Genomic DNA, 144179 nt, shown 5'->3' with positions numbered 1-144179 from the left:
AGACTTGCGCCACTATGGGGATGAGTTGATGTTGGGAAAACATAGAGGTTAGAGGATCAGGCATGGCTAGATTGTGAAGGCAGGTTCATCTCAAGGGGAGCTACAAAACACTGCAATTATAATGTGCATGTGCATCACCTGGATATCTGGTGAAGATGCAGATTCTGATTGAGTGGTTCTGGGTGAGGCCAAGAGGCTGTATTTTTCTAAACTCTCAGGTTTAAGTCTAATAGGTCCAAGGTCTAATTGCTGCAGAATTTGGTCAGGGGTCAGAAATCCTCTTAAATTAATAATGGAAAGGGAGGCAAAAAAATTGGAGATGACCAGAGAATGAAAACCTCAGTATTACAAAAGAAACAAAAAGATAATGGTTTGTTTTCTTAAATTAGCAGCTTGTGTTCCTGGAGTAAATTTCATCGTGTGGTATGTAGCAAAAGCCATATAGGCCAGCGTTTGAGTCCTTTTTCTTCCATTTCCACTCTAAGTCTCTTGTTTTTCTTATTTGCTGATTGTGGCTAATAATTATATCATTGTTTGCCTGCTTTTTGGGATAATTATATAGATTTATATGAAGTGTGTAGCACAATGCCTGGAGCCCATTAGGTATCCTACCAAATAACACTGTTATTGTTTTAATTGGGATTCTTGTTATTTATTAATCCTATGAATCACGTGAAAAGAATTTCTAAATATCTCCAGACAACGTGAGTATCTGTAGTCTCCAAGATACCTTCGTTTTCTGTAGAAAGGAGATTCGCCTCTGCCGATCCACTTAGGGAAAGCATTAGGTGATGATTTCAAACAGGATTTCCTAGTGACTAGAAGAATTTAATTACTTCCACGTGTAGCTCTGATGAGGTGAAAAAAACATTTATGCATCTAAACTGCTTGCTAATGGTCAAGGGTGTCATGCACAATTCCCACCAGCAAATATATGGCATAAAACTTATAAGTGTTGAAGCCTGACGTTAGTCATGAAGGTTCCTCTGCTCACCAGGGAAGTCAAATGTGCTTACACTGGCATTTTAATAAGTTATTCAGTTTCATTTTTTTTCTTTCTTTGAAAACTGTATTCTTCCTCATCCTCCTACCCAAGCCCCTGCCCATCTTCCTCCCTCACGCAGTCCGCACTCCTATCTACACAGGCACACACTCAATGACTTGTACAGTGAACACCTGGAATCACAACCATTATCACTGCAATAACTTTATTTCACAAATGAGAAAGTGAAGGAATTTAGGTTTAAAATGCTCACCCAACTCACACAAAGGATTCTTCGTGTCCTTGAGTTTCCAAGATAAGAAATATGAGGAATGCTATAAAGAAAGGAAATAACACCATCTTTTAGAATTTTTCTTGGAAAAATTGGGTTTTCTGATGGATATTGTTAGCCACGTGATCAAGCAGAGGTTTTTCTGGTGTATGTTGTTGCTCATACACCAACAAGGTAGGCAGTAAGAGCACTGGTTGAGTGTATGAATTAAGGTTTCCTGGTTTCACATCCAGCTATTATTGTTTTACTTGTTGCTGTTATTACTAGGTGACAATATAACCCAGGACAAGTTACTTGATCACTGGGCCTCAGTTCTCTCTTCTTTAAAATGGGATTGATAATAATGCCCACACTTCACAGGGCTGCATATCCCTTTAAATTGGTTGGTAGACAGGGAGTGCTTGGAGTCAGACCTGCCACATCACGGTGTTTCTTTCCGAATCTAGACATTTCTTTGGTTTGAGGAACTTGAACATACTTTTTCATTGCGGTCTGGCTATTCTAACAGTTCCAGTGACTCTTGTTCATTTTGTTTCAATATATGTTTGTAATAACAAAGATGACTACATGATAGATGTCCATGGAACATTCTTCCAATGACCAGAAAATCAAAATGCAACAGTAAGGTAAATAATAGGCCAACTTTTTATTGGGAAATATTTGGCAGATGCTAGACTTTTTAAAGGCAAGTATTATATTCAAGGAAAATGGTTTGAAGTGAAAATGTTTTTAGATACTGTCAACAAAACCAACTTGTACAATCCCACTTGCTTGTTTCATTATATTCCTATTGTTAGACCCACGTCAAAAGCTAGATCGGATCTAGATTTTCTTTTAAAAAGTGTTTCCCAAGTCTGCTTTCTATTATCCCCAGCAAAATCTGTTTCAATATTCGAAACTCATGAAAACAGCGAAAAGAAAAATGTCAGCAGAATCCCCGCTAGCTAAAAGTGCTCAAGGAGTTGGTGGCAAATCCTTGCTGATAAAATTGCACAGGCACCATTCTTCTCTGTTTTGCATTTTTAACCACCCGAGATGTGTCCTGCAGTTTGCTTTGGAGCCAGTCCTGTACTGGGTAAATTCCCACGAAGGGAGATTTCCAAAGCTGAGTTCATTTGCAGCTACTGCTCCTACTCATGATCCCAACCATGTTGTAGTAGGTGGAAAAGGCAAGAAATTGGGTGGATTACTATGAAAGCTGGCCATCAAAAGGCTGCGTGATTATTCACAAATACTTTCTTCCTCATAAGTTTCTACCATCTGGCATTCAGCACAGTAGAGTGAAAACACTTTTACCATGTTTCTAGAGCAAAAATTGAATAATTAGAAAAGAAAAACTCCCTCTGCCATCCCAAGACCAGCAGAAAATCTTCTAAATGACTAATATTCATCCAAAGCGTCCTCTGCTTTGCTTTGATCAGAGCAGTTTCTGATACTAGTTCTTAAACAGGATTCTTAATGTTGTTCAATAATGTCTGAAGAGCTTGTAAAAAGATAAGTGAAAATGCTTGTAAGCATTTAGTTTCTTCTCAAACGCAAAAGAACCCAGGGCTGGGGATTGATCTTGCAAAGTCCTCCCTTTTAATTCAAGTAAGACCTAGCACATGGAAATCTAGCAGACTGGGAGAAAACATAAAGGCAAGAAATTCTGTGGCTTCTCTAAAAGACAAGCATCGAATGCTTCTTAGGGAAGGAGATCATTTTCACACTTTCCTTAATCACTAAATTTTTCTGCCTTGATGGTAAGGCAAGAACAGGATGCCGTGAGCCCCACTACATAAATGTCTGAGTCTTCTACTTTCCAGGCTGAAATTTCCCATCCTCTTTATTCATGGCTGCTTGAAAAGAGGCACCTTATTTATTCGCTCATTGGCTCTGGGCTAAACAAATATGGTCCCTACCTCATGATGCTTTAATCTATCAGGGAAACAGATCATCACAAAATACATAAAAATGTTACTTAGTCATAATTGTGATAAAAATTGCAAAAAGGAAGTATAGCATAATACAAAAATTTTAATCGTATGATTTAACTTAGCAGATATAAGGAGGAGTATTGAAGAAAACAGTTACTCCTGCCTTCCTTCTCCTGCACTGTTACCTACAAAACTTTTGTACCACACCCATCTCTTATAGATACCCTATAGGTGTGCCATAGAAATACTTCTTATAAATATGTATTATCAGTGTCTCGATTATAAAAAAGAAGTTTATTCAACAAATATTCATTTGACAAATATTTTTTAATATTTACTATTTGCCAGGAACTCTTCTAGGTACTCAGAATAAAACAATAACCAAAACAGACAAAATTTTTAAAAACCCACAAACAAACCCTGACTTCCATGGAGCATACATTCAGGTAGGGAAGAAAGAAAATGAACAAGATAAAGAAATAACACGTAAAGTATGTTAGAAGGCAGCACAAGCCAAGGAAAAATATAAAGCAAAAAAGACGACCGGGAAGCTAGGGCCTGCGCTGGGAGAGATAGGTGCTGCAACTTTGGGTGAGATGGCCAAAGGCAGCCTCACTGAGTATGTGACATTTAAATAAAACACCCCAAGTTGAGAGAAGGAGCTTCGTTTATATCTGGGATTGGGGCACAATATGAAGCTAGAGATTTGGCCAAGGCCAGATTAGAGAGGAGCTGCCGGATCATGTTCAGACTTTTAACTCTATTGGGAAGGATATAATCAGACTTACATTTTTTAAAAAAATAGTTGGGGTCTCACTCTGTCACCCAAGCTAGAGTGCACTAGTGCATCATGCTTCACTGCAGCTCAAACTCCTGGGCTCCAGCCATCTTCTCACCTCAGCTTCCTAGGTATTTGGGACTACTAATGCATACCATTACACCCAGCCTGCTTCCCAGGCTGGTCTCGAACTCCTGATCTCAAGTGATCCTCCCTTCTCGACTTCTCAGCAGACTTATATTTTAAAACAACTGCTTCCTAGTTATTGTGCAGTAAATGAATGTGGTGGTAACAGAAGAATATTGAGAGAGATCAATAGAGAAAGCTGTAGAAATATTATAGACAAGATAAGGTAGTACAGTAGACTAGATATTTGCATGCTCCCAAAATTTATGTGTTAAAATGTGGTGGCATTAAGAAGTGGAGCCTTTGGAAGGTGAATAGGCCATGAGGTGGAGTCCTCTTGAATGGCTTTAGTGACCTTATAAAAGAGAGCCGGCAAGCTCTCTAGCTCTCCTTCTGCCATGTAGGGATACAGTGAGAAGTTGGTAGTCTGCAGTCAAGAAGAAAGTTCTCACAAAACCTAGCCATAACACATCCTGAGCTCACACTTCCAGCCTCCAGAATCATAAAAAATAAATTTCTGTTGTTTATACACCATCCAGTCTATGGTACTTTGTTACAGCAGCTGAAACGGACTATGATAGGTAGTAACCTGGGCTAGGGTTGTGGTTGTAGATACGAGTAGACAAGAATGAGTTTGAGATGTTTTAGAGAGAGAATTCACAGGACGTGGCAGCTGTGTGGATATAGGAGATGATGGGCAGAGCTTGTGCTTGGGCCAATCAACTGCCAAGATGGCTCTGCTTGGCCTTCATCTCTTTCCTTCTGGTATGGTGCTTACAGCGGGCCCATGTATTATTATACTTTAGCTAAAAGTTATTGCAAGTGGTTTTCAGCCAGGTACATACTCCACAGGGAGATGTCAGCAAGTCTAACTGGGCTGTAATGAAAAGGTTTATAAGCATGACTTTAGAAAGGTTAAGTGCGAAGAGAGTCTCTGTGAGGGCTAGAGCCCGCACTGGTCATGAGATGCTCACAGCATGCAAGGCAGTAATGATCTAGAATCTCTGGCTCGGGTGGACAAGGCAAGAGGCACAAATGTGCATGTGGAGGAGACTGCCAATAGTTTATTGGAATGAGGACTCATCCTTCCCACTGCTATGACTGGAGCTGTTCATGTAAAGGTCTCTTCCCAAGGTTTAAGTACGTGCTAGAAAGCCTCACAAAAAGAAAAAGGGAAGGTTTAATTTGAGCCACTTGGTTTGGATAAAAAACTCTTTACTGTTAGGAGTCCAAAGAACTGTTATAGCCCACATGTCCTGGGATGGAATAATGTCAAAAAAGCCATTTCTGTTGGGAGAGTGGCAGTTTTAGTAAAGCTTAAAGCTTTTGGTATTAAACTCAGCTGATACGGCTCATTCAATCCCGAGGGGGAAGTCATAGAAGATCCTGGGCACCCCACATGGGGCCTGTGGGTCCACTGGTGCCCACCGACAGAATCTAGTAAGGAAGTAGATGGTCTTGTTCAACTGGGCGAGGTTGGTTAGGACTGACCACTGCCCTGATGTGGTGCTGAGGGCCTTTGCTGGCAGGTTTGATCATGCAGCTGAAATTGAAGACAGAGATTAGTCATTACATGATATGTGCCACTTAACATTAACTCCACTAAAATCAAGAGAATAGGATGAATAAATTGGGATATATTCACAAGATGGACTTCAAGACTACCATTAAGAATAAGTCTAAAGAGAAAAAACCTGGGGAGAGAAATCTGCGATATTGACCCATTCAAATAAAAACTATTTCTCTCCTCTCTCTCTCTCTCTCTCTCACACACACACACACACACACACACACACACACACACACTTAGAGTAGAGACAGATACAGAGATGGGCAGAGAGAGAGAGAGACAGACAGAGAGAAATGACTGAAAGATATATATATTAAAGTAGTCATTCCTGTTTTGAAAGATTCAGGTGAATTTTCTTCCTTTTAATTATCTATATTTTCTGAAACTGTATTGCCTTATGACAAGAAATGAGTACAATCGGGCTATTATAGATGATAACTACAAAAGTAAAATAGAAATTTGCACACATGCTTCAATCTATTTAATATTCAGACCCCATCATTAACTCCCTTAACTCATTCTTTTTGTTCAAAAAACATTGCCATGACCCGTTCATCACTGTTTTCTCTTCATGTGGTCCACCACTGAAAAACTTCAACATCTCTCCCTCAGAAAAGGAATCTATAGCTCCCTCAGGGTCAGTCTTCCTAGTGCTTTGCCCAGAAGTTATTATCTTTCATCTGAAACGATGGAGAGAAGTTTGCTGAGATCATAAAACCCTAAAAATGAGAGAAGAATACCTCAGGCTGGTGAATCTCTGAAGCGTGAGAATGAACACAGGCAGATATGTTCCAGCTTCATCTGAGTGAGTCCTGCCACAGAGGATATTTCTCTTCCCTCTGTAGGAATCAGCTGTCTGGGGAAACTGGGGTCCCTACACTAAACAGGGACAGGGAAGGCAGGGCAGGTTCAACATTTGGAAGGATGGACTGGCAAGATCCCACTTACACTCCTCTAACCCTGAAATGTATTTGCATCCAGAATATAACTCACAAGACCATAAAATCAGAGAAGGGATCATAAAAATGATCTAGTCAAACCTCTTCATTTTAAAGATGACACAATATAAACTCTACGAAATTACTTCCCCAGGGTCTCATTATTGTCAGTGGCAGCAACAGCAGAGTCACAAAGTTTTATATATTATCTATTTTAAGATGGATTGGACTATATGTAAGTGGAGTGTAAGTAGTTCCTATAGCCAACAATCTTATAAAGGCAGCAGTCAAGGGAATGAAAGCTCCCAAAGTTCATAAACAAGTGGAGGATGGCTTAAACACGATTTAAAAAGAGAAAAAAGATTAAGATGAGTCAGAGACTAACCCTCTGGCTACTCATGATAGGAAACTCTTTGCTTCCCTTGGAAAGAAGATTGGTGGCCACATCAGATACTCAATATTCATCGTAATTATCTGAAGTTATATGTGTGTGTCAGGTACTAGTTTACATGCATAATCCATTGTTTAACATGGTTTCCTTTTTTTCTGATCACCTAATTCATAATTATATGGCATAGGTGAGAATATTATTGATTCCTGGAACCTACGCGGAACCTATGTGTTAGAATCTTTAGGGGTTGTTCTTGAGTGTCTGGAATTTATACCAGCTCCGTAGGTGGTTCTTTTGAGAAAAGAACTTGAGAACCACTGATATAGTCCACATATTGTACTTTGATTCTTCTTATTTTACTCATTTGTATTAAAAAATATTGAATCAATTTCCCTGAAATTAAAAGAAGATGACTCAGGAATTATTTGAACACTTGTATACCAACTCTTCACTTCATCACCATATTTATTCCTGGCAAGGAGCTATCACTGAATTGAATCTTCTACGTCTATGCTATACCTCTGTTTTCCAGCCAAGGCCATTGCTAGAGGCCTTGTTGTCATATCTGTTATATGACTTAGATTTCTCTATCAACTTCAAAATTTTTTTTCTTTTCCCACAGCTAGGAAAGTTCCAAGGCCTCTGCCACGTCTTCACCTCCATTCCCTTCTTTTCGTCTCGCTGTCCCTCAAATAATTCAGATCCTTAATCTTCCCACCTAATAGTCTTGTCACCGGAGCACCTGTCTCCATCTTTTTTCCAATTATGACATTTACCAGGTTAGTCTTCCAACAGGTCTGCTCCAATCATGTTTGTCTCTTTATCATAAGTTTCAATAGCTCAGCCCTATACAAGCAGCCAACTGAATCAACACTAAAACCATTGACCTGGGTTTCAGAGCCCTCTTTCATGTGACCCTAACCTAGATTTCCAGCCTTTTTAAACTTTCCTACCTGTATCCTGCCTTGGCTTGACCTGCCTATATGCCTTTGCTTATACTATCGGAATAACAAGAACTTCTGTCTTTATTTCTACTGTTTGAAATCTTAGCCATCACTTTTGATCCCTCTTTCAAAACACACCTCCTCTCTAAGGTCTTAATTAGTTCCTCTGATTTAACATTCTGCAACCTTCTGTAAAGCCTCTGCTTTGTGTGCCTCTCTTAACAGACTTTCACGTTTACTCTTAAAAGTTATTTGTAGAATTGTCTCATCACCTGTAACAACTGAATCAGCATGTTTGCTGATTTCCTGAATAAATCATTTTTAAAAGTTGTGTTTCAAGAAACTTCTCAAATATGGGATGAATTTTTCTTCCTCCAATAACATGAAGAAGTTCAATTGACAGTACATAACACACACTCAAACATCAGGGCACACTTCATAAAATGGCTTGGTTTTTAAAAGGTATTTATCACACTTTTTACAAAGCCTTGAGATACCTGTAATCTTGAAAGTCAAGTAATAGCATTCTGCAGAACTCTACTGAGGAGCTGACTTTCATTCTCTCTAAGACCTATTTTGGACACATATCCAGATGGGTTGCTAACTCATTCTACTTTAAGCCCTAATAATCAACATCCAGAAGAGCAGAAAGCCCTGTTGGATCCAACCTAGTAGACTTGGAGGTCTCAGGGATTCTCCATGATGTGCAGCTGGGCCATCTTCTGAGAATCTGGCTGACTTTTACCCAGTGTTACATCAGTGGAGCCTGTTTATTTTGTTGGGTTTCTCCCTTCTTTTTCTTTTTTACACTTTTTTTTTTCCACATGACATTGACAAATCTCATTTATTTTCCCTCTAGAAGCTTCCTTCTAGATGGTGATCTTTACAAAGGCAGAGATTACCTGCTATTGAGGTTTAGATTCGCTTCATTTCAGAGCAGAGTGTTGGGGTCTATTTGTTTTTTTAATAAATATTTTGCAAACAAAATCTCTGAAATTGAATGTTGATATGAATATTAACTGAAATAATTTATGTAAAGGGTTGTGCCCAATAAAAGGTAAACAATAAAAAAATCTAAAAATGAGACAGCATTGGGCCTTATGTAACCTCCTATTCCTTCTCTTTCCGGTGGATTAAATTAAATCAAAAGCCATCCATGTGATTCCTTTAGTTTCATATCCTAGGGATGGTGATGACTTTAGAGTCATATATTCACTGGCAGTCTCTCAGCTTGTGGGGCAGCATGGCAGTTCTGTAGGTGAGCATATTAATAGGACACAACTGTGAACAACAAATTATTACTACTTAGAGTTTATACTGTGCTGAAAACACAGGATCTGGGTAGACAGAGATGAATGTCATTAGATAATTTGTTAGGAAGAAGTTGCCTAAGAAAGATGAAGAGTTTATATTTCACTATTGTTAGACATGCCATTGGATAAAGTTTTTAAGAAACATGTATTCATTTCCAAGATGTAAATCTTGAAAGTACTCATGTCAAGTATGCTGGCTCTTCTGTGTGCAGTTTTGATTTTAAATATAAGAAAATAAGATTTTCCCTCAAAAACTCTTCTTTCTACATAAGCTTAGAAAATTAGACAGCTGCTGCCAGAGGATTTTGAACATCCATCCCCAAGGATTTTCATGGGAAGGTATTCAAAATTCAAATTTGAATGCTTATATATTAATCAAAACATCTAGGCAGTATGTGCATTTCTTCGATGACCTCACAATAGAATGTTAACAACAAAATTCTTTCTTTTAAATCAAGTGACATAAAAGGACATTAAATCTCATAAGTGCAATTACCTCCAGAGATAGCCACACTATATTCTAGAAAAAAAAAAATATAGATAGCAAACAAACATATGTAAAAGAAGAATCCCAAATTTCCTGGTGTTGTATTTGGCCTCATAACATAATTGTCAACTGAATTAGCTCTGAATTATTCATCTGGCTCAGTCTCCCTTTGTGGCAATGATAGCATCTTTATCTGACCTAAAACTAACAGCGTGACATGTTGGACAAGTGTATGAACTCTGAATCTAACATCTCCATTCAATTCCTAGCCTTGACCTTCACTACTGGTAGGAGCCCAGCAAGTTACTTAATGTATCTTTCCTTCCTTTCCCTTGTCTATAAAGTAAGAATGATGATGATGATATCTACCTCAAAAGATGCTATATAATAAATGTGAAGACAGAATAATTATTAATGATAAATAATCCATTGAGACATTTGTAGAAAAGTCTCTTAAAGGAGGCAAACTGGAGGAACTAATTATTAAAGTAGAAATAGTTAATGAAGGAGGTTATCTAAGGAGACAGGATTGCAAGTTCCAAAGCAGAAACACTTGGGTAAACAGCTGGAAAACAGGGTATAAGTTGGAGAGTATTGACAGAGAGGAGATTGTTCCAGCAAGATCTTAAAGGCCCTTGTCAATCATATTAAGGACGTTTCATAGTTTTCTGAAGACAGTGGAGTCACTGAGTGCTCTGAATAGAATGAGGACACACCATCATGATAGCTGGTGGCATTCATTATTCCTGAACCTCAAGTGAAGCCCTAACTCTCCCGCTAACATGCTCTAGAGTCCACTTACTCTTCCACTTGCTAGACCACTATTTTGTATTTTCTCTCCCTCTCAAACTTTCCAACCCTCCTCCTCTATCCTCACCCTTTACTGATAACCTTGTTTTCTATTCCAATGGGAAAAAAGAGGCAATGGCGAGGGAAATTCCACGAGCTCACCTCTGCACCTGCCCACCTACTCTTTTTGTGACTTTGTTCTCCATTTCCCTGTTTTCCCCGGGTGAACTGTCCATTCTCCTGGATTATACCTACTCTCCATGAGTGCACTAGATGCTTCTCTCTCTCACTCAGACACTTTTCTCCAGCCTTACTCTCCTGTTTCTCCTCCATCAGCAATCTTTCCCTCTCCACCAGACTATTCTAGAGCATACAAAAGGCTGTCATTCACCTACATCTTCAAGAAAACGCTGTCTTGACCTCACTTCATGCTCCATCTGATGCCCTATATCTCTCCTTCCTTTCACAGATAAACTCTGAAGAGCTGTCCCTTGCTGTCTCCAATTTCTCTCCTTCTATTCTTTTGTAAACCTGGTCCAATCAGGCTGTCACCCTAACCACTCCTCTGAAACGTCTCTTATCGGGGTGGCCAAAGACTTCCACTTTCTTAAGTCCAATCAGTAGTCCTCTATCAGCAGCATTTGACACAGTTGATGATTCTCGTCTTCTTGAAACTCCATCTTTGCTTGGCTTCCAGAACATAGTATTTGCCTGGTTTTCCTCCTCTCCCTGGCTAATTCCTCCCAGGCTCATTTGTCAGTTTCTCCTTATCTTCCTGACACCTTCTTGTTGGAGTGCCCAGGGACAATCCTGTGCTTCTCTTCTCTCTGTATATCCACACTACTGGCAATCTCACCCATGTACCAATTACTCCAAAAGGTATGTCTTCAGCTGAGACTTCTCTCCTGAATCCCAGAATTATCTAAGCCACTGCCTAGTTGACATCATCTTAGGTTATTTAACCACATTTCAAATTCAACATGCCCCAAAGTGAACTCCTGATACTCTTTCAAACCTATTTTTTCCCTTGACTTAGCCATCTCAATAAAGACAACTCCATTCTCCACTTACCTAGCCCAAAATGTTTAGCCAGAGTTGATTCCCCTATACTTTTATACCCTACACCAAAAACATCAACATGCCTCTTTCATTCTTTTAAAAATGTACCAGAACCTGACCTCTTGATATTCTATCATTCCTCACACTTGTTTTACTTTCGTTTGCTTAATTTTTCTGCTAAGCACGCATATCTTTTTTATTTATTTATTTTTTTTTTTGAGACAGCGTCTCTCTGTCGCCCAGGCTGGAGAAGTGCAGAGGCGAGATCTCGGGTCACTGCAACCACTGCCTCCAGGATTCAAGCAATTCTTCTGCCTCAGCCTCCCAAGTAGCTGGGACTACAGGTGCCTGCCACCATGCCCAGCTAATCTTTGTATTTTTAGAAGAGATGGGGTTTCACCGTGTTTGGCAGGCTGGCCTTGACCTCCTGATCTCAAATGATCCACCCACCTCAGCCTCCCAAAGTTCTGGGATTACGAGCGTGAGCCACCACGCTCAGCCAGCACTCGTACTTTCTTATAGAAAATATAACATTATTATTTTGTTTGCTGACTTACCCCCATCCTGGAGTCCCAATTTTGTTTACCATCTCCTCATAACAGAGGGTGTTGTTTGCTTCCTTTATTACCTTTTGTTACTCCAGTGGCCTGTGTCTACCAAGGGCCACTTTGTATAACGTACATTCATTAGATGCTTGCTAAATGACCATGCAGTAATTGCGTACATTCCATTATTATTTTGTCATGCCCTGCCCAGTGATACCAAGAATTGCATTGACCTTTATTTGTGGCTTCAATATGCAAGCCAGTGAATTTAGGAAAAAGTCAGTTTCTCCTATGTTCTTTTTCTGGCTTATAGCTGGTAATTTGGTTTCCATTATTTTATGAGTCAGGTTTAGATGACTTTGCTCTAAATTCATTTCTTTCCATTTGCCCACACTGAAGAATATCTAACCCTTTTCTTACCACCCACATAGCTTTTTCGTGTGGCCCTTGTTGGCTTGGCACAATGCATGATCTTAATGTCATTTTCAGAACCAGAAATTCCATTTTGTGTTCCATCATCAAGATCTTGTACTAAAAGATAATAATTTCAGGAAAAGGAAAAACTCACCCACTTACACTATAATACTTGAAAAATTTTGTATGCTTTCTTAACATTTCCTTTCTCCAGATAAGAGAGTTCTCTCTATATAATAAAACTTGTCTCTTTATACTTCTAAAGTTTCAAATGTCCAAGTCCTTTATCTATCTTAGTCTCAGGCTTTGGTGTTCTGTATGTTTTGTTTCTATTACAAATAAGACTTCCATACTACCAATTACATTACTCATTGGCCCAGGAATTGGAGAGAAACCTATAGACTCACCAGCAGCCTATGAGGAGAGTCATTGAGTCAGCAGAGCGGCTTTGGAACCACTATACCCCTGTTGGAGCTATTGAGCAAAATGGCCATCATGGTGAGAACTGGCTACACTTCAAAGTACCTAAAAGACAAAAAAAGACCAAAGAACTCGTGAGGCAATATAACTGGCCCTCTCATTTACTTATTGTATCCAAGCTAATGTTTGGTCGGTTTGCTTTTCACATTATTCTATTAGATTTTCTGCAACCATACTATCTGGGAGTATTAATATGTCTTCTTCTTTCTAGTGTGTATAATTTTATTTGTTTTTTGTCAAGTAAAAGTGGGATGAGTGAGCATCTTTTTTTCCCTTGACTTTAATGGTAGCATCTTAAATATTTCATTACTAATTTTTACATTGAGTATGGGTTTGAGACATATAGTCTTTATTACATTATAGATGTATTCATATAGATCTGTTTGATAATTTTTACAAGATTGATGTTAAATTTAGCTGAATGCCTTTTTAGTATCAATTAATATAATCATAGGATTTTTTCTCTTGACTGAGAAATATAATATATTAATCAATTTTGAATAAGTTCCCTTGCCATCTTGTATAAATCTTATTTGGATTTTGGGGGTATTTTTTATTTTTATGTTTTTAGACAGAGTCTTGCTCTGTCACCTAGGCTGGAGTGCAGTGACACCATCTCAGCTCACTGAAACCTCTGCCTCCCGGGTTCAAGCTATTCTCCTGCCTCAGCCTCCTGAGTAGCTGGGACTACAGGAGTGTACCACCACACCTGGCTAATTTTTTGTATTTTTAGGAGAGACAGGGTTTTACTTTGTTAGCCAGGATGGTCTTGATCTCCTGACCTTGTGATCCACCTGCCTTGGCCTCCCAAAGTGCTGGGATTACAGGCATGAGTCATCACATCCCACCAGCTTTTGGAGGTATTTTTAAAATGAATTTCTGGATTTGGATTTTAATAATAAACTTAATATTTGTGTTTATGTGTGAAATTACCTTCAGCTTTGGGTGTGTGATGTCTGTATGTGTGTGCTGTGTGTTTGTGTGTGTGTGTCACTTTTTTCAGGTGTTTGTATCATCTCTGGTAGGATAATAAATGAGTTCTGAATTTTTCCTCAAATTTTGTTCTTCCACACAATTACAATTACTTGTTCCTTAAACATTTAAAAGAAATTCCCTATGGCTCCATCTAATGTGGATAAATAGAGTACTATTTTGAGTATACAGAGAGATTATTTAGGAAAATTTGAAACTTGTATTTATGTAATTGGTCTCTTAGGCTTTCCACCTCTTCTTGCATGGCATTTGTTGTTATATATTGTGATCTTCAACTTCATTTATTATCAATGAATAAAAAATTACAACAAAGCTACAGCTACAAAATTAGCAAATATATCATATGATCATTATAAATGAGGGTCTTTGTAGCTGAAGGCTTGTGAAATGGGCACCTGTGTGCAATGCTATGGTGGTGTTAATTTTTACAATGCTTTAAAAAAATTTTTTTGTAATTTTATCAACTCTAAAACAATATGTTTTCTAACCAAATAATCTTATTTCTTGGAATATATGCTAAGATGATTATTCACAAACAGAAAATAAAGGTCAACGTGTGATTCTTTATGTCACAGTGCAATTACATTATGATTACATAAGTGAAATGTCTATTACAGAAATGATGAGATAAATTATAAGTTACCCATTTATTGTAATGTTATGCTGGTTCTTTAATAGTTATGAAAAGTTTTCAGTAACATGAATGAAAACTAAGATAGAAAATTACATATGTCATATGACTGGAACTTTTTAAAAATATGCATAGTATAAAAGATATTTGGAATTTTTAAAAATTTTTTTATTTTTGAGACAAAGTCTTGCTCTGTCACCCAGGGTGGAGTGCAGTGGTGCGATCTGGGCTCACTGTAACCTCCACCTCCCAGATTCAAACAATTCTCCTGCCTTAGCCTCCTGAGTAGATGGGATTACAGGTATGCACCACCACGCCCATCTAATTTTTGTATTTTTAGTAAAGATGGGGTTTTACCGTGTTGGTCAGGTGGTCTCAAACTCCTGACCTCATGATCTGCCCGCCTTGGCCTCCCAAAGTGCTGGGATTACAAGTGTGAGCCACCGTGCCTGGCTGACACTTGGAAATTTTTAAATAAAATGTTAATAGTGTTACTTTCAGTTAGAAACAGTCAATTTTTCAAAAGTTTTAATATTTTTTCAAGTTTTTAAGCAATAGATAAAATAAATACATGTACTTTTAATTTATGAAGTTTTCCTAACTCTTCCAGATAAGAGCATGTTTTGTATTTGAAAACAGTGATCATAACTCTCTGGAAAAAATAGGGTGAAGTTCCTTGCTCTCTTTTTCCTGTATCCCTCAGCCCACTGGGCACTCTTCTGCTGCTGCTGTCGAGGCCGGATGCTTGCCCCATCGGCCTTGTAGAAAGTGTACAATTGCACTGCTGCCTTCCAGTCAGGAGTCTACTCCAACAATTCTTTATGATTGGTCAAATTAACTTTAATCTGCAACTCACTTTATTCATTGCCCATGCACTGTGCTGGATGTGCACTGCTCCCACCTCAGCCATTGTTATTTAGATCCCTGTTTTGTCCTTTCCCTGTGCCTCAGATGGCTCAACAGGAAAATGACGATGTTGACCTCCAGAGTCCTTTCAGACTTTCTTTAATTCCTCTTGCTACCTGTTTTAGTTTGTTTTTTGTTGCTCTAGTAGAATACCAAAGACTGGATAATTTATAAAGAAAAAAACATGTATTTGACTCACAGCTTAAAGGCTGGGAAGTCCAAAAACAAGAGGCCATCATCCGGCAAAAGGTCATCCCGTGGCAGAAGGTGGAGGAAGCAAGTGCATGAGACAGAAAGGCACCAGGGGCCAGACTTACTTTATAACAGCGTACTCTCATGATAACTAACTCATTCCTGCAAACAACATTAATTCATTCATGAGGGCTGTGTCTTCATGACCCAGTCACCTCTTATTAGGCCCCAACTCTCAACACCGTAGCGTTGGGAATTATGTTTCCAACATGTAAACCTCGGCGGACACATTCAGAACCATAGCACTCTCATTCTATAGTTTTCCCTGAAGCCATTACATTGCTTCTGAAAACCATTACTTCTGTTTTCCTCCAGCAGTGCCCAGGCCCACGTCGCTTGCTAGTTTTCTTTCTAGGTTAAAAACCTGGTGTACCCAAGGAACTGGGGTGCATTTATTTTCCTGCACTGAGGCACCCATATTTTCCGTTCCCTTGTGTAGCAGGACAGGCTCTGAATCCATCCCACTTTCCACTCTGTGTGATCTCTGCTCCCTTCAAGGAGACCATTATTCTACTGGTACAAGCTTTACTCTTGGTGGCTTCATAAAACAAAAATGGAATTCGTCATATTAATATTTCACACGCGCGTAAGGGGGAACTTCATAAAAATTAAAGCTGTGGAAAATGAAAAGTATGATTTGCCATGCAGGATTGGGGGCTACAGATGCGGGAGAGGGAATTTTTGCATCAGATGGAAGATGGAATTGGCACATCGTGAGGTTGTTTTCTCAAATGAGTTTCCTCCTCTGAGCCGAGGAGTCATCAGAGGGGATCAGGTAAGGTGACGGATGAGAAAAATGCTTTAACAAGGTGTGGTCAGGCTTTGTTGCTACCAAGTGAGGGGTGGGAAGCAATGCCTGAAGGGCAACCTGCAGGGACGGGGAGGGAGAGCGGGAACTCCGCCACCTCTCCAGTGCCATCAGAAGGAAAGGAAGAGCAGAGCGGTGAGGATCTGAGGGGAAAGGATTTGCGAAGGGAGCTCAGTGGTTAAAGGCAGGGATGCTGACCAAGCTTTTTAAGGTTACAAAGAAGAGAGACAGCCGAGCTTTTCTAATTAGCAAGGCATTATTGTGAGGAGTGGGTAGAAATGAGGAAGATGAGAATCCAATCACACAGGGATGTTCAATGTCGAAGCCAGGAACATTCTGGACAAAATAGGGTAGTTGGTCACCCACCCGAGTCGGCCAGAAGCATAGGAGTAGCAGCTGCTGCCGAAACAAGGAGACATGATTTGGGAACCTGAAGAGTTTTCTGGATATACTGACTGAGGTTATCTGGTCACCCTCTTCCCGGCCAGTTTCATTGACAAAATATCAGTACATGCATGTAAACTTACACACATACATATATGCAAATCCACATACATACATGTAAACATTTATGTATTTATATATTCCATTGAGAAGCAGTAAGGTACAATGATAAGAGTTTGGACGCTAGAGCCAGACTACTTGGGGTTTATAGCTTAGCCTTCCCACTTTCTGTCTGTGTTAGCTTGAGCAAATTAATTAACCTCTGTGTTCCTCCATTTTCTCATCAAAGTGCTAGAATCCCTTAGAGTCATTGTGAGCTTTGAAGTGAGTTATTATATGTAAAACACACTTAGACAATAGAGCCTGGCACATAATACACACTTAATCAATTTCAACTATTAGAAATACTGATTCCTTCTTCATGCTTTTCCATTATATTGGGCCAGCAGACCTCTGTGCCTCCAATTCTCCCTATGCCTCTCAGCCTTTCTCTGCCCTTGTTCTCAACAGTCAGCTCTTCAGATCAAATTCCTATTGAGTTAATCATCACCATCTTTGCTGGGCAGAGCTTTGGCACCAAACCACCTCAACAAGGCAGCTGCTTAGTTCATAGATTGGGCATCCTTTTTGCCTAATCAGCACTGTTGATAATAATTGCTGAAACTTATAAAGCATGCTAGCAAGAGTAGCAGGGTCAGGAGTTACCAGATGGGTGACCTCAAGTTTTCTACAATGAACCTGTAGGGCATTACCTTTGGAATTAAGGAAAAGGTTATTTTAAAAATAGACTATTTTAAAAATAGTGTGGGTAGACCATGACCTTGCCTATTATGAAAGCCCCTGGCCCCAGAGACTGCACAAATCATGTCTTCCGGCCAATGTCCTGGTGCAGAAGTGACAGCCCGTTGACTGAGGACGGCCTCCTTGGGTACCTAACTGCTAAAAACTGAGCTAGGGCCCCTGGAGCTTGCTGTCTCCCCTGGTGACTGTTGGTAGCTCCCACCCACTCTTCTACCGTGGTCTCCAGTATCTCGCATTATAACCATTTATGGGCTTTTCACCTTCAAGAGGGAATTAGCTTCTCAAATACAAAAGCCAATTCATCTTCCTATCCATGGTGCACAGAACAGCACCTGGCATGACAGAGGCACATGATACCTGTGTGCTCAGCAAATGGCCACACGGGAAGGCCAGGAGGCATTTTTCAATGTGGGGTTTCTGAAACCTCCCGTTCACTCATTCACTCATTGTTATTCATTCAAAAGTTATTACTTTGTGCCCATTCCTGATCATACAAAGGGGTCTTACACTTTGTTTTCGAGAATTTTATTGTCCATATGCCTGGAAATATAATTCAAAAAGAAAAAAAACAAAACACAACTAATTACCCTCTTTATCCCTGAGATATATCCATACCCCTGAGATATATCTAACTATAGATTTGATAGTAAATCTGCAAAGTTGAGACCTCAAAGTAAAAGCATCAAAATGAGTCTGTTTATACCTTCAGGAACTGAGACTTAGAAAAATTACCCACTGTAATTCAGAGGTGGCTATGGAAAGGAGCTGTAATGGTGGGGGATGGGCAGGGACAGAGATGCTGAAACTCAAGAGGAGTTTTGGCTTGGTAATATAGACCCATGGGCCACTCAAAACCCACTGGGAGTTAAACTGGTACAAAAATCTTATTGGCAAAGGCCAACTTTTAGCTCTGCCATTTAATTAGAGCAGAATTCCCCTAGTAAGTAAGGGAAATTGATACTTTTTCACCTAACTGCTTGTCCACTGAAATTAATGTGCTAAGAAGAGCAAGAAACTATTAAGAAAAATGTGGCATTGCCCTTGTCAAGCTTTTGACCCAAATATTTACACTGCATTTTGTGTTTTTTTACTTTCATTATTCTGAAAGGGATTTTGTAGTTTTTCTGACATATGCCAAAGCAGGTTTTTACATTTTGCAAGTATGCAAATAGCAAATGGAATAAGAAATTCATGCAGATGCTTTCCCAGATTTTCAAATGCAGAACATCGTGTTATGCTGGTTCCAGAAGTTATAATTGCACTTAAAAGTCCTGCCTTGGTGTGGCATTCGGGGACTTTAGGGACTGCACACTAATTCATGTCTGACTTTGTAATCAGCCCTATTCATAAGAACTGGCTTATAGAAAACACATTTCTTCTTCTGAAGGAGAAGCAGTGATTAATGACAACTTCAAGAGTGCCTTGTGAGCCCTGTAAATAGATGGCGCTCTAGCAATACGCTGGAATTCCGTCCCCCCACCCCCTGCCCCGTCCCAAATTCCCACTCTTGCTTCCTGAGAACCCCTTCCCGCTATTACTGTGCAGAAGACAATATCTCCTCTGGGTCAGTATCTATTGTCCCTGACTCCCTCTCTCCTTCTGTCCCTGGAATCTCTTAGTAATCTATCCCAAGTGGCAAACTTTCAGGAATGCCCCCCTTAGGAGTCTTACAAAATGTGTAAAGTTGTATCATTCCTTTCTTCTTAGAAATAAAGAAAAGCTCTTTATAGAACTGGAAACATTTTCTTTTAAACAAAAGCAATCAAGTACTCCCCAGGGCTGGGCCTGAGAGATTCATTCCTCATCCGCCTGAGACCAAAATGGTGAAAGACATGAGTGTCTCCCCTTCAAAGAGTTCTGAGAGCCTTGCTCTCGAAAGACACTCCCTCCAGTATGTCTGCACACAACTAGACAGTAGCTCCAGCTCCCCTGTCATTCTGGTTAATCCAGGACATCTGGTCACCCCATGTGGGGACCTGGATTCTGTGTGCCCTCCAGGGTAGGCAAGAGGCCCTATCCTATGCGTGGAAGATCTGGCTGCCATGGAAATAAAGTCAATTAGAAAAGACAATAGTGATAAGGCTCGCTCACCTATGGTGCTTGCTTCAGAAAGTAATTACAGGCAATGGAATTAGCTTCAGTATTTGTAAAATAACTTTCAAGACAGGCATGAATGGAACCTAAACTTTTAGGTGTTTCTTTCTTGCATTACTACTATTTTTTAATCTAGCAGTTCTTGACAGCCTGTTGCACTGATATACAATTCCTGCAGCAATATTTTGGAGAGGCAAAACATGTTCCCTTGAAGTCCTGGAGAAAGGTAGGCTCCAGAAATCATCACCATTGGATTTGGTCCCAAGGGCAATGGGACAAACCCAGATAGGATACTTGGATTCTCCTTCTTCTTCACATTAACTTGCTCTGCACTTTTAAGTAAGTTGGCTAACTTCTCATTTTCCTTAACCTTAAAATATAATCATAGAATATTTAGAAATTAGAAGGGACCTTGTTGGGGAAGGGAAGTAACCTAGTTGAGCTTCAGTTACTTCATTTTACAGATGAAAAAACTAATATCTGTCTTACCTCAATCCCACATTGGCTGAAAAAAATCAACTGAAATTTCAGCATACTTAAAAAGTTTGAGGTTGTACAAACTCTTGTACAAATGAAGGAAATAATAATTACTATTATTCACAATTTAAAGTAGAAAATATTTCAGATACATATCACTAAGTAATATTTTTATTATCATTAGTAATTCCCACATTTAGCTAGATGTGAATACTTTCATTGCCCCTGAATTTCCAAAAGTTAGATAAAGGGATGATTTTCTTTTCTCTCTGTTCAGTAAAATTGTTACATGTTCTCTCAAACAAACAAAATTTTCTAATAAGTGCTCTAAACTTGTACAGAAGGTTACTTCCAAAGCTTTCAAATCACTCAAATCATAGACTTCCTGTTATGCAGTTAAGTGAAAAACAATCACATCTATCATCATTTTATATTTATTCGTATTTTGGCTTTGCCACGCACCTGGGCGACAGAGTGAGACCTTGCCCTCCTGAAGCAAAACCTTCACTTCTCAATATAGTTATTTGCTTTGGGCCATAATTTAGCCTGGATTCCCTCAAAAGTTGAGACAAAAGCTTGTATGAGAATAATTTCATTGAGAATGCAATCCCAAGGAGTAGAAACAAGGGACTGGGGAGTGTAACGGGGAGCAGGAAAAGCCAATTCAGGGTTGCAAGATCAAGTTGACCACGTCCAGTGGTTGGTGCTGTCTCAGACAACCTTCTAAGAAGTCTTATCAATGTGCGCCCAAGGACAAAAGGGGAAAATGTCTAACTATTGGATCCCTGAATTTCACAGAGCTGTGCAGGTATGAGTACAAGGTGAGATCTTGCAGGTACCCTTCACCAGAGGGTCAGCAAAAATCTGGGCAGAAGGAAGAAGGACTTGGCCCAGGGGAGGTGAAACATCATCAGACTGCCCCGAAGAGAGCTGTTTGAAACTTGCACAAAATAGGTCACTGCAGCAGTGACTAGATTAAGAAGTGAGGCTGGAGGCCCAGTGGAAAGGACTGATGAGACCAAGAGCTCAAGACTAGCCTGGGCAATATAGCAAGACTCTATCTCTATTTTTGTTTAAAAATTAGCTAGATGTGGCAGCATGAACTGGTAGTTCTAGTTACTTAGGAGGTTAAGGCGAGAGTGTCACTTCAGTCCAGGACTTCTAGGCTGCAGTGAGCTATGACGGTACCATTGCCTTCTAGCCTGGGTGACAGAGTGAAACCTTGCCTTAAAAAAAGAAAAAAAGTAGGGCCAGGTCAGCTTCGGTGGCTCGCATCTGTAATCCCAACACTTTGGGAGGTCAAGGCAGAAGGATCCCTTGAAGCCAGTAGTTCAAGGCCAGCCTGGTCAACAAAGCGAGACCCTGTCTCTACACACACACACACACACACACACACACACAGAGAGAGAGAGAGAGAGAGAGAAAGAGAGAGAGAGAGAAGGTGATGAAGTAAGGCCAAGAAGATTTAAGGCAGTGAGCACTTGTGGTATCTGACACAGGTTAAAATCCAGCCAATTTACACATGGTAATTTTTCACTGAGAACTGGGCTCTGGAAATCTCTGATTCATGTGTTGACAGAACTTCCCTTATAACTCAAGCAACATGAAGTATAACACTGGGTACCTCTTGCACAACCTGAGACATAAGGAAAAATCTGTATTTATCCAGGCCTGGCCAACAGAGTGTTTTAGGGTAATTTTACATGGAGGCCTTTCAATGAACTTTTGCATAAAGTAGGTAAATTTCACTTAGGCATATCTCTGTGTCTCTTTGCGCAACAGAAGAAACTGGCCACATGGATATTTGTCAGTGCAACACTGACAAATCAAGCCATTTTTACACAGCTCCATGTAATTAAAATTTGAAGCATCTCCAAGTTTTGGGGCTGAGCTAATTAGGCAGGCGTAGGGTAGAGGTGAGTAAATAATGAGAACGATTTACTTGAGGAAGTTCCTAGGCAGTAATTCTCAATGTGTAGACCTTGACCAGAAACCTTTCATCACCTGAGAACTTATTAAAAATGCAGATTCTCAGTTCCCGCTGAGATCTACTGAATCAAAAACTCTAGGGGTTCAGTAGCCCTATTTGCATTTTAACAGGTCTTCCAGGTAATGCTGATGCTTGTTAATGTTTGAGAACCATAGTACTATGTAAATCTCTTCTAGAACAGTGGTCTGACTCAGGGGGGAAAGCAATCAATAGGGTGGGAAATGAGTTGGTCAGATATGTACCAGATTGGTGCATATTTTTTCAGCACTTACTAACAGCCAGTTACCATTGAGGGTTCCAAAGATACAAAGGTGAACAAATCACACAGCCTCTGATCTCAGGGAGCTTTCTAGTGAAAGAGACAAACAAATAGACCAAGCATCATAATAAGCTAGCAAGAGGAACATCTAAATTCTTCTTGGACTCCAATCCAAACTCAGGGAGGGCGCAGAAAAGAAGTGATTTCTAAATTAAGCTGTGAAAAACCAAAGTTGTGTTGGAGTGAGACAAGAGGACACTTCCAATAGACAAAACAGATCTTTCAGAGTCCTAGGGGAAAACGAGCCATCTTAGTCAAGGGCTGCAGGAAGTTAAAATATCTGAAATGCAAGATACTGGAAGGAGACAGGGAGAGAAAAGGTTGGAAACATACCAAGAAATAGATCATAAAATGTTTAATATGCAAAGACCATTCTGACGGACTTCTCTTGACCCTGGATGCAAATGGGCACGCCCAAGATCTCAGTCTAGCTTGGTTGTTTTTAAATGCCAGCCAATGGATGGTGACCCCAAACCTGCCTCTTTCTCAGATTTCCATACTGCCATCACTGCTTGAATGTCTAAAAGACGTGTCAAACCTAACTCGACAAGAGTTGATATTTCCCCCCTCAATCTTATATCATTCAATCTTTTCTTAACTCAGCAAATGGCAATCATATCTACCTAAAGAGTTCTGTCTTTTTTCATCACCTACATTCAAGCCATAAGCATATCCAGTCAACTCAGCAAGATTTCTTGGTTCTTCCTTTAAAAAGTGTGTGGAAACACTTTCCACTTCTTTCTAGTCTTCTGTGTACTTCCTTCTTGATGGCAAAACAGCTCCTTGGCAGCTTGAAGCCCATACTGTGGCCAATTCTCTCAGCATCTCTTGAACTCCTGACCTCAGGTGATCTGCCTGCCTCAGCCTCCCAAAGTGCTGAGACTACAGGCGTAAGCCACTACGCCCAGCCTCTCTCAGCATCTCTTAGTCTTTCCCAAAGAAGCACCGTATTAGGTTTGATTTGCTTTGACTGTGTTTATCTTTACCCATGAACCAATGACTATGGCCAGTGAGATAAACACTGTTTGTGTTCAATGCTGGGTCATAAGCTCAACTTTGCAGCCAGGGATGGAGATAGTCTCATTCAAACCACATAGTAGTTAGGGGTGGAAGGGACAGTGGAGAGAGCAGTGAGGAAGGAGGGTGGTGGGGGTAGATAGTCCCCTAAGGAAATTCGAGGTGTCATCGAAAGGAGGATAATGGATACTGGGCAAGCAGACAAGAGATTTTCACTAGAGTGGCAAACCAGGAAACCACCGAATAATGAAAAGTAAAGGAGTTTCTTTTTGAAATGTACTTGAATATCATTCTTTTCTGTAAGTACTGACCTTTCATTACCAAGAGACTAAATCAAAATCATTTTACATGTCCTGGGCACTCATTCACCAGCATTATAATAAGTGCTTGGCTGTCTGTGACACTGGGCTTGATAATACAATACCAGTGGCTGTGATTTCTATCTTCTAGCAAAATCCAAATCTCATGAAAACTTTAAGAATCTTAACACTGGTTAAGTTCATAGACTAAAGTGAAGGATTTATTTTCTATTCAATATATAAATACAGGTATACTGTATATGGTATAAAATGACTGTACAAGACATATATAATGATAATTTTCTTTAAAAGTTAAAATCAACATACAAAGACCCCCGTATCTACCAAAAATGCAAAAATTAGCTGGGTGTGATGGTGCGTGCCTGTCAACCCAGCTACTCAGGAGGCTGAGGCGGGAGGATCACTTGAGCCCAGGAGGTGGGGTTTGCAGTGAGCCAAGTTCACACCACTTCACTCCAGTCTCGGTGACAGAGCGAGACCCTGTCTTAAATAAATAAATAAATAAATAAATAAATAAATAAATAAATGGAATGAACTGCCTTCAGCAGTTTGAGGTGGGTGTGTTGATGGAATAAGGGCAAACTCAAAGACTTAAAATTATAATCCATATAGAAGTTGGACCTTAACAGTATAGAAATTCAGGTGCAACGTTTTTTCTCTTTAAATATTTTGAAAGCCATTAGGAAAAGATAATTATAGTCTTGGGTTTGAGTAGAAATGTCAACAGGCAATGAATGTGCTCCTCTCTGAACAACTAACATGAATATCCACAGCTGCTTCCTATGTGCAAGGGCCTGGCACACTTTTTTCCTTATAAGCAGAAAAAAAATGAAAGAAGAAAAAAAGAAGAGAAAGCTCTCTCCCCAAAAACCTTCCTCCTTTCTCCATTACCTCCAACCTCGTCCTCCAAAAAAAGGCCTGTTTTGATTTTGAGATCTTTTTTCCTCTGCTTGTTGGTGTCACGAGATTGATCTCTGTTATTCTGACCTGGCACCTTCCCCTCATTTTAGGGTGCCAGCTGCAATTGATAGGCAAACAAATTCCACCTGTATGGTGAGAATAATCTGGGGGTGGGGTGGGGAGTGGGAAATCTTATTTTAAGAAATATTCCTTGCTCTAACAAACAAACAAACAAACAAAAACGCTGGTTGCTGTGTTTCCAAACTGAAAAACTTTTTTGGGGAAAACTGAAAGGATACAGTTGCCAACTAAGGAGAGAGTTAAATGAAGACGATGGATATTCACTTCCCTGCTGATCTTTATCTGCCAGAAATGTACAGGAACTATAACTGTTTCCTTTGCTTCAATAATGGAAAAATGGTTATATTTATTGTAAAAGAAGCTAAACCATCACAATAAAAAACAGCACCTAAATGACTAAAGGCATATACAAGTCCAAAAACAAACAAATTGGTATCTCTCAACCACAACTACTTTAATACCGAAGCCCTTTGACAGCTTTATTGGATTTTCCTACAAAGATCCCAATAGTTAATGCTTGCAATTAGCTTTTGAAATTAACTTGGAGCGCTTTCCACTTAGAAATTGGCTTAGTAAGTTAGTATCATGTTTTTCTTTTTGTTGTCACAAATCTGTTTGTCCTTGCCCTTGTTGAGATTTCTGCTTTATTTTTCTTTTTCTTTCTCCAGATTTCAAATACACTACTTTATCATATCTCGAGGTCCCAGAATCCAAAACGCTGTAAAAAATTCTGTGGACAGTGAAGTTCAATAGTGTAACAAGGACATCAATGTGAGGATGTTGTCTAGGGTGCAAAAGAATTCCGACAGATAAATGCTTAAGCCTCTCTTTTGCCTTGTTTTGCTACTTTTCCAAGGCAAGATGCCTAGGCTCTTCTTTCACAAAAAGTGCAAGGAAAGCGGACTTGACCTTTGCAGAGTGTCTTAAATTTTAGGCTCTGTTTGTCAGCTGCTAGAGACCTCACCAAAGCAGTGAACTGAAAAACAAAGGCAGTCAAACTGCAAATGCTCCCTGAGAAGGAAGCATTTATTCGATCACAATAGTTCTTTGTCTTTCCTGAATTTGGATTGAGTATCTGGTTTAGTGTCCAGATATACTAACCATGGGCACCTGACTTTCTCAAGGACAAAATGGGGGAAAAAACGCAAAGGTGTTTTAGAGTCCAACCGGGGTCCGATGGAATTGCTACAGTGACTTTTGCCGGAAAAATCTGGGGTTAGCTAGGACTAGTAATTCTTCATCCAGAAAGTTTCCACTCATAAAATGACTTGGTCTCCCCTTTCAATCCGACACAAATAATTATTTAACTTAAATATATACAACAATGAACGTTCCAAAAACACTTCTGAAAAGATGCATTGTGTTGTGCATGGGCCTTGAAAAAATGTTTGTATTCAAGATTTATAGTGAAAGAAATAGGGGTTGTGCTCGTTTTCTTTGTCATTTACAACCCCTTGAAACTGCAGAATTGAAACAATTAGCTGCCTGCTGTTTAACATTAAATGAGCATCACCATCATCTTTTGGCCATGCCACGACTGTTTCCTTGAGCAGTATATCCCTGAGTGAGGCCCAACTACTGTACAGAAGGACTGAAATCTGAAAATGCCTTAGAATAACATTTCAGGGCTTCACTGCTGCTTGATCTGTTTCTTTTTAGCCTGTCCTAGAAACAGTGAGGCACTGCCACATTTTTAAGGTGGGGGTGGGGGGGTGGGGATAACATCTAAATTCCTCATGTATCTCAGAAATCTAAATTAAAACATTGAGGAAGCAGTTACTAGGTTGTTCTGACAAAGATAACAAGGCTGTGAGGATTGGATTTAGAAATGAACATTGCAGGGCTCTCTCGGTTGTAGCCAATCTGGAATGTCACACTCAGACATACAAGTAGTTAGGACGAACTTAAATAGCCAGACCCCATAAAAGAAAAAAAAAAAGTAGCACTGCACATTATTATGGGCTGTAAGGCTTGGTACCATTATTATAGAATGCTGTACCATTTTGTTTCAATTAAGGAACACAAATAAATCACAATAAAAAATCGTTCAATAGGTTTGGAATCACTCTATATAGTCATAACAAAGCTACTACACTGTTTAAATTGCCCGCTGAGAACCATCATTTGGTAATGACTAACAGAGAAAGGGGACTAAGGGCCTCTTTCCCAATGTTCTGAAAACCACTTGGAGTCCCATTCTCTCCTGATCCCCCCCAGCAGTTATGTGGATGGTGTGAGGAGGCACAGACGGATCCCAGGGTCACAGACAGGCTTGCAGCAGATACTTGGGAGCCCAAGGCCTTGGAACCCTTCCACATGGCTTCACTGAAGACTGTGGTCAAGAAAAGTGGGTCTCCATGCTTGTGTCTTTGTGTCCCTGGTCCACCTCCCTATCTCACAGCAACGTTCGTATTTCACAGCCTGGGCAGAATGAACGCCTCTCGGGAGCCTTCGTTCCAGTTAGGGCATAGCAGGTTGGTCAGCACAGAGGCCTTGAGTACCAGGAGAGTGCTTGGCTGTAGCAAGAATAGTCAGGGTCCCCACTGGCAGCCATCCAACTCTGGGCAGAGCCGATCAGACATCTCCTGAAATTTCCATTACATCAATATCATAGTTGTTAGAACAAAGCATGGAACACTCATCTGTTTTACAGAATTTATTTGCACTACTCATTCTGCCTTTATGAAGCAGGATGCATGGAACGGGTGAACATATTCCCAGGAAACAGTTCCCTGATAACTTAGGAGCCTCCAAGTCTGCCGAGTGTTGCTCTAGTTTTCTGTAACAAAGAAGTGAGTGTTGGTGCTTCAAATAAAAGCTATTTTTTGCCCTCCTATAATTGAGGTTGGGTGAATTTCCTATATATTTTTTTCCTTTTTTTTTTTTAAGAAGGTGTTTTACTGCTCATTTTCTTTTCTCTATTGTGACTGTAGATATTTTTTGTGGGATTCCCCTTGTTCACTTTTCTCTCTACCTTCCCATGCTGAGGATTAAAAAATCCCACAGATTTGTTTTACTACTGTGAGCATAAAAAGCAGCAAGTTTGCATTTTGAACAGAGCAGAGATTAAGGCATTGGCAGCCTTGAAATAGCTCTTTCTCAACTTCCATTCCCATGAGGTTATCCACATAAAGTTGCTGTTAGTACAGGGTCAGTGTGATGAAATGTATTTGTTGAATCTCTTTGGTGCCAAAGCTTTTGCCAACAATCTGATCTACCTGATAGTGGTACTATTTCAGAAAGGTCCAGTCAGTGGAGCAAATACAGTGCCTGTGGATTTTCAAGCATAGCATTGATAGCTGAGACCACAGCAAACAAATACTCTACATTTTCTCTTTTTCCCTTAGAAATAGGCATGCAGGAATAAAGAAATAATCAGAGTTTATAAAGTAGGAATTTTTATTTTAATAGTAAGTCTTAGTTGGATCTAATTTCCAAATAGAACACCACTAGGGGTGCAATAGTATGACACGATCCTGTCGCCCTCTCTCAGATCCACAACCAGGGATCCCCATGAGGGCTCTGTAACGAGAGTATAGTATGCAAATGTGTGTAAAAAGGAAGTATTATATTAAAAGTTGCAAAAACAAGCCATCGAGAAATATGTATCATGTTAGAGAGCAGAAAAACAATAACAAAAATTATGAAGTGACCAAAATACAAAGTTTAGGAGAGTAATCATAATTTACCTAAAAAAATATGCTGTGTCAGGACAGGGGAAAGGGACATTTTTCTTACCTTTCCGTTCCCCAACTTGAAATTTTCTGATTCACAGATTCAAGTATACATCCAAAATATACCAGAATAAAATCAGCATTTATTCATGTTGCTGGGCCCACAGCACTTGCAACCTCGTCAGATCTCATGCCAACCTTGTTAGGTTGAAACATCCTGTTGCAGAAGGCTTTGGATTGAGATGATAGGTATGTGAGATAGGTTGAAAAGCAGAGGATGGCTCAAGATTGGGGATGAGAGAACAGTCAACTATTCCTTTAGAGGATGGGTGTGTGTATGGGTTGACGGGGTGACAGGAGGAGGGGATAGGAATAGGGACAGGTGACAGTGGAGCAGGCTTACTATATGCCTACCTCTCCTTGCCCAGCTAGAAACTTTGAATTCAACAATAAAATCTTCAAAGAATTCGCAGATGCCAATAAAAATGATGCCCCTCTATAGGTTTTCCTCCTGCCTCCAGCACAAAAGCAGTCTTAAAATAATTCACAGAAGCCTCTGGGCTCTGGAATGGGGAAAAGTATCAGCCTTCATAACGATACCTGCATATGAATGTGATTTTTGGTGTCAACAGCTTCCAGAGCTCAGAATTCCAGCCAGCTTCACGAATGCTGGGGGAGTTCCTTGGTGCCCTGGTCTGTCAGCTCATCCCCCACCCAACTGAAAGTAGGGGAAAGATCAGGGGTAAAGGGAAATGAATATTAAGGAGGGTAATAGAGAGAAATAGGTATGGAAAATAGAAAAAACCATACAGATCATATGGGAAGTATGGACTCTGCTACTAGGAAGTTCTGAAGAGGGAAATAATCCAAACAATACCAACAATATCCGTGGAGCATGTTTACTTGCCTAGCACCGTGGAGAGTTTCATATGGAGTATTAACTCCATTTTTAAGACTGGAAAGTGAGGCTCAGAGAGAAAGTTGCTTAAATTCACACACGTGTACATTGAAAATCTGGAACTTGAACTAGGTCTACACACTGTCACCACCTGCAATGTTACCTCCCACAGTGAGAGGGACGCAGGATTGCTGGCACTAGTTCACGTGGTCTGCTGGCTGGTGCCAAAGAGTAAAGGAACTCTCATGTATTGAACCGCAATGTTTTCCTGGACACTTTACAGGTAATCTCATTTTATTTTCATCACAGCTTTAGGAATTAGGATTACCATCCTTAATCTAGAGATGTGTTATTTAGGACTTTAAAAGCTTCATTAAAATAGCCTGGCATGGTAGTATGTGCCTGTGGTCCCAGCTACTCAGGAGGCTAAGGTGGGAGGACCACTTGAGCTGGGTGGAGGGGAGGTTGCAGTGAGCTGAGATCAAACCACGGCACTCCAGGCTGGGTGACAGTGAGACCCCGTCTCAAAAAAACAAACAAACATACAAACAAAAAAACTTCATTAATTGATTTATTCATCTGTTGAACAATCAATTGCTGAACTTAACTATTTTACACAGCCAGGTGGTAGACATAGAATAAAGAGCAAAAAAAAAAAAAAAAAAAAAAAATTAACGTCTTATCCCCTCAACAGGCTTGCTTTCTAGTAGGGAAAAGAAAAAGTTAATCATATAGCCGCACTGATGACTGTTTTTTAATTACAAATGTAGAAGACTCTCTGAAGGAAAAAACTCTTCCAGATTTCTGGAAGAGTCAGCAACATACGGACATCATGACCCATACTGAACAGGGTGAGGGCAGGGTGGCCTTCAGGGGTGGCTAAAGATATGATCTTGAACTAGAATCTGAAAGATGAGAATGACCTGGCTAGTTGAAGGGGTGTGCATGTGTGTTGTGGTGGGATTTTAATCAGAGGATTTTCATCAGAAGGAACAGCAGTGCAAAAGTTCCTGGCTCCAGTATAGCTGGAATTCCAACGTGGCGGGAAAGTAGAGCTCAAAAGGCTTCAGGGAGGAAGCTGGAAGCAAGGCCTTACAACGCATCGTGGTTTGGGTTTCTGTGCTAGAGTTCATGTTTCACTTCTCACCCAGATTCAAAAGGCTGGGCCTTCATATCTATTTCTGAGCATGGACTCATAAGGCTGCCCCATCTGACCCAGCCCTACGTAGGCACCTCTTGCTTTTCTGAGAATCCAGTCCAGGGAAAACACCCACTGTATCCTTTGACTGCAAAAATACAAACATCAAATCCTGATGTGGCCATCTGGCAGGTGTGTGAATTGGAGTAAGTCCTTCAGCATTTTCAAGCTTTGGCTGCATCCATGGTATGCACAAGTTATGATGTAGGGATAAAGGAGATGATGCCTATGGAGGGCTCAGCCCAGTGCCTTGCACTTAGTGAGGTGCTCAGGAAACGCCTGCCCTTACTGTGCCTGTAAATGGGCAGTTGCCATTTCCTGACCCAGGAGATGGGCTGGCACTTCATAAAAGCCATCCTCTTCCTCTCCTCAGTTAGGGAGATATATACTTGTTATATCTAAAATGTAATCATTCAGAAATATACTTGTTATTGAAGAATCCCAAATCCCCTGGATGAAGACATCAATGAACTTACTGGAATTTAAAAATTTAGTAATAATGAACTAATTGGTTTACAAACAATTGAACTGGGGGCTACATGCCTAGCCCTGTGCCATATGGTCTTCTGTGTAATACAAAAGAAACCCAAGCTCTGCGTGTACCTCAGGGTGTTCCCAGTGTCAATGGGGATAAATAACACATTTGGAACTTATAGAACACAGAAGAAATATTCAAGAAAATTCCGAACAGCTTATTTTAAATGGCTAAAATGTGTAGATAAACTACCCTGTATATTTTCTCAAAAAGAAAGTCTACTATGGAGATTTCTTGGAAAAGATTAGGCCTCCAAAAATGGGTAAAGTCTAACATAGTGAAAAAACTATATGCGTGCCTTACGGTCCAGTAAAGCTAGTTTGACCGAACTCTGCCAGTTCCTAGTTATTTGGCCTTAGGTAAAATATTTAAACAATCTGAGATTTCTTACTGGTAGAATTGGAAAATGTACCCATTTCATAAATGAGAGAATTTAAGTAGAATATCTGGCACATTTAATAAGTGGATGTTATCATTTTATTTTATATGAGTCGTTAGTTTAACATCTAGGTTAAGCACAGGGCACGGATGAGTTAGAGCAACCAACCTATGTCTAAATCCCAGCTCCACTGTCAGCCACTACCTGGACATCAGGCAAGTTACTTAGCCTACCTGAGCTCCATTTTCTTCTTCTCCAGCTCTGGGAGACTCATATCCACTAACCATGGCTGTTAGGAGATAGCATCTGTTACTGTAGAGCAAATGTCCAATCATGGTAGCTGTTTGAGGTTTTCTATCATTGTTACTGTTGTTACCATTATTGTAATTTGTCAATATTGGATGGGTAGAAAGAAAGCAAAGAGACAGGGAAGAAGAAAAGTACAAGCAAAAGCCAAAAATCTAGAATGAAATTAATGAAGAGGCAACTTTAATGTAGGAGACAGTCTCAGTCTGAAAATGATGATAAAGTTGAAGAAACAGGAAGAAATCAAAGTAAAAATGGAATTCAGGGAACCATCCTAGGTTCCAGTGTTTCCATATAACCTTCAAGCTTTCCCAGAGATTGTTAGGAAACAGCAGTCCACCACCTTAAATAGTAACACATCACATGTCTCATAACTCCTCGGTTTTTAGGGTCTTCTGCCATCATCACAGTCTAGTTCTTCATTCTGGTTCAGTGCAGAAGAGAAGTCAGTAAGCCGTCCTCGGGGAATACAGTTTTTGTCTATTTTAAAATATATTTATTAACTGGGCACAGTGGCTTACACCTGTAATCCCAGCATTTCGGGAGGGCGAGGCGGGTGGATCACCGAGGTCAGGAGTTTGAGACCAGCCTGGCCAATATGGTGAAATCCTGTCTCTATTAAAAACACAGAAATTAGTCGTGGGTGGCGGTGCATGCCTGTAATCCCAGCTACTCAAGTAGTTGAGGCAGGAGAATCTCTCAAACTCAGGAGATAGAGGTTGCAGTGAACTGAGATTGCGCCACTGCACTCCAGCCTGGGCAACAGAGTGAGACTCCATCTCAAAATAAATAAATAAAAATAAAATATATTTATTTATATTATCATCCATTTTTAATAGCAAATTTTGCTGCTAAATTAGATGAGGTAAAGTGATCTTTCTGAGTAATACTGTCCCAGCAATAATCACAATAACACTGAGCTCTCGGGGTGTGGCAGCCACTCCTGACGCAGTAGGATTGACTTCAGTGTTTTTATATTACACATCAGGAGACACTTTTGAAGAGGTGAAATAACCTCTCCCTTCATGTGCCGGTGAAGGGGCAGAACAAAGGCATGACCCCAGTGTACTCCATTACCAGCAAGCTTTGTCCCTAGTTTCCAGAGGAAAATTTCCATCGGGCTCCTGTGGTTGTCAGAGTCAGCATTCCCTTTGAAAAGAGGCATTTGCCATGGTGTGAATGTTTATGTCTCCCCAAAATGTATGTGCTGAAATCTTTTCCACACCCCCCACGGTATTAGTAGGTGGGGTCTTTGGGAGGTGATTGGGTCATGGGGCAGAGCCCTCATGAATGGAATTAGTGTCCTTATAAAAGAGGCCCCAGAGAGACCCCTTCTCCTTTCCACTATGTAAGAACACCGTGAGAACTTACCTTCTATGAACCAGAAAATGGACCCTCACCAGACACGGAATCTGTTCATACTTTGGACTTCACAGGCTCCGTGAGAATGAATTTCTATTTTACGGTATTTTATTAGAGCAACTGGAATGAACTAAGACAGAGTTGTAGGTATATTAAAGGAGCTAAAGTTGTATAAACAGGGATGAACAAACTCATCTCCTTCAGCTATTTCTTCATCCCGTCATTTTTGTTTCTCACTCTGCCTACTTAGTAGTATTTCCATAATGCTTATCATGTCCTGGTCTCAGACTTAAACAAACAAAAAATCAGGACGGTAGTATAAAGAATACCTCAAACAATGAAATCAATCTCATTTTCAATTGCAATACGAATGTGAATTAGGAAGAAAGAAAGAAGAGTTAGCTACTATTTACATTTATGCTCAAATGAATGTTTATTTTCAAGTTATGATGAAAAATAAATAAAACAAATATCCACAATCCTCAAGAGGCTCTACCATCTGTAACAGAGTTTTTGTAAATTGATAGGCAACCTGTGTGTCTCAGGGAAAGTCTAAAATGGAGATGGAAAACAGAAAAGCCTGCAAAGACAGGCCACAAATAGGGCTGGGCAAAGCAGGCAGCCTCATCCCTTTGAGATGGACAAACCATTCTGCACGGGGAACACATGCGCATCCTCCAGAAATGGGCTCTCACTTTTTTTCTGGAAAAACACATTCTGGAGACAATCTTGTTTTCCTCTTTTGACTTTTGCTAAAGACATGACTACAGAGCATCATTTCTCTACATGGGTAGACAATAGTGCCAAGGGCAGTGAGCTGTGATGAATGGGTGCTTCCCTCAAACCCTTCCTCCACCACCAAGGCTGCACTTGAGATTTCCATTTCCATAAACCAAAAATAAAAGCACTATAAAAATGTAAATGTATCATATGCTTAAAATATTTGTAATTTCTACTTTTTCATGAATAATGATTTCCTGGATTTTACATATTACTGTTTGTAATTATGTTTTCACTTAACATATTGAAGCCGGTAGTTTATTGCAATGACGATGAAGCTTTGTGTGTTCTTCCTCCAACTTATCTCTTCTCTCTCATAAATACCCTGACAAACATAACCTCAGCTCCAATCATACAGTTTTTGTTATGATCCTTCACCTAAAAGATTTTTCTTCTTCCAGAATGAGACATTGGAAATATTTGGAAAAAAAAGCTCAAGATGGCAGATTGAACACTCACTGGAACCTGAAGCTTCTAATACAAACAAATACAAATAAATTGACAAAGCCCTTTACGAGACATATTGTATGCCAGAACCAGAGATCAAATCCACAGCAGGAAGCAGGGGTTAAAGATCAGAAGGACTTAAACCCTTGCCCTTGGGTTGTACAGCTATATGGGAATGCACGGGGTTGAGCACACACTGTATGTGGCAGGCTATCTGTATGAAGCGTGGGAGATAGGACCAAGTTGCCTCACATGAATGAAGACAGGAGGAGTTCCATATTCGAGAATAGAAGCAGAATTATCAATCAAGGCCAGGACTCAAAATGCATAATAGAAGGCCTGCATGTTTGCCATCTTCATGGTAGTAAAGTTTAAGACCTAATTCAGAACCAGGTATCTTCTAAAGACTATGGTGGCGGCAGCCCATACCACGGGCTGGAAAAAATTTCCCACAGATGAACTTGAAAATGAGAATTACAAAGCAGGTGAGGAAGTCTAGATTCATAAAAAGAATCACCAAATTGAAAAATTCACATGTGAAAATAGAGATAATAGAAAAGTGTTCATTCATAAAAAAAATACAGTGTTCTCAAAGAGATGAAAGTGGAATACTATTCATGAAAAATGAAGAACAAGAACAAAACAGAAGATTATGAAAACAAGAACAGATGTATATATCAAAAAAACCAAATGTAAGTTTCATTAGATGAGTTTAACTGGCTACTGGGAAAAAATGAAGACAGAATTTTTTAAGATGGAAGACAAAATTAAGATATCAGTATAGAGAGATGAAGTTTTGGAAAACATAGAAGAAAGACAGGCGACACAGAGGATATTCAAACAGTTCAACATAACTCTGCGATTCTTAAAGAAATAATAGGGAGATGAGTTAAGAGACAGAGTTCAAACAAATGATGGCTTAGAATTTTCCAGAACTGAAAATAAGCCCTAATATTTTCCATTGGTAGATAGGTTTGAGGATTTAAAAAAAGACTATATTATGTAGAGTCATTGTAGAGAAAATGTATAATCTTCGGATGAATAGAAAATTCTAAAAATAAATAGAAAAGACAGAACTTACATAGAAATGACAATCATTTGATGATTCTCAACAGTAATAATACGTAACCTAAGGCAATATAATACTGGCTTCAATATGTTAAGGGAAAATATAATTACAAACGATATTATATAAAATACCATTATTCGTGAAGGAGTAGATTTAAAAATATTTTAGACATAAAAAGTTTGCTATTCCCAATGAACAATGTATTTAGAATGAATACATTGAGTTAACGATGAATGAAAGGGTAACTTCCAAACTAGGGGAGAGGAGGTGAGAAAAACAAAGGTAAATTAGAATGTAATTAACTTAACAGAATTCACAAATTAACAAAGAAATAAAGCACCAAGAAATAATAAATATAAAGCATAAAATATGACTGAAAAAATAAAGAATATTTTAGCAAGTATAATGTCAGTAGTTTCCCTCAATTCAAAGATAAAGACCTCAAGTTAGATTATTTTAAATCCAATTATAAGTATTTGCAAGATATAAATTTAAAACAAGACAATATTAAAAAAAATGAGAATAAATAAGTGGAAAAATAAATACCATACCACCAAAAAGTGGCTGGCTGTAAATTGATGTAAATCCAAATAGAATGTAGACTATAATAATTACTTCGGGCAGGTCCGTTAGCACCTTTCTTCCTTAATTTTCTCATCTGTCAGCTGTAGACAATAAAAGCAACTACCTCAATGTTTTGTGATGAGTGAGTTAAATATAGAATGCTCAAAACAGTAGTAGGCATATAGTCTGAGCTTTATACATCTTTTACAACTCTTATTATGTACAAATATCATCTTCATCACAATTATTATTAAATAATAACAGAAATTAATACAGATCAATGTAAAACACACAAAGTTTAAAAGCCAAACAATGTGATTTTGGAGATGATGTGAAAAAAATACACTTGTGCAGTTTTCATAAGTAGCACTTTTACATGGTATGAGAGCAAAAATGACATAAAATGCAATAGAGAAATCTTGCTTCTATTTCTGTCGTTGTATGTGCAATTCCCCATCTCTAACTCTAGGTCACTACTTTTATTTGTTTCTCGCTTATTAAAAGATATTCTTTATGCAAAATCAGGCAATATGATGATATTTTCCCTTCTCACACAAAAAATATACTTTCTGCACTTGGCTTTTTTTAGTGTATTTTGGAGAGTTTCCCATGCTAGTATGGTAGGAAGACTCATATGCACCTATATAGGTGCATATATTTAACTTTATAAATATACCATAACTAATTTAGAAAGGGTTCTCTTGGTGGGTATTTGGGTAGTTTCTAGTCTTTTGGTATCATAAAAAATGCTTCAGTAAATAATCTTGCTCATATACTATGCAAACGTATGCAGGGATATTTGCAGGACAAATTTTCAGAAGTAGGGTTATTGGGTCAAGAGTGGGTGCATTTGTAATTTGTGTAACTACTGATAATTTTCTTTCCATAGTGGTTATTCCATTTTGAAATTCCATTTCCAATGTACTACATTTACTACTGTTGAGAACTTAAATTGGCATAGGTGATTTCAAGAAAATATCGTGTGGTCAACTAATAAAAATGAAAGTGCCTATAGCATTTCAACTCCGAAATACAGCATCGAAAGAAATTATCCAATATAAGCACAAGGAGATGTGTAAAATGATGTTCACAAAAGCATGATTTGGAATACTGTTAATCTTTATGAGAATAGATAGGTCAAATGATGTATTAATTTATAATTAAACACAGCAGTTAAAAGAAATGAATTTAAAATATTTATATCAACAAGGCTAGATATAAATCTAGCCTTTTTCACTCAACCCATAATGTTGAGTGAAAAAAGGAAACTGCCAAATTGTACACCCATAATCCTACTTATGAAGATTTTAAACACACACACAACACTATATGTTGTTTATAAAGACATGTTTATACATGTTTATATGTGCAAACACATGTAAGTATTTAAAAAGATTAAATATCCACATCTAACTTTGGGAGGCTGAGGCGGGTGGATCACGAGGTCAAGAGATCAAGACCATCCTGGTCAACATGGTGAAACCCCATCTCTACTAAAAATACAAAAAAATTAGCTGGGCACGGTGGCGCATGCCTGTAATCCCAGCTACTCAGGAGGCTGAGGCAGGAGAATTGCCTGAACCCAGGAGGCGGAGGTTGCGGTGAGCCGAGATCGCGCCATTGCACTCCAGCCTGGGTAACAAGAGCGAAACTCCATTTCAAAAACAACAACAACAAAAAAAAAAACCCACAAAAAATATCCACATCTAAACTCATGGCAGGACTTTCTCTCTAGACAGGATGTGAAGCTGTTACAGCGCTGAAAGGGAACCAGCACAAGGTGAGCCCTAGATAACATTTATTGTTACTATCATTAATAGAGTATGTTTTGTTGTTAGACGCAAGTAAAACAAAATGTTGACAGTTGTTAATTCTGGATGTGGTAATCTCAGAATTTATTATATTATTTTTGTCCTCTTCTTCATATTTCATATATAAAATATTTATTGATGAAAAATATGCACGAGACTCTAGGCTCCAGTCATATTAAAAACTCGTTGTTAGGCAACATGACTTGTTGAAGATTTTCCTTCCTCCCTCCCTGCCTCCCTCCCTCCTTACTTTTTTTCTCCCTCCCTCTCTCCCTTCCTTCCTTCCTTCCTTCATCCATCCTTCCTTCCTTCTTTCTTCCTTTTCTTTTTTTTGTAGACAGTAAATAAGCATGAGATTCTCATGCTCATTAAACTGCCCAGCATAGGGCCAACTAGAATACAAATACTCAGATATTCAAGCATTTTTCTTTTCTTTAACTTCCCAGTGCCCATTCCATTTTAGAGTAAAATGTCAGTAAGGGAGGAGCTTAATGAAGCCAATGGTCACGCGCTTTGTCCTGGATGAGCACCTATTTTTAGATAGGAATGGGAGAGACACATCTTGAATTGAAAGCTGATCTCTTTCCAACGCATTCATCTTTCTATAAAAAACAGATAATTCAGGATTTCATTTTGTGATGAAAATGATGAATAAATGATGTGCCATTCTTTGAACTACTAACTCTTCTGTGTTTTGTGTCTGGAAACCACAGTAATGGCAACAACCACATAGTAGAAATAGATATATTGAAATATATATATATATATAGAGAGAGAATATATATTAGATATTGAATATATATTTTGAATAATGTATTCAATAGAATATCTACTGAATATATATTTCCAATGTATATTGAATATATATATTGAATGTATATATATTTCCTATATGTATAGACTATGATTTTTTCAATATATATGTATAGAATATATATATTTCCAATATATATATATTGAATATATGTGTTTCCTATACATAGATATATTAAGATGGAGTTTTGTTCTTGTTGCCCAGGCTGGAGTACAGTGGTGCGACCTCAGCTCACTGCAACCTCTCCCTCCTGGGTTCAAGCAATTTTCCTGCCTCGGACTCCCAAGACGCTGGAATTACAGGCGCACGTCACCACAGCCCCATTAATTTTTGTATTTTTGGTAGAGACTGGTTTCAGCATATTGATCAGGCTGGTCTCCAACTCCTACCTCAGGTAATCCACCTGCCCCGGCCTCCCAAAGTGCTGGGATTACAGGCGTGAGCCACAGTGCCCAGCCAGTAGAAATAATTAGTAGTCAGAAAGCAGGCTGCGGAGCCTGGCAGGGAATCCAGGTGCAGCCAACATCCAAGGACCTGCTCTAAACCCCGTAGCAAGCAGAGCAGAACTGTTCCGTCACCCTTCCCGAGGCCACGTGACTCCACATTCTGCCTTCGTGGTGTGGCTAGGGGAAGCAACTGAAGCAGCAACTTGGCTCTCCTTCCTCCTGGAGAGCTACCTTCTTTTTCTCTCTTGAGAGTTTGTAATTTGGAGAAACAAACAATCATTTTTTTCCTGGTTTTTTTTTCTTCTTGTTTTTGATTCAGAAGTCCTAAGCAACCTTAAGGTTTTTCTCTTCTGAAAAGCCATAAGACGAAAAACAAATCTGAGATTAGAGCATCTGTGTTTCTGGCTCTGTCTTGGCTCTGCCTCCAGTTTCTGCAGAACTAGACCATCTCCACAGCTTAAGGAAGGGCACTGGCTATGCCCAGGGTAGGTCTCTGCCCCTGGCCAAAGAGTAACCAGATGCAGTTGCAGGAGCCCTTGGGAGAGGGCAGGGCCCGGCAGACACTCAGACCTCACAGCTGCTCAGAGGCTTGGGGAAGACACCACCATGTGAGGGATCCAGCCTGGCCAGACTCGGCCTTCACAGCGTGTGGTTTCCTGGAGACCAAGTGCTTTGCCCAGCCAACAGAGAGGAGTGCGTGGTAAGAGAACTGGCTTTAAAGAATAAAGGACAAAATGATGAGGCTCCAGAATCATGTCACAACCACGTTTACTGTCTGGCTCCTTTTCTGAAGAGCATTGTCCTGTGAGCTTGCTCTTAGGCATGAAACTGCAGGCTCAGAGTGATGATGAAACAGGAAATGAGGCTTGGGACAACAAAAGGAAACTCTACTTGCCACGTGTGTCTACTACTCCCCACTCGACTTTCTTCCCAGACTTGCTCATTCTCGTGCATGGGCGCTCCTGCAGGGCAGGGGTCTTGCCTTCCTTATCCTGGACCCTCAAGAGTGACCAGAAGAAATTATGGAGGAGAAGGCTCTGGGTTGAATAAATGCCAACTAAGTGGATTCATTCTAAGTGGATGTTCCTGTATGTACAGGGGTCAAGGCCATCTAGAAGAGAGATGTGCTGTAACTTTAGGAAGATGGGACTGGTATTCCTTTATAACCAGTGGAAAATTGATCTCTATAGGTACACCCAAACCAAGGATAATGGCCAAGAGGTATATGAAAGTATAAGCTTAACATCACTTATCATCCAGGAAATGCAAATCCAACCACAGTGAGATATCACTTCACACCTATTAGGACAGCTATTATATTTATAAAAAAGGTAAGTGTTGGCAAAGATGTGCAAAAATTGAAATCCTGTACACCATGGGTGAGAATGCAAAATGGTGCAGCCATTGTGGAAAACAGTATGGACGCTTTTAAAAAAAAAAAAAAAAGTTAAAAATAGAACTACCATATGATCCAGCAACCTCATTTCAAAGTGTTTATCCAAAAGAATTGAAATCGGAATCTCAAAGAAATACCTTCACTCCCATGATCACTGCAGCACTATTCGCAATAGCCAAGTTATGGAAACAACCTAGTTCTCCATTGACAGATAAATGGGCCAGGAACATGTGGTACATACACACAATGGAATATTATTCAGTCTTAAAAAGAAGGAAGTCCTGCAATATGTGACAACGTGTACAAACCCAGAGGACATTATGCTAACTGAAATAAGCCAGTTAGAAGGAAAAATACAGTGTGATTCCACTTAAGGTATCAAAAGTAGCCCAACTCATAAAACTGAGAGTAGAATGCTGGTCACCAGGGGCTGGGGGCAGGAGGAAATGGAGAGTTTCTGTTCAAAGGGTGTAAAGTCTCAATTATGCAAGATAAATAAGTTTTAGAGATCTGATGTACAGCATTTTGCGTATAGTAAACAACATTACATGGTGCCCTTAAAAATTTATGAGTAGGTCTCACAATTTTTTTAAAGGCATCTATGTGGGAAATTAACTGGTCATCACTCTCTACATGTGATGCAAGCTATTATACACCACAATGCTTGTAGAAATACATGTATCCTTTAGTTTCCAAGCTTGTGATAGCTTCAGATTGAATGAATCTCTCACTCTAAAACTAACAGTTGTGAATGGTCATATTTCTGTATTTAATACCTGATGACCTCACTTTCTTTTATACTAATGTGCAATATTTATTTATAAGTTGATACAGCCATTGTCTCAGAAGATCGTATGATATTTTATTGTGGAGGCAATGGTGGTTTCATTAGTTTGTTCAACACATATTGATTAGGCATAAATATGTTCCATGCACTGTGTTAGAGATGCAGGTGCAGGAGATATAACTAGGGCAGGCCACATCATGAAGCTTCTTTTTGAGTAGGAAAGACAGACACAAAGGATACCTTCCTGAAGGGGTGACATGAAGAAGAGATCTGATGAGCTAAAGCAGTAAGTTTCATGAAGGTCTGAGGGAAAACTATTCCAGGCAGGAGGGCTAACATCCTTGAAATGGGAATGCACTTGGAATATCTTTAGAGCAACAAAGTCAGTGAATTGGAATGAAGTGAAGGAGACAGCCAGAGGTTCGAGACTGGGTCTGATGGGCAGTCAGGAATCAAAAGTCCCTAGAGGTCATGGTAAAGTATCTCTGTTTCATATCAAGAATAATTAGAAGCCGATGGAGGGTTGCAAGCAGGAAGAGATGTTATATGGTTTATGTTTTAGAATGTACTAGATGGAGACAGTCGTCAAGCATGCATTCATCATAAATTATTTCATTTATTTATTCATTCAATAAATATGTGTTCAGCACTTTCTGTATACACCTTGACAATTAGCTAGCAAGGAAGGCAAATCAAATGGCTTCACTGGGACTATTTCCTTACCTATAAAACAGGCTCCCCTGTGTGGTCTCTTCCAGCTGTACTTCCAGACAGTAGTCAAATGTGTGTCTCTGAGAAGGGGAAGCCTTTCTGACGTTAGTCATTTACACCCAAGAGTTGTTTGCCTGGGAGTTGTGTCATAGAAACACAAGTTTTGGAAACCTGCTCATCATTCATTTGGTGGTGCATGGAGCACATCAGGTTCTGGGACTGTATTTGAGGGAGATAGTATCAATGTAGAGACCCAGATGATTATGGATCTATAAAAATAATGTAGAAGAGTTTTGAGGCTTAAAAGAAGGAGAGTAGGGCTGGGCGTGGTGGCTCATGCCTGTAATCCCAGAACTTTGGGAGGCTGAGGCAGGTAGATCACGAGGTCAAGAGATCAAGACCACCTTGACCAACATGGTGAAACCCCGTCTTTACTAAGAATACAAAAATTAGCTGGACGTGGTGGCATGCGCCTGTAGTCCCAGCTACTCAGGAGGCTGAGACAGGAGAATCATTTGAACCCCGCAGGTGGAGGTTGCAGTGAGCGTAGATGATGTCACTGTCCTCCACCACCATAGGGACAGAGCAAGATTCCGTCTCAAAAAAAAATGAGGAGAGTAGAGTGCCTATAAGGGCAGTGAGGTTTGGGAGAATCTTAAGTGAAGGTAGATGTTTAACCTCTATGAAAGGAGAAAGAGAAGCAAAATCAAAAATTCCACTGGAGAACAACCATGATCCAAGTAGAGGTAAATCACCGATGGCAATGCACTTAGGTGAAAATAACACAGAGTCATGGACCTCACATAAAGCGATATTGGTATCTGCATTCTTCCACACACACAGTGTGTACATCAGTCAGTGTGGCAATATCTCTTTTTATTAGTGGTACATGAAGCCCTCCCTCCAGCTAGAGTGAGCTTGGGAAGACTCAAATGCAGTCTCACTCAACCAGGGAGCAGAGCATCCCTCTGGCACAGATGGCGTGGTTTAATCAATTAGGTTGATCATAAGCCACCAACTTCAGTGGTATCATTTTGTTACCAAAGGGATTAAAAAAGAAAGAAAAGAAATGAGTCATTACAACAAGAGAATCAGTAGGCACATTGATTCTGGCAAAAGGCCACCTGGCATGTTCAATGCCTGGTGGCACCACTGTGGGACTTAGGAAACACTCATGATTTTTCTGGATTCTGTTTTCTTTATTTGTAGGACATATAAACACGGAGGTCCAGGCGAGTATAGATTTATAAAAAGAAGGTAGAAGAGTTTTGAGTCTCATCAAGATTTGAGTAAAGTGTCCATAAGGGCAGTAAGATTTGGGAAAATTCTAAATGAAGATAAATACTTAGCATCCGTGAAAGGAGAAAGAGGAGAAAAATCAGAAATTCCACTGGAGAAGGGTCATGATCGAAGTAGAGTTAAATCCCTGACAGGGCAGTAATGCAGCCTTCTCTTGTCATTGTTATGAAGAACATATGAAATGATGCACATAAAGGTCTTTGCCCAGTGTTTTGCACATGGCTTTCTAGATATAAGCTAACAACCTGTACGCTTAGTCATGATACCATAGAAGAATGGATGACATTCCACCAAGCCCAGGCACTGCATTCATATGGTATCTGTCACACTATGGCTAGAACTTACAAGAAATTTGAGTTAGAAGAAACAAGGGTTGATAACTTCTCTGGGCACAGTTTAACTCTGCTTTCAGAGCTTGAGTGGTCAGCTGATTGTCTTCTGAGAAAACTCTAGCAGGGAGGCACTTGTTTTTGGAAAATTTCCATGGTTCTGAGTCTAGTCCAAACCTATAGGCAGAGACACTTGATTCTGTAAACACCATGATGATATATCCACTCTCTTGGGCAGACTAAGGCATATACAAGAATGCCAACATATCAGTTGCATAGAAGTAAGTGTCACATACAGAGGGGTTCTTGTTATCTGTATGATTCCATATACCTATTGCTTATCTTACTGTAATAACATAGCAATATGCAGAAAGTGTCAATCTATTCATTTACGATGCAAATGACTCTGCAAGCATTTCTATGTTCAAAGTCTGTAAGGTCAGGCCATAGTCACTCCACTCCGTAGGCTGAGTTTCTCAGGGATGAAGGGCATAATCAGAGGGTATTTCGGATGAACATGGAACCAAATAAAGAAAAGCAATTTGAATGGAAAGTTTGAAAGGATTAGGTAAATCCATTTCACCGCAGGGTTGGATTTGCCAAAATCTCAGCAATCTTTGAACTCTATTGGTTAGCATACCCTGTGTCTATCCCCACATGAATGTAGTCTGTAGTCTTGTCAATGGGACTGGAGTCTTCATAGTCCTTCAGTTACTATTCATCTCCCCACATATTCCTCCAGTGGCACTGACTATGTGTCCTAGTAACTCATTTGTTCTTGGCTGGTCAATCTCTCTCATTATCCCCCTGGATTGGCTTGCTTTCTCTTCTTTTTTCTTCAGTTTATTTTTTTCCTAGTTTATTGAGCTATAATTGACAAATAAAGATTGTACCTATTCAAGATGTACAATGTGATGTTTTGATATATGTATACAGTGTGAAATTATTTCCACAATCAAGCTAATTAGCTTATCCATCACCTCATACATATACATCACTTTAACTGTTGTGTGTGTGGTGAAAACACTTAAGATTTGTTGTCTTAGAGAATTTTAAGTATATAATACAGTATTATTAACTATAGTCATCATGCTGCGTAACAGATCTCCAGAACTGACTCATCTTATAACTTGTTTGTATCCTTTGGTCATCATTTCCCCATTTCCCCTCCTTCAACCCCTGACCCCTGGTGAACCACCCTTCTCCTATTTCTAAGGGTTTAACTATTTCTAGATTCCACATATGAGTAACTTGTTTTCTCTTTAATCATGTTAATTTCATGAGCCAGGTAAAGAGTTAATGAGGATGAGGATGAGGTAATATCTTTCTCTGTAAGATATTTATATAATCTCTCAACCATTCAGTGTTCCTTTCTCTGATGGCAGTTTAATTCTAGTTATTTCCAAATTATTACACGAAAATCTGCAGATATCTTCAAGTACTAAAAATAAAAATGAATCTTTCTGGAGCATTTCTACATTTTTTTTTCCATTCTCTTCATATCCTCTTAACTTCCTTCTTATTCTTTTTCCAAATCTCTTGTCACACTAGGTCACAGTTATTTGCAGGACATTTTTTTGGGCTACAGTTGGAAAAAAAATCTTTCACCCTCCTTAAGCCCTTTCTCACCCACATATGTGCAGCAATAACCCCCAAGAAGACCTGGCATGGAGAAAAGCAAGTCATGTTCCTCAAACCAGTAATTGTCATTTAGAGTCTTGTATTAGACAAGAATGCTAATTCGGGACTTCGACTCTGGCCGTATACAATCAGACTTTGCATTTTATCAAGTTAATAAATGACTTAGTCATGCAAGAGTGGAGGAGTGCAACAAAGATATCTGTACATGACAGTAAGGGTTCTGCTGATCCCAAAGAGAATGAGATTCATGTCAGAGGACATGCAAAGTCATCACAAATAAAATTCATGTTTGTGTTTCCAGCTTAATTGCTCATGGTTAAAAGGAAAATAATAGAAATGAGGTTATGTTTGCATAAAGCGTGAAACTTTGTCCTGGGAACTTTGTCCTCTTAATAATTCCCAGCAATGTGGACATTGGAAGGTTATGGACTGTGTGGCGTTTTTACAAAAAGAGCAAAGGGAGCCAATTTAGAAGGTAAGAAAATTTTGCTATGCCAGAGGATAGTATTGATTTCCCCTTTGTAGTATCAAAAGTGGAGGAACTGTAACTGCTTGGGGCTGCTGCTTTCATGCCATCAGCATCTTTCCATTTGAAATCAGCCACAATTTGCTCGCCAGGTAATGACAACCAAACGTTCCTTTGCTCGACTACCACAGTTCCAGGGAACACTGCACCACCGAAAATCAGGGTCTTCTGGAAAACTCTATTTCACTACACCTCACTGTGCCTTTGGTTTTGGAAAATGGTATAATAAACCTACTGAAATAACACCCTCTGTCAATGCCATTGTGTCTATGAAAGCATCTAGTCCTTATGTCCTTATTAAGTGAACATAAAGTTTGGGCTATTCTCCTCCAGGGTAAGGTTAGGAGATGGCTATTCAGACGAGTCCTCAACTCAAAGCCAGGGCTGTCTGTTTTCCTTATTTACTTCTCTAATGGTTTTAATCACTTTCTCTTTCACCTTACTCTGACCTACTTGGCTTTTTGGGGGGTTCTGCTTCCAACTTGCTTAAAACTGCTTCAAGCATTTTGCATTTTCTCTTGTAGATTTCTTAGTAAACGATTCCTAAATTCCCTATCCCCACTTTACTTCTTTCTTTTAACCCTATGCTCACTTTCCTCTTTTATCAACAACTGTAACCCCAAATCAGCATCTGCTAATCATTGGTGCACAAAAGTGCTTTGATCCTGCTGTTGCGAGAGAATTAACTTAATTCTTTCTTCCATTCTTGGTTTCACATAAAATCTACTGTCCCTCACCTACAGTTCTCGAGAAAGTTTCTTAGAAAACAGGTGCAGTAGAATATCAGGGATCAGTCAGAGGTGAGTTTGAATAGCCTTGTTTCTTCATTCAAAACAAAACAAATGCAAACAAACACAAGCAATGAGCTTGGCCAAAATGACCTCATTAGAATTGTGAGGGTTACCTGTGACATACAGGAACTCACCCAGTACATGCCTGGCACGGAGCAAGTGCTCAGCAAATATTTGTCCCCTACCCCACTTAATGTCAATCACTGAACTTTGCAGCATGCCTTTGTCACCTGTCATTTCTTGCCACTTTTCCTCTTGCTCCCACTGCATTTTCACTCATCTTATACCAAATTGTCCTTTTCTATTCACAAGAGCTCTATTCGTCACATCTTCTGCTCTTGTCAGCCTTCGAGTTTTCACCCATTGTGTGATCAACACATACCTTACATCTTTAAGGTGCATAATATACAAGTCATTAGTCCTATTGTGTGTTTCATGGTTTGATACATGCGAAAAATAAGAAATAATGATATAAAGAAAATTGAAGCTTCACAGGAGGAAGAAGCAAGGAGCACTTTGCCTGTGCTGGGTAGGAATACTCCCTTTGCTCTCATCTTCTTCCCCGATCCCAATTCATCTTCTTTTACTGGGGAGAGGAGGGATTCAGAGTTTCCCATTAAATAATTTATACCTTGTCCACAGATAGGCTCGAGACAGTTGATGCAGCTAACATTGTTAAGCTTTTGCTCATGCCAGGCCCTCTTCCGATGGTTTAATGATGTAGTACATCGTGTAATCACCACCAGTCCATAAGGCAGATGCCCTGAATAGCTTCCCGTTAAGTAGGGGAGGAAACCTAGGTGAGTTAGACAAGGCACTCACAGTCACACGGTGAGACTTGAACTCAGGCAATCTGCCTTGAACATGTTGGTGGAGGCAGTGTACAAAGAATGAAAGAAGCTATATTATAACGGGATCCTGGAGGAATCTGGAGAAAAATTCTACCCTTGGGGGAAGAAATGTGGGGTGATTAGTTATCAGCCACAGGGCCTGAGATTGGGAAGAAAGCAGTTATCTGGTATTTGGGCATTTGGTATTTGCCTCCAGGCTGATCAAGTCTTCCCTCCCCACACTTCCCCACCATTCAGAGCCCCTGGGCTGAAAGGGGCACATTGAAAGGACTCATGAATCTGCAGGTGGAAGGGAATTTGGCAGTGAGGGCAGGGGGCTTGCTGGGCCCCTAGTAGGAGGAATCTCTTTTAGTGGTCTATTGCACAGCATGATGACCATAGTTAATAACAACACATATTTCAAAATTGCTAAAAGAGTAGATTTTAAACATTCTCACCACAAAAAAGTAGGTAAGGTGATGGATATGTTAGTTAGCTTGATTTCATCTTTCTACCATATATACATATATTAAAATATCACATTGTACCCTATAAATATATGCATTTATTATTTGTCAATTAAAATTTAAAAAATAAATTTAAGCATACAATTAAATGAAAGATAAATTGAAAAAAAAAAAAACCGTAGTGAATTGTAGAATTATGCTCCTACCAGTGGTGGATAGGAAAATCTGCTTCCTCACGCTCTTATATTACTGGATAGCATCAGGATCTTAATTTCTGTGAAATCTGTGTATGAAAGATATTCTGCATCTATTTGTATTTCCTTTTTTGTGAGAAAGGAAGATCATTTTTCTATGTATTTCTCAATCATTTAATTTTCTCATCTCAGAATTACCTGTTTGTGCCCTTTACCCACGTTTCATTGTTTTCTCTAGTTCTTTCTGCTTTTTCCTTATTGATCTGTAAGCATCCTTTATACAATTCTGGATCACGATCCAGAACTGCAATATATGTCGCAGCTTGTTATATATGTTGCAAATATTTTCTCTCTGCTGCTCATTTATATTTCAACTTAGTTCAATGTATCCTGTGTGGTACAGAATTTCCCTACAGAAGCCCTCATTCATGTAGACAAGGATATTTATTGGCGGTATAACCTGTAATCAGGAAAAAGTTGAAGCAACCTCAATCTCTTTCAGCAGAGGAGCGTCAAATTAAATTAGTTGTAGCCATTCCGTAGCCTACTCCATAGCAGTTTAAGGGAAAGAAGTGGATCTTTCTTCGTTAATACAGAGGCATCTTCAAAACGTATTACTCAGTGAAAAGGCAGGTTACAGGCTGGTAGCTCAATATTTAACATTTATTAAAAAGACATACACACAAGTAACAATGCCATCTGTTTCCTATGAGTGTGTGTGCATAGAGATAAAGAGAACAGTGCCTGTGTGTATATATATATATTCCTTTTATATAGAAATAAATACACACATATCCTCTGATGGGAGTTTATATAGAAAGTAAGATTCCGGGCCCCGGTGTTCCTGTTGGAAATCTTGACATTGCTGTGGAGATTAAATGAGATATATGTGAGGTGCTTAGCGACGTGGTGGGCACAATGGAGAGTACTGTGCAGGCATTTGCTATATATCAAATATCTGTACATAAATATACACTCCTTATTACATATAGGAGTATAAATATACCTCTGTGAATATCCTGTGAGTATATTTTCTGGAAAAAAATATATACACATATTGAAAATGGAAAATTGTGGTTACTTCTCTGGAGATGAGAATGATACAACACTTGAAGTAGTAAAAGCTTCTGTCTTATCTACAATATTTACAAAATTCACTAGGAGATTGTTTGTGAACTTTGTATAATTTAAATTAATGTAAAAAGGCTGGATGCAGTGGCTCATGCCTATAATCCCAGCACCTTGGGAGGGTGAGGTGAGTGGACTACCAAGGTCAGGAGTTCGAGACCAGCCTGGCCAACATGGTGAAACCCTGTCTCTGCTAAAAATATAAAAATTAGCCAGAAGTTGTGGTGTGCACCTGTAATCCCAGCTACTCAGGAGGCTAAGGCATGAGAATCACTTGAACCTCGGAGGAGGAGGAGGTTTCAGTGAGCCGAGATCTCGCCATTGCACTCCAACCTGGGTGACAGAGGAAGACTCCTCTCAAAAAATAATAATGATAATAATAATAATAATAAGTTAATTCATGTAAAGAGAAACAAGAAAAGGGAAGGCATTTCTATACTAGCAGTAGAAAAGTTAAAAAGGGCAACAGAAGGAGCACCAGTCAGTGGCTAAGAGTGACTCTAGCAACAACATAAACAGCAGCAATGAGGTGCAGCAAATGTCTGCATAGCACTCCCTATCATGCCCACCACTGTCTAAGCACCTCACACATATCTCATTTAACCTTCACAAATGTGTGATGATTTCCAACAGGCATACCCAGAGCCCTGAATCCTACCTTCTATATGAACTCACATCAGAGTTTTCTATCAGGATCATGTCTCCTTAGAGGAATTATAGCAAATGAAATGTTCTCCACAGCTTAAGACTTGCTGTTGTTTGGAGCTGCCAGGAGATTTCAGGCACTGGAGGCCCCCCTGGAAGGCCTGGAGACTCTGAAGGCTGCACCCTTCCTGTCTGACTGTAGCTGCCTCCCTCCTCCTCCAGACTCTGACCCAGGCTCTGCTCTTGTCTTCTGCTTGGCCACCTACACTGCCCGCTCCTGTCCCTTGGATGCAGGGATTCAGCCTCAATGCACACTTTCTCCTGAGCCTCTGCGCTACCTCACCAAAAAGGAGATGTCTTCTCACAGGCCTCTGAATTAGGCAGGCTGGCACATTCTAAGCTCATATTTTATTAGCTCCACAGAACCTCTGGGAACAATGACAGTGTCAGTGTGCACAGACGAGGTCAGATTGACCACAGCCCATCCCACCCAACTCTTGCCCTCGGCTGTTGTGATCAAAATGTAAAAGTAAATAGACCCCTTTTCACTGCCCAAAGCCCCTTGGGGCTCACCTGATAGGAGGCAGTACCCAGGGAGCCCCCACTAACCCTGTATTCCACAGGGATGTTGTCTCCGTATTGAGTAAGCCAAATTTTTCCAGGGCTTGAAGGGGCCAAAAAAGGGTCTTGGCACATATATTTGCGTACAAAGCCAAGGGCTATTTTCTTTGAATGAAAAAAAATATTTCTTTCTAATTTTGTTTGCAAATTTCATGACTCATATTTATTTCTCTCCTTTCCCCAAAGCCTCTCAAGGCACATGAAAATGTAGTAGCAAACATTTAGAGGGAAAGAGGAAAGGCAATTCACATTTCAAGAGCCCTCATTTTGTATCAGACCCTGTGCTGAGCATATAATGTCAGTTACAGATCTGTGAGCTAAGGAAATCTTTACTCCTGGTTAGCAGATGAGGCAGCTAGGGAAAAATGACTTAAATTACTTTCCCTCTGTTCAATATGATGTCTCACCTGTCACAAACTTTTGCCCACCCCTGTTGCAAATTACCGTCGTTGAGATTGCTGAGGGTTCAGGATTCCCTCTACAGACCTCCCTTAGTTCTGAAGAGGAAAATGGCTGCAGAGGAGTGTAGGGAAACCTTGTTTCCAACTAAGATTTCCTTGCACCCATTCTCTAGATCATGGCAGGCAGGCAGAACTCACTTTACATGCATTGCTGTATGCTGCACGCCACATGTTACAGAGATCCGTGGAAGACGAGGAATACCTCAATGATTGTCCTCAGGAGTTACAGGAAAAACAAAAGTGACAGCAATAACAACAACAACAAGGATGTCACAGAGAAAGAAAAATCTGGGCCGGGCGCAGTGGCTCACACCTGTAATTCCAGTACTTTCGGAGGCTGAGGCAGGTGGATCACCTTAGGTCAGGAGTCCGAGACTAGCCTGGCCAAGATGGCAAACCCTGTCTCTACTAAAAATACAAAAATTAGCTGGGTATGGTGGCTGGTGCCTGTAATCCCAGCTACTTGGGAGGCTGAGGCAGGAAGAATTGCTCGAATCAGGGAGGCGGAGGTTGTAGTGAGCCAAGTTCATGCCACTGCACTCCAGCCTGGGTGACAGAGCAAGACTCCGTTTCAAAAAAAAAAAAAAGAAAAGAAAAAGTCTGGCTTTGCATCCATGTCAACTAGGATGACAGTGGCAATGGAGGGCACCTGGAAAAGTGGTCTATGAAGGAAGGAAAGTTTGGGTCTCTGCAATGATCTGTCTCGGTGTCCTTAGGTTAGTTACTTAACCTCTATGAGCTTTCACTTCCTCATGAGAAAAATTGAGATGATATTCACCCCAAAGCATGGACTGATAAAAATTTTACATGAGAGTTCTATTTTGCTAGGAAATCGGATCTCAATAAGTACCTCAGTTCCCTGCCCAGTACTTTATCCTGTGTACTGATAAGAAAGATGCCTTATAAGTAAAGTGACTGTGTAATTTATTGTCCAAACCAAAACATGTTTGTGACTGAAGGAAGTCACTGTTAATAATCACATCAAAACAACACACATGAACTGGAATTGTCCCAGGAGAACAAGTCTCTCTACTTATAGAGGCAATTAGGGAAATTTCTGGTCCAGGAAAACCAGTAAGCTTTGCTGACAAGGATGTCCAGAAGTTTCTAAGAGTAGATTTGAATGAAACATGAAGTCCACAGGCTAAGAAAAACAGACAGGTGTCTTTAGAGGTAAACAGGGGCTGAGAAGGAGAATCATTTAGTTTGGCCCTGGGAAATCATTGAGTTAGTATTCAGAAGGGAAACTGGAGACAGGAAGAAGGAAAGAAAAACCTGAAGGAACCGGATCTTGAAATGAAACTATGTATCTACAATTTGTCTCTCTACATTTTGGAGTTCATTATACTATAATAATCCATGTTCTTACAATCCAAACAGCTGGTTATATTTTAGACTCTATTTTAAAAGGGCGCCCAAAGCAAAAAATGTTAAGAAAAGGTTTACAAACCCAGTGTGATCAGTTCAAGAAGGCTGCTCATTCAGCAGTAGGTAGTAGAATCTAATAGGATCTTCTAGGATTTTGTCCTAGAGATTCTTATTGTACAGCATGAAGACCATGGGCAACAAGGGACTTGGACTGTCTCTTGAAATTGCAATATAGTTAGTCTTCCACCAGTAGTGGTTTTCCCTGGCATTCTGCAGTCTAGCAGTTTGATACTGTGTGCTCTCTGTAGGATGCAGTCCTGTTCCCTTAATCACAAGGAACCATCACTACAGTCCTCCTTGCAGTGGACCTGTGGGCAGAGGGGGGGTTAGAGAAGGGAGGAGAGAATGAGGTAGGCTCTGCCCTCTGAATGTGTGCAGGGAAGACTAGACACAGCAAAGCAGGTCCCTAAGACAGAATTCACTTTATATGCAAACATTTTTCCAAGACAAGCAGACATGAAATGAGGGAGACTACAAATCTACAATGCATTCAATTTCAAGCAATTAGAGCTAGTTTTAAAAAGCTTAAAATAAAGTATAAGCTAAATAATTAAAAACTGTGGAAGAGAGTCTTCCCCAATTAACTTTGGTATCAACGCAGTAAGACTGGATTTGGAAGAAGGATTGTCTATTGGGGAAACATTTAACATGGGCATCTTATTTGTTGTGAGAGTCAAAGTCTCCTAAAACTTCCATATAATGCATTTTTTAAATGTGTGCGTTGGGAGCCACGGTAGAAAGATCACTTGAGGCCAGGAGTTCAAGACCAGTCTGGGCAACATAGCCAGATTCTTCCTCTCTCCAAAGTAAATAAATAAATAAATAAATAAATAAATAAATAGCAGGGCATGGTGACATGTGTCTGTAATTCCAGCTACTCTGGATGCTGAGGCAGATCACTTGAGCCCAGGAGGTTGAGGCTGCAGTGAGACATGATCACACCACTGCACTCCTGCCTGCGTTGCAGAGTGAGACCATCTCTTAAAAAAAAAAATGAGGCTGGGTGTGGTGGCTCATGCCTGTAACCTCAGCACTTTGGTAGGCCAAGGTGGGTGGATCACCTGAGGTTAGGAGTTCGAGACCAACCTGGCCAACACGGTGAAACTTCGTCTCTACTGAAAAAACAAAATTAGACAGGCATGGTGGTGGGCCCCTGTAATCCCAGCTACTCTGGAGACCGAGGTGGAGAATCAGTTGAATCTAGAGGTGGAGGTTGCCGTGAGCCAAGATGGAGCTACTGCACTGCAGCCTGGGTAACGGAGCAAGACTTCATCTTAAAAGAAAAAAAAGTGTGTGTGTCCATAAATCCAGGAAAGAGTTGCTTCTACAAAGTGAATATGCCTCTGATAATATTATGCATATTCACCTATGTTTGCAGACTTTATGGACAGTCCATGGCTGTAATACCATCTTTATTTGTCTTTGGTGATAGGGAGCTACCCTAAGCATGCCCATCTTTCTTTCTCCAGATATCATATGTGCTGTGCTCTCCTCCATATCCTCCACCTCCCTTGCTCTGAAAGTTGACTCACTTCAGATGATCTCCTTCCTCAATTGTCTCAGTCTGAGGAAGAAGAGGTATGTGAAGAAGGGTCAAGAGAAGCCACCTGTTTAAATGACATCCTCTCCACTTTTGGGAGAGAAAACTGACCCACAATATGCTACATACCATGAAGTACCTAACAATTTTTAGGAAAATACGGGGTTATATAGGTCAATTACCTTTCACTTGCAATTGATGACTAGTCCCACAAGGATAAGACAGAAAGTCAGCTTCCAAAATGGGCCCCAATAAGCCCTACCCCCTGTCCCCCAACATGATATCAGGGCTGGTCTCTGGGACCAGTGGAACACAGCAGAAGTAACAGCCTGTGAAATTGTGGCTTCTGCCTTGCCCTCTCTTGCTCTCTCAGATCTCTTGCTCTGGAAAAAGTCAGCTGCCAAATGTGAAAATAGTCATGCAGCTCTACAGAGCAGTCCATGTGGTGGGGAGCTGAGGCCTCCTGCCCACAGCCACATGAGCAAACCATCTGGGAAGTGGCACCTCCAGCCCCAGTCACCTTCAGGTGCCTGCAGCTCAGGCTTGACATCCTGACTGTAGCCTCAGGAGAGACGCTGAACCAGAAGCACCAAGCTAAGCTGCGCCTGGGTTCATATGCTCAGATGACATGTGAGTAACAAATGCATATTGTTGCTTTAGTTACTAAGTTTGGTTGTAATTTATTATGCAGCAGTGACTAAAGAAATACCACATCCCAGATGTGAGCAAGAAGCCTTTCACACTTCATACCCAGGAAATCTATGGGACTTATTCTGGGAAGGGGCTTATGGTCTGAAAAACTTTGGGAATAGCTGACCTAAATGTGTAGACAGCTGCTTCATTCCGCTAGAACCATCTTATTATATCCCAGTGGTAGAAGCACAGCCATAGATACTATTTCAGGGTGAGAAAGTTAAAAAGGAGAAAACAATTTATAAATATAACTGCCACAGGCCAGACAAAGTCGTGGTCAAGTATACAGCTCCCTGGGCTCAAATCTCAATGCTTACTTATCGTGAGATCACGAGTAAGGTCTTAAACTTCTGTTGGCTTGTCTGTAAATTGGGTATGAACACTCAGGGCTGATGTTTTTACTTTTATTTCACAGATGAGACATCTGTGCCATTGAGGGGTGAATCATTTCCCCCGGGGTCACTCAGCTCATTAAAGGCGGTCCTGCTCTAGAACATGTGGGTTTATATCTATTGTACTCCTCTTTTTTTCAGTAATAACGTGATGTTGTGGTAAGCATTAGAGAGGCTAATGCATGTAAAAACTTCAACATAATAATCATATAACCAATGTCAGCGCTTTATCTATTTATTTAACTCCTTTACTAATTCCCAGCCTCCAGCTCCGATAGCTCTGTTGTTCTCAGGGAGCTCCTAGGATTAGGGGATTGGCTGCCTACTCTAGGTTTATCCAGAAAAGATAAGGGTTAAACGAATTTGGGGCATGAGTAGAGATAGACCTCTGTCTTCCTCACCAACCTTCCTTTCCACCTCAAGGGCTCAAGTCTTCTGTCTTTGAAAGTGGCCCCGAGGCCTTACTATTTAAAAATCCTTTCTACCAACACACTATCCCTACATCCCTTCACCCCTAAAATACCAGTTTACCCAGAAGGAAGGCAATCAGCATTGGCTCTCAAAGAAGAAAGTCCGAAGATGAGATGAGAAATTCAATTTTATGAAAATCAGAACTAGAAAGCAGAAGACAGGGTCAGTTAAGCTAGACCCCAAAACAGGAAATAGTCACATATTATACAAGTACAGTTTGGCTTTGCTTAAATTACTCAAGACATGCATCCATCTGCTGATAACTGACCGAGCAAAAATTGTTTCATCATAACGACAGAAACTTTTTCAATATTTTTACCCCCAACATTTGTTTTTTGCTGATTTGCTTCCTTCGGATTTATTGTAATGTTATGGTGAAGAGTCTTAGATTTGACATACTGAAAACTAGATGTGCATTCTACATGCTCACATTATGCTGCTTGTTATAGATAAAATCACAAAGTAACTTCTGCTTCAATGGGTTAGTTCCTGGACTAACAGGAGGGGGAGACATGGAGGACGATGTCTGGATCAACAAAAAGACTCTGGCATTAGCCAAAGTTGCAGCCAGGCAGTCCCTTCTTGGATTTCATTATCTGGGGACTTCTCATCTAGCTCTGCCACTCATGTAATCGTATATTTAGAATTATGAAAACAAAATGGGGAGCCAAAGGTACTACTGATGGCTTAGAGGGATTACATAACAATGGCAACAATTTCCATTCAGAGGTTTTAGAATTACCACACAGGAGATCTCGGAAATGAGAGACACTTGCAAAAGGGAGATGGCTTAACTGCTGTTTTTTCCACTATAGGTTCTCAGTGGAAGACCCCAATTTTTACCCTAGGGAGGAAGATGGTTCCAGGATTACTAGTCTTCCACTTGCTGTAGAAACTGTTTACTTCTCTTTTCCTTCCTTTGTGTCTCAAAGCTCACAACTCCACAGAGACCCAAGGAAGAATGCTTAAAATGAGAGTAAATATTTTTACACATGTGGACCTTTGAGATATTTTTAAAAAGCAGTAACACCCTGCTCAGCTGCTACTATACTCACAGACTGTCCTCAATTTTTTAATGTAATTCCAGTATTTGATCAGTTCAAAATATCTCCATCTGGGGTGCAAAAAGGGCACTGGGTGACTGTTGTGAAAGTCAAAAACTCCTAATCTGAAAATTCTAAAATATACTGCTTTATTTATTTTTGATGGATTGTATAACTGTGAAGAAGCTAAAACTTCCTTAAACAGGTTCAAGACTTCTCCACAATTCTAGCTGGCAAAATGTTTGGGCCCAGATGAGGCCCATTCATTGGTCAGTGAAAAATCTCAGTGACGATCTCTAGACCCTATCTGATGACTGCACACATGAAGATTGCTAAGATCTAACAATGTTATTGGGCTGCCTTGATAATTAGCTGATAGGCAGTCCAACAGCAACTTAAATAGGAAGAAAGATTAAAGGAGTAAAGAAAACTCAGGGAAATAAGCAAAGTGTGCAGGTAGGAAATTTTACATCATCCCCTGCTAACCTGCATTGACAGTAGTAGACGTCTCACATTTAGTAACAAATCACAGCCCAGTGTACTGCTTATCGAACCTGAAGGGGGTTCAGTAAACAATAACTCTTCAATAAATGGACTCTGAGCTATAGCTAGTTACCTTAATAGATGATGTACAATGTGTAGTTTGCAGGTAGCAATGTTTCTAGTGAACATGTGTAGAGGTGGAGTGTTGGGTGCACTTCAGAGTCCCACATGTTAAGAAGCACATTGATGAATAATTGTTAGTCCCATGGAAAGTGGCAAGCATAATGAGGAGGTTGGAGAAAATGGAGGAAACGAGAAATGTTTGCACTGGAGAGAAGATGTAGAGGCTCCATAAAAAGGTGGAGCAGCCATGGAGGAGACAGGATAACTGAGTCAGAGAGGCTCTGAGTGACACAGCCAGGGGCAGTGTGTTCACATTGCAGGCACTGTGCTTTCAGCCCTACCTACCCCAGTATGATTTTTTAAATAGCTAGAACTGTGGAATGTCAGAGTATGCTGCCTCTTTAAGGAATGAGAGAGAACAGCAGTCAATGGATGACGGCTAGTCAAAGATGCTATCCAAGTTATTTTTGAATTGGATGAGAGTGAATGAGATCAAAGCTTTCCTAACTGTGCTAGATGGAGCCCCTCCCTTCAGGGTCACTTAAAATTGGGTGGTGGGAGAAATGAGACCCAGAACCCCTAAATGCTTCCACATAGCAATGACTCCTTTAACTGTTGTTGGTACTATGCCTCTATGTAAGGCATAACTTGAACAAGGATCCTGTAGCTAAATAAAACCTTTGAAGAAAACCAATGGCTTCTAAACTGAGCCCTTCCATAGAGCACAGAAAACCAGGAAGAGGAGCTCAGGGCCAACTGCTTCAGCAAAGCAGCTCTGATGCTTCCTGATTCACGCATAGGGCCTCTGAGTAGATTTCATTTGTATAAACGTTTACACAGTTAAGAAGATTTAAAACACTGGCCTAGATCATGTCCAAAATTCAAGTTCAATTCTTAGATTTCTATAATTTTATGTGGCATGACTGACTCTAATCTTTTCATTTCTTAACTTCCCCTATAAATCATTTCTTCTTTTTTCTCTTTCTGAAATCAAAGCAAATTCTTAGGGATAAACTGCCCTTTTCAAGAAATTGTAGAATTGAGTTCTAGGCCCACAAGCTGAAATTAGTTCTAGGACTCAGCATCAATTTAGGAAGATTCTAGGACAGTAATTGTAGTGAATACTACTACTCATCTGTGTAGTATTTTTTCTTTTTTCTTTACAAAGGATCTTAATTTCCATTATTATATCTGATTTTGAAAACAATCCTGTGACAGAGGCAGGACAGAGAAAATTATTTCATTGTTCAGATGAGTAAACGGAGGCATAGAAATATAAACATTGTATAATTAAGACTAAGTGGTGTTTTGTGACTATGAGCCTCAAAACTTGATTTTGGAATCTTTGATGTAATGAATTTTCTATAACTATGTAACTTTAAGTGGTCAATCTTGTAGTAATAGCTGAAAACTCTAGAAATATTTTTAATATACTTCTCTTTGGAAGAGAAGCTAGAGCTCAACTTTTTTGCTTAGAAAATAATGTCTTCAGAGAACATTCTCTTTTTTGAAGGTCAGATGTTTTTTACCTTTTTGGAATCTGGATTTTCACAGGAATTTACCACAAATTTTAAGAGATTTGATCCTCTGGTGGACTTTTGTTATCAGAATTTTAGCTTTTGGCCTTGAAGTCAAGTTCTGTTTTTAATTCCTAACAATATTCTATTAACCACAACAGTGCCACTGAAACAAAACAAAGCAAAACTTTTCAGAACTTTTAAAAGGCCAGAAACATTGTGTTAAGCGAGACTGCCATTGACTCCTTGGGAATTTTTAAAATCTACCATTCTAAATGGACAGGAGAGAAACAAGAGGGTCCTTTCTGAGTACACTGTCCGGAGTTCACCTCTGGGGAAACTTGAGCCAAGTAACCAATTTACTTTTTGCTTGTCATCAAGGAGTAACACTTTCCGAGTGGTCAATGGTCTGTGCCAATTCATTTTGAGAAAGATATTACAAGAGAAGCCAACTTTACATTAATCTACTTTTGTGTCTTGGCTGTGACATTTTCTTCATCTTACCAGAGTAGTTAAAAGAAAATGTTGTACAAAGATCAAATAGATGTCTGCAAAGTTTAATGGCATGAGAGGAGATATTTGACCCCTTCCTTTCCAATTTCAAAAGAAGCAATTTACCAAATAACTTTTACAATGAGAGAAAAGTAAAATTATCATCATTATCATCATCATCATTATAAAACTTGTCCTAGTGTTATAAATTAGGAAAGATTGCCTTGCAAGTGATGGAAAAGTCCAAGAATTTCCACTAGATGTTTTACAGATGAAATCAAGTTTTAAAGGACACCCAGGGCCACCACAAAATTCTCCCCAGAAAGCCAAGAAAACAATGTGACTTCATAAGAAAACAACAGAGGAGATAATAAACCCCAGAATGTTCCCTCATCTAGAGGCTTAAGGCGGATCAGATAGTAACACATATATTCAGAAATGTGCATGTATAGCTAGCAGTAATCATAGTAGTTGTAGTAGTAGGAGTTGAAAATTTTACCTGGATTTGTAGGCATTGGTCTATATTTACTGTTTTACTGATAACCCTTGACTTCTTTAAGTACCCAAATTCAGATCTTTTTTAGGACAAAAGAATGTGCTTTTATGTCTTTCTGTATTATTTCTGTTCTACTTCATATGGTTTACTCTTCCATGGATCTCTGTTGTCTATACTTTCAAGTGGTCAACTTTTTTTCTGATTATTGTCCTTTGCCTCAACATTCTGTTTCTCAACCTGGCCCTCCACATCACTAGTTATATTTTTCAATGCCACAAACTTTTTAACTGGTTTCCAGATTCACCGTTTCAGATTTCAAGGCCCTCAGAAGAGTTACTTCCCAAATCAGTCTGGCTCTGTTTCAAGGAATACTCCTCACTATGCCAAGGAAAGTTACTGGCTTCTCTCCTGCCTCCTGCCCTTCCAAAGTAATTCTGTCAAAGCCCTTCTGTTGTATGCAGTGGGTAGATGCCTGGATTATGGCATTGCCGTCAGATTCTGTTCAATAAAATCTGTGTGTGTTTGTGTGTATCTGTGTGTACATATATTTGCTGGCTCTGCCCAGTGAGAATGCTGGAAAGCAGCAATACCTCAATAGTAATGAGCACACCTGGCACACAGATATTGGCTTCTAAATACCATTTTCCACTAAAGTTTCTTGGAGAAGTGTCCGATTCAAGACTGGAGCAGGGAAACTACAAGATAAATCCTGAGCATCTTACTGTGCCTGAAATTACAGAGATACAGAAAAACGTTACAGATTCCAGTTTAAAGGAACTCCCACTGCCAAATTGAGGGGACAATTTGAGCATTAAAATAAATAATAGTATTAATAGATTATAATCCATGGAGTGATATGAAAAATGATTAATTGATAGAAATATTTTAAAAAGTTTTATGAAGAAAAAGATCTATACATAATTCCAAAGTATTTCTTCACAAAATACTTCTTAAATACAAATGGAAAAAGTGCAACTTTACTGAGAAGCATGAATAACAGCACCTCAGTCAAATGAGTAAAGATAATCAGTGATAAGGAAAGTAGAAATTGTGAGCCAGCTGATAGAACGCAACAAGTTGTCCACCATATTTCTGCTATACCTTTATAGCTAAACATGAACCTCATGGGAGACAGTGAGGGGGAGAAAAATTAAATCCAGAGCTTAAAACAAGGGAAAAGACAATCAAGCTAATCAGTTGTGAGAATAAATGTAAGTAGGTTAAACTTTCCTATCAAAAGTTACACACACACATAGAGAGAGACAACAAAAACTCTATGCTATGTTCAAAAGTGATTCATAAGCAAAAAGGTCTTAGAAAAAATGAAAAACAAGACTTAAGAAAGCTCAAAACCTGGAAAACATAAACAAAATAAAGCAGACGTTGCACAATAGTGTTACTATATAAAGTAGATTTCACTTGGAAAAATAACAATAAAAGCAAAAACGTTAGATGTATTATTCCCATAAATCATGCACCTTCTCATTCTTAGAACCTTTCTTGAGGGAACCACAGCAGGAATAACAGGTAAAAGTACAGTTATTACTAATCATTATTACTGAATAGAGTCATTTCTTACAAAATTTGGCACTCAAGTACTGGATTTATCACAGTGTAAAAGTGTAACTTCGCCTCAAGTGCTGACAGAAAGACATGGGGAAGAAAGAGACAAATGAACAGAGAGATAATCTCTCAACCAGTTGACCCACCTAAACATAAGAAACCAGGAAGTGAAAGACAGGCCAAGATTTGCTTGTCCTTTTTAATGCATAGTTATCACATAGACACCCAATAGCTCTGACTATTTGCCCCTCAACATACATATTATTTTCTCTATACAATAAAAATGGACAAATAGAGGTTTTGTTCTCTGTCTTGTCAGATTTTCAACTGGAGATGAAAGGAGAAAAAGATGGGGGTGAGGGAGATGAGCTCACAAGGCCAGGAATAACAATAAAGATATGAAAATTTATCTTTCTTTAGTTAAGCCTTGTTTTGTTGCCCCTTTAGACATTTTCTTCCAAAGTCCACATAAGGGACCAATATTTCAGAAGCTGTTTTGGGGTCTCTGTCTGGCTATCTTGCAAACATAAGAGAATTTTGTCTATGTTCTTGGAAATATCAATTTAAAGACCATTTTTCCGGTATCAAAAAATAAATTGAGGCATAATAAGAAAGAAAGTATTTTCTCCCAATGCCTGAGGTTGAACAGGCCTCGGACACATGGTGTGTGGCTAGGACAGTGACTTAGGCCAGCATGCCACAGAGAAGAAAACAAAGAAGAAAGGAGACAGACAATCGTCCTCTCACAGTGAAGGATGCCCATTGTAATTATCATCATTATTAATATGCTTCAAAAGATTTTTGATACAATTCAGTATCATTTCTTGATTTAAAGGAGGACACAAAACAAACACAAAAATAAAAATAAGAAGAATATTTTCCAAACATGACAAATAATATTTATCTCAAACCAGCCTAGGAATCAGTCTTATATGAAATGGTAAAAAGAAAATACTCTACTAAAATTAATAATATCAAAAATATGCCCTTTATAAATACTTCTGTTTTCTTATTTTCTAAGAGCTTAAGTGAAGTTGATGGGACAGAAAAAACAAGAATTAGGTAAAGGAGTAGGATAAATAGAGATAAAAATATTTGCATATAAATATTTTACCAATATACAACCATTTATTAGTCTAAAATCCTGTAAGAATGAATGAGAGTTTATTATAGCTTTGTATTACAAACAAGTGAAAACTAATAACCTTCTTATATACCAGTTACAATAACGTATTTATATGTGTGCATGTGTGTTTATGTGTCTGTGTATAACTGTGTCTATAAGACCCTCTTGGCAACTGTAAAAAAAAAAAGTATAAAGTATCTAGGGATTTATGAAGAAATGTGCCTGAACATGGCACATTTACAGAAATTTATTGAGAGATATAAAAATATATTTGAAGAACTAGAAATTTATACCACACTCCTTGAAGGGAAGGCTTAGTATTATAAAGATGTCAATTCTTCCCATGTTACTTCATAAATTTAATAAAATTGAAGTGAAAGTCCCAAAGAGATGTTTGGGGGCAGGGTGGGTCTTGACAAAAAGATTTGAAGTTGAACTGGAAAAATAAATATGCTAAAGTAGCCAAGATCTCTCTAAAAACAAGCAAAAATGAATGTTGTTAGAGTAGGATACAATTTCCTCTGTGAACTATAACAAAACATAGTGTAACACTGTGAGTATTACAATCCTGTAACCTTGGTTGTAGAAGCCATAAATGGGAGATGATTAAAAATTTAGAACCCAAATCGTCTCTTTCTCTGTACACACACAGACACACATAAACACATATATATACCATATATTTATAATATACATATAAATGTTAAAAATCTTTCTCCAGAATATCTAGGGTTTGATCTTTTCCTGACTTAATAATATCCCTGAAATTTATCTACCTTAACTCTAAAAGACTACAATGTTTAAGAAAATATTTACCCTTAGTGCTAAAAAATGAAACATTTAGGTATACATCTGACAAAATGTGCACAATATCTATACAAGGAAAACTAAAAAATTCTGATCAAAGAAATCAAAGAACTATGCAAATGCAAATATATTCCATGTTCATGGATAGAAAGACTCAATGTTGTCAAGATGTCAGTTCTTTCCAACTTGATCTACAGATTCAATGCAATCTCAATTAAAATTCCAACAAGTTATTTTGTGGGCATTGACATGAAGTTATATGGAGAGGCAAAAGACCCAGAATAGCCAATGCAATATTGAAGGAGAAAAATAATGTCAGGAACTGACACTATCCAACTTCAAGACTTTATAAAGCTACAGCAATCAAGCCAGTGGGCTATTTGTAAAAGAATAAACAAACTTTTCAGTGGAACAGAGTAGAGAGCATAGAAATAGGCCTCTGTACATGTAGTCAATTGATCTTTGGCAAGAGTGTAAAATCAATATGATAGAGCAAAAATTGACTTTTCAACAAACAGTGCTGGCAAAACTAGACAACCACATGAAAAAAAAAAAAAGACTTTAGACAAGAACTTAAATCCTTCCTAAAATTAACTCAAATAGATAATGGATCTAAATATTGTAATGCAAAACTATAATCTCCTAGAAGATAAATTAGGAGAAAACTAATATAACTTTGATTTGCTGACATCTGCCTGTAGTCCTAGCTACACAGGAGGCGGAAGAGGGGGTAATGCTTGAAGTGAGGAGTTCAAGGCTGCAGTGAACTATAATTACACCATTGCACTCCAGCCTGGGTGACAGAGAGAAACTGTGAGTCCTCATTCATTTTTTTTAAAGAATGGACAGGAAGTAGAAGAATACAAATCTAAAGAAAATTAATGTTTTAAATAAATTCTACAAAGTTGAAAGATCTAGCAGCTATCACTTGGTTTTCCCTAAAATAGTATGTGTCACTTTCTTCTTTGGTCTACTTTCAGAAGTACTTCTGAATAAATTTTAAAAATTGTATATAAATTATTATTCTTTTGCCATTTTTAATAGACTTTATTACTAAAGCATTTCTAAGTTCACAGCAAAATTGAATGGAAAATAGAGTTCTCATATACCTTCTTCCCCACATACCCACAGTGTCCCCCACTGTCAATATACCCCACCAGAGTGGTACCTCTGGTACAATGAACCTACACTGACACATCATTATCACCCAAATCCATAGTTTGCATTAGGGCTCACTCTTGGCGTTGTACATTCTATGGCATTGAACAAGTCTGAGCACAGTTTGCCTGGATCCTCTGTCAAAGTCTCACAAAGTTTCAATCAAGGTTTTGTTGGGCTTAGTTCGCATCTAGAGGCTTGACTGGGGAATAATCCTCTTCCAATCACACTCAAGTTGTTGGCAGAATTCATTTTCTTGCCGCTGTATGATTGAGAGTAGCTTGTTGCTCTTTATCTACTGGAGGCTGCCCCAGCAACTAGAGGTAACTGAAGTTCACTGACATGTGGGTTTCTCCAGCATGGCTTCTCCTTTTATCAGGTCAGTAAGAATTTCCAGAGTGAGTCTGGTGGCATGGCAGAGTCTTAAATAACATAAAATAAAGTAGTCATGGGAATGACAGCGTGTCATCTTTGCCATATGCTATTGTTTAGACATAAGTCACATGTTCCATCACACTTAAGGGAACAGGATTACAAAAGGTAATTCCCACCCCAGGAGGTAGGGAATCATGAGGTTACTTTTGAATCTGTCCGCAACACCTACTGAGCTTCAGGAGTTATTAATGTATACCCAGGGACTAACAAAATGCTAAACATATTGACAAGTATTTGCCAAATTCATTAATTCAAAATGTATCCTCAATATACTATTCAATAAGACAGACATAACAAATGATTTTTAAAGTTAAATGTAAGAAGCATTAAAGAACTGATAAATATATAACAAAATATTTATATAATTTTCAGTTTGGAAAGTCTATTAAACATGAACACAAATTTAGCATACAGAATGAAAAGACTGGTGGATAGATTTAAATTAATTATTAAATGCCTCTATATATCAAAAACAATACTGTAACCTATATGACAAAGTATTAATATCTTAAAATATAAAACACATCTACCAATCAATAAGAAGGAAACACTTTACCAATTGAAAGACAGACATAAGCCATGTACAGGTAAATCACAAAAGAAGATACATAAGGGCCTAGTAAACAGGATTCACTGTTAAATTCACTAGTGTCAAGAAGCAGCATATTAAATCAAGGAGATATGCTTTATTGACTTTATGATGAACATAAACTGAAAACATCCAAACACTTTTATCCAGAAATTTCATTTCTAGGAACTTACCTTAAGGCAAAAATCATAACTAGCCATGAAACATGTTCATCTCAGTTTGTTAACTAAATATTGGGAACAACCTAATAGCTGGTAGCTGGTTAAATAATTTAGAGTAGATGTCCGGAATTTCATGTTATTATCAGTGATGTGGTAAGCAATATGTTTAATGACTTGGACATACATTTGCAATGTATTAACTGAAAAACTCAGAGCACACAATAGTATTTCTAATATGTATAGTTTGTCAATAGATAAAGACACCATAATGTTTGAAGTTGCTATTTCTTGAGGCCTGATTCCTGGTCACACTTCCTCTCTCAATATTCACTGTGTTTTAAAAGTTTACTGTTAACATGTATTACTTATAATAAACATTATACATTTAAAACAAACCCTGCATATAATAATATAAATAACTGTGCTTCTGATTTCTAAGTAGATCCATAAACTAATATTCCTTTGCTTACTTCTGGATTTAGTTATGTGTCTGGTCAACACCAGATTGGTAAATCTTCACATTAGGTTATGTCAAGATTAATTATTTGTCACAAGTGATAAAAGCAGGCTAATTATAAAAGCTACTTAATTAAAATTAGACTTAGTATTTATGTATTTAACTGCTCAAATCTATTTGGAGCTGTGTCTCCTGTGATGAGATTCAAATGTAAGTTTCCTACATAGTCAATTTACTGATTAACCAATTAGAAGTTTTTAAAATCCACTATCTATAGCAAATAAGGGGTGATTGGGAATGCTAATTAATGTGTGACTTATCTTAAGAAATAATTATTCTATATTTTAATGTATCCTTTTTGGCAATATTATGTAGAACTTCTGAAAAGCTAGTCTGAAGTTACGCCACTTTTAAACAGTCTTTGGGGCTGTGCTGTTGCCCGAGTTCTGTTGCGTTGTCAGACAATAACAGCTACACTGTCTGAGAACATTTTGAACTTGCTCATTTAACCTTTGGAGAGTTTTCTGTGCTGCAGACACCATTGATAGGGTTTCCTTTTCTAAGTCTCAGTTTAGTTAATCTTCAAACCACGAGGAGGGAGGAATTTTTAGTAATAATGCAATATAAATGGCATTACTTATGTTCTCTATTTCAGTACGGTAGGAACAAGGCGTGGGTCAGGCCAGCCTCGTCCTTGGATCCCTCAAATATCTTGAACTGCTGCTCAAATGTGTTGGGTTTGGCACAACCTGCAAGACCCTGGGCCAGGCACTGTTTCCTCTTTGATTTTTAAGCCCCTGTGTATTTCAAGGGAAACTTAATCCATATGTTTCTGATTCATTTACACTTAACTCATCAAAATGTTGTCTTGAAGGAGCTATTTGATATCCAACAAATCTTTGGAGCCCTTTTCTCGAGGACTTTGAAAATCTTTATTTTGATCCCCATAGAAAAGAAAAACTTACTCTTTTAGTGTGTGTGAGCACATGTGTGTGTTTCAATGAGCAAATTCAGTCACCCTAAGGCATGAGTTCAATCTAAAACTAACAAATAAGATGTCAGCCCAGATTTTTAACTTGCTCTAATGTCCTATGTACTAATTAGAGCCTCTTGGGGGGAGGGGGGGTGGAGGATTCTCACTCTGATCTAAACTAGTCCCAAGCCCATGAAAATGTTCACCATCTGTTAGCAATATAGGACCTAGATGTGGCTGACAGTCATTGCCCTGATTCTTTGGTTCCAATCCACACTGAACTATTTAGAATTATTTTGTTGTTACCATGTTTTTTTTTAACCTCTGACATTTTGGGTTAAAATTTTATGCCCTAACCTTAGAGAAGAATGAAGATATATAACTGCCAGAGCCTGATAGTTGTCTTGCCAATATCCTGGGTTAAGACTGCTTAACTAGCTTAATTTATACCCTTAGAATCGACCAGATTGTTGGTTTTAAATTCTCTTTCACTAAACTCTTTCACTGTTCATGGAAGTGGTTCATTTTTCCTTTCTCCAAAAATATACAGTATGACAAGTTGAGATGGTATTTTCTGCCATTCAAATCAGCGAAAGGGAAGCTGATGTCAGAAGGGAGAAAGCACTTATGTTACTATCTCCTAAGCGACAAGCACTTTGTGTATTTATTCATTCACCATTCAACAAGATTTTATTAAGGACTCATTAAACCCCAGCAAGGCAGGCCCTGTAATAGGTGGGAAGAGCGAGATGAGCTGGATGAAAGGCCTCAGCGTGTCCTGAGCCAGTGAGATGGGTGGAGCTGCTGACAGCCCATGAGAGCAAAACTAGAGGGTGGTGCCCCCTGGTAAGAAGAGCTAACAGTTATTGGATAGGAGCTGTGGACTAAGTTACTAGATACAGTACTAAGTACTTTTATAAGCATCATCTCATTAGATTCTTACAAACACTCTGTTTTCCTTACTTTAAAGATTAGAAGGCTGGCAAAGCTGCTCTGTGTGATCCCGCTGTGACCGTAAGAGCATGGAACATGAGCTCTTAACCAGCATGATACACATGACTGCCACCCTCACATCACATAATGAGTTCACTGCATTAAGCCAGCCACTGTACTAGTCCACTTTTAGTTAGGATACTTGTATTTTCTCATAATCCTCACAACCACCGGTGAGTTGGGTATGCTACTTTCCAATTTTTAGCTGAAGAAGCTAAGATTCAAAAGTTAAGAAACTTGTTCAAGGTCACATAGCCAGTAGCTAGCAGAGCCAAGATGTGAACCGCAGTCTGCCCAGCTATAAATCTGGGACTCTTTTCCCACTACCTCATGCTGCCCTACATTCTGTACACAAATCATCTTCAAATATATTAATTTTACTCTCTAAAAACATGAATTCAACCCATTCTGTGTTGGTAAACATACCTTCCCTTTTGCTAGCCTGTTTCACAAAACAAAAGAGCTGTTGCAAACATTTTTATCTTTTGTTTCCATTTAACTCATTTGCCAAGACCTCGAAGTGGACTCGCACAGCCCTTTTAAAGACGCATGTTTTCTGCAAGCCTTAGTCATCTGTCTGGTGTCCCTGGTCACCCATGTTTGGATTGGATGGGAGGTGTCTTTTTCACTTCATTTCATTTTGCATTCCTGTCACCTGAACACAGAACTTGCCAGAGTCCCTTGAAAAACGTACCAAGAGTGTCTCAGGACCTCATGGTGGTGATTAAATAGCAAAGGCAGAATTCTGCCTTTTCAGCATGGGGTGTATAAAGGGAAGTCTGTAGAGAGAAAATGGTAAGCCCAGATACCTGAGCAAGAGTGATGACAAGCTCTGCAGAGAAGCCAAGCATTTCATCCCATCCAATCTTGAGTAATACTGGGGCGCTTTGACATATTCCTGGCACAGCTTAGGGAGCATTCCCCCCACCTTGACATGCTTATGTGCAAATAAATTCAAGCATTGCCCAAGTATAATAATCACAGAGAGTTTTGTGTAATGAGGAAAATTGCCTGTAAATATCTGACAGCTGATTTAGGCTCCATTTGAAGTGGTATGAAAACCAACATGTTCCATGAACTTATCCTTGCGTCAGAATCTCCTGGAGTAAAAGCTATTCCCAAGTTAGAAGCAAGGCACTATTGGAAGGTCTGTTAACCACTTCAGGGCCCTGCGATGAACAGAAGACTGAGCTGGATGCATGGCTTCTGGTGCCTGCCACCAGTGCACCCTGTTAACATTGCTCTATTGTTTTCCTTTTTACTCGGGGCCACGCACAGAGTCAGTAATAGAATGGAGCATTCTCAATAGAACATGTCTTACTGCAAGGATGAGCCAAGTGCAGCCTTTCCCTTTCTTCTACTGGCCTTGGAGCTCAGGTCCAGGAGCAACAAGAAACCCACTTTACATAGCAATAATTAGCAAGATTGCTGCCACATCTTCACTGTCTTGTCTCATTTGAGTCTTGGATATAAAACCCTCCCCAGAAAAGTTTCAGAAGATGAAAGGAAATTGCTTCTCTTCTTGACCCATCCCACTCCACAGCTTCTTGCTGACACTCATCCTTCCCTCTTCACTTTGTGTGTTTATGAAAGACCTTGTCTCTCCATGCAGCCTAATCCTCCTTCCCTGTGCCGGGTATTCTTAAGCTTCAAACTTCTTGCAGACTTTGCTTAAACCCTTCATTCCTCACCCCGAAACAACAAGTCATTTATCTCAACCTTTTCACTCCCCTGGCCACTCTTACTCTTACCCTTTCTTTTTGAGGTGGAGTCTTACGCTGTCACCAGACTGGAGTGCAGTGGCACAATCTCGGCTCACTGCAACCTCTGCCTCCGGGGTTCAAGTGATTCCCCTGCCTCAGCCTCCTGAGCAGCTGGGACTACAGGTGCTCACCATCACCTCCGGCTTATTTTTTTTTTGTATTTTCTTAGAGACGGGGTTTCACCATGCTGGCCAGTATGGTCTCGATCTTCTGACTTCATAATCCTCCCGCCTCGGTCTCCCGAAGTGTTAGGATTACAGGCATGAGCCACGGTGTCCGGCCTCAGTCATGATTCTTGAAATGGTCAGGACATAGATGCTTTTTCTGGGCCCTTTTCCCCCAGCCCTCTCTACCCAATGGAATATGCATTGCCCAAGTCACCCTGAAGCTCCCTTCTGCTGAATCCAAAGGAAGGCTTTCCTGTCTCGCCTTGCTGGCCGTCCTTGCAGCCTTTCCTCCTTCCCACCACTCCCTGTGAGGAGGGTCTGACTCTGTGACTTCTGCCCTCCAGCTCTCCCGCTGTTCCTCTCACTGAGTAGACACCCCTTTCTGGTCCCTTCTGTGGATCTGAGTCCCCCACAAGGGCTTTCAATCATCCACGCACTTCAGAATCACCTGAGTGCCTGTGAAATGTGCAGCTTCCTGCTCTCTCCTTCTCTCCTCAAACTCGATGGATTTGGGGCTAAGCATTGTATATACAGTCAGATGTATATTTGGAAAGAATAAATACACCCACTTGATTTTGGAGGTTTGCCCAGGAACTCACTTTTTTAAACAAGCGCTCTAGTTGATTGTGCTGCTAGTGACCTGAGGGCCACACCTCGACAAACTCTGCCTGAAAACTGATACCCCTCAGGCTTCATCTGTAGCCCTCAGTGCTCCTGAGGGAACCCCCTTTAAGCCCACGGTGACTTCAACTTCCACCCACCCGCTTCTGTCTCCATAGACTTTATTCCCAACTCAGATCTCTCCCTCTCCCTCTCTCTCTCTCTTTCCTAATCTTTGTATATTTCTCTCTCTTTCCCTCTCACTGTTTCTCTCTCTGCTTCTTTCTCTTCTCTCTTTGTGCTTTCTCTTTTTCTCTCTCCTCCCTTATCTCTCTCTTTCTATCTCTCTGTATGTTTCTGTCTCTCTCTCTCTCTCCTCTGTCCTCCCTTCTCTCTCTTCTCTCTCTCTCTCTCTCTCTCTGGATTTATTTATTAATTTTAATTTAATTTTATTTATTTTATTTTTGAGATGAAGTCTCGCCCCATTGCCAGGTTGGAGTACAGTGGTGTGATGTTGGCTCATTGCAACCTCTGCCTGCCAGGCTCAAGTGATTCTCCTGCCTCAGCCTCCTGAGTAGCTGGGATTACAGGCACCTGCCACCACACCCAGCTAATTTTTGTATTTTTAGTAGAGACAGGGTTTCACCATGTTGGCCAGGATGGTCTTGATTTCCTGACCTCATGATCTGCCTGCCTCGGCCTCCCGAAGTGCAGGGATTACAGGCATGAGCCACTGCTCCCGGCCTCTCTGGGTTTATAGTTGCAATTTCCTATGGTATCTCTAAATGGATGTTACACAAGATACTGCAGCTTAACTACTCAAACTGATCTCATTGCCTCTCAAGCCAAACAATCAAAATAAGCATAATAAAAACACATACACACACATAAACAAAAACTCAGCTCTGTTGTTTCTGCGACTCCTAACTCTTAATGATGCCTTGGCCATCACTCAATGATCATACCCTACGACCTTATGACCCCAGCCTGGAGTCTGTCACTCTCACAGCCAATCATCTCAAGACCTCTTGATTCTATTTTTGTAACAACTCTTAAATCAGCCTCCTTTGCTGCTCATTAATGCCTCATTATGACACAGTGCATGTTCACAGTGATCTCTCAATTACTCTCCGTGTCTTTGTTCTCACCTCTCAATCTATCCAAGTGGGTCATTCTGAAGCGAGCCAATGATTGAAAGCCCTTAAGAAGGGCATTCAGGTCTATAAAAGGGACAAGAAAGGGGTGTTGAGACAGTGAGAGGAACTCCAGGAGAGCAGGAGTGCACAAGTCACAGAGTCAGACCTTCCTTACAGAGTGGTGAAAGGAGGGGGTGCTGCTCGAGGACGTCCAGCAAGGCAAGACAGGAAAGCCTTCCTTTGGATTCAGCAGAAGGGAGCTTCAGGGTGACTTGGGCAATGCGTATTCCACTGGATGGAGAGGGCTGGAGAAGGGCATGCAAAAAACGCATCTATGTCCTGACCATTTTTTATCTCACCCCTTGTCATCAAAGTGGCCTTTCTAGGTGGAAATATGTTCACATCACACCCTTGCTAAAACAGAGGCTCCAACAGACTGATGTCAGAAGCCTCCTTAGGCTTCCAGTGTCCTTAAGGCACAGCCCTTCCTCCAGCCCCACCATGCACTCTGCACGGTCCGGTCACAGCTCCTAGAGCTTCCGCACATGCTTCTCTGCTTTCTCACATGCCATTCCCTTAAGCTGAAAAGACATTTTGTGCAATTTGTATCTAGGCTTTCTCTTCTTACCCAATAAGAATAATGATAATAATAGGTAGCATTTAATAAGTGCTTACCGGATGCAAATCATTGTGCGACACGTACCTTAGTTAACCTTCACAATCTTTGAGTTAAATATCATTGTTCTGAATTTACTGAAAGGAAACAGCACAAAAAAAATCATTTAAGGTGGCTGAGATCACACAGTTAGTAAATGGTGAAGCCCTAATTCAAGCTCCAGTGGATGAATTCCAGAACCCATCCACTTAACCTTGACGTTAGATCAGTGACTGCTTCCTCTAGGGAGCTATTCCCTACTGTCTCTCTCACCCTGGCCCAGTCTTGCCTTTCTCTGCTCCAAGACACCCTGCGCTAGGCTCTGCCATTGAGCTTATATCACTCTGCTGGTAGCTCATTGATAAAGCCACCCTCCTTCAACCAGGCTCTGATTTCCCTGGGAGCAGGGAGTATGCCATTTATTTTGATGTCTCCAGAACCTAGCACAGCTTATGGAAAGTGACAGAGGCTTAATTAAATGCCTATTATTAAACAGTTAATATGAAGAGAGAGAGAGAAAACTTTGAGAGAAACTCTATGTGGCATTCATCTTTATACTCTCATAGCATTTCCCACAATGCTGTGTACAATGTAGCCACCAAAAGACATGTTGAAGTGAATTGAAACGTAGATAAGTCTCACAAATCCTTGGAATGAAATGAGGCTGATGATTTGGTTATGAATCAATGCATCGAACAGCCAGGTCTTTTTTTTTAAGGAGAGAAAGAAAAGGAGAAAGCGAGGAAGAACAAAGAGAAAGAGAGAGGAAGGGAAAGCGATCTCTGAGTGGCTCTATGCTTTATTTATCTTCGTACCCTAACAGTATTTCCCACAATACTGTATTAAATATTTCCTCAAACTACAGCAATAACTATTTGACAACATTATACTTGCCTTAAAACATGCACTATATCAACTGTACACAAATATCCTCTTTAGTGAACGTTTATTCACTCATTGGAACGTGACCGCCTTTTAAAAATAGTATATTTGCTTAGAACCACTGACTTAATAGATGTGTGAGTCTAGTCTTTAAGTTCTAAACAGATAAACATTCTTGGTCTCTTCCGCAAAAAGCATTGTGCTCTTTATGCTGAAGCTGTACTCTTTCATTATTTTTTCCCTGATTACATCTCCCTTTTCTGAACATCTTTTCACTAATTAATTAAAGCAAAGATTCATTGCCTCATCAAATATATGCTGAGTGCCCCCTTTGTGTTCAGGCATTAGAAACATGTTGCTGCGCAAACTAGGCATGAACTCTGTCCTCAATGGGTTCATCATCCCTATGATCTCCTAGGGGCAGACCAAAAATTGAACATTTAATAAATGCCTAGGGTGGCACAGTGGCCCAAGCCTATAGCCCCAGCACTTTCGGAGACTGATGTGAGAGGTTTGCTTGAGACCAGGAGTTCAAGATCAGCCTGGGCAACATAGTGAGACCCCATCTCTACACAAAATTAAAGCAAAAATAGTTGAAAATGATCACTTAAACCCAGGAGTTCGAGGCTGCAGTGAACTATGACTGTGCCGCCACACTCCAGCCTGCATAACAGAGCAAGATCCTGTCTCTAAATAAATAAATAAATATCTAAATATATATCATTTAAAACCAAAAAAGGAAGTGATGGAGACATCTGAGTTGATACCTAAACTTATTATCTGTGCTTTTCAGTTGCATTCATGAGAAAGTGTTGCCTTAAATTATTTAAACTGTTTTATGTGCACTTGTTTTTCTCAACCAGATTGCATACATCTTTAGGACAGACTGGAGCTGTGGTTTCCTGTAGCTGTTGGGGTTACTACATTATCAAGAAGACTCTGATGAAAGTGGCCCATTCAGTTGGCTTGTGGAAATTAAGGCTAAAGACAGTCTGTGCTGAGAAAATAATGTAAGCAAAGACATAGAGACAAATATTTCCAAGTGTGTTTTTGGAATGTGGCACAAAGACAATGTTAGGTTTGCCAACTTTCATTTTCCTCTTAAACTCACAGGTGGGCTTCATTCCCCAGCCCACCTTACCACTCAGTGGGGCATTTTAGTCAATTAAGTACAGGCAGAAGTGCTATAAAACACTTCTGAAGCCTTATCTAGAACATTCCACATTCTGACTTCTCTCATCATTTTCCTGACAGGTGCAGAGGATCCTATGGAGGCTCCCAGGTGCTCCTGGAATCATGGAACCATGAAGGGGAAGCCCTTTGGTTGACCATATGAGAGATCACTCTTGGGTACCCAATTGGATTGTGACATGAGCAAAGACTAAACCCGTTATTTAGCTAAGCATTGCGACATGAAGTTGTTAATTTATCACAGCAATTACTCTGTCCTGACTGCCTTCAGGAGCTGAGACCACTTTTGGGTGCCTATTCTTTGATGGGGAATCTGTAGGAAAAACAGACAGACTTCATTTAGATAACTGTTTTAACATTATCAGCTGCCCTGCCAGGAGGCCAATAAACTAATTTTATTAATAAACGTGTGCTCCTGTTAAGGTAGCTGCACAAAATCTGAAGGTAAAAAATATGATATCCACAATAACAACTATGAGCTAGCTGAGTGTCTGTTATGCCATTGCTCATCAGTAAGTATCCCTTGAGGAAACTAGCATGGGAGATCCACTCGGCAAATCTTTGGATGGAAGTACCAAGGTCAGTGTTCCTCGGATGGAAACTCAGGTGCCAGTCCGAATCTCAATCAGGCATAATCACAGAGTCAGCAGCAAAGGCCACCCAGCAGCAGGGCCAGAGTGGACCCTGGCAGCTGGACCATGCCTCTCTCACCAAATTCAGACTTTGGCCAAAGCCCACACAATTCACCTCCCCATACTCAAAGGAGTATGATGCCAAGTTTATACAAGTGTCTTTATATATTATTAAAGCATGAGGTATGGCAGGGTAGGCTCTAACAGGTAATGATTGGGTTCATCTCTGTGGCACAAAACTTGACGAGAGTGATTTGACCACATAGGTGCTGTTCTCGTAAAACAAGTTATCTGGAGGGCGGCGTTCCGTGACTGGAGCAGCGGCTGTCTGATGTCACCAGGGTCCGAGCTCCTTCTATCATCCTGCCCTTTTGCCCTTGGCATATGGTTTTCATCCGTATTCTGGTTGCCCACTTTTGCATGATAATTGCTTCATGTCCATCTCCATATCTGTGCTGAAAATAAGACAAAACAAGGATTAGGTGACTTTTTTTTTTTTTCAAAAAACAAGGAATGAGACAAAACAAGGAAGAGGTGATCTTCTTCAAGAAAGCAATAGATTTCCCAGGACCCCATCAGATATTAGTTTACGTCTGAATAGCCAAATCTGTGTGACATGGACACCCCTGCTGCACTGGACTCTAGGAAGTGATTTTCTTTTTTCTAGACAGGTTCTCACTCTGTCACCCATAATTATAGCTTACTGCAGCCTCAAACTCCTGAGCTCAAGCCATCCTCCCACCTAAGCTTCCCAAGTAGCTGGGACTACAGGCACATATCGCTGTGCCTGGCTAATTTTTTAAATTTTGTTGTAGAGATGGGGGTCTCATGATGTTGCCCAGCCTGAGGAAGTGATATTTTATCTGGCACTTTTACTACCTAGATAAAGTTGAATTTCTGTTACTAAAAATCAAGACATCAACAGACATTGAGTAGACAACTGAAATAATCTATGAGACCCAAGCATTCACTCATTCATTAAGCTTGGGGATATAACGGCATGCTAGTACAGACATGACCCTGTCTTCAAAGAGATTACAGCTACTGGGAGAAAACTAAGCACAATTATTAATACAGAATAATAGACTAAAGTGAGTGTCCCAGAGAAAGAATATGGTCCTTTGTGCATAACAAGCAGCCTCCTCCAGCATGGAGCATTAAGACACATCTCCATGGAAGAACAAATGAGTTGAAATCTAAAAGATTAATAAAGTTTCAACATATGACAAGGTCTATGAGGTGTATGTATGTACATGTATGTAAAAATAACTTTCCAGAAAAAGAAAGAAGGGTATGTCAAAAAAAATCTTATATGGAAGAGACAGAATGGCAAATTTAAGAAACTGAAAAAAAAAATATATATATATATATAAAGTATATATTTATACTTATATATAATATAATAAATATATATTTTCTTATGTGTAATATTTATATGTATTCTTACATGTATATAGCTACAGATCAAAGAAAGAATAGACAACAGTAGTATAAGGGGGGACATTTCAAGTTCTTATAAGAAAAACTATCTAAGATTTGACACAGGAAGGTGGGATCATCACATTTGCCTTGAGAAAAGATCACTCTTCCTGAGGTGTACAGGGTCAATGGGAGGCACAATAAGGCGATTGCTATAGACTGAGTTTTTGTGTCTTCCTCAAATTCATGTGTTGAAACCTAATGCCCAATTCGATGGGATTTGCAGGTGGGATTTGGGGAGGTTATTAGGCCAAGAGAGTGGAATCATCATGGAAGGGATTAATTCCCTTACAAAAGAGGCCCCAGAGAGCTCCTCATCATTTCCATGATGTAACGGCTCGGCCAGAAGACAGGCATTTATGAACCAAGAGAGGGACCCTCACCAGTCCCTGAAACTGCTAGCATCTTTGTCTTGGACTTCCCAGCCTCCAGAAAGGTGAGAAATAAATTTCTGCTGTTTACAAGCCAAACAGTCCATTGCATTTTGTTAGAGCAGGCCTGGATGGACTGAGGCAGAGATGTCCTGATAATGATGCCGGGGGTCCAGGTGAGAGGCCGTGGTGGCTTGGACTGGGGTGCTAGCTGGGATCATAAAGATAAATTAGACAGAGGTTTATAAGACAACTGGAGGCAAAAGGAATGAAACTTGTTGATAAATTACCAAAACAAAATCCTTTTTAAAAACACTAATCAATATCATACAAGATACTGAACTCATGAAACAAGAATGGGATTTATTTTTTAAAAGAAAGAAAAGATTCAGAAAATAAGAAAGAGCTCTTAGAACTTAAACATATGATGTTAAACATTAAAAAATACCCAAAAGAAGTATAGAATATAAAATTGAAAAAAATATTTGAGAAATTAGAACAAAAAGATAGAAATTAGAAGAAAAAGGAAAAACATCCCTAGCTATATCATCTCAATAAAAATAAGTTCAAAAAGGAAGAATATAGGAAAAAGAGAGAAGAAAAATCATTCAAAAACAATTTAAAAAAAAATACTATGACTGGGTGCAGTGGCTCATGCCTGTAATCCTAGTATTTTGGGAGGCCGAGGTGGGTGGATCACGAGGTCAGCAGTTCAAGACCAGCCTGGTCAAGATGGTGAAACCCTGTCTTTACTAAAATTACAAAAAAAAATTAGTCAGGCGTGGTTCTGGGTGCCTGTAATCCCAGTTACGCGGGAGGCTGAGGCAGGTTTATCGCTGGAACCCAGGAGGCAAAGGTTGCAGTGAGCCAAGATCGTGCCACTGCACTCCAGCTTGGTAACAGAGCAAGACTCTGTTTCAAACAAAAACAAAAGCAAAAACAGAATACTATAAGAAAAATGGCTAGAAACCAAATATGCATCTGTAAATTTGAAGAACCAGAAAGTGCCCAGCAGAAGAAAACAGAGCCACACTAAGACCTGGGAAAGTTTATAACACCAGGGACCACAAGAAGATTGTAAAGCTTCTGGAGATGGGGAAAGGGTGGCAGGACAGAAGGAAGAAGAAAAGGAAACAAGATCACACGCAGAGGATCAGGGATCAAGATGATGCCAGACTTGCACGCAGTCTCAGTGGAAGCTGGAAAGCATTGAGTCCGTGCCTTACAAATGCTGAAGAAATGGGTGGTGCTTTGTAGCACGACTTGACATTTTAAACTAGACACAAGAATGAATTGCTTTGAGAAAATGATTTTTAAGTAAATTGAAACAATTATCTTGGAATTTATAGTGAATCATATTGAGGAATTCTATTGAATGTATCAAAATTAGGAGCATAGATGCCACAGATGTCCTTAGCAAGAGCAGTCTCACCAGTGTTGGGGCTAACGCCAGATTGGGATGAGTTGAGGAGTGCGTGGGAGGTGATAAAATGTAGCCCACAATTTCAGCCAAGGGAGGGTTCATTAATTAAGTCATTAGTATAAGAAACTTCTGATCATGTTTAATACCAATAGAAATAATCCAGTTGAGAAGGGCAGTGGGATGTACCGGACGAAGCAGACTCTATTGATAGCATCTAAGCAGAGATTAAATGACCTTGGATAAAACAATGCATGTTCTCATCTGCTGTAACAGGAAGGACAAAATGGAGGCTGGAGAAGATCTTGGCAGGTTTTAGTTTGGGAACATGTTGAAGGAGTTCCATCAGAGTAGGAAAGTTTTGAAAGACTCATTCAGAAAGCGGAGGAGCAGGACGGTGACTGGACTCAGAGGGCAGATGAGCATCTCCCAAGGGCTTTCTTTCATTCTTGAACTTGGCCTATTACCATAAAACTGTAATTCTGTCATACCGACCTGTCAGAAACCACTTAGGGCCTACTTTAGTGGAAGCAAATGGAAAAAGTACCTGCAGACATGGGACTTTCCCTGTGTTGGTTCATAATAGAGAATTTAAGCATATACTGCAAACTGAATAATGGTGAGCTTTTTCAGGGCAAGAACCAAGTCCTGTATCTTTATGTCTGAAACACCTGATGTTCTGAAAGTTAGTCACTGGTCAACGAACACTTTGAATGAATAAGAAAATAAATAATTAAAGGAATAGTCTCTTTTGCCTGTCAATGTCCTAGTAACTTTCATATTTTGGCCAAGTATTGCTAAAGGCAATGGTAAGTGAAGAGGGAGAGAGAAATACGTTCAAATATTTGAGACAGAGATGTATAATATGCAGACTTTATAAAGAGAGCTTTTTTATTCACACTAAACATATCAGGAACATTGACCGTGTTGCTGAATGTCCCACAGTCGTGATGACTAATATGGTTAGTTCATTTGATTTCCAGTTAAACAGGGAAACATTGTTTATTACAGAGGCTAAAGATTGACCAGAGCCAACTTCGTGTTTTTAGACAACAGAAGAGAATAGTGGCACAAATCTTTAAACAGAAAAATAATTTTTTTAAATCACTTCTATTTGATTTAGATTACTTTACCGATTATCCCATTTCTTTGCTCCCATGTGAAAATTAGCCTGTATTTCCTCACCCACTTAAAGCCTATTGAGTGTCAACAAGCAGCAAGGCTGAAAGTAGAGATACTTTTTGAAAGACATATTGAAGGACTAATATTCTTGGTTAAATTATTCCAAAAGTCCAAAGACTTCAGTTCAGTTCTTCTCTCTTAATACAATTTTCTACAACAAATTGTGTCAAACATCTTAGCTAAAACAAGTCAGAGTTTAGATTCCTTGGTGGCAAAAGGAAGCGTCTTTTAAAACTTATAACTAAAAACGAGGTGATCTATGAGGCATAGTGGGATAGGAGGAAGGACTGGTGGGCAGGAAAGAGCAATGCTCGGATCCCTTCAAGGTCTACCACACAGCTGGTGAGAAAATGCCTGGAGAAAGTGCCTCCACAAAGGGTGAGTGGAGAATGAGCAGAAATGTGATCGAGCATGGTGGCTGATGGCAAGACATAGAAATGCTGGTTATACCTGCTGCAAAATTCCCCTAGGATATCCCAGCAGGAAAGGCCATGGTGGAAGGGGAATGCCGGAGGAGTTCCAGGGCTGGGCGTGGACATCAGGGCGAGGTTAGTGTTGGAAAATGATGCAAGTGGGTGAAGCTGAAATAAAAGGGAGCAGCATATTGGAACATGACAGTCCAATTACTGACTTCGAGGGCTAGTGCATGGAATGCAAGGCGGGTGGTCACAATAAGCCCAAACTAAAGAGATTCCAGAGACATGAAATGAAAGAAGAGAACCTGGTAGGCCTGAAACCCACATTGCCACATTTAGCCCCTGGCACTGGTTACTCTCTAAGAAGCCTGTCTGCTGAGCAGCCCTGGCTTCCCACTTGCCATATTGATTACATCTCCTCTCCATGAGTGGTGGGGCCAAAGCGCCAAATGAGATTCTTCTCCAAGCATCTGAGCTTTCATGTTCTTTGCTTTATTTCTTGCCAACGCAGGAATAAAGTTGTGTTGAAAATGACTGTCTCTCTATGGAAAAGTGACTCTGCGAAGAGGAATTCAGCATTCTCGGCCAAACCAAGAAGGCCATTAATTTATACTATAAAACGGACAGCCAGATAGTACAAGAAGTGACACTGCTCTGCTCAGAAGCTTCTTGCAAGTATAAACAAAAACCTTGGTTGTTGCTGGTGACTGGCTGTTTTTCAGAATCTGACCTTAGAATGGCAACAATCAAGTAGTGATGTCAATGTCCCCTTGGGGTCTAAACATCTCTTCTAACCTTTTTTCCACCCATCACTAGCTCTATCCATATAACAGAGTATAGCATGATTCCTGCAGAAAAAAATGAGACAGAATTCAAAGTCATTTGCACCCCGACTGACAAAGAATGGGTTAGATATTTGGGGGTAGGCGTGTGTAAGGGTATGTCTCAACTCTCTACTATGCGGCAAGGATCCACACTTTGGTGGAGACTTTTTATTAAATAATACTTTGTGTCCTCTAGTCTCACAAAGGTCCTCCACAGCTGCCAGTATGGTCACACAGCTTAAAGCCTCATAAACATGTGGTTTATTTTCCAGAGTTCTCTGCCCTGGACTTCTTATCACTGACAATGGGGCCTGTGTTACAGAAGCCTAAGGTTGCGGCTAATTCTCATATATCATTAGAAAGAAGATGGAAAAACATTCCTTGACCTTTAAATAAAAAGTTAGGCACATGAACATAAAAAAAGATGGTAATAATGAAAATAGTCTTTAGAATGGTGCTGTCCTAGAAACTAGTAACCACTCTAAAGCCACAGAGAAGAGCAACTTCTTGCAGCTGAATTTACTTCATGTTCAAAGACTGCTATTGGCTTATTTCTCTCTTTGATTTTTGTGCTCTTCAATGTGATGGTTTTTTTTCAGATGCACACATGCAGCCGGTAGAAGCAAGGAACATGCTCAATATGTGATCAGATGCATACCTGCATATCCCATAGAGAGCAAATTCAACTTGTCATAGGGTGGTCAGGTACCCCTGTCTACCTGGTGACCCAATGTTATATGCAACCGAATCCTTCTTTCACTCTCAAATGTATCCCAATTTAGATGATAGATAATATGGTCACTGTCTTTAGTCACCTCTTTATCTGATTTTATGTCAGATACTCATGTTCTAGAGAAGGTTATCATAAGAGGAAGACAACATGGGCTGATTAGGACAGGTTTCCCTAAATACCTGCATGCTGTAATACCACTTCAGGGGTCCATGAAAAACAGATTTCAGCTCATTATCTAGATAAAGTTCTATTGATATGACCTGGACCAAAGGGGAAAAGGATATGCCGATAGGTAGTGGGCATCTCACCCCTGAAAGCGTTCAAGCAAAAGGCTGGAAGAACATCTCTCAGAGATGCCATTGACAGTTTGTGTTAAGATGCATAGAACACACTGAAGATCTTGAAATGACCAGTCCTCATCTTCATGAGTTCTGTTTCATTGTGCTGGTGTGGAGCCCAGGAATATGTGTTTGTCTTCTGTTAATTATAAAAATAAAATAAAACATGAAAAATTTGAAACAACATAAGAAAGTTAAATTGCCTGAAATCTCATCAATCATCAACATTCAGTAGCCACTCCTTCCTATACTGCTATGCAAATTTATAACAGTGAAGTGGTTTTATTATAATATTATTTGCAAGTTTTTTTCACTCACTTCTCCTTATTCCACCTAAGTGTCAGCAGTGTTATAAGCCTGCTATAGTCTTTCATAAATCATCCTCCATGTTAACATAATCATAGACAAAAGAACAAATATTATATAAACGTGTAAATAAAGGCTTTTTCTTTATTTTTCAAAATAGGGTTGTGTTATGCACACTTTCCAAAATTTTGCTATTTTTCCCACTTAATGCATAGAGACCTGCCAAATCAACTCATATTAATATTATTAATTCTCTTTAATGTCTTGAAATTGTCCTATGATATGAATATTTTTGAGAACTCACTCTACAGTTTTTTTGGCACTATCCATAATGCTGCAATTAACATCTTTTTGCTAGCACTTTAAATACCTGCTTTAGTTTCCAGGGAATTGATTCTGAAGACTGAGGTTACCAGTCAAGGAATGTGTGCTCTTTTTCTGTGAATAGACATTTCCAGATCGTTCTCCTTTCCACCAACAATGTGTGAGGGGATGCCTTTTTACACACCCCAGCCAGTAGTAGTGGTTCTCACTTTTTTTCATATTTACCATTTTGGTGGGTTTTATATTTTATTGTTACTTTAATTTCCATTTTTTTCCTGATCTGCAGTGAAGTTAAGCATCTTTTCATATGTTTATTGGCTTTTGGGTTTGCTCTTTGTAAAGAGCTTACTCACACACGTTGTTCACTTCTCTTCTGGGCTGTTTCTAAGAGTTCTTTGTACACTATAGGAATAAATCCTTTATCTGTCATACAAGTTGAAAATATTTTTCTGAGTTTATGGTTTATATTTTAATTTTGTTTATGGTTTCTTTTGCACCATTTAAAACTTTATTTATATATAACTATGTTTATCTTTTCTTTTGTGGATTCCTGGTTTGCTCTTTCAGTCCTGACTCAACCGTTAGGCTTGTCACTATGATGAAGAAACACTCATCTAGAAGATCTCAAAGTTCCCTTCATGCTGTTAATTTTATGACTGTAAGTCTGAGATACAAAAACAGTTCAAAATTCAAATGCTATGGAATGAGATCTTGCTGTCAGATTTTAAGGTAGATAATAAGAGAGTGAAATGAGAAGCTAGGTAGCTCATGAACAAACAGGCTACCTGTAAAATTTCAATACAACTTCAAGAGACCTAGCCACGTACCATCTTATCAGAATTCAAAGGTAATTGTCCTCAAGAGAAAACAGCAGCCACCACAGGCCATTGAATGAACTCTACATTCTTGGGGGCACTAATGACCAGGCCTTTATTCCAGCATTTTCTTCAGGCTTGGTAGGGCCGCACTGGCAACCAAAGACTTTTCTTTCTTTGGCTCATGATGCCCAATACCCAGCATAGAGGGTGCTTACCTCAAAGGGAAAGTCTGATAAGAATGAAACCCAGCAAATGAAACCATAGCTCTGAATATTATTATTATTTTTTTTTCTAAAAGAAGCCTAGAAGATATTACTTGCCAGATTTTCATCTCTGGTGAAAAACATGCGGGATTTAATGGATTCCTGCAGAATCTCTTAAGCCAATGAAAGGAATATGTCTCAGAGAAACTTCTGTGTTGGCTCTTTTACCTGCATGTGGCACACACACACAGAGACACACCACTGCCCTGAGACTTCACAGCCGGACTCCTGAGCTCACCCACTTACCAAACAAAGTGTGAGTCACCAGTTTTCCAGACCCCGTCCCTCAGGATAATTGAGACCCAGTGGCTGCCCACTTAACTATTTCTCTAACCCATCCTTAAAGTGGTCTCGGTACTTTAACAAGTGCAACAAAACTGAAAAGCAAGACCTTTCTGCTAAAGTTATTTAGTGTTTTTTTTTTTTATAAAGAAGTATACATTTGGCAGTGAGGACTTACCCAGGGTGAAGGCATTCTAAACTCTACTTCCAGTGTATGCTCTTCTACCTAATGTTTCTGTGTATTTAAACCCCTGCTCCCTCCAAACGAGAGCTCACTGTGCTTATTTAAGTGACAGCCCCAGGCGCTCTAACTTCAGAGTTCCTTAATACAGAGAGCTTTTTCACCCGGCCTGGAATGGTCCCGATTCCTCCTTTCCCTGCTTTCATAGGGAAGCAGGTAAGTGCTGTCTTAAGAATTCACAACCCCACGCAGATTGGTGCCCCTGTAGCTCCAGGGTTGACAGCCTGAGCAGCATTTGCAGTCCTTCTCAGCAATTTTCTTCCACCATCAGCTTCCTCTTTCATCGCAACGTCAGCTTTCCCAAGGGTCCAACATTGTCCCCAAACATCCCACCTGCCTCTCAGACCTGGATGCCACAAATTATAATTTGTGGACGCCACAGATTATAATTTGTGGACCCCACAAATTATAAGCACATCTAATGCCCCACTTAACACTTTCCTTGCTGCCTCAGTGAAGGAAGTACTCCACCTCTCAATCACAGCTCTTCCTATACCTGTGCTCTGGGCTTCCCATCTCTGCTACCACCATAATCTATTAATTATATTAACATCATCCTCTTTCTTATGGTTTGAATCTATCCAGTTCTCTATTAGTCCTTTCCTGTCAGCCGACAGACATGGGTTGGTCTGTCCCAAGTGTTCCAAGTTCATTTTTTGTCTTGCAGACACTCTCATCCTTGAAAGAACAGATTTCTCTTGCTGTCTTTCTTTTACTCCTCCAATTACAGACCCATCCCCATTCATTTCTATCCTTACTAGAGTAATTTGTGTTTGCTAAAGAACTTCTGTCACATCTGAAAGAGATTTTACTCATCTTACTTGACTTCTCTATAGCAACTGACCCTGTTGGCTTCTTCATTCATGAGCTGGTCTTCTATTTTGTTTAATTCCAGGACATTGTTCTCCCTCCTTGGGTTCTCTTGCTAGCTCTTTTGATTTCTCCTTTCTAGGACCCTGCATAGGCTCCTCTTTCCTTAGTAACATTAAAGCATAGCATCCTGTAGGATTCTGTCTTTGATCTTGAATCTTGATAGGTTCTCTCTGGGTGACTTAATTCAATATACAAGATTTCAACTGTTCCATGTATATGCTTGGTTTCCAAATGCATGACGCTTAAGAGACATAGGATACAAGTTCCTTTCCAAAAAGAAATTCATCATGTTTTCCACTAGCAAATCGACACCTCCCTGCTGTTCCCATTCTCATGACTGATGGCATAGTTTGCTTAGTTTTTCTGGGAGGCATTCTGGACAACACCTGCTTTCTTAGCCACCACTGTCCTGATCTCTGTTTGCTCACCACGTTCAAATCTGCTCCACTGTTGCTACCTTGGTTAGCTTGTGTTATCTGTCATCACTGACTCTTGCAGCAGCCCTGTAAATGATCTCCCCATTTGTATGATTAACTCCGTCCAGGCATTCTGAGTTCCCCTCATGGGATGATCATCCTAAAACAGGAAACTGATCATATGACCTAGCTGCTGAAATTCCTTCAGGAGGACCCTGTCCCCACAGGGTCTTCCTTCGGAGGGCGAAACTTGGGATGACAGCGCACTCCCTGCCTCTCTCTAGGCTGAATCCTGTGCTCCAACCGTGAAAACCTGCTAGGAGCTCCCTAGATTTCATGGTCTTTCTCCCCTTTGAAACTTTGAAAGTAACATTTTCAAGTCTAGAATATCATTTAAAATTTTTAGTAGAGAGACTGAATGTACGTATATGTACAAATATATATTTATTTATGCAAAGTAGTTTTATTTTTCCTTTGAGGCTTTCGTTGTTTGTCTTCTTAGAGCTAGAAATAAGTTTTCTGAACCTCTGGGCTCTTTGAAGTATGGTCATGCTTGGGGATAACTGACAGTGTCATCAAAGCTGTTCTTTTAAGAAGGTTGAAGGTACAAAATGTGAGTTAGATTGAGCTATTTGGAGGAATTTTTAAAATATTGATCATCCAGCAAACTCATATCCCGTCTCCTATTCCCTGTGCCATTTTCTCTCTCCTGCTTTTGGTCTCTGTCTTCCTCTTTTCTTTCCTCATCTTTCCTCCTACCATTGTCCAGTCTTAGCAAAAGGATCAGAGGATGTACTAGCTTTGTAAGTAAATTTAGATGTTTGACATTTTCCAAATAAACTTTAGAGATTTTTTCCTGTATTGTCATAAAGCGATTCCCTTTAAAAATAAGCTGTGTTTACTTGCACAATAGCCCTATCTTTAGCAAATGACTTTGTATCTTCCCCGCTATTGCTGCATTTTCTCATTTTTCCTTGCCTGCTTAGCCACCCCTTCATGCTCCCCCAACCCCCGCAATACACAGCTCCTTATCCAACCTCCCAAAACATGAAAGGAAACATTCCCAGCTCCAGACGCTAAGATCAGTAAATTGCAGGGCTATAATGTCCTTTATGAATGCAGGCCTTATGACATATACCAGTGACAACGTAGGAAGCAGATATGTACTCCCATTCCACTCCCCATGAAGCTGAACCCAAGGAGGTTTCGTAGGATGGATGGGCCAGGCTCAAGTACAGCTTAGAGCCAGAGCCAACACCAGAAAAAGGGACAAAGCTTTGGCCTTTTCAAAAAGGCCAATGTTCTACCAAAACACCTAGAACAGCTCTGCAACCCAGGTGCCCTTTTTCTAAATGACCTAACAGGCACTAAATGTGGTATTCTTCTGATGTGCCAGGAAGTGTCCAATTGCATACACTGTAGAATTTAACACTTTTGCTTTCTTGCAAAAATAAAAATTAAAAGTAATATCTGAGTAAATAAGAAGTGTGGGTAACTGCTAACATCCTTAAATACGTTCACATAATAAAAGCCGAATTCTCATCTCTTACTCCCCCTTCCTAGATATGCTACATTCTGACCACAGGGAGTTACTGGCACGTGTGCTTGTTTAACATGCCGGGGCCTTTGCACGTACCTTTCCTTCTGCCTGGAATGTTCCTCCAGTTGCTATCCATCCTGCAAGACAAAGCAGTAGTCCTTTATTTTGAAGACTTGACGGACACCCTGCTGAACTGAGATCTTCCTTCCCTTCCCACTTCACTTTGTTTGTGGCTCTATTACATCAATAACCCTACTGTACAGTACTCATTTGGCTGCCTTGAAATCTTCCTAGCCAGGCCACATACTCATTAAGCCCAGGAATGTTTCTCTTTACCTAGTAGGCAAGTGTCCAATAAATATTTATTGAAAAACTGAACAAACAAGTGAATAAACAGATGTTCCTCGAGGATATAGGGAAGTCTTTCTCCCTTCTCCTACTGTTCTCCTCCTTTATGTGTCATGGAGAAGGTTTCACTGTAGCTCTGTCCTGGCAAGGAGTTTCCAGCTGGACCTTCTCTGAGCAAAACTGGGTTGTCATGACCGCCTTGGCATCAGGCTTGCTGTCGACACCATAGCATTGTGGTAGCTTGCTTTATTCCCAAGGAGGTAGATTTATGTCATGTTGATGAGAAGTTCCTGAAGATCAAAGGCTCAGCCAGTGTGAACACCTCCCAAGGTCACAAACTCAGCTATGTTTTTTGGGGTGGACAGAGTGAAGTCCTCTAGATCTGAAACGGAGAATGAGAATAGATCCTGCCTATTTTAAGTGCCGCAGAACATACTTAGAGATGGAGCATCCCCAGTTCTCAGGTTCAGAGAGAAACTGGCTCTGGACAATTTAAGAAAAAATTTTGCTAAAAAGGTATTATTATGTGCCTCCAAGAAACACTAGAAAGACAGAAGAACAGGCTAAAAAAATGAACACAAAGAGAAAAGACAGTGAGGGACTGTGAACAGAGCCAGAGTGAGGCCATTGGGCCAGTCTAGGACCTCTAGGACCTGCTGATGTTTCCGCTCTACATGGGCAGCTGTAACTGCCCCTAGTCCAGAGAGCTGACCCCAGACACCACTTCTGCTCCTGGACATTGCAAATGGTTGTTCCCTCACTGTATCAGTAGATCCAGATCTAAAATACTGCGAGGTGTGCCTAATTTATATCCCCACATCCTAAGCTCAGGATGGAGCGAGAAAGGGTCATGCTGCCTCTCCAGCTTCTATAGTGGTTCATAAATCAAGAAATCTCTCAAAACTCCAATGGAGAGCTGAAATGAAGACAAATATCCCCTACCTGCCTCAAGCCTGTCTTCACATGGTAATGGCTACATGAAGGGAGCAGGGTTGTTTCCTGTTTACATTTTTAAATGCCACTTCACAACATGAAAATAAAAACAATAGACCATTAACAAATCAAGAATATTTTATGGAGCATGCATTTCTATGGAGCACAATGATGACTTTGACATACTCTTCTCTACTAAAACCTTGTAACCTAAAAGTGGACATTAAATGTTTACGCAAATAGGAAAAAATTTGTCACTGCCCTTTGAACTGTACAGCTGAGAGCAGTGAGCCTTCTTCCTGGCCTGGGATACTCAGGGAAGACATCGTAAGCAACAGTTACATTATCCAGCTGGATTTCAAGTCTTGCTCCACTCTTATCTTACATTTACTCTTCTTGTTCTGTGACTTTCAGATCTTTGCTACTGTCAATCACTCTGCTGGGAGTACTCTTCCCTGTCTTCTCTATTTATGTGCATTGCAATATATGTTTTAAAGCTCACTCTAGAAAAAAAAGCAGTGTCTGTGTATATGTGTTTGTGTGTGTGTGTTAAACAACAGACATGCAGAGAGCATTATGCAAAACAAAGTGACCTCAATTCCAAGGGAAGAATTCTGTTTTTCTATATTTGTTTGCAGGTAATGACAAACCTGGGCTACTTTGAACTGTCACTAAAATATAATTCTATATCTCCAGTGACTTACTGCACCTTTTAAATTTGGATGTTCCTAAGCTCATAATGCCATATTCCTCATCTTCCCTGTCCTACAACTTCATGTTAACAGAAGCACTGGTCCTCAGTATTTTTTTTTTTTTCTCAGATGGAATCTCACTCTGCTGCCCGGGCTGGAGTGCTATGGTGCAATCTCAGCTCACTGTAACCTTCGCCTTCCGGGCTCAAGCAATTCTCCTGCCTCAGTCTCCCGAGTACAGTAGCTGGGATTACAGACACATGCCATCACATCCAGCTAATATTTGTAATTTATTTTTTCAGACAGAGTCTTGCTCTGTCACTAGGTGCCAGGCTAGAGTGCAGTGGTGTGATCTCAGCTCACTGCAACCTCCATCTCCTGGGTTCAAGCAATTCTCCTGCCTCAGTCTCCCAAGTAGCTGGGACTACAGGCATGCACCACCACGCCCAGCTAATTTTTGTATTTTAGTAGAGGCGGGGTTTCACCATGTTGGCCAGGATGGTCTCCATCTCTTGACCTTGTGATCCGCCCGCCTTGGCCTCCCAAAGTACTGGGATTACAGGCGTGAGCCACTGTATTTGTATTTTTAGTAGAGATGGGGTTTTACCATGTTGTCCAGGCTGGTCTTCAACTTCTGACCTCAGGTGATCCACCAACCTAGGCCTCCCAAAGTGCTGGGATTCAGGCGTGAGCCACTGTGTCAGGCCTGGTCTTCAATCTTAAAAGCTGTAAATTAGCTTCACTTACTCTACTCATTGATCAGTAACTGATCATAGTCTGATATTCTGCTTCCTTCACAGTGCCTCAAGTCTTTCATTTCTTCTCTCTTGCCCCCTCCATTGAACCTTCACGGTACACGCTAGGCTGCTCATACCCATCTCCGGTGGCTTCCTTGACACCAGCCTCTCTTCTCCAGTGCACACTTCATGCCACTTCCCAAGTCCAACTTCCTTTAAATATTTACTACAAAACCTTGCTCTTCTGCTCAGAGGAACTCATTGGCTTGTTACTTCCTGCCCAATTAAAGACCTTTGGCACATTTCTAGAGATTCTCTATTGCAAAAGAGAATGAACTCTTCAATGCCATGTCACAGAATTCTGCAAATAAAGACTTGGATGGACTTCTGCTGATCTCTCCATGCTCCCATTTAATTTTCCATTTAGAATTGAAGGTACTTGAAGAAGAAAAGGCAGTCTGTATCCCATGTCTACTCATCTAGGTCATTCTTACTCTCTGAGCTCTCTTCCTCGTGTCCTTCCTTCGTTTGGAATAGCTTTCCATCTCTGAGCACTCTGAAATATCCCTTCACCTTAAGGCCCTGCATCAGCTAAACATTGATGACCGCCTTCTGTGTATGTCTATAATATTGACGATTTATACTCTGCTATTTAACATTTAAATATCGTTCTAACTTATCAATCGGGGCATTGATTCAAATGTATTAGTTTTAACTTGCTATCTATAGTTAATGCTGCTTAAGTTTGGAGATCATGTCTTCTATTGGAATAGTCCTTCGAAAGCTCAGCTTAGTGCTCCTGAAAACATTATGGTTGTTTTCCATAATGTTTAATCCATATGGATGATTAATACATATGGATTGATTGATGCCAGATTTTAGATAGTGCTCAGCTTTTTTCATAGCAATCTTGGTTCTAAGATATCAAATTCACTCACCTTTTTGGTGATTTTGCCATGGCAGCAGAATTAGTAAATTAATTCCTTGTATATTCCTGCTTCTTACATTTAGCATTTTCAACAACACCTTTCAGACCAGAGAAAGGAACAGCCTGCAGATTTTGGCAGCCCCAAGCACTGGGTTCGACAGTTCAAAAAGTGCTAATTCTGGCTCTCCAACAATTCCACCAATGTGGCAATGACTCTAAATATCTGTAGTCATGAGCTCATTCCTGACACACAGTCAGTCCCATTGCAGAATGTTTATGAAGTATCCAACTGCCCCAGCATCCTGGATGTCAGCTCTGGAATGTTTCTCAGAGGATCCACCCCGCGGTCACTCTGGCCCTTTTGCTGGAACAGACCTGTTGACAAATATGGCCATGAGTTAGCAGCCAAACCTCAGGATTCCGTGTCACTCACTCACCCCACTTGGTCTTTCACTCTTGGAAATCATCTATCTGAAAAAAAAATGTGCATCTTTCCTCAACTGCTCTTTTTGTATGTCCTAGAAAACAAGATTATTTTCCCTGACTCAGTATGACTGTTGGCCTCTGACCCCCTCAGAGAAGACAGCCAGGAAGCTGGAAAACGTGGAGCAAATGACTGTGGCTCAAGTTTACCTCTTCCTGTGAACGACTGCAGAGCAACCGGGATGACAGCAAGTGATGACACAAATCACCAATCCCTGGCATTTGTAGGAGCCTCTTTCCTTGTCAAGTCAATTTCTGTGTTTCTTTTCATACAATTACATCATGTGAGAAACACTTGTGTCAAACCTCAAAATCACATTTATGTTATTTATTTCTACAGAATTTTAAAATTGGTTCTAAACGTTTTTATTTTCTCTTAGTTTTCTATCGTTAGAGAGATTTGTCACTTTGGTTTTCACAGACAAAATTAGGCACCCCAACTTAATTGATGGAAGCCATTTAAATTGCTTGAGTAGTGTCTAGGATCCCATTTCTCAGCAGTATCATGATAGTTACCAAGACAAAAAAAAATACATGAGTGTACACTGCACTGACTGGAATATATTAGGTACAGAGAGAGGCCCTGGTTCCATTGGACTCAGCACTGGTCAGATCTGCCATTTCAGTTCATAAATCCTAGGAATGGTCACAAAGTGAAAGATAGAGATATGCAGGATGATGGAGCTTTTAACCCATCAGATGAGGCCTAAAAAAGGGACCACTTGAGGGAGGAGACAGAAAATGTCCAAATGTAAATTTCTGCCAAGGATGATTTTAAATCTTCCATAAGGAAGAGAAATTTGACTCCCTATATTGGTCCAAATGACAGAGCCAGAGCCAAAAAAAAAAAAAAAAAAAAAAAAAAAAAAAAAAAAACAAGAAAAAAAGAGGGGCTGTAGGGAGATAGACAACTACTAGAGTAATATAAAGAAGATCCTTTTAAAAATGAAATTTTGAGCTAGCCAATATTGGAATGGACCCTGCGAGTCAGAGAGTTTCCCATCACCAGAGTGACTAAAGGGGACATTGAATTGGTCTCCGGCAGTGACATCTCAGGAAGGATTTCCACAGGGACTGTGGTAGGCTAAGTGGACACTAAGTTACCGTCAATCAAATTCTTCTTCAGAGGGAGGATTTTGCAAAGATGTGAATAGCTGACCACAAGTTGTTTCTTATCATGATAGGTAGCTTTTGTAAGTGCTGCCTTGACTTTGAAACTTTGAAAGAGCTTCAGGTTTTTCAGATAATCCTTGACTCCAGGGAAAAGTTGAATTGCAGGAGAGCAGCACAGAAAAACAAGGGGAGTCATTTTAGCCAAGATTGAGCTTAGTTGGACTGGCCAAAAAAGAGAAAGAAAAATATCACTGTCACAATCCATTTTCCTTACATACTGAAATACTGGTGATTTCATTTCTGAGCTAGTTATCTGTTTTCATGGGATTGCAGAAAAGCACTCTCATTCTGCTTCTGCACAACGGTTCTGTTCAGTGCAATTGCCAGGTAAGGAAGAGAATCTTAGGCCAATACTTATCATAGTAATATAAGCACATACACTCTTCCAGATACATTGTATGCATTACAAAGCTTAATAAGGAATGCTCACAGTTGTATTTTTAAAGACTAGAAAGCCAAGGCAAGACAATTATTGATAGAGATAATTTGGTGCAGACATATTACAATAACTCTATTTAAAAACACAGCCTTCTATTTCTTTCACATTACATTTATATTGGTATATTTACATTACCAAATACTGTAAAATAGAAATCCCATTTTTTTTCCCCTATTGTGCATGCTCCATGCTTCTTGGTAATACAAATGAGATAACATTGTGATGACTTGGTTTTTAGGTTTGGTCACTGTGCCATGTATCTAAGGAACAAGGACAGACAGGTCAAAGATTTTAAACAAGGTCACATAATTCTGAGTAGCAGAGCTGAACTCTAAACCAATGTCTGCTGCTCTCTCCCACCACCATATTGCTTTCGAGGGTAGCTCAGGGGCTAGGGCTATGATGTAGAGTGAAGACAATGAATGTGCTGCTGAGACCGGGCCTGTTATCCACACTGTGGGACACTTTCCAGGGGTGCTGAGAGCCTCTCCCTGCCAGCCAATGAGCGCCTGAACTGTGTGTGCACCTCACATGTGCTGGAGATGAAGGCGTGTCCTTCTGTCCACCAGGGAGGAAGGCCACTCTGGCTCTTTGCATTCCATTGGTAGAGTGAGCACAGAATTTACTGTCCAGACTAACACACTTCTGAGAGTAAAAGTGGACACTACTACTAATTTTCAGAATAACAAGTGTGCACAGAGAGCTGTCTTGAGTAGATGGGAATGCATAGTCACTGCACCCATGGGCTTCGCTCCTCTCCTTATGCTGTCAAGTTCATCTTTTCCTCAGAGTTTTGCTTAGATATAAGTGTGGAAGAGCTACTTGTTAGCACAATAATCATTTCTGATTATTCAGTTTTTGTTTTTTTTTTTTTTTTCGAGACGGAGTTTCGCTCTTGTTACCCAGGCTGGAGTGCAATGGCGCGATCTCGGCTCACCGCAACCTCCGCCTCCTGGGTTCAGGCAATTCTCCTGCCTCAGCCTCTTGAGTAGCTGGGATTACAGGCACGCGCCACCATGCCCAGCTAATTTTTTGTATTTTTAGTAGAGACGGGGTTTCACCATGTTGACCAGGATGGTCTCGATCTCTTGACCTCGTGATCCATCCACCTCGGCCTCCCAAAGAGCTGGGATTACAGGCGTGAGCCACCGCGCCTGGCCCCTATTTTTTTTTTTTAAAAAAAAGATTGATCTTTCTCCATCTCTGGGTAATTTCCTTTAAAGTATTCTGTTTCTGTAGTAATCACTCACATCTTTTTCCCTGAGTTTAATAGATCCTGCTGATACATTGATTTTTCAGGGATTCATACATTATGATCACCCTTCCTTCTTTGATTCCAAACAATCTTTTATATTTGGAGAAAATCTGTGCTGTTGAAAAGAGAATTATTTTTTATCTGCCTTCAGTGTGCAGGCAGTTTCTGTGATTTTCACAGGATCCAACTCCTATCGCTTGATTTTCTTAAAGGGTTGTCATTCTCCTCCCACTCTGACCTCCTCATCAGATCCTGAGTTTCGCTTTGCATGTCATAGAATGGCAATGTGGTAAAGGTGAAAACAGAGCGTGGAGAGAAACAACCGTGAGAGAGAGCACAGTGATGAACTGTGCAGCAGAGGGCAGGGCAGCGGACAGCATGGTGGGTTCTGGGGTGGTGGATTCTTTGATCACCTCCTAGCACCCACACCCCCTTTCATCTTTCTAACTCTGCAGTTACTTAAATTTAAATACATTAAAATGAAATAAAACAAAACTTTCAATTCCCCACTCATGTTGGCCACATTCAAGTGCTCAGTAGCCATATCTGACTTCTAGCTACCATAATGGATGGTGACAATATAGAACGTTTTCCTCATTGCCAGAAATCCTATTGCACAGTGCTGACTGAATCCTTATTTGTTTAATAGCCCCCCTCTTTTCAAAATAGCTAAAAGAGTGGACTTTAAATGTTTGCATCCCAAAGAAATGCTAAATATTTGAGGTGATGGATATGCTGATTAGCCTGATTTGATCATTTCACAAAGTATGCATGTCTGGAAACAACACATTGTACCTCATAAATATATACAATTATTATTTATCCATTAAAAATAAAGTAAAAGAGCTCCCCTCTCCTTCACTGCCCACATTATTCAGTGGAAGGTGACCACAAGAGTGTTTTCTAATTAGGAAGCCAATGATAGTAATTTCATGCCTTCCTATCAGGAACTAGTTGAAGAACCCAAGCTAAGGGCAACCAATGCTTACTATCCCCCTGTTAATAACCATTCATCTAGAGGTAATTAGGGACCTATGTTAGACCAATCAGGCTGAAGGAAAAGAGTTTTACTCTTGGCTGGAAATAAATGTTTTTCCTTTGTCCTGACAAATAGGAATAAGAAAAAAATTTGTTCTTGTTTCTACTGACAGCCAACTTAGGGCTATGAGAGAAGTTAGCCTAAGGACAAGTTGGCATTTAGAGGAGGGCAAAGCAAAAGAGAATCAGACAAATGACATCGGATCCCTGTAGCACCATGCTAGAAACCAGTCTTACTTCTGGACTTGATATGGTTTGACTGTGTCCCCACCCAAATCGCTTCTTGAATTCCCACGTGCTGTGGGAGGAACGTGGTGGGAAGTAATTGAATCATGGGGACGGGTGTTTCCCATGCTGTTCTCATGATAGTGAATAACACTCAAAAGAGCTGATGCTTTTAAAAATGAGAGTTTCGGCCAGGCATGGTGGCTCACGCCTGTATTCCCAGCAGCTTGGGCAGTTGAGGCAGGCAGATCACTTGAGGTCAGAAGTTCAAGACCAGCCTGGTCAACATGGAGAGACCCCCATCCCTACTAAAAATATGAAAATTAGCCAGGTGTAGTGGCAGGTGCCTGTAATCCCAGCTACTCAGGAAGCTGAGGCAGGGGAATTGCTTGAATCTGGGAGGTGGATGTTGCAGTGAGCCTAAATGACGTGGGGCTTTGGGAGCTCCCAGGAGAGGGATGCTCTCTCATTTGCCCACGTGGATACCACATATATCTGGCTGTAGGGGATATTGATTTAAATGCTGGAGATTCATGGTTTCCTATGGTCTTTCTGAGATGTAGGAATGACTTTAGCACATTTCAATGTAATGCTCCCTGTTATGTGTTTTATTACATCGATTATATATTCTCAACTGAATAAAATAATTTTTAATCCCCTTGATTTTCCTCCCTAAGAAGCCGAATTTACTGTCATCTGGGGCTTTCAAGACTCCTTATCATTCCACCTTCCTGCTCTCCCACAACGTTCATTTTCCAGTCCACATACCATAATTCACTCTCCATTTCATCATCAAACCCAAGTGTCTAGAGATCACCCTTGTTTCCTCTGTTCTGCTCATCCCTACATTTTAGTGGTGATTAATATTGTCTGTTTTACTTTCTAAATATCTCTGAAATCCATTGTTTATCTGCAGTTGTTTGGGTCTGTCTGGATTATTCATTACCTCTTAAAAGATCTCACTCCCAAACACATAGATCTCCCACACTAGAACATGCCTTCTAAGATGTATACCTGACTATGATTTCCCAGTCCAAGCTTCAATACCTCCTTGTTGCCTATGTGGTCCATTTGAAATCTTTAGCCTCACCCAGGAAGCCATTCTCACCTCACACCTCCCGCACCTCCAGTCTGCTTTCCCACCACCCCAGCCACTTGTACTGCTACAGGTGTGAGTCATCTTTCATCCTCATGCTTTGATATATTTTCACTTTTTCTGTCTTGTCCATTCACATGTGCTTCCCATCTGTCCATCAAGAGCCGGCTCTGCAAAGCTACCTCCACTTTTCTCAAGCAAGTTGATCATGCTCTTCCCATATTCCAATTTCATTTCCTGTCAGTCTTGTCAACGACAAGAGCACTTTAAACCCAGAAGTCATGTTTTAGAATCCTATACCTGACAACCCTATTTAACATTACAACCTTCTTCTCCTTCTTTTCTAATATTTACCTTCTTACATCTTATATAATTTTATTCTGTATTACATCCTATATATTTTTATTGTGTATTATGTTTGATATTTATGGTCTGTCCTCCTCACAAGAACAGGGATCTCTGTTCCTTTCACTCAGTGACATATGCCAACAGCCTGCATGGGTATCTGGCATATAGTAAGTGCTCAATAGACATCTCCATTGAGTAAATGAACATATCTTTTTATCTTAGGCGCTTGGCATTGTTCCTGGAAAATATTAAGTGCTCAAATAAATATACGATATAAATTTTATAACATTCATAATAATACTAGCTAATATTTACTGAGCTCTTGCTGTGTGCTAAATGATTTACACACATCATCTCATTAAATCCTGACAACACCCCAAGGAAGTAGGTTACTACCTTCAGTTACAAGAAATTTGAGGCTCTCAGAAATTAAGCACCTTGCCCAAGGGAAACAAGTAGAGCGGAGATTCAAATAAGAAATTTGACTCCAACAGCCACACTCTTCACTAGTATATTGTTTTGCCTCAAATTGTGGATCTCATTCACCTGTCTTATCATTATAAACTCTTTCAGGCTGTTCTATTTTTAACCTCAGATAGAAAGCAGTAGGAGGAGCTGACCATTGGGCATAAAAGACAGCAGTAGGGCAATTTGTATTAGAATTGTATGTTAGATATATTTTGTAGTTAAATATTTTGGAAGAAAGAAAAAACCATGCTTGTGGTTGTTTGCTGATGACTCTGGAAGGTGCAGCTGTGAGGTGTACGTGGTCCTCACAGGCCGGGCACCAACCTGAATGAGCGTTCAACACAGATGTTGAGTGTGACTTCTTCTTCTATCGGGAGCATGTGAATGGAGAGAAGACACCTCTTTTCTTTCTTTGCCCTTTGTATTAGTTAGGGTTTTTTAGAGGGACATAACTAATAGGATAGATATATACAGGAAAAGGAGTTTATTAAGAAGTATTGACTCACATGATCACAAGGTGAAGTTCAATAGACTGTCTGCAATCTGAGGAACAAGTAAGCTAGTCGGAGTCCCAGAACCTCAAAATCAGGGAAGCTGACAGCATAGCCTTCAGTCTGGCCAAAGGCCCAACAGCCCCTGGCAAACCACTGGTGTAGGTCCAAGACTCCAATAGCTGAAGAACTTAGATTCCAATGTGCGGGAAAAAGGTAGAGGCCAGAAAATTTAGACAGCCAATCCTTCCATGCTCCTCTGCCTGCTTTTATCCTGGCCACGCTGACAGCTGATTAGATGGTGCCCACTCAGATTGACGGTAGGTCTGGTTCTCCTAATCCACTGGCTCAAATGTTTGTTTTGTTTTGTTCATTATTTATATATATGTATATTTTTGAGACAGAGTCTCACTCTTGTTGCCCAGGCTGGAGTGCAATGGTGCAATCTTGGCTCACCACAACCTCTGCCTCCTGGGTTCAAGTGATTCTCCTCCCTCAGCCTCCCAAGTAGCTGGGATTACAGGAGCCCACAACAATGCCTGGCTAATTTTGTATTTTTAGTAGACACCAGGTTTCCTCCATGTTTGTCAGGCTGGTCTCGAACTACCGACCTCAGATGATGTCTGCCTTGGCCTTCCAAAGTGCTGGGATTACAGGCGTGAGCCACGGTTCTTGGCCCTGACTCAAATGTTAATCTCATTTGGCAACATCCTCACAGATACACCCAGGAACAATACTTCACCTCTTTCAATCCAATTAAGTTGACACCGTGTTAACCATCGCACCCTTTCTCTGGCTTCACCAAAAACAAGGGGCCTCTCCCTCGGCACATGTCAAACCCATCAATGATCAACAGAGTCACCTACAGCTCCAGACCCTCGCCAGATACACACACACAGTGAGTAACCAGGAACTTATGGGGGCCCAGTTTCTACCCTGGAAAATCCTGGAAGAGCAAATTTCATCTGCCAGCATTACTTTTTTTAGTATCACTGCAATCACTGAGTGCAATAATTTGTATTCTTTCTGGGTGTGTTACATCACTACAGAGGATGGGTTACCAAATCCAGAAAAATGCAGCTAATAAATTTTGCAATTCCAGTCATCATCACCTTTTACTTTACAGAATGTTTCTAAAAATAATATTAGAACTATACATATTCAACATAAAATAAGATACACATATAATATTTCTATTAATACATTATGAGGTTTTTGCCCATATTAGTCAATGTTCTTCAAAAATTCCACATTCAATAGGTGCTCTGGGTGTCACTTTAAGAATATATCATTATTCTTTTTTTTTTTTCTTCTTCTTTTTTTTTGGAGAGACAGGGTCTCGCTATGTTGCTCAGGCTGGTCTCAAACTCCTGAGCTCAAGCAATCCTCCCACCTCAGATTCCCAAAGTGCTAGGATTACAGGCATGAGCCACTACACCAGGCCAATATACCATGATTTATTTAACTGTTCTCTTTATGTTGGAATTCAAAGTTGTTTCAAATTTTTCTATTATGAATAATTTTCAATGAATATATCTTCATGTGTAAATTTTCCTTGTGTTATTTCTTAGAGGAGATTTCCAGAAAGGAAATTTTTTGGTTTATGAATAATTTTTTAAAGATTCATATTATAATTTCCAAAATGCTTTTCATAAAATTTATACCAAGCTGAATTCCAGCCAACTAGGTATGAGAATAGCCATTACAAGATATTTTTGCTAGCACTGAAAGTGTCATAAAAAAAAATTCTAGATAATTCTATCAGAGACATTTTATTATAGTTTATTTCCTTTTTCATTGTTAATAATGAGCTTGAAGTTGTGGCCCATTTGTAAAACTCTTGCACTTTTTGTTTGGTAAACTATTCATGTTCTTTACTCAATTTTAAAGGAATTTATATAAACATTGTATTTATTAAAGGTATATTTATATATATTGGAAATATCAGCTCTTACCATATTAACTGCCAATATTTTTTCTAAGCCTGAATTTGACTTTTAGGTGTATTTATGTATATTTTTGTCATGCAAAAGGTTTTAATTTCATATAGTTAAGTACACCGATTTTCTCTTTTTTGTTATATTGAGTGCATATAAATTATTTCCCCTTTCTCAGATCGGAACTTGGATTTTCAAGACTTCTGAGTAGTAATATCCACTGGTGAATTTTAGTGAACCATTGTGCATAAGTTTCCAAATTATTCATTATCTAAAAGTCAAAGTCATATGTTTCCATAATTGTACTTTGAAGTTATTTGTTTTGCAGGCACTAAAAACACTACATCTCTTGGGCCCGTTTGTTACATTGCTGTTGGTTTGGAGCAGAAACAAGGGCTCCAGGGTCTCTGGGGGGCAGCCTTATCACCCAGTGAGGACTTCTCACACTGGGGAAGAACTCTGCCTACAAGACTGCTGTCCCCTCCCTTTCACCTTTAAGGACATTGGGTGTGAACTGACATCGAGGCCCTGGCTTCCATCCCCACCAGCATGCTTAAGCCTTTTTTAATAGCACACATCACAATATCAGACTGCTGAGATCCGAACTCTTGTGATTGTGCCGTATCATGGTTGGTGTTATCAAAAGGAAAAGGTCTGACTACAGGGCAGAGCCTGGAGAGAAGCTCCTCCTTATCAGCTGTTAAATTCTGCACAGGTTGTGTCAGAGCGACAAAACTGGAGCTGATCTCCTCTACAGGATGGGGATCCCTGAGCGGCATGCCATTCCCTAGATAGGGAGCCCATCACTGCAGGTCTGTAAGAGTGGGCTTTCAAGGGAAAGTCTCGGATGAGGCTATTTGGTGGATAATTATTGTAAGTGTGCATGAGGGTGTGATTATATCAATGTACGCACACACAGGCACAAATACATACCTGACAAACAGGAGCCTTCCTGGGCAGGGGTAACTAAGGAGCCCAGGAATCAGGCAATTTTGTACCTTGCCATGCATGGCTTCATGATCCTGAGGATTTCCTTTCACTCACATGCAGCATCTTGGACAAGATAATGGCTGACTTTGGGAGGAGGCCGGGCAGTGTAGGCCCAGGTTCAGATCCCTGCCCTGCACCTTTCCAGCGTGTTGTCCCAGGCATGCATTTAATCTCTCCAGCCGGAAACTTCCTTGTCTGTTTAGAATAAAATGATAACACCCACACCTAAATCTTGTGAAGATGAATTAAGATAAAAAGGGTGTTTCTTGTTCATCATATGAGAGTTTATCAGCACTTAATAAATTCTAGTTTCTCTAATAATCTTATCCTTTTTAAAAGACTGGGTCTTCTGGTTTGAGTGTTCCAATCTTATCTTGTGAGCAGCCTGGCTAGAGGACAGGTGAGGAGGAGTTTGGGGTTCTTGTTCAATTGGGTGCCTCTAAAGGACAGGAGCTGGACTGCTTGGTGCCATCTGGCTGACTTCACATTCTAATCAAGGGCACAGCTACTGCTAGAAGTTGGGGTTTGGCTTTGGGTAGCCTCAGTCTGGAACTCTCTCCCCAGTGAACCCCTTTCCAGTATCCTAAACAGATGGACAAATGCCTGTCCCTAGGAGCCACAGAAAATGGTGGCTTACTTTGCACACTAACAGGAAAAATCTGTTGCCAGATATCCAGTGAACGTTTCCCCTCCAGAAACCTCCTTCCCAAAGGAGATCTCTAATTTTACTAAGAAGAAATCCTTGAACTGGGCACTTCTTCCTGAACCCCTGAGCCCCTGGGTGCTTTCATGTCCCTAGGCTCAAAGGATCACAGGCTGCCAAGCTCATCATATCAACTTGGTGAAGTGTGACTAGCAGTTGAAGAAAGGGAAGATTCTAGGTAAGGAGAAAAGGAGAAAAGGGCTAAGAGGGGATAAGGGGGAAAAGAAGGAGGAGAAAGCAAAGGAGGAGGAGGGGAAAAGGAAGGAAGAAAGTAAGGGAAGAAAGAAGGGAAAAGAGGAAGAAAAAGGAAGGAAAGAAGGAAGAAAGGAAGGAAGAAAGGAAGGACGGACAGAGGAAGAAAAAGGAAGGAAAGAAAGAAGAAAGGAAGGAAGGACAGAGGGAGGAAGGAGAGAAGGAAGGAAGGAAAGATGGATCTGCTTTCTAAAAAGGAAAACGCAAATCTTAAGAGGCTTATACTGCAATGAAGTGGGAGTAGCAGGAAATTTGACTAAATTCTGTAATAAAGCCCTTTTAACTTACCATAAAAATGAAATTTGCCCTAGGGCCCGAGTTTCTCCTTTTCAGAAGAAAAGGGATGACAGAAAAGAAAAAAGTATCTCAGATTGATAGGAGGGAAGAGATGCCTCTGATAAGCAGTTTGAATTCAGCAAGTTCGAAACCAGATCCTTCCCCGAAGAAAACATGTAATTCTCATCACATTTCCCATCTCAGCAAATGATCATTTCAGTACCTGCATCACCCTTCTCTGACTACATTACTTAGTTTGTCCATATGCCTTTAATATCTTAGCTGGGTCCTTTTCAAATGTTCCTTTCCTTCCATACTTGGTGGGGCAGTGGGAGACAATAGCACAGAAGCCTAGATTAGGATGGGAAGACGGAGAACTTGCTCAAGGAGAAACCAAGAAGAGAGAAGGGATAAAGGTCTTCCTAAGAGACCCCAGCTTCTGAGGCCTGGGCAGGCCCACCAAGCACAAGTGCTGAAGCAGGGTCTGCAGGGTTGTTGGCTACAGGGTCTTTCAGGCAGAACCTCTCTCCAAAGAGAGTGCACATGGGCCCTCTACGGAGTGATGGAGGATGGTATCCAGTCCACACCAATGCACAGTACATAGCTATAATGTGATTGTTTTTGAAGGCCTACCTCCCCATCCTTCTGTGCTGTCGAAAGGTCATGTCTCCAAGGAGACAGCACAGGAGGGCAGCTAAGACCATGGCTTAGTGCTCAGCCTGAATTTCGTCTTTGCAATCTACTGGCTTCCTGATTTCTGGCAAGTTCCTGCTTTCTTGATACTTTGTATCCTCATCTGTGAAATGGCAGTGGTAAAGTGCCAACTGTCTTCCTTTTGTAGAGCTGGCCTTGAGTGCTACGCGGGGCCAGACAGCAAGGTCTTGACTTGGAGCCTGCTGTCCCCACATTGCTTGTTAATTGCCACTTCCATTACCACCCATCTTCTCAGAGTCTCACACATCTGTCCCTACCAGAAAACCCCTCACTTCCCCATGGCCTCATGTCCTGGGCATCAAGGTTTGACTCAGTGCAACTCTAATTTTTCTTGACTTTGTGTTCTGAGAATGAGGCCACAGCTCTCTTAGGACCGTGCTCATACTTAATGTTGAGCCTGTCGTAACATAACACCAGCGTTCTTAGAATTGACTTGAACAAATCCCCGCACTTTGGGAGACCAAGGCAGGTGGACCATTTGAGGTCAGGAGTTTGAGACCAACCTGACCAACATGGTGAAACCCCATCTCTACTGAAAATACAAAAATTAGCTGGGTGGTAGTAGCATGCACCTGTAATCCCAGCTACTCAGGAGGCTGAGCCAGGAGAATCACTTGAGCCTGGGAGGTGTAGGTTGCAGTGAGCTGAGATCCAGCCATTGCACTCCAGTCTGGGTGAGAAAGTGAGACCCTGTCTCAAAAAAAAAAAAAAAAAAAAAAAAAAAGGAATTGACTGGGACAGCTTGTGCTGTGGAAATGCAACGTTCCAGTGGCCGCCCTCCTGTCCACCCCTGTGCTCCACTGCCACAGGCGTCCTCTCCCATGGACGTTGCTTTAACCAAAACCAAGATGCTTCCTATGAGGATCTGTGTGACAGTTTCAGCTTCCACCCCTACCCTTGTTTCCAGTTGTCAAAATTGCACAGGACAGAGTGGGCCACCCTGCTCTCTCCATTGTATCGTTTTAACTACAGCATCATCTGAGGGTAGACCAATTTAAGAAATAATTCTTTTTTCTACCCAAAGCCTCTGAAGCAGTAATGTAAACCAAGGATTTTATTTATATACAAAAATAACAACATCAAAAGAACAATGGATAGTATAGAAAAGCTAGGCACACTGCATTCAGAACAATTTGTATACAGAAAACATGATGCAAAAATTATTTTTGCTGTAGCAGAAAATTAACCCTACCCCTACCTTTTGGTGGTAATAGATAATTAAGTTTTCTTATAAAATTGTTCTAATTAATTTTTGCTTTTCTTATTTATGGTTTCTGACACTCCATCCTTTACCCTGTGTCAGTGTTTAATTCCTCTCTCTCTCTACTTTTTTTTTTTTCTGAGACAGGGTTTCTTTCTGTTGCCCAGGCTGGGGTGCAGCGGCATGATCTCAGCTCACCACAATCTCTGCCTCCTGGACTGAAGCAATCCTCCCAGCTCTGCCTCTTGAGTAGCTGGGACTACAGGCACATGCCACTACACTCAGCTAATTTTTGTAGAGACAGGAATTCGTCACATTGTCCAGGCTGGTCTCCAACTCCTGGGCTCAAGTGATCCACCTGCCTTGGCCTCCCAAAGGGCTGGGATTACAGGTGTGAGCCACCATGCCTGGCCAATTCCTCTTTTTCTCTGCTGCACATCCAGATACATCCAGAGCAAGGCAGAGCACTCGGCTTAACAACATACCCCAGAATCTTAAAAATGCTAAGCTAAAGTTTCCTTAAAACATCTAGAAGGGAAAACAACAGGCTCTAGTGTCATGTGTTCTTGTGCCAGCTTTGCAATGCATCTGTGTAGTGGGTAAAAATACAGCTTTAGAGCAGAAAGACCTGAGGTCAAACTCAAAATTTTCATTGTCCAGTTGTGGGTCCCTGGGAAGAATGTTTGTCTCTCTAAATTTTTGTCTCCTCCTCCAAATGAGGAGTATAATAATACCTATCTTGAAGAGGTTTATGGAAATTAAATAGCATAACGTGCTATTTAGAAAACATGTAGCGTAGGTCCTGGCATATATTAGGTTGGTGCAAAAGCATTTGGCATAAATGGTAAAAACAGCAATTGCTTTTGCACCAACCTAATAATAAGCATAAAATTACTATTCACTTGTATTTTTAAGACTGACCAATGTTATTTTATCCAGAGACTTTCTAATGAAGACCTTGGTATGTAGGAATAAGAAATGGGCATCATTGGCTGGGCATGGTGGCTCACACCTATAATCCCAGCACTTTGGGAGGCTGTGGTGGCTGGATCACAAGGTCAGGAGTTTCAGACCAGCCTGGCCAACATGGTGAAATCCTGTCTCTACTAAAAATACAAAAATTAGCTGGGGGTGGTGGTGCATACCTGTAATCCCAGCTACTCAGGAGGCCGACTAGGAGAACTGCTTGAACCTGGGAGGTAGAGGTTGCAGTGAGCTGAGATCGCACCACTGCACTGTAGCCTGGGTGACAGAGCAAGGCTCTGCTCCCCGCCTCCCAGTCACACAAAAAAAGAAATGGGCACAGTTTATGCTAGGTTGATGAGCAACCTTTCATAGGGTGACACTTGTCTCCAGATTCAGTGGATTTACTCAGTTTACCTTTGAAGTAAGGATGCACATTCCATAGAGAAGAAGGAGAAGGAGCCCTGCCAACATGGAGTGTGCCTTGATGGCTGCTTCCTGTTGGAGCATTCGTCACCATCCTCACTCTCAGTCCTGGGGCGGCCTGTCTCCAGGGGAAGCAGCCTATCTCTCACCTGCCTGCCTCTTCAGTTTATGCCTAAAGCACCATCACCCTTCTGTAGTTTGCAGGGATGTTCCTTTCCAGGTAATGCTACCCCGATACCCCATCTCAGACATTGGGCTGGTCAACCATAGTAGATGGGGTGGGCTAGGAAGAGGTAGGACACAGTCCGTAGTGTGGGGTTGTCCTGAAGCTGAAGTAGAAGCACAGACGCTGGGAGAAGTCCTGTCTGGCAGCCAGAAGACAATCTCTAAAGGGTGTGGCCAATGTGGACAAGCAGTGAACAGTGTTAACGCGCCTGTTGAAGGAAAGGAGTATCCTGCAGGCCAGGTGGACACAAGGATTAAGAGTCTGGGATTAGGTGACACTGAAAAAAATAAACAGCCTCAGGACATTCTATGATTAGGGGACATGGAATGGAGAGTCAGAGGCGGAACTCCACTCTTAGGAAGCGTCATGGTAAAGACTAGAATGTTCCCCATGCAGGAAGGATTAGGATAGTCATGAGGACCCAACGCAGCCTTTATTGAGAAAATAAGGATATTTACTGCCAGGACTGGGAAAGAATGTAGTGTCTGCATCTCAAGGCCAAAAGTTCAGGTATGATTAATACAGAAGCCATGCATTAGAGGTTAGAGAGGTTTCTCTAAACCATTTTGCTGAAATTAAGATTTGGTCCTAAAGATAAAAATGGAGTTGAGCTTTCAGGCTGAAGTCCTGGGTAGGAGAGAGGAAGATGGAAGACAGAAAAAAAGAAACAAGATTTGAGAGGTCGGAATGGAATCTTTGAGTACTCAACCATGTATATAACTAGTTCTGCTAACAAAATAGGATCTGTAGCAATATATTGCCATTACTTTCAATGGCAAAAAAAAAAAAAACCCACAATTACTTTTGCACCAATCTAATAATTAAATAATAAAGGACTCTGTGTGTTCTATGTCTCTGAATAGGAACACATTTATTAGGTTAACTGTATTCTAAATTATATCTCTTCCATCCAAAGTTATACAGACCAATTGGGCTAACAAGCCTGTTTCACTGGGAGTTGTGTTCTGCCTACTCTCTATCCCAAAACATTATTTTCTCCTGCTGATGACCAATGGCCAAATAACAAATGGAAATACCTGTCCATGCTGAGCAGCTGTGAGGAGACACACTGTTTCATGACTGTTGAGAATTGCACCTTGAGGAATGCCCTCAGCAGCGGAAGTACACAGGTTGTTGGTTTGCCTCTGTCACCCAAAGAGGTTGCAGGATTCCCTGGCAGGCCACCAACCCACAGCGTCCATGACATATAGACACCTCAAGGCTTTATGCAAGGTAGAGGTTCCTGCTAAAGGCATTTCTGTCTAACCTGGTTCATGGGTTAGTTTTTGTTGTTGTTGTTTTTTCTTTTGTTCCCATTATGAAATTTAACCCATTTTGCTTGTGGAATCTTTCATAGAATAAGAAAAATATCATGAAGTGAACCACCAACAGTGATAATGAAATCCTTCCCTGGGAAATGTTTGTGTTTCCCACATTTTCTTGACCTCAAAACCTCTTTAACATATATGTTTTACAGAAAACCTTTTCTGGGCAAGGGGCTAGCTGAGCCACGCCCGGCTCCCTTGGTTGTATGTCTGTGTGCTCATCTTCGGGGAGGTGGTGTGATGTTCTTATCCTCTGAGGCGGGGCAGGGGGGTGGACAAAAAGGGTCAGGAAGTATCTTTTTGTGGCTAATAGCTATCCCTGGCCTCTGGTTCCTCAGCAAAACATAGACAGATGGTGGGACTGAATGCTTGCTGGTGTCCTATTCTGGACTCTTTCTGAAAAGGCTAATACCATACCACAAAAGAGAAAAGGTAACAAAAAACAGCAGCAGAAGCTAGGGGCTCATGGGAAATGAGGCTGCTCTTTCGTGTAGGAAGAATGAGTTGAATAAGACATGTACATTATTATAGTAAGTTAGGATCGGGAAAAATGTTTTCCAAAGTTTCCTGCAAGACTATATGTGAAAGGAAACAACTTAACACTACTCAGCTAAACATGCCCACGTGAACTATAATTCAGCAATAAACGGCGTCACACAACATACTATTATGCTCAGTTTATAAGACACAGTCTCCACAGAAAGTAGCACAAATTACCATGATTTCTACTCTACCAGGCCCTTGGGTGCCTAAGTTATGAGGAGAGCTTAATGTATGGCACTACTTAGCAAAGCGTTGAGAAAGCGTGATTGAATTTTACTCGAGGCTCCTAGGTTTGGGATGATTCTTTCCTTTCAGAGAAGATGAATGGGTGTGCTCTGGTTCTTTAGTCTGGAGCTGGAAAAGAGAACATTATTTGGGGATTTACCAACTCTTCAGTCCCTAGTCCTTATACATCTGCTTTCTGCCGTCAGTCCCCAAACCACAAGCTTTTAATTTTCTCTGAAGATTAAACCAATATTTACCAGTAAGCCTGCATTTATCCGAAAAACCCTTTACTGGAAACTATTGGTTTCAAGTAAATGTTAGATCTTGTTTAAGAACTGTTGCCCCTCCTTGGTAGAGCAGGCAAAAAGAACACTGCATTTCTGATAGGAAAATGAAGAAGAAAATTTTCTATGGTATCGATCAAATGGAACACCTTTTCAAGGCGTTCATTTGTCATTACTTTTCTAGGATTTCTCATTAGTCGTCCAATCCAATCATTCCCAAATGTTGGCACGGAATTACTTCCTGTGGAGGGTTTTAGTAGAGTTAAATGTAAAAATGCAAAGTTCAATAAAAGAGTAAAAAGATTCTGGTCTGATATAGATAGGCTAATAATATGAGATTTAATAGAAAGCATACAGTATCAAAAAGTAAATTGTTCCCAAAACGACCTGCTATAAACCCTGTTTTTGCCTTCTTACCACTTGTCATTGGAGTAGACAAATGTTCTTCATCTATTTAAGGCCAAGACACTTCCGCCTCCAATAACAGAAATAACTGCAAAAAATTCTTACAAATTTCTAATGAGGTTCTTTCTTTTATTCGGAGATTTTGGTAATCAGTGGAGCCTTCCACTGGCAGAATCCAGATAATTGCAACAGGAATCTGGGCAAACATCCAAGATCTAAGGGAAACGTCTGCGTGTATCATCAATATAGATTGCTCTATAATCATATAAGAGGTCATTTTAAAGATCTTCCAGCATGTCTCAGAAAAGATGGAGCGTCTCAGTCAAATTCCAGGTGAGCAGCTTGCATGTGGCCTATCTAAATTATTCCCATAACAGAGGAAGATAAGCTCTGGTCTTGTCTCAGCTGCTGGTCTATTGTTAGGTCTGTGTGAATCACACTTACAAAAGAGCCTGGCTTAGGGCAATGGATGAAAAGTCCCTCAGATTCCTCTCACAGACCTTATTGTCTGCTTTTCTGGGGAAGACACAAATAAGCCTGACATTGCAGCCTTGGCAGGAACGTGCAGACTTCAGTGGCCACCATGACATTCTCCCTCTCAGCCACATTTCATGCTTCCAGACTGCGTGGAAGGAAAACTAAGGCCTCTTCCTGTGATGTTGAGGGCCCATTCCCTGAGGCTGTAAATGGGGAAACAGGACTGGCATAGCATATGGTGAGGGTTGGGAGGCCGAGAACTTGAGTTCTAGTCCTCCTGGCCTTGCTGGGATGTAATGTGTCGTCATCCTTGACGTTAGGGATTCAATATGTACGTGGTTTTTATTTTGTGTGATTGTGGATTTTGTTTTTGGTTTTTAGGAGTTGAATCCTTTCTGAAAATAAGATTTTGAGAAGATTCACTGATACAAAATATATAAAATCAATGTAGCTTTGGATGAAATTAGGAGAATGCAGAGTCCCATCCATTCCAATGGTTCCAGTGTACCTTGGTAAGCACCAGAAGGGGTTTCACATAAGCCTATGTGCAGGACCAACTGATCTTCAAATATCCTTTATGCACGAACACAATTTCCAGTTTACTTATCCTTTGAATTTCCATGGTATACATTGTCTATCTGGGGTTATTTCCCTGTGAGAAAAATGAGATTATAAACTTCAACAGGAATAAATGGTCAGAAAACTGAACATGGAGTCAGAAAAATTGCTGCAGCCTTGAGATTTCCATTTCATGAACGTGAGATCTTCAAAGGTCACTCTCAATTATTCTGAATTTATTCATCTTATGATATGAACTTGGCAAAGTACTAGTGAAAAAGTAGAGGAGATAACACAGTTATTCCTCACTATTAAAGTCTTCACTCTCAGGCCAGGCATGGTGGCTCATGCCTGTAATTCCAGCACTTCGGGAGGCCGAGGCAGGTGAATCACAAGGTCAGCCTGGTGAAAACTCGTCTCTACTAAAAATATAAAAAAATTAGCCAGGCATGGTAGCATGTGCCTGTAATCCCAGCTAATCAGGTGTCTGAGGCAGGAGAATTGCTTGAAACAGGGAGGCAGAGGCTCCAGTGAGCTGAGATCGCACCGCTGGACTCCAGCCTGGAAGACAGAACAAGACTTCATCTTGAAAAATAAAAAAAATAAAATAAAATCTTCACTCTCTAAATCCAGGAACCAAATATATTTGGAGATATATTTGTAATACAAAGATTCCTTACAAATCTGAACACATAATTTTGTTATTTTTATCTCAAAGAATTATTTTATCTGAAACTAATTTTGTGATGGCCTAATGCTCTAAAAGATGTGAAAGTGCTTACAAAGTTGAGTTCCACCCAAATACGAATTATGTTTTCTATCAATTATTGAAGAAAGTTGATATTAAGTTACAAAGATGGCCAGCCTCTGTTACAAATCCACACCAGTTTGTCAAATGACCCTGACTTTAAATAATAGTACTCTTTATGACCTGTTCCACTAGCTATGGCTGCCGCAAAAACTGGCTTTGATTTCAGGGAACAATTCATGACATCAATTGTCTGCAAATCAAGCATGGAAACAAATTATCAAGCATCAAACTTTAAAAATAAAAACAAAAAACTCTGAGCAAACCCCAGGAAATGGGAAGAAAAATAAAACGTGACCCTTTACAGTCAAGAACCTGAAATTACAGTTGAGAAACGGTATCAATATAGTATGTGTCTGTGAGGTACCATCATGAGAGGCTAATGCAAGCTGCTACAGATGTGATTCTGAATATCAGAGAGGAGAAATTCATAGACAGCTCAGAAGAGCTAGAGTCATTGGAGCTATTTTATGAAAAAAAAAGAAGAAATGAATAGAGTCTTACAGGGCAGGTGACTGGGATGGTAGGGGCAGGATGTATATACAATCTGCATATAATAGAAGAACTGTGCCAGGTGTAGAATTATTGAAATATTCCCATTGCCCCTCTCCTAATGCAGATCCTTTCAAGGCACAGTGCCCCAAAACACACACACATCTCTTTACAATAGCACAACTGAAGAGATCATTTTCAGCATGGTAGGGGTCTCCAAGATCCTGCTTTCCTCTATGACCGCATTTATCCTCTTGAGTTGGAACTCATGATATACTGTTAAGTATTTTGAATATCACTGCTGTTCAGAGTGATGAGTAGCAATGGTTTTCCAGGCAGATCACCAGCCTAACCCAAAGCTTTGAGCTAAGTTATTGGTATACTGGAGGCTGTACAGAGGATCCGAACTTCAGGAATAAAGAAGAATCATCTCTGATACCATAACTCCTTTTTCAAGATGGCAGCATGGATGGCCATTTCCCCAGTTAACATAGGTTACGTTGACCCTAGTATTGTTTACACAAAGTTGAGAATTAGCCATCTAATTGGTCTATCAGTTACAAGTGGCCTCTGATATGCCAAGCTCAACAGTGAGTAGGCAGAACTCCTACCTCTTGATGTTTACAATCTAGCAGGGGAGAGATATTCTTTCTTGCTGTGTTAGCTTCCCAGGGCTGCCATAACAAGATATCACTCACTGGCTTAAGACAACAGAAATTTATTTTGCCACAAACCGGGAGGCTAGAGGTATGAAATCAAGTTGTCTGTAGGGCTGCACTTTCCTATGGCTCCAGGGGAGAGTCCTTCCTTGCCTCTTCCAGCTTCTGGTGTTTCTTGGCTTGGAGCTGCATAACTATAATCTCTGCATATGCCTTCACATGATTGTCTTATCCATGTCTGTGGCTCAAACCTTAGCAGAACACCTGTTAGTGGAGTTAGGGGCACCCTGACTCCAGGATGATCTTTAACTTAATTGCATCTGCAAAAACTCTTATTCTAGAGAAGGGCACATTCTCAGGTTCTGTTCTAGGAGTTAGAATATGGACATATTTTTTGGGGGGGTCACCACTCAGCCCCACTATACTTACCTTGAAAGAAATAAGTGCAGGTGTCAGATGTGCTGGGGTGGAGTATGGAGCATGGAGCCATCTCAGGAGGCGGATGGCCTGGAGTCAGGGATTAAGAAGGCTTTCCTGAAGCCAGGTTGATCAAGACCTGAAGGATGCCAGGTAGAGGCAGGTGGCATACAGAGAGCTCCAGGGTTAAGGAGGATAATGGGTGCAAGCTGGAGGACAGAGGTGTGGAGGGACAAAGGACTTTAGAAGAACCTGCTGTGGATGGAACAGAAAGTACAGAGCAAGTAGATACTAAAATTTTCCGTACGAGCAATGTAAGTTCAATGAAACATTTTCATATGGGAAATGAAAAAACTAGATTGTGTTTTTAAAGTCTTGTTCGAGCTGCAGTGTGGGGAGAATTGTTTGGCAGGAGTCAAGAGGAGATTTGGGGAGATCTGTGTACATAATTGCAGTATTTGGGGGAGAAATTGCAGTGGCCTAGATTATTGTGGAATCAATGGAGCTAGAGCTACGTGGGCTTCTTTGACAGATATGTAGGAAAGGGAACAAGCAGAATTTGGTCCGGTTTGAATGTGGGAGTTAAAGGGAATGAAAAAGCCAAGAATGACATCCAAGCTTCCAACGTGAACAATTGGGTACAAAATATTGCCCTTTACTGATACAGGAAACACCAGAGGGGTAGCCAGTTGTTTCTTTGTTTTGGCCGAAGAAGAGGTCACTTAGTTTTCTGATTTCCCAGGGAAGAAAGGGAAGCACTCAGAGGCCATGTGATTTAACCAGGCTGAGCAGAAAGCAGCAGCAGAGTCCAGGAGAGAGCTCAGGGCTCTCACCCTCAGTGCTTCGTTCCGTCACTGTACATAGGCTGCCTTCCCTTCCTGTTATCTAAATCTACTCTCTACTGTGCTTTTATTTGAAGGATTTTTTTCTAAGTGCAGAAAGTGATAATTATTCTATGTAAAATCACCTCCATCTGCTTTATTCAGGGGTCTCACCCTTGCCTTCCAATTTCAAGAACGCTTTGCTTGCCATTCATAGGTAGAAGTATTTCTGCCCTAAGCCAAGATTGGATAAGAGGATCTGCAGGAGCTATGTCTTACTCTCATTTCTAGGTTGACTTAGAGCTTAGCATAGCCTGTGAATGTCCGTTCTTCGGGGATACTCTCCCGTGTCACATGTGATTTCTCAGAACCACTTTGTTTGGTTGTACCTATTTCCAACTCCTCAATTCATTTTAAGGATTGCTACCCTGGCCGTTCGTTTGTGAAACTTCACTCACTATTTTACTGACTCTCCCCACCAAATAAAAATATTTAAAAAGAGAGAACTAGCATTTACTCACAAAAAGGACAATAACAAAATATGCTTGATCCTCAAAAGATGTGGAGCTCTGGGCCAATGAAGCTACATATTTGTGTTGATTCTTATTTGGTGAAAACTGAGTGATCTATTTCTAACTGTTCTTCTAATGATTGCAATCATTACCTCATACTCAAGTGACAGAATATTTGAACAGTATTGTTACTCTATCTTTTCACAAGGATCTGTAGTAGTTCTTACACTCTAAGATTTTTGTTTTAATTTACTTACTGATTGATTTGAGATAGGATCTTGCTTTTTGCCCAGGCTGGAGTGCAGTGACATAACCATGACTCATTCCAGTCTCAACCTCTGAGGCTCAAGTAATCCTCCTGCCTCAGCCTCCCAAAGTGCTGGCATTACAGGTGTGAGCCACCATGCCCAGCCTCCACGATTTTTAATAGCAAAACATGTTTATCCTCTAAAATTGAGTTATAAACTCTATTCTATGGCTTTTATAACATTCATAATGCAGTTTCTTGCCAGCCCTATTGGGATTAGGAAAAAGATAGAGCCAGGGGATTGGAAATAGTTTCAAAGCTAAATTTAAGGAAGTATTACTTTATCTTTGGAAAGATGTTTGATTACTTAGCTAATTATTGTCACCATGCTTTAAAATAACCTATCTTGTGATTTGGTTGCTGTTGGCATTATACTTTAAGAGGGCTCCATGGAAAATCAAGGAGGTAGTAACTCTGTCCAGAACACCAAAACTTATAATTTTGTAAATTCCTGAAGCCACTGCTATATAAAAATACATGTCTTATATTTACATTCATATCTGAATGGCCTTTATAACATTCATAATGCAATTTCTTGGTTTCCATTATATAATGCCAGAGTGGGTAAATGAGTTAGGACAGCTTTCAAACCAAATTGTTTGGATTGCCAGATCATTACAAAAAACACAGGAAGATTTGGAAATTACATAGGGCTTTGCAAAGCTGTGGAGCATGAGCTCCGCCTTCTCTTGTCCTGTACAGTCAGAGAGCGTTACTAATACACAAAACAGACTTAGGACTGCTTTGGACTGTAAGTTTTCCTTGGTTTCAGTCAGCCAGAGTGGTGGGATAAAGGAGAGAATTACTGTTCGACTCACATGTTTTGAAATAAGCCCACTTATGTTAACATTATTCCCTCCTACACAAAATAAAACAAACAAGCAAAAGGCCTTAAGGAAAGAATGAAGTCAAATCTTCTGTTTGGGTTTGTTATAGAAAAAGCAGAATTCTGGTAAGCTGCATATGGCAAAGGAATAAATATGTTCCTCAGGTTAGCAGTACAGAGTAATATTAAAGATTATAGCTAGAAATATTCTCTTACCTAACACCAATTATATCTATGTCCTCACAACCTACCTATTAACTATGCACTGAAGCAGAGCTGAAAGGTACTATGAATCCTTCACATATGTTCCAAGGAATGACCACCTCTGCTGAACTGGTCAAAACACGAGCATATTTTGTTATCAAGCATATTTTGTTATTGTCCTTTTTAGTGACATCTCTTGACCCTGCGATTTCTTTGATTTTGTGAATGGTCATGACAGTTTGTTGAATTTCTTTTCCTACATTTATTTGGATTTATTTATTTTCTGTCTTATTGATAAAGTGTTCACTGTGTACAGGGCATCCTGTAGTTGTAAGGAAAATAGAGATCATTAAGACACCTTCCTGGGCCATGAGAAACGTGTCATCTCATAGAGAAGCTGTAGTGGAATGCAGTGAAGCAGGGCATAAAGCTGAAAAATGTCGTTGGCATGGGAGTCAAAGAAAGAAGGAGGCTCTTATGTTGGGGGCTTGGAGAAAATCCTTATAGAGAAAGTAGGACTTGAAATGGATCTCAAAAGATGGAAATAATTGCTATAGATGCATATTGTGAGGGAGAAATGGGGAGTTTCATGCTCAAGAGACATGATGAGGCAAGGGTGTGTCTGCATGGAGATTTGGGGCATAAATAATGCATATTTTGTGGTCAGGTGTGGGTGCAGTGCAGTACAAAGCCAGGAGAGTTGTGGCCTAAACGCTTGAAAAGGCTGCCCTGAGATCTTATATCAAGGGGGAAGTTTCTGGGCCAAGCAGGGTTGTGATCAGAGCAGGGCTTGGGTGGCAATGTCAAAGGTGTAAGTGAGAAGGACTGAAGATCAGAATTACAATGTTATAGAGACATAAAAATGGGAGAAAGCTGGGATCTATAGTACTTGATTACTATTGAGAGCAAAGGAAAGGTAGCCAAGTTACTTTGCATCGATGGTCTCAGAGCCAGGAAGAGGAAAAGTTGCTTTGGATGGGTATCTGAGATTTTTGAGCTTCTGTAACTTGGTGAATCTTGTTTCCATTACAGAAAGAGGAGAATCTGAGGCAGAGGTTGGTTTGGACCTTGGCGATGATGTATATTGTTTTAGACATTAATTTTTCAGTGCTGGTGAGATACTCAGGTGGGAATGTTCAAGAGGCACTTGGAAATACAGGCAAAGATCGCTGGACAGAGATCAAGAATAGAGACATAAATTTGGGATGAATATTTATGTAGATTATGGCCGACGCCAGGAGAGTGGAGGATGAGAAAGAAGATGGAAAGAATCTCAGGGAACACTTAACATTAATGGTGAGTCAGAGAAAAGACCAGTGAAGGAGGCCAAAGAGAAGAAGAGATGAAGGAGAAGCAGAGACTGAAACATCACAGAGGCCAAGGGCTGGAGGGAAGTGTGCAATGTCACAGGCAGAGGAGGGTCACTCCCTCTTCCACACTGTCTTGCCAGCCTCAGCTCTCAGGAAAGGAGAGGCCTGCAAAAGGTTTACGCTTTCTCTGACTTCACTCTCCATCTCCAGCCCACACCAACTACCACTCCCTAATTAATTTTCTAAAACACTGTTTTCATCTTGTCATCTCCTGGCTGAAAAGCCTACAGTAGCTCCCTCTTGCCTATGGAAATTCAGATGTTGAGCCTGTATTCAGGCTCAATTATTCAGGCTCCATTAATTAACACCATCTTATCTGCCTGGCTTTCTCTTTCATTCAACTCCAATACATTTTGTTCGCGCCAGGCCAGGACTCTCGCTGTCACAACACAAGCCACGCACGTTTTGACTACCATGCATACATTTTTTTCCAGTTTCTCTGCTTTCAATCCCAATTCCCTCCTCCCTGCCAAGACAGACACTATGCCAACATGGAAATTGAAATAAAGCCTCTCTGCTTCATTCTCTTCCCTTATAGTTTGGAACTGATTCTAGCCTATTCATTTATTACATTATTATTATTTTCTTAATTATTTGAGACTTTTTAAAATTACAGCATTCCTAAAAACAACAAACAAGAGCTTTATTTCTCTGTATCCTAAAAGCATCCAGCAAAGCATGGATTGCACGGCAGATACTTACGTGTAGACTGGGACTATTTGAACTTATCTATTTAATGTGGTTTGATGTGTTGGTAATTGCCCAAGATATGCTCCAAGGTACTCCCATTGCAAAACACCAACTCCAACATCCGCCACTTTTGCAGATTCATTCATTCAGATCACAAAGTCTTTACTGCTGCGCTGTGAAGACAGTGGCCTAATAGGGTAGCCACGACCAAACATTTCCATTTTCACAGAATGCTGTATTGGATGGTGATGCTTTCTGTGTTCCAAAGTTTGCTATAGAATGAGAAAACCCTTATAAAAAGTTAAACCTTATTAACTACCTCTCGAACAGCTAAGAGGGGCAGTTGGAAAGAAATAGCAGAGGACACCTGAAGACCAATGTTACTTGCTTTGAATTGTGCCTCTCAGTGTTATCCTGGAGTTTCTTTTTTGCAGGAGAATGTAACCATTTTGTAAAACTGAAGTGTTCATTTTTGTCTTTCATTCCTTATGGTCGCCATCACTCTTGGGGAGCAATTTTGCTCCTAACTTTTCTTTGGAGGAATGGCTTCCACACCTAAACTGGCATCTTCAGGTAAGCTATAGGTCCATTCCTAGGGAAAATCAGGACCAACATGGGGCTAGAGGGAAGCAGGGCCTTCAGAATATGCTAGATGGCAAGCTGTGATCAGCACCTGGTCCCCAAATTCAGCCCAGGTAGAAAGCAGTGAAATCTCTGTATAGGATATTTTTCAAAAGACATAGTTTGCATTTGGGAGGCCGAGGCAGGTGGATCACTTGAAGTCAGGAGTTCAAGACCAGCCTAGCCAACATGGTGAATCCCTGTCGCTACCAAAAATATACAAAAATTAGCCAGGCATAGTGGTGCATGCCTGTGGTCCCAGCTACTCGGGAGACTGAGGCAGGAGAATTGCTTGAATCCAGGAGGCAGAGGTTGCGGTAACCTGAGACCACGCCACTGAACTCCAGCCTAGGTGAGGAAGTGAGACTCTGTCTCAAAAAAAAAAAAAAAAAAAAAAGAGTTTGCCTTACAGGCTCCCTAATGTCCAGAATTCTATGTGGTTAAAATTGAAATTAACTAAGCCTTGACTTTGACTAGCAAAGGTCCTTTGCGGGAGCTGGTCTTAGGTATGCACAGTAAGGAGAGTGTGATGGAGATTAATCCTTTGAACCTCTTTCAATAGCTTTGTTTTCCTCTCATTCCTTCCTACTATGACATTCTGCATTGAGGTTATGGAAGAGAAATGAAGTTGAAAAGACTTTTGTCAGTATTTTGGGGAAGCTGAAACCCCCTATTTAGTGCCAAGATAAACAAGACTGGGCAGCTAGATTGCAACATTCTCTCACTTGCAATAGCTGAGAATCATGCAAGTGAATCTCAGTTCAAAATGTGCAAAAAAAAAAAATCAGAAACCTCAGAAAAGGCAAAGAAATAATAGGGATCTTATGAAAACAGTCAGATCCATCCTGCTGTCAGTGTGTAAATTCAAATATAAAAAGGGCACGATTCAGAGCAAATTGTTGATGTGGGTCTTGGAGAGGCTCCAGGACCATTGGTGACTCCCAGGTGATCACACTCAAGCCTCCTTTTTCCCAGAGATCCCCAATTTGCATTTTAACAAAAAGCAAAGCTCTTCAAATCTCAGCCTTCAGAGGCAGAATGAGAAACAGTGGCTTCTGGAAGGGGATCTACCCCAAGATAGGTTGTTCTTCACAGCTCACTTGGTCCAGGTGTGAGAGTGCCAACTCAAGTGACCTCTTAGGCCAGTGCTTCTCAAAGTGCTGACCCTGACAAACAGCATCAGCATCACTTGGATACTTGTTAGAAATGCAATTTCTTGGACTCCATCCCAGACTTACTAAGAGAGCTACTCAGGGTAGGATTAGCAATCTACATTGTAACTTGACTTTGGGACCTCTAATGTAGACCAGGAAATTAGGGCTCCTGCTTTTGACTCTCTCTCTTTCTACCTCCCCTTCATCCTTCACCCACCACCTTCTAAATTCCAAAAACTAGAGCTTCTACAGGTCACATGGGGAACGGCCTTCGCAGAAGAGAAAGAAAGGGTTCTTAAGATTTGTCCAAAAATTAATAATTATTGGTTGAGAAAGGAGAAATCAACTGGAAAAGAATTCTTTCCAACCAATCATCCGGTGATAGCTGAATGTGTGTTCACACTACACACGCATACAACTATGTAGTGTAGTATAGTGGCGCCAGCCACTTGCTCTGGGGCCAGAAGCCCTGGGTTCAAATCTCAGCTCTGACACCTGCTTGCTGTATGACATCAGGCAAAGCATTTTACCTTTCTGCATGTATCTTTATTTCTTATCTGTGAAATAAAGAGAAAAACACACCACCTCATAGGGTTGCCATAAGAATCATATGTGTAAATAGATGTGACATTTTTAGAATAGTGCCTGACACATAGTAAGTACAATCTAATTGTTGGCATTAAAATCTAAGAGCTTCGGCCGGGTGCAGTGGCTCACACCTGCAATCCCAGCACTTTGGCAGGCTGCGGAGGGTGGATCACAAGATCAAGAGATTGAGACCAACCTGGCCAACATGGTGAAACTCTGTCTCTACTAAAAATACAAAAATTAGCTGGGCATGGTGGCACACACCTGCAGTCCCAGCTACTCAGGAGGCTGAGGCAGGAGAATCACTTGAACCCAGGATGCAGAGGTTGCAGTGATCTGAGATTGCACCACTGCACTCCAGCCTGGTGACAGAACAAGACTCCATCTCAAACAAAAAACAACCACAACAAAAATCCAAGAGCTTCATAATTTCAAGTCAGCAAAATTGTTAGCTTTCCCTGACTCTGTTGGCTCAAAGAATCTTTGTTTACAAATTTAAGATCATGGGTTGAGAATGGTGGCTCATGCCTGTAATCCCAGTGCTTTGGGAGGACAAAGTGGGAAGATCACTTAAGGCCAGGGGTTCAAGACCAGAGTAGGAAACATAGTAAGACCCCGTCTCTAAAACAAACTTCAAAAAAATTAGCCAGGCATGGTGATAAGCAACTGTAGTCCCACCTTCTGAGGAGGCTGTGGCCGGAGGATTGCTTCAGTCCAGGAGTTCTGAGACTGTGGTGAGCTATGATGGTGCCACTGCATTCCAGCCTGGGCAACAGTGCTAGACACTGTCTCTGAAAAAATAAATAAATAAAAAAGTAGAAAGAAAGAAGTTTAAGATTGTGAATAGCTGGGTTATAGTGATAAGTAAAAAGAACCTGAATTTTACTAGGTACTCAAGTCTCTTCTTATAAATGGAGGCCACTACCTTTGTCCTGTCTACCCTGAGATACCTACGGAGAGCAGGGATACACCCTTCCCAGAAAGCAAGTAAGTGGAAATGGAAATTCCAGGTCAGCCTATTGCAGAAAGAGGCTCAGGGAGGGAAGTTGGTGCTCCACGCCTGCCTGGCACCGTGAAGTCCACTGCAGGGCTTGACTGGTTTTTATGCTTTTACTCAAGAAACTCAGAAGGCAAGTCTGAAGGAAGAAACAGGAGGAGGCTGGAGATCGGGTAGACAATGGGAGGGTGGCTGTGCTCCAGGCAGTCCTCAGAGAGGAGCCACTGCTCCTTTGTCTGGACAATACAGACTGCAGGGCTGTAATCTGAGTGGGAACCGGGCAGGGAACCGGGCGACACAATCAAAGGGCTCAGGCTCCGCAAGGCCAGTTCCCTTTAGCATCAGTTTACTGTGTGACTCCCCAGGGCCCCACCAGGGGAATCAGATGGACATGAAAGGGGGAATGGAGACAGTTTTTTTGGAGACTTTGGTTTCTAATCAATTGTTCTACCTGACTGTGCACCGAATATGCTCCTGACATCCTAAATTTTCTTGAAAACACAAGGCCATATTCTCAATGGAACTTATTTGGCTCCACTTCCTCCTGCTCTACCTGGTCACGTTGCCAATTCAGCCTAGGATTTTGACTTTAGGACCCTGTCCCATTCTGGACAAACCTATCAGGAAACCCTCTTGGCTTGTTCTCTACAAAGATGTATATTACAAAAATATTCTATTTTATTTTTTCTTGAACTTCACACCTCTGAGAATAGAGTTTTTTCCAGTCTTTCAAACCACTTTGAAAGATATCCTAATTACATGAGAGCAAATAGTTAAACTGGGAATAAAGAACCACATGAAAAAGCTAGAGACATGAATTCTAACTTTAACAGAAGAATTAGGGTGAAACCCATGTACACCCTCTGGCTGGCAAATACTCCTTTAATATTTCTTTCAGGATTCTTCTGGATTAAGTTTTCTTTGTGAATATGCCAATCTCCATAATTAAGCTATAGCACTTTGATAAATAAAAAGGAAGTCAGTTCCCCCCTCTCCAGTCCCCTACAACATACACATTTTTATAGCCTGCCTAATCCCATTCATTTTGCTATGGTTCTGGCAGAGATATCAGTGTCTGGGAAAATAAATTATTTAAAAACCAGTCTGAGACGGAGTCAACACGACATCAAAACCACCTATAAATACGTCACTATATTGCAGGCTTAAACCATTTACTTAGAAGTTTATGTCAAACAATTTCCGCCTCACTTCTGTACATTGATGGGTAGTAGATCAATGAAACTCATATCACCCCAATTATGAAAATTAATGTCATGAGAACTTCTGAGCCTAGTAGACAACTCTAGGACATCACTAATTTAGCAAAGTGGCTCCCCCAAAGGTGGAAACCTCTCAGATAAATATGGCTATACCATCCATATTATATGCAATCTGAGAATGGCCTCTCCTTATAGGGTCTCTTACCAGGCTCATTCCCTCAGTGCTATTTAACTGACAAGGCAGATAGATTTTATTGCCTAGCATTTTCTGTAATCTATCCATGGATTTCCAATCTCACCAAGAAGACCACCACTTTCTCTCTGTGGAGTTTCTGTTCTCCCTCCATCTGGCCTTGAGAATCACTTCATGTCTTGTTCCATAACCCACACTTTAGTCCATGAGCTTGATGAAGTCTGACCATGTCCTTCCACTCCTCAAAACCCTCCATGAGCCCTCAAGATGAAATCCACACTTCTAAACCTGTCCTGGCAGGTACTTCTCCTTCTTTTCCCTGTTTGCCGTTCCAGCCTCGTCTCTAGCCCCTCCTTGTCTCCTATTCTAAAAATCAATCAAATTTGCTTCAGGCTCTGAACTGGGTCATCCTTCCCATTCTCTGTCCTCTGAATATTCTTGCATGTTCTGCTTTCCACCTCTGTCTACCACCCTCAGCTTCCCCTTCAGTTGACTAACTCTTTGTCAGTTTCAGCTTAAACACCCTGACCCCAGTAGCAGTCCTTCACTCCTGCCACAGTTCCAACCCATGTCCCATGGCCTGACTTTTCCCAGCCTACCACTGTTGGTTCTCTATTGCATATTTTCCCAGCCTCATCATCTGCATGAGAGGCTGAACCATCACTCTGCAGTTGAGACCACAGTAGTCCTACTTACTGTCATATCCCTGCTCCTAACTCTCTGAGATGGCCTTTTAGAACGCTTTACAAGTCAGGAGAACTAGTCAAGTGCACAGAATTTTATTGATGGCATTGTTTGTGATTTTCAACCTAGACTTTTTATATTGCTGATTTTGATGATAGACATGTCACTGACTGGCTCCAAGTCAGCCTAATTTCACCAAGCCTTCAGTGTGCTCAAGCAGTAAGGACTCCTAGAGAGAGCAAGCAGACATCTCTGTTTTCCTGTAACAATTCCAGTTTGTATTCAGTAGAATTATTAGTAGTGCCCTCTTGAATTCTCCAAAGGTTCCCAGATTGGGTGATTCATTTTTAACGTCTCCATATTGATAGCTCAGGTCCCTTCCTTGAACATTCAGTAAAATTTCAACCTTCCTAAAAAGCAGTGATATGAGGAAGATTAATCAAATAATTAATAACTTTTCAGTTAATTTTCTAGGCCACCAGAGTAGCCTCCTGAGAGGGGCTGACACTCATCTTTAGGTATATAGTACACATGTCACCCAACTATCAGTGAATATTTCAAGTGCTATTTTTCAAATGCTTTGGGTATTTCTTAGAACATAGAATAAAGAAACAAGTACAGATTCATAATATACTGAACAAACCTGTCTGTGCAAGGGTCTGAAGAATTTTCTCAGTACTCGGGACCACTTATTTACCTTTGAGGCAGAGCCCAGGAGACATTTGTTTTTTTGTTTTTTGGGTGTGTTTTGTTGTTGTTACTATTGTTTTGAAGGTTTTTCTGTCTTAGATCCCCTGACACTACCACCTTTGTCCTACACTATCCACCCAACCTCCATCCCACTCCTATATGCCGCAATTGGGGAAAAATCTTTTAAAACAATTATCAAGATTGGCTGCCTACTGTGATCAAATTCATTAGATAATAGCTAAACTCTACATTTCACTTGTGCACAATGTTTTACTTTTTTCTCTCTCCCTTTTTCTCTCCACCATTCACATGGAAATAATGCCATAGTTGTCTAGGGATAAATTTGAGGTACTCTCCGAGGACCTGGCATATTTCAGAAAACACTGGCAGAGGGTGGATAGGTATCTCTGGCAGCAAGAGAGATGAGGAAAAGAGAGGACAGTAACTCCTTTAAAAGATTTTTTTTCCCCAAACTAATTGTCACTATTAGTGATTACTCCTAAGTAATGTTAATTTTTTTAAAAAATTGGAAATAGCAAAAAAGTAAAAATGAGAATATTCTTTTTAAAATAAAGTTACACATAAAATATTATACTCTATATACTCTAAATTTTGGATCATATCAAGTAAATATTGTATTTTATATTTCCCATTAGACTGAGAATAATTTCCAGTGATGGTGAATATTATTTTAGAACAGTGTTTTGCAATAGAGGGTTTGCATCAGATTCCACTGGAGATTTACGTAAAAAGTGACTCCTAAGTCCTGTACCAAACCAAAAAAAAATCAGAAAGAGGGTGTGGGGGATAGAAGCGCTGAGTCATGAAGCCGTGGATTCAAAGATCGCCTTGGGTAACTTTGATGTGTAACCCATTTTCTCATTTTAAGAACCACAGTTAGAAACTGTGTCTAATAATGACATAGTATTCCATGGATGGATACTGAGAATTTAACCAGTTCCCTATTGCTAGCCATTTGGGTTGTCGGATTTACTAGGTCCCAGGATTTTGCCTTTTTAAAGCTAAAGTGATTTATTCTACTCCAAAGGTTTGTCACAACTTAAACTTTAACAATCTGTGAGAAAGCTCATCTTATTAACGTCTATATACTTTTAAAATAGAGACAAACCTTGTCCGTTCAATAAATGAATAACGGTTTTCACCATATATCAAATTACATTGCCTTGTTTTCTGGTAGGTTTAGAATTTCTCAGTGTTTATTGACTATTTATGTTTTCCGTCCTTTCCTTCTATTGAGGAGCTCATCTCTTTTCTCATTAATTTGTAAAATCTCCGTATTTTTAAGAATATAATATTCATTTTTCTTATATTATTGTGATATGTATTAATGATTCTCTTTCTTTTGGCTTTTAATTTTATTTGTTGTTTTGATACGTAGAGACTATATGTAATCAAATGTAACACTACTATTCTTCATATTCCTTCTTTATGAATATCTCTTGTTGCAGTTAAAGAATCTCTTTTTTTCAGGTCTTCTATAGATTAATTCTATAATCCATTTGGAATCTATTTTCGTGTATGATTTGAAGTAAGAGATCAGGTTTATTTCTTTCCAAGTACTTTATCAACTTTTCCAATAACACTTTAATAAATAATTCCTTTTTAATCCCTCTAATTTAAAATATCAAAATTATCATGACAGGATGTTTAGATATAGAGGAGTCTTTTCAATTGTTTACTATTCTGTTCTACTGATTGTCTTCTAGCACTAATATCATGCTTTTTAATAATTGTAGCTTTATACTACATTTTAGTATAAAAAATGCAACTTTCCCCTCATTGGTCTTGTTTCTTAAATTTTTGTCACTTAGAATCACTTCAACAAGTTTTAAATATATTTTGATTTCAGTTTGAAATAGAATTGCATTAATTTTATTCAAAATTAAAAGAGGAATTACTTTTTTTCAATAACTGGTTTTCCTAAGAAGAAAAATGTATTTTTCCATTTAATCAAATTTTGGTTTATGCCACTAAGCAGGGTTTTAGCTTTTCTGAAATAGGTATTAAATAACTTTATTATTCTTATTGACATATGGTTTATAGTTCAGTTGATATTATCAAGTTTATTTTACTCAATATTATTCTGAACTGTGAAATAGAAAAACAATTGATTTTTGTATGTTTATTTTGTACCTCACCACCTTTAAAAATTATTACTAATTCTTTTCAGTTGACTCACTTAGGCTTTATAGATTGCAAACTATATTATCTATAAAAAATTTTACTTCCTCCTTCCCAAATGTTATACTTCTTACAGATTTTCATTGGTTTTTCAATGACCAGACTTTTTATAAAAATCATAAGTAATAGTGCTAATAGGAGGCATACTTTTCTGACTTTTAATAAGAATGTCCTTGGTATTTCATGGTAAGCGTGAGATCAGCCTTTGGTTTGTGATTTCTATAGTATTTTTAAAAACAGGTTAAAGAAATCTTCATTATCATTCTGAGAAAATCTTGGCACTGCGTTTATTTTTTAACTTTATTTGAACTATTTTTAGACTTATAGAAAAGTTGAAAAATAGTACAAAGAGTTTCCATTTATTCCTCTTTCAACTTTCTCCAATTTGAACATGTTATATAACCATAGCACATTTATCAGAACCAGGAAATTGACACTGGTACAATATTATTAATGGGCTTTTTTTTAAAGATATATTTGATAGGTGATGAATAAAATGTTCAAACATAAAAATGTATTTATTATAATAAAGTCTCTAAGGGAAGTGGAATAGAAATCTACATGTAAAGAGAAAAAGGAAAGGTGTAGAATTTTGAAATTTAAAATAAGAGCTATTTTCGCTTATTCTTAAGTGGAAGATAATGTATCAAATTGTGATATTTTATTAGATAGTTCTAAAGAATGCTTTTATTTAAAATTTTGATATTTATATTTCAAAAATTACATTATTTTCAATTATTTAAAATTTGATAAAAGTTATCTAATTTGAAATTAGACATCAACTTCAACATGTATAAACCTATGTAATTTTTGAAATTATTTTGCTGGCACACACGCAACAACCTGATAACCATCGCTTTACTTTGCTATGAAGATTCTACCGCATTCAAGTGTGAAACATTTCATCAGCTCACTAGAAATATTAATCAAATGGATTGTTTGCAAAGATTAGCCCCTCTATTTGAATGAATAAGTTCACCTACTCAGGGGAAATTGTATATCCATATCCCACAACAGCCTAATTTTAATTTATCTGAACTACTGCAGTGGTTGTGTATAAACCATGGCTCAAATAGTGTAAGCTACATTGAATGTGTGTTAGGATGTGAGCTACCAACTCTGATTTCTGTTAAGAATACAAGGTAGGCCAGGTGCAGTGACTCTCGCCTGTAATCCCAGTACTTTGGGAGGCTGAGGAGGGCGGATCATGAGGTCAGGAGTTTGAGACCAGCCTGACCAACATGGTGAAACCCCATCTCTACTAAAAATACAAAAATTATCTGGATGTGGTGGCACCTGCCTGTAATCCCAGCTACTCAGGAGGCTGAGACAGGAGAATCACTTGAACCTGGGAGGCAGAGGTTGCAGTGAACCAAGATTGCGTCACTGCACTCCAGCCTGGGCAACAGAGAGAGATTCCATTTCAAAACAAAACGAAACAAAACACAAGGTATTGGGTAACCTCAGGTAATTAGTGTGAACTTGAGGTGTTCAGTTAACACATTATTGAAATTGTAACGGGAAAGAGATCCTGATCCAAACCCCAAGAGGAGGTTCTTGGATCTCACACAAGAAAGAATTCAGGGCAAGTCCATGGTGCAAAGCAAAAGCAAGTTTATTAAGAAAATTAAGTGGTGAAAGAATAGCTACTTCATAGACAGAGTAGGGCATCCCCAGAAGAGGAGGAACATATCACCCTAGGTACAATACTTGTTTATTTATAGGATAAAATTAGATCATGGGGAGATGTGCTCTCCTACAAGGGTTTGTGATAAAGGATAAACTTTCTTAAGTACTACAGTTTGCAAGAATTGATAGTATTATCTTCAAAGCAAAATTAGGAATGCTTCTATTCTCAAGATATTGGGATATTAGGACACTCCTAACTCTGAGTCGGTTTAGTAAATGTTATCAATCTTTTCTCTTAACTGTAAACATCTAGAAGCTAAGAATACCTAACTTTCTAGGAATGCAGCCCAGCAAGTCCCAGCCTCGTTTTCTTAGCCCTCACTCAAAATGGAGTCACTCTGGCTCAAGCACCTCTGACGTATCTCTCCCCTCCCTTCACAAGAGAACCCTTAATCCTCATGCTTGCAGAGGGATGGAGATCCATTGTCTGTAACTTCTTCAGGCTGAATAAGGGTGATGACATTCCTGCCTAACTATTGGGTCTCTTGTATTCCAGGTAGAGAGGAGCTCAGTCAGAAAGCGTTGGTATAGAAAGTGTTATTCATAGCTGAGTTCTGACAAAAGGTGATATCTGGAAGATTAATAAGTGTCCAATTTAAGAAAGCATTGAGTAAGCTTGTCTTGCATTCTTACACAAAGAGAACCACAATATATTCCACAGCAGCAAATCAAAATAAGTAAAATAATTCTAAGCAAACTAAACAGGAAGTCTTTCCAAGAACTGGGCAGTTGTTGGAACTAAGTTGATGTAGGGTCAACTGACAGCTCATCCATGGCAGAGATAGGAGTGTCTAAAGCTTTCACAGCCAGGGTAACGTGTGAATAGTCTGAAACATACACACAACATTCAGTTTTGATCAAAGAAGAAGTTCCTCCTTGGACCACTGTTAAAATGTCCAAAGCCATATAGTTTTGTAAGGCTACCTGCCTAATCTGAGAAGTTTTCTCAGTTAGGAGGTTAAGGGAATGGTGTGTATTATTGAAAGCTGCAGACTGTGCTTGGCTAAGGCTTCAACTTGATTGTAGCTGCCTGTGGGGAAAATATCACCATTAGGTAGAACCACAATGTGGCTCATTTTTGTCACTTATGGAGAGCCTTTACAATTTCTCAGTTAGATGTGATAGAGTCCAATTTGGTGAGGGTATGTTCCAGAAGACAAGGACAACTCCCCCACATATGCCTTCCAGGCCAGTTATAAGGTAAATACAGGCCATGAGTTCTACCAGCCCATAATCATCCCCAAGGAGAAGGTTAGGCACCCATTTTTGGCAAATTATGTTGGCATCCCATCCACATATGCTTTGTTACAAGAAGGATCTGATTACATTGTTGAAGTGGCAACCATCCCACATCACAGGTTCCAGTCTGGTGGTGACTATTATTCTACCTTTCAAAATGTAGAGGCAATTTGCTTCATACCTGTACCTGCACAGCTGTCATCCACCCAAGTCCATTGAGTACAGCATAACCTGAAGTTGACATAGAATTTAGCTGTTCCCTAATTGAATTTAAAAGGTGCCTTCTCGTCTCTTCATAGGAGAGAAAAGGGCTAAGGCCTGTGTGCCTGTGATACATAGAAAAAGAGGGACTATGTTTATAATGTTCAGTTTCCCAATCATAATAAAAAATTCCTATAAACTTAGGTTGGCCAGTTGAATATGCCAGGGCAATCAGGAAGTGGAAGAAAGTGGCAATTCTCCACATACCCAACAGTTTAGCTGATTATGTAGAGAGGCTAAAGTCCGTGCCCACTCAGCAAATAAGTTACTCTTTGTATGATTCCAACTTATACCCAAAAGTAGAATGGCAATCCTTATCTTTATGCTACCCAGCCCTTTCATTTCTTCTGAACAGAAGCTGGAGATCACTGGTTGGCTCACAGGAACAAGTGGGATCAGTCCCTCATGTTCCATCTGTCTGTGGGACTTCATAAGAGACAGGTTTAATTTGAGATAAGTGGAATTGCAGTTGGGGTACTAAGGAGAACTTCAGAGGGTCCCTTCCAGTTTGGGGAACGTTGATGTGCTGGAAATCCTTCCTTCCAAGTTTTTAATAGGACCCAATCTCCCAGCTGAGTTATAACAAGATTCTCTTCCTTAGTAGGGGAAGGGATTCTTTGATTTTCATATTCAAGGTGTGTGTTTTGCACTCATCCTAAGTTGATTACATAACTTTGTAGCTCAAAAGTATCTACGTCTATCAGGATATCTGTAGTTAAGAAAGGCCTTCCATACACTATTTCAAAAGGGCTGAGCTGTAGATTCCCCTTGGAGACCACTTGAACCCGTAATAAGGCTGCAGGCAATAAAAGCAGCCATGTTTTCTTATGTTTCCTGTCATAGTTTACCCAGAGTCCTTTTTAGAGTTTGATTGGGTCTTTCTATAATACTTAAGACAACAGCCTTCATGCAGAGTGTGAGCAGTACTGAATTCCTAGGGCTGAAGATCTGTTTTGGGTAATTGTCACTGTGAAAGATGGGCCATTTTCACTCTGCAAGCTCTTAGGCAGCCCAAATCTAGGAATTATTTTCTTTAATAGGAGTGTAGAAAACTCAATTGTCTTTTCAGATTGGGTAGGAAAAGCCTTGATCCAACTGGTGAAGATGTTGATGAATTCTAAAAAATGTTTAAACCCTTTACATGGGGGCATCTGAGTATAATCTATTTGCCAATCTTCACCGGGGTACATTCCCCTGTGCTGAATAGGCCTTACTAAAGGAGGAGGTAAAAATTGGTTATTTGGGTTATTCACAGGCCCAAGTAACCTGCTTTACTGTTTTAAATAAGCCTCTTCCTATAAAAAGCTCAGACTTCAGTTGAAACAGGGGATCTCTTCCCAAATAAGTAGAGTCATGTAAATACTTAACTGTTTTCCATTGATTAGCCCTTGGTACCAACAGTTTGTTGTCCTTGATAAACCAGTCAGATGGATCTTAAATTAACCCCTGACCTTTATCCCATTCTTGTTCCTCTTTAGTATATCTTCGTTCTGTCATCACCAGGGCAGAGGGCACTAACATGCCTACAAGTCCGACTGGTTCCTTTAATGCAGCTGCCTTAGCTGCTGCATCTGCAAAGGAGTTTCCCTTAGCCACACTAAAGTCTTTTTTTGATGCCCTCTGCAATGGATTACCGCTACTTCCATGGGTAGCAAAACAGCATCCAACGGATTCAGAATTTCCAAACGATGTTTCACAGGAGAACCCTTAGTAGGTAGGAGTAAGTCCCTGTTCCTTCCAGACACCAGCAGGTGCATGAAGCACCAGAAAGGCATACTTAGAATTGGTAGAAAGGCTGGCTTTTAAGTCCTTTCCCAATTGCAGGGCTCTAATAAGAGCTATTAATTCTGCCTTTTGAGCCAAGGGAGAAACTGCTAAGGCCTCCTGTTGATTGTCAATAGCATACCCAGCTTTCCTGTTTCCCTGGTGCACAAAGCTACCTCCATCTGTAAATCATTCTACCTCAAGATTATCTAGAGGCTCATCCTTTAAATCCAGATGGCTGGAGTAAACTTGCTCTGCAACTTGTATACAAGAATGACCTAGGGTGCCTATGGGTTCAGGAAAATAAGTAGCTGGATTCAAAGTCTAGCACACTTTAAGAGTTACATCAGGAGTGTCTAGCAACAAAGCCTGATATTTCAGTAAGTGTCCCCCTGTCATCCACTGGAGTCCTTCAACTTCCAGGATTCTTTGTATGTGGTGTGGGGTTAAAACCTCCAGATGTTGGCCTAAAGCCAGTTTATTGGTTTCATCTAATAAAAGAGCAGTTGCTCTCGCGGGAGCCACCCCTTCTGCATGGTCATATCAAGCCAGCACCTGGGCCTGGAACCAGGCCACAGACCCTCAGCTTCGCCCACCACCTCCCAACCATGGACCCCCACAAAGTGAACGAGCTTCAGGCCTTTGTGAAAATGTGTAAGCAGGATCTGAGCGTTTTACATACAGAAGAAATGTGCTTCCTTAGGCAGTGGGTGGAGAGTATGGGGGATAAAACACCACCTGCTCTTCAGAAAGCTAAATCAGAAGAAAATACCAAGGAAGAAAAACCTGATAGTAAGAAGGTAGAGGAAGACTTAAAGGCAGGCGAACCATCAAGTGAGGAAAGTGATCTAGAAATTGATAATGAAGGTGTGATTGAACCAGACACTGATGCTCCTCGAGAAATGGGAAATGAAAATGCGGAAATAACACAGGAGATGATGGATCAGGCAAATAATACAAAAGTGACTGCTGTTGAAGCCCTAAATGGTGGTGAATTGCAGAAAGCCATTGACTTATTCACAGTTGCCATCAAGCTGAATCCTCGCTTGGCCATTTTGTATGCCCAGAGGACCAGTGTCTTCATCAAATTACAGAAGCCAAACGCTGCCATCTAAGACTGTGACAGAGCCATTGAAATAAATCCTGATTGAGCTCAGTCTTATAGGTGGTGAGGGAAAGCACACAGACCTCCAGCCCACTGAGAAGAGGCAGCTCATAACCTTGCTCTTGCCTGTAAACTGGATTATGCTGAAGATGCGAGTGCAATACTGAAAAAAGTTCGACCTAGGGTACAGAAAATCGCAGAACATCAGGGAAAGTATGACCGAAAACATCAAGCATGAGTGATCAAAGAAAGAATAGAAAGAGTTAAGAAGGCTCCAGAAGAGCATGAGAGAGCCCAGGAGGAGGAAGAAGCCATATGACAGTCAGGAGCTCAGTATGGCTCTTTTCCTGGTGGCTTTCTTGGGGGAATGCCTGGTAGTTTTTCTGGAGGAATGCCTGGAATGGGAGGGGGCATGCCTGGAATGGCCAGAAGGCCTGGACTCAGTGAAATTCTTAGTGATCCAGAGGTTCTTGCAGCCATGCAGGATCCAGATGTTATGGTGGCCTTTCAGGCTGTGGCTCAGAACCAGCAAATATGTTAAAATACCAAAGCAACCCAAAGCTTATGAATCTTATCAGCAAAGTATCAGCCAAATTTGAAGGTCAAACTTAATGCCCTTCTGATAAATGCCCTTGCTGAAGGAAAAGCAACCTAGATCACCTTATGGATGTAACAATAATACAAACCAGTGTACCTCTGACCTTCTCATCAAGAAAGCTGGGGTGCTTTGAAGATAATCCCTACCCCTCTCCCCCAATTCCAGCTGAAGCATTTTACAGTGGTTTGCCATTAGGGTATTCATTCAGATAACGTTTTCCTACTAGGAATTACAAACTTTAAACACTTTTTAACCTTAAACATATTTAAACCAAATTTAAAGGGTCTATTAATTCTTATATTTTTCTTTACTAAATAATTTTGGTTTATTTTTCTTTAAATTATTGGACAGGGCAGATACTTATATATGAAAGATTATTGCTCTAATTTGAGTGAAAAAGAAGTTTATTAGTGTGAGGCAAACATAACTCATTTGAGGATGAAGTTTGTGTTGGATATGTGGTTCCTGAAGCATTTTGACATGTCTTTTAACATGTATTATCTTTTTCTTTAAAGATTTATTTCAATAAAACTAAGTGGAACCATCAGTATTTCAGTAGGACCTCGGTAGGAACTGGAAGTACTTGGTAGGGCAGCAGCAATCTTGCTGTGTTTTATACAACATGCATCCATGGGAAGGTTGCCCTTAAATCTTACACTGTGGTGAAGGGATGGTTTTTGTAATGCCACAGTGAAGTTGGAATACTTAGTTCTGTTCTTGTCTAGTATATCTAATAAATGTTACATATTATTTCCACATATTTCATAACTTAATATGAAATATGTGGAAATATTACATGAAGTATGTGGAAATAATTCCACATAGGGGAAATAAGGGAGTACTCTTCTTTTTATACTATGCTTAAAATTCTCTTTCCTAGTCAAAAAATGCCCAACTCTGTGCCTGCTTTCTGCTTGTTACATTTTTCTTCCTTACTTTTCTTGGGATAAAGACAGGCATTTTCCACCAGCATCATCACTGCTATCATCATCAACAGCATGACTATACAAGCATATTTAATGCTGAGTTTCATTTAATATGTAATATATGTGGCATTGTAGGGTAATACCCACAACAACTGTAGTTTCTTACTTGGCCATGAGAATGCTTATTTCCACTCTGGCAAAATCTTGTCATATCAAAAGACACTGGAAAGAGGGATTCCCTTTGGTCTCCTACTTAGAAAAATACCTATTGCAGTTAGAGTTTATCTTGTAGTATTCATCTTTGTATTTTGAAGATAATAATGTTTAAATTAAATTGATATACACATAGGGGAACCAATTTTTTTTGATCCAATGTGAATTATAAATGAGATAATCCACAGCTATTCATTGTGGAGTTGTTGAGACTATGAAAGATTCATTGTCTCTGTATTCAACTCTTCCTTAAATAGTGTAACCGTACCCCTACCTCTGTTTGCTTTCTTTTCCTCCCCTCCAATGATAAAGAAAATGATAAATTAAAAATAAAAGCAGTTGCTGCTACTGCACTGAGGCATCCAGGCCATCCTGAAGTAACATTGTCTAATTGCCTAAAAATCTATGCCACTGGTCAGAGGATATCTTCCAGTTTCTGGGCAAGGACAGGTAGGGCATTTCCTGGTTTTTCAGTCACATAAAGAAAAAATGGCTTATCAAGATTAGGGATCCCTAGGGCTGGAGTTGATTCCAATTTATCCTTGAGAGCTTTAAAAGCTTGCTTACAATTGCTATCTCATTCAAAAAGATCTATGCCTGCTCCTTTCAGGACATCGTATAAAGGCTTTGCTATGTGCCCAAATCCAGGCACTTGCAAATGGCAGTATCCTGCCATTCCTAGGAAACCCTGCAGCTTCTTTCTAGTTTGGGGTTCTGCAGTGCTCGAGATAGCTTCCCTTCATTCTGGCACTATTGCCTGGGTGCCAGGGTTTAGCACAGATTCTAAATATTTAACCTCTTGAGTTGAAATCTGGGCCTTATGTGGTAAGACCCTATACCCATTAGCTCCCAGAAAATTTAGCAACTTAATGGTATTTTTATCCAAGTCTCTTTTGGTTGAGCTAGCAACCAACAAGTCAGCCACATATTGGATAATAGTGCCCTTATTTAATTGTAGCATCCTTAATTCTCTAGTCAATTCATTTCTAAACAGATGAGGATTGTCCATAAACCCCTGGGGAAGAACTGTCCAAGTTAATTGAGAAACCAAATGACTATCAGGATCAGTCCAGTCAAATGCAAAGATGAATTGTGAATCAGTGTCTACTAGAATGCAAGAAAAAAAAAAAGGCATCCTTAAGATCTAAGACTGTAAACCAGTCAGCATCCCCAGGGACCTGGGCTAACAGTATGTAGGGATTGGGCACTATAGGATTTTTGGGAATGACAGCTTCAATGACAGCTCAAAGATTTTGAATAAATCTATAGTCTCCATTTGGCTTTTTAACTGGCAAGATTGGTGTATTACAAGGATACTCACAGGGCCTTAACAACCTGAAATGCAAAAACTTAGCCATTAATGGTTGGATCCTCTTTGTGTGTCTGGCTTTAAGGAGTTTTCTCTCTTCCAAGGAATGAGGTACCAGGCTTAAGTGGGATGCAAAGTGGAGGAATGTTTAATGCTTTGCCTAGAACCTCAATGTCCCACACTATAGAATTTACTTGGGAGGTTACTTCAGTAGGTAAACTAGATAAGTCCCCTATTGACTTTCCTCCCTTATCACAGGAAAGGAAAAAGAGCAATCCTTTTTCTGCCTTTTGATTTCCAAAAGATAAAACTGTTTGCAGCTGGGTCAACAAATGCCTTCCCAATGGGAGGATGGGGGACATTCAGGCATGATAACAAAGGCACATGAGAAAAACCAAAGTCCCTGAAGAGCAGCTTAAAGGACAGATAAAATGGTGTCTATGAGGTTGTTCATCTATCCACATAATCATACAGTTTTGGGTGATGGAGGCCCATTATAATGGGTCAAAACAAAGGAAGCAGCTCCTGTCTCCAGAAGGAAGTTAATATTGTTACCTGCCACGTCGAGGGTTACCCAAGGCCCCTCCAGAGATACGGCTAGTTGCCCAATGGGAGCTGTGGCACAAAGTCTTGGGCCCCATCACTCTTGGGCTTGCTTGGATATTTCAATCATTATTGGTTTAAGTGCCGATGACTCCCTTTAGCACTCTGGAGAGTCCCTGTTCCAATGGCCAGTTTTCTTACAGTATGCACACTGATTTATGCCCAAGGCATGGTGGCCTGGATGCCCAACTTTGGACTTTCCACCTTTCTGCTTCACTTGGTCAGGCCAAGAGCCAGGAGGGCAACCCCATGTCGGAGGTGAGCTGAAGTCTGCAGCCAAGAGCTGCACCTTGTGAGAGGTCCTTCTTGCTGTTTCTGCTTCCTCTGTTCTGTCCCTGTTACTAAAAACTAAAACTGCCACATCCAAAAGTGGTTCCATAGGAGTCTGAGGACCCATAGCAGCTTTTTGTAGTTTCCTACAGATATCGGGGCAGACTGGGTTATAAAATGTACTTCCAACAAAGTCTGTCCTTCCCCTGAGGCAGGATCAGTGTTAGTATATTTCCTGATGGCCTGAACTAAACACCCTTGAAACAAAGCTGGATTCTCATCTTTGCCCTGAGAAACCTCCTTAACCTTTTCATAGTTAACAGGCTTTTTCATACATTCCTTCATACCTTCCAAAGGACCATATGATCTCTCCTCCCCAAGTGCTCACTGCCCCTTTGATAGTTCCGTCTTGGATCTTGATCTGGAACTGCTACATCTCCTGCCTGATATATATTTGGGTTACGCTTATAGGCCAACACCTCATCTGTATGGGTCCTAGCTGTTCCCAAAATGTGTTGTTTCTCTTGTACTATACAACACAGAGACAATAAAACATACAGATCCTGCCAAGTTAAATTATAGGTCAGAGTTAATTTCTGAAACTCATCTATAAATTTTCCTGGACCTTCAGAAAAATGACCAAACTTCTCTTTACATACAGCCAAATCAGACATAGTAAAGGGGACATGTGCTCTTACAGTGCTTTCTTCCCCATTTGCCACCTAAGTGGACAAAGATTTCCTTTTGGAAGTGATAAGAGGCTCCACTATGAGTAGTACTTGCAAGGCTAGATATAGAGTGGGGCAAGGAGCAGGGACAAAGGGTTCTCAATAGAACTTTCATGTAAACTAGAGGGAGAAAGGGCCGACACATCTGAACCTTCAGAGCTGACAGAAGAAGGGACTGCTCCACCCAAAAATGCCCTCTGATCTGGGAAGAGGGAAAGAGGGAGGCTTGCGCCAAGGGAGCATGTAGTATGTCTACTTATTTTACTTTCTTTTTCCTCATCAAACATGCACACACCTGCTGCAGGGTTTTATCCTGACTGAGCAGCAAAAGTGGTTAAACATATGATATTTCATCCCATTTTCCCTCCCATTACAAAACAAATCTAGTTGAAGTAAGGCCATAGTTCCAACAGGAGGCTGTTTCTCTTGTTTTCCCAAATAATACTGAGGCCAAACAGTATTACATAGAAACACTAGTTTTCTCTTCTTAAGCCCATTTGATTTAAACTGGTCCCAATGTTTAAGAATATATACTATTGGTGAGTTCTTTCAAATCAATGCTGTGGTTCCCATAAAGGAAGCAGGTAATGTTGAAAGAAAAATTCCAAACCTGTGAAATTGTATTGCCACTGGCTGAGTTCCACTAGAAAGGATAAGACAGGTTTTTAAGGCCAGCTGCATTAATAGGGGGATCCCTGCCAAAAATGGACTTCTTTTATTCACACTGTCTGAATAATATAAATGACCCAAGCCATGAATCAGATATACCATAACATGGAATCCAACAAAAGAAATATTGAATAAGGCAAAGGAAATGAAGAGAATTTAGATGGGAATGACCAGAGCAAGCAGGTTCTGGGCAATAGTGGCAGTGTGGATTGCACAAGCAAAGCCGATTTTCCCGAATCCAAGAAAGGAAAAAAGTGTGTAAATGAAATAAAACAGCAAGGAGAAAAGTCCTGATTACCATCCTAATGCTTCTAGATCACACCTACAACAAAACATAACCACATTGATCTAATCTTACTGCTCATAGCTGTTACATACCAAATCTCGGTCAGCAATTTTAGAGATGGAATCTTCAATGCTTTTTGTTGACAATGTTTCACAAGCAAACACATGGAAATCAGGAGGCACATCAGGGAAAAGTAAGTTAAAATTCCTAAGACCAGTTAAATGAAGTCTGCTGAGAATGACAGTGAAACTGAGACAGCAACAAAGAAATTTATTCATGCGGCAAAGACGACAAGCAAGATTAATATAAAAGCATAGCAGTTAACATCCCATGGTGCCAAACTTGTTCTTAACTGAGAGGGATTTTACTGAGAGGGAACTCTAACCCCCTAAATCTTAGGAAGGACTCTAGCCTCCCTAAGTTGGGCCTCAAACCAAGTTTGGTCAAGCATCCTTGCCTGTTATTGAGAGGAGCCTTTAACCCTTTCTATCTTAGGAGAGATTCTTAACTCCACTAAGCTGAGCCTCTAACCCAATCCCCTCCTTTGCCCAGGTACCCTACCGCTCACTTTAAGTTGGCCAATCAGTGCTGCAGTCTGTTTCATTTGGGTTGGGAGCTTTCTTTAGTATTGTCCCTTCAGGGTTTGCCAGAAAGTTGTTACCAAAAATGGGTCCCAGTCCAGATCCCAAGAGAGGGTTCTTGGATCTTGCATAGGAAATAATTCAGGACAAGGTGACAGGGCAACACAAAAGCAAGTTTATTAAGAAAGTAAAGTGGTGAAAGAATAACTACTCTATAGACAGAGTAGGACGTTCCTATGAGTAAGAGGAGGAATGCATGTGCCCCAGGTACAATACTTATTTATATATAGATTTAAAAAAGATCATGAGGATATGTGCTCTGTCACAAGAGTTTGTGATAAAGGATTCATTTTCTTTAGTACTGTATTTTACAAGAATTGATATTATTATCTTTAAAGGAAAGTTAAGAATGCTTCTATTCTCAAGGTATTGGGATATCAGGCCACTCCTAAGTCTGGGTCTGTTTAGTAAATGTTATCAATCTGTTTTCTTAACTGTAAACATCTAGAAGTCAGGAAGACCTAACTTTCTGGGAATGCAGCCCAGCAAAGTCCCAACCTCATTTTTCCTAGCCTTCACTCAAAATGCAGTTGCTTTGGTTTGAACACCTCTGACACAATGCAAGATAATTTTTACAACTTAACATGTGGATATGTATTATAAATTTTAAAACGCTAGTTAAAGAAAAAGTCTTGGACCTATTTTTGGCCCACAGAGCTGAAGATAATGGCACTTACAGCAAATATTTGTGCCAAAAAAATAACCATATAAAAAACAGAGAGACTTTAAATTTTCTGTCCAGAATATAAAGAGTGTGAAGTCATCACTCCCATCCTCACAACAACAACAAAAAATCTGAACAAATTGAAAATCAACAACTCTTCTTAGACCTTTCAGAGAACTGAGGTCACAGGGCAAATCATTGCTCCCAACATTTGAGAGACAGGTAGGTGTGTACAGAAAATCACAGCTTACCTGAGCAGAAGCCCAGGAATCATTAGAGTTAGTGCACGAGTAGGAAAACTTAAATTGTAATTGAAACATTTCTAGAAGCTAAGTATGAACAAGCATGAGAGTCAAAATTTCTGTGAGGAAGCAGTTTTAAGGGGGTCTCCATGCTATTATGAGTTTTACCTCCAAGAGCCCAACCAGATTTCAACAGTAAAAATTAGAGAAAAATCCTCACGTTTCTAGAAGAGGGAGGGAAAAACAGCCACTTTGAAATATGCCCAGAGTGTTGTTCTTAACAAGATCTGTACTCAAGAGAAACTATTTTACCAGAGCCTAACCCATAGGAGTTTACCAGACAAGAATTTTACCAGACAAAAAGTGAAAAACAACAAGGAAGACAAAATAAAAACAACAAAGAAAATTTTACTTTCTGGCACCTACAGCTACAGCCAACAATAACACCATCTAACTCTTAGACAGATAAACATAAAACCTCACCCTATACCCTTATTTATGTCCATCCCCTGAACTCCATAAAGATTTAAATAGTTGAAATGGGTTGAATGAGGCAGTTCAGGCTTGAAGACAAAGGAATAATAGGCAGACACAGACAGAGAAAGCAAAATGGCACTGTTAATCTGCTTGGTGATAGTAGGTCAAGAATTCATGAATCTGGCAGCTGGGTGTGGTGGTTCACGCCTGTAATTCTGGCACTTTGGGAGGCTGAGGCAGGAGGATTGCCTGTGGTCAGGAGTTCGAGACCAGCCTGGCTAACATGGCAAATTCCGTCTATAAAAATACGGAAATTAGCTGGGCATTGTGGCAGATGCCTGTAATCTCAGCTATTTGGGAGGCTGAAGTGGGAGAATTGCTTCAACCTCAGAAGCAGAGGCTATAGTGAGCTGAGATTGCGCAATCCAGACTAGGTGATAAGAGTAAAACTCCATCTCAAAAAAAAAAAAAAATTCCTGTGTCTGGCAATAAGACATTCTCTTGAACTATGCTGTCTTCATCATGTCTCTTGACATAGGGTTTGGATTTGTTTATTTTCCAGTGGTGTCTGCCCAAGATCCATGATAATAATTCCTGAGCCAGGGTTAGTCCCCCATGCCATCACTTAGAAGTATCCTTTCTCTGTGCTGAGAGAAATTGTGTTAAGGTAAATGGGGCTTTTTTTCCACCTGAACTTTTCTTCTGCATAGTTAAAAAGTTCAGTTTTATATAAGGCAGAACAATTAATGGAGGTGTTTTTTTTTTTTTTAATGGTATCAATATGGCATGGAGGTTGAATTAAGTATGGGCATTGGAGTTAGACTTCAGTTCTAACTCTAGCTCCCCATCACTGTGGAACTATTACTTTATTGCTCTGTGCTGAGCATTTCTGTTTGTCTCCTTTGCATCCATTCTCCACCCTTCTCTGTCTTGAGCTGAGCCAAGGAAAATTGACCTCTACAGAGTATACCACCCCAACCATCTTACTCTCTGGCTTTACAGCTGAGTTGATGAATGGGAAGCATGAGCAGGACTGGGTGGTGGGAAGAGAGAGAGGAGGGAATATGTTTTCCTCCTGCTCCTTCCCTACCTGGCCATGGCTTGGGCAGTCCCTAGGTTCTTGGAGACCTCCAGAACTGGAGCCCCTCTGATCATTTCTTCAGGCTAGAAGAAAGTAGCTAGTCCCTTGGTGATTCCCTTGTTTCTACCCAATTTGTAGGTGAGCAGAGTGGGCTTCAGAGAAGTTCTGTGTCTGTTCAAGATCACACAGCTTAGACTCAGATCTATTCCTGTTTGATTCTGGAGCCTCTGCTTAAACTCTTTTGCTATATTACTTCCCAGTTCTTTGGAGATTGTTAAACTGCAGTAAACATCAGAAAGGCCTTAAGATTATTTATGTTTTTATTTTTCTAACTATAAAAAACACCAAAAAAATAAAAATTCTGATGTCAAATTATTACAATTTATAGTCACCCCTTCACAGTAGATCTTTTCTGGTTGTTTCTCTCATTGTAGGCAGATTATTTGTATTCCATGAGATATTATTTTGCATTATCTTTCAATACTTAAGACATTATATTTGGAATGTTATGGAATATCATAATTACATGTTATATATCAGGAAAATATCTGTCTGATGAGTGACCAGATAAATTAAGTGAAGCCTGATCAGTAAGGAGGCAGCAGCTTTCTGCTTTAGTTTTCTGGGCCAGTCAACATGTTAACTAGGCTATAAAAAATAAATTTAAAAAATTAACAGTGCCATGTTAAAAATTACAGCTTTAGCTTTGGAGAATATTTCTATTTTTTCGGGAGTTGGTTTCAACTGAGAGAAACCACTTTACTCTAGAGATTAATTTCAGCTCATGAGAGTGCAGGGTTTTGCCACCTGGAGGAGATTAGAGCTCCTGATAGCCCATTCCATGTTCCTGAGTAGGGGCTGCTGCTGTTTCTTCTTCTTCTTCTTCTTCTTCTTCTTCCTCCTCCTCCTCCTCCTCTTCTTCTTCTTCTTCCTCTTCTTCTTCCTTCTCTTTCTCCTCCTCCTCTTCTTCTTTCTCTTCCTCTTCCTCCTCCTCCTCCTTCTCCTTATCTTCTCCTCCTTCTATTTCTTCTTCTTTTCTCCTTCTTCTTCTTGCTTAGCTTATGTGTGGTTTCTGTATTAGTCTGTTCTCATGCTGCTAATAAAGATGTACCTGAAACTGGGTAATTTATAAATGAAAGAGGTTTAACTGGCTCTGAGTTCCACATCACTGGGGAGGCCTAACAATCATGGGGAAAGGTGAAAGGGAAGCAAGACACATCTTACATGGCAGCAGGCAAGAGAGCATGTGCAGGGGAACTCCCCTTTATAAAACCATCAGATTTCATGAGGCTTATTCACTATCATGAGAATAGCACAGGAAAAACCCACCCCCATGATTCAATTACTTCCAGTGGGTCCCTCTCATTAGATATGGGGATTATTACAACTCAAGGTGAGATTTGGGTGAGTACATAGAGCAAAACCACATCAGTTTTCATCTGAAAGATGGACATGAAGAATCCAGATTCTCCTCAGATTTAAGAAAAACCATCCCTCATGACCCAAGTGCCACTGACCATGTGGACCACTTAAAATGGATGCCCATGACTTTTGTTTTGGGGAATGTGTCTCTTGAAGTCACACAGAAATACTTGGAGCTCAGCAAACTCAAATACAAAACAAATTTTCATCTGATTTTTGATACACGAGTAGTTTGATAGAAATAAAATAATTATAATCTATGTGCTTTTGATTAATTTAAAAATAATTTATCCAAATGCTATTTTGCAAGACAAGATTCAAGTTCAAGAAGCCTATTTGGCCTTTAGGTCTATTAAACTTTTTAAACTATCTTTTTTCTTATTATTATTTCAGTTGTTGGACCAAAAAGTTGGCCAAGGGTAAAAGGCTAAATGTGACTCTAACTTCAAAGGATTGGAATTGTGTTTAAAACCTAGATACTTAGAAACATTTTCTCTCTTGTCCGAATTGTAGTGTCCTTCCTACTTCTTGTTTTAATGTTAAATCCTGTGCAGGGTGGTGACCAGGGAGTCTTTGATCAACTCTCGTGGTGGAATTGGATGTTGGCTGCAGCTCCTCCATTCAATTTCATTCATGGTGTGGCTTCTGAAACAAGAGGGCAGCTAAAAACCTGATCAAGATGCCTAGGTTTGGGACAATTGTTTTTCTCCCTAAACATGGATGATATAAATTATTTCTTCCTTTGCACCCTAAAACTCAATTGGCAATAGTTGATTTTCAAAAACAGAAATGCGTAATTATTTTCATCAGAGAACTGATTGACAAGGCTCCAGTCAACATCTGTCTAGGAACCTTTGTGGTTCTCACTCATTAGGCTCTCACAGTACTGAAAGTGCTAGGCTTTCTCAAGTTTATGCACTTGCTTCCCCTCCTCTCAATTGATGGCCTATAAAAGCTACCTTAGGCTTTATATCTCAGTTCAATGATCCTTTCTCCCTAACTTAAAGCCTCTTCCTGCACAGCTGTACTCGGTATATACACTCCTTCTGATAGTTATGTTTCCTCAATGTAGTATTTCGTTTGCTTCTCTCTACTCTAAAAGGAAAAGTCTTTGAGGAAGGGATTTGCTTTTCCTTCTTATGTTCCTAAATCCTTTTAACATGTTTAGCATAAATATGTGAGCAGCCTTTTCAATAAGGTAATAATAAAAAATGAAATGAAGATTTACGTCTTATACAACTAGTTGTTTTTGTACAAAAGATATCAGGTGTGACCACAAAAATCTCCTAATGCAATTCATCTTAAACAATATCAAGGAACCAATCACTTATCCCCTGAGCAATATTTGTGGAGTAACTCCTCCGTGCCCAACCCCACACCAGGTCCCAATGATGCTGTGTTTCAGAAGGCAGGTGTGACCCTGACCTCAAGTGTTGGCCACATCTTCCTGGAAAACTCTTCCATGTTTGGAATTCTTAAGATAAAAATGTCTCCTGTAACTTTCTCCCACTCTATGACAGTTTCATTAATTTTTTTTTCATCCTTAATATCACATTAGATCTCTCTAGATTTTCCTGGCACCTGCATAGCATTGACATTTTCATGGCAAGAATGAGTGGAGAAAGTTCTTAACTGGCCATCAGCTCAAGAATCTCTGCCAGTGGCTTTTTACATTGCTGGCTCAGAATTACCCCTTCCCTGCCTGAAACCACAGATCATCCTCTTCCAGTGCTGCTCTGAGCCATTTGGAGAAGGAAGGAAGAAAGGGTCGGTGAGAGTGAACACCAACTCTTCAAATGTTGCGTGATCCTATTTCAGTCAGCTGATGAGTCCAGTGACTCACAAAATGGTGGTGCAGAGATAGCCAAGCAGGCAGTGTCTGGTTCTTGGACATCACCACAGGCTGTGGAATGGGACGTTTCCTCTTGTCTGGGAATTTTAACTAAAGCCTTAAGCTTAGCCTGATCGCTTTTTAAGTACCACTGCATTCCAAAGGGAGGCACTAGATTAGATACTCCCTACTCTCTAGAGTTTGCTAAGCAGCCTTGAAACCATCCTAAATCACTCCTGATAATCTATAAAAAGAGAGCAATAGGGTTTCCATAGAGAGGAGGAGAAGCCATTTCTTTGAAGAGTGTCCAGAAAAAAGCAGAGCCCTGTGGCATTTTCCCTCTCCCGCCGCTTCCCACAGGCTTTAATCCAAGCACTGGGCTCCGGGAGGTACACTCTCAGACACTGGGTGGTCTGTGAGAGGGAAGATGCGTATCTTCTACCAGTTGGATGTTCGAGGAGCACAGATGTCCACAGGTCTTCAGCCAAAGCAGAGTAAGAGACACGACTGGTGCCCCAAGGGGGTAGAGCAGATGCATGGATGAAGACTAGACTCATCTTCTCCTTTACAGAAGCCTGAGAGTCAGAGACAAGCTAAGCAGCTCCCGGGAGCTATCGAGAGCAGCAGGGACAGCCTCCACTTCAGAGTTTGTGGGGAGAGGATGCGTGAGTCTTCCCCTGGAGGGAGTGGGTGCAGGCTTAAGTCATGTTGAAAAATGCTCAAGGGGCCTTTCTGCAGCAACACAGGGTCTAAAAACAGGGATGTCCTGAAGAGGATGTGACTTCAGAAGTCACTAGCAGCTGTGACTGTGTGGGGCAGGGGCTCAGAGGAACCTACCAAAAAGCACCTCTAAAAGAAGATGCCACCAATACAATGGGCATTGAAAAGCCCAGGAAGGAATCTGAATAGCAGCAGCTGAGAACTAAGTCCCACGCTTCTTTTGTTCTAACCACTTACCTTCCTCTCAGAAGAGCCAGGGGAAGGTGGTGGTGGGATGTGAGTGAAGTTAGGATAGCCAGATTGCGTCTCCCCACCCCCATGTCCCCCTACTGCTAGTAAAGAGAATTCAAGTCAGGCTTTCATTATGGAGAGGGATGAAGTTTTTAATTGAATATAAGATGAATTTATACAAATATAGTCTGTACTACATTTTATAAAACCTGAAAGGAACTGAAAAGAGGCAGCTTCTTCTATCCATATTGCCAAATCAATACAGAATGAATACTAACGAGGAATTTGAAGGCAGTGATTGATGGGAAGAAAATAAAGCCATTTCTGGATTTTACACTACTGCGCCCAGCCCTTCCCATAAACCAGTGATAGCCATGTAAATGGCTCAAGACTGAACCTGGGGCTTGATCACAAGTCATTCTGCAGACTGTGGAGGGATAAGAGGAGCCCATGTCCATGTCGCGTCTGGCCCTTGGGGCAGAATGTGTGGCATAGCAGAGATTGTGTGTTACCTGCCTACTGTTTTTTGGCACTTACTTCTACCCAACCAATGTCACTCACCTCCATCTCCAAAAGGTGTTTATTTTTCTACAGAGCATCATTCCCATCGATATAAGCAAAAGTTCCACAAAAACAAA

The 144179-nt window shown here is 40.2% G+C and overlaps 1 pseudogene; it reads left to right on the top strand.

The window, feature by feature from the left end:
- The first annotated feature begins 130133 nt into the window (after positions 1–130133).
- LOC105732264 (hsc70-interacting protein-like) lies at positions 130134–131242 on the top strand (annotated as a pseudogene).
- The last annotated feature ends 12937 nt before the right edge of the window (positions 131243–144179 follow it).

The sequence above is a fragment of the Aotus nancymaae genome, unplaced genomic scaffold (assembly GCF_030222135.1).
Source record: "Aotus nancymaae isolate 86718 unplaced genomic scaffold, 86718_ANA_hifiasm-v0.15.2.pri h1tg000065l, whole genome shotgun sequence".
Lineage (NCBI taxonomy): Eukaryota > Metazoa > Chordata > Mammalia > Primates > Aotidae > Aotus > Aotus nancymaae.
The sequence above is the reverse complement of the archived record's forward strand: the minus strand, read 5'-3'. Positions and strand labels throughout refer to the sequence as shown.